The sequence below is a fragment of the Henckelia pumila genome, chromosome 3 (genome assembly GCF_033568475.1).
Source record: "Henckelia pumila isolate YLH828 chromosome 3, ASM3356847v2, whole genome shotgun sequence".
Taxonomy (NCBI): domain Eukaryota; kingdom Viridiplantae; phylum Streptophyta; class Magnoliopsida; order Lamiales; family Gesneriaceae; genus Henckelia; species Henckelia pumila.
The window spans coordinates 197,536,608-197,680,198 of record NC_133122.1 but is presented as its reverse complement, the minus strand read 5'-3'; the positions used below and the strand labels follow the sequence as shown (position 1 = coordinate 197,680,198).

The 143,591-nt window shown below is 34.6% G+C and overlaps 16 protein-coding genes and 2 non-coding genes across 21 annotated transcripts; 6 read left to right on the top strand and 12 right to left on the bottom strand.

Annotated features, from left to right (window-relative positions):
- Window positions 1-3,367: 3,367 nt before the first annotated feature.
- Window positions 3,368-4,501, bottom strand: LOC140890324 (senescence-specific cysteine protease SAG39-like). Its single transcript, XM_073298084.1, has 2 exons — window positions 4,069-4,501; window positions 3,368-3,966 (listed from the first exon to the last, which is right to left on the bottom strand). The coding sequence occupies exons 1-2, from the start codon at window positions 4,499-4,501 to the stop codon at window positions 3,368-3,370; spliced, it is 1,032 nt and encodes a 343-aa protein (XP_073154185.1).
- A 13,565-nt stretch (window positions 4,502-18,066) lies between these two features.
- On the bottom strand, window positions 18,067-25,726 carry LOC140890323 (uncharacterized). The gene is made up of 5 exons (XM_073298082.1): window positions 23,926-25,726; window positions 21,955-23,775; window positions 21,263-21,870; window positions 20,820-20,949; window positions 18,067-18,776 (listed from the first exon to the last, which is right to left on the bottom strand). The coding sequence occupies exons 1-5, from the start codon at window positions 25,724-25,726 to the stop codon at window positions 18,067-18,069; spliced, it is 5,070 nt and encodes a 1,689-aa protein (XP_073154183.1).
- A 15,869-nt stretch (window positions 25,727-41,595) lies between these two features.
- On the top strand, window positions 41,596-50,548 carry LOC140890322 (cellulose synthase A catalytic subunit 8 [UDP-forming]). The gene is made up of 24 exons (XM_073298081.1): window positions 41,596-41,754; window positions 41,944-42,043; window positions 42,373-42,434; window positions 42,761-42,817; window positions 43,140-43,199; window positions 43,334-43,390; window positions 43,651-43,693; window positions 44,033-44,110; window positions 44,212-44,530; window positions 44,620-44,773; window positions 44,874-44,954; window positions 45,921-46,101; window positions 46,332-46,411; window positions 46,542-46,593; window positions 46,691-46,835; window positions 46,928-47,194; window positions 47,416-47,761; window positions 47,885-48,022; window positions 48,180-48,305; window positions 48,386-48,598; window positions 48,696-48,963; window positions 49,056-49,255; window positions 49,355-49,708; window positions 49,803-50,548. Exons 1-24 carry the CDS (start codon window positions 41,662-41,664, stop codon window positions 50,388-50,390), a joined length of 4,062 nt encoding a protein of 1,353 aa, XP_073154182.1. The 5' UTR covers window positions 41,596-41,661; the 3' UTR covers window positions 50,391-50,548.
- A 1,305-nt stretch (window positions 50,549-51,853) lies between these two features.
- Window positions 51,854-54,479, top strand: LOC140891758 (receptor-like protein 51). Of its 3 annotated transcripts, none has more exons than XM_073300391.1 (2): window positions 51,854-53,106; window positions 54,081-54,479. In XM_073300391.1, the coding sequence occupies exons 1-2, from the start codon at window positions 51,885-51,887 to the stop codon at window positions 54,119-54,121; spliced, it is 1,263 nt and encodes a 420-aa protein (XP_073156492.1). In that variant the 5' UTR covers window positions 51,854-51,884; the 3' UTR covers window positions 54,122-54,479. The 3 variants fall into 3 exon arrangements, with proteins under 3 accessions (XP_073156492.1, XP_073156493.1, XP_073156491.1); XM_073300392.1 differs by having other exon boundaries at window positions 54,105-54,478; XM_073300390.1 differs by lacking the exon at window positions 54,081-54,479 and having other exon boundaries at window positions 51,854-53,930.
- A 2,983-nt stretch (window positions 54,480-57,462) lies between these two features.
- LOC140892251 (uncharacterized) lies at window positions 57,463-59,545 on the top strand. The gene is made up of 3 exons (XM_073301087.1): window positions 57,463-57,653; window positions 58,218-58,532; window positions 59,013-59,545. The coding sequence occupies exons 1-3, from the start codon at window positions 57,554-57,556 to the stop codon at window positions 59,384-59,386; spliced, it is 789 nt and encodes a 262-aa protein (XP_073157188.1). The 5' UTR covers window positions 57,463-57,553; the 3' UTR covers window positions 59,387-59,545.
- Window positions 59,546-60,191: 646 nt separating this feature from the next.
- On the bottom strand, window positions 60,192-60,264 carry TRNAE-CUC (transfer RNA glutamic acid (anticodon CUC)). Its single transcript has one exon. It is a non-coding gene; the product is annotated as a tRNA-Glu (tRNA).
- Window positions 60,265-60,362: 98 nt separating this feature from the next.
- TRNAE-CUC (transfer RNA glutamic acid (anticodon CUC)) lies at window positions 60,363-60,435 on the bottom strand. Its single transcript has one exon. It is a non-coding gene; the product is annotated as a tRNA-Glu (tRNA).
- A 440-nt stretch (window positions 60,436-60,875) lies between these two features.
- On the bottom strand, window positions 60,876-62,811 carry LOC140892598 (uncharacterized). Its single transcript, XM_073301541.1, has 2 exons — window positions 61,928-62,811; window positions 60,876-61,425 (listed from the first exon to the last, which is right to left on the bottom strand). The coding sequence occupies exons 1-2, from the start codon at window positions 62,323-62,325 to the stop codon at window positions 61,206-61,208; spliced, it is 618 nt and encodes a 205-aa protein (XP_073157642.1). The 5' UTR covers window positions 62,326-62,811; the 3' UTR covers window positions 60,876-61,205.
- A 1,531-nt stretch (window positions 62,812-64,342) lies between these two features.
- LOC140887117 (probable LRR receptor-like serine/threonine-protein kinase At5g45780) lies at window positions 64,343-68,185 on the bottom strand. The gene is made up of 11 exons (XM_073294171.1): window positions 67,975-68,185; window positions 67,711-67,843; window positions 67,505-67,576; window positions 67,126-67,269; window positions 66,958-67,029; window positions 66,818-66,877; window positions 66,201-66,271; window positions 65,976-66,119; window positions 65,548-65,886; window positions 65,019-65,410; window positions 64,343-64,837 (listed from the first exon to the last, which is right to left on the bottom strand). The coding sequence occupies exons 1-11, from the start codon at window positions 68,075-68,077 to the stop codon at window positions 64,526-64,528; spliced, it is 1,842 nt and encodes a 613-aa protein (XP_073150272.1). The 5' UTR covers window positions 68,078-68,185; the 3' UTR covers window positions 64,343-64,525.
- Window positions 68,186-70,126: 1,941 nt separating this feature from the next.
- LOC140887122 (shaggy-related protein kinase eta) lies at window positions 70,127-75,277 on the bottom strand. The gene is made up of 12 exons (XM_073294177.1): window positions 75,020-75,277; window positions 74,299-74,391; window positions 73,985-74,044; window positions 73,620-73,892; window positions 73,473-73,547; window positions 73,337-73,393; window positions 73,034-73,174; window positions 72,863-72,913; window positions 72,696-72,791; window positions 71,756-71,839; window positions 71,513-71,614; window positions 70,127-70,733 (listed from the first exon to the last, which is right to left on the bottom strand). Exons 1-12 carry the CDS (start codon window positions 75,032-75,034, stop codon window positions 70,632-70,634), a joined length of 1,149 nt encoding a protein of 382 aa, XP_073150278.1. The 5' UTR covers window positions 75,035-75,277; the 3' UTR covers window positions 70,127-70,631.
- Window positions 75,278-83,588: 8,311 nt separating this feature from the next.
- On the top strand, window positions 83,589-87,257 carry LOC140887119 (O-fucosyltransferase 8-like). Its single transcript, XM_073294173.1, has 10 exons — window positions 83,589-84,325; window positions 84,629-84,715; window positions 84,799-84,889; window positions 84,974-85,056; window positions 85,205-85,293; window positions 85,400-85,520; window positions 85,600-85,743; window positions 85,828-86,162; window positions 86,251-86,491; window positions 86,671-87,257. The coding sequence occupies exons 1-10, from the start codon at window positions 84,005-84,007 to the stop codon at window positions 86,980-86,982; spliced, it is 1,824 nt and encodes a 607-aa protein (XP_073150274.1). The 5' UTR covers window positions 83,589-84,004; the 3' UTR covers window positions 86,983-87,257.
- Window positions 87,258-90,397: 3,140 nt separating this feature from the next.
- On the bottom strand, window positions 90,398-93,315 carry LOC140887116 (calmodulin-binding receptor kinase CaMRLK). The gene is made up of 2 exons (XM_073294170.1): window positions 91,683-93,315; window positions 90,398-91,181 (listed from the first exon to the last, which is right to left on the bottom strand). Exons 1-2 carry the CDS (start codon window positions 93,103-93,105, stop codon window positions 90,556-90,558), a joined length of 2,049 nt encoding a protein of 682 aa, XP_073150271.1. The 5' UTR covers window positions 93,106-93,315; the 3' UTR covers window positions 90,398-90,555.
- Window positions 93,316-107,836: 14,521 nt separating this feature from the next.
- On the bottom strand, window positions 107,837-110,495 carry LOC140890321 (uncharacterized). Its single transcript, XM_073298080.1, has 4 exons — window positions 110,473-110,495; window positions 109,216-109,298; window positions 108,907-109,132; window positions 107,837-108,090 (listed from the first exon to the last, which is right to left on the bottom strand). Exons 3-4 carry the CDS (start codon window positions 109,007-109,009, stop codon window positions 107,837-107,839), a joined length of 357 nt encoding a protein of 118 aa, XP_073154181.1. The 5' UTR covers window positions 109,010-109,132; window positions 109,216-109,298; window positions 110,473-110,495.
- Window positions 110,496-111,670: 1,175 nt separating this feature from the next.
- LOC140887120 (CBL-interacting serine/threonine-protein kinase 12-like) lies at window positions 111,671-113,580 on the top strand. Its single transcript, XM_073294174.1, has one exon. It carries the CDS (start codon window positions 111,842-111,844, stop codon window positions 113,276-113,278), a length of 1,437 nt encoding a protein of 478 aa, XP_073150275.1. The 5' UTR covers window positions 111,671-111,841; the 3' UTR covers window positions 113,279-113,580.
- Window positions 113,581-114,595: 1,015 nt separating this feature from the next.
- LOC140887121 (CBL-interacting serine/threonine-protein kinase 20) lies at window positions 114,596-116,628 on the bottom strand. The gene has a single exon (XM_073294175.1). It carries the CDS (start codon window positions 116,061-116,063, stop codon window positions 114,672-114,674), a length of 1,392 nt encoding a protein of 463 aa, XP_073150276.1. The 5' UTR covers window positions 116,064-116,628; the 3' UTR covers window positions 114,596-114,671.
- A 9,440-nt stretch (window positions 116,629-126,068) lies between these two features.
- On the top strand, window positions 126,069-126,883 carry LOC140887124 (protein DOG1-like 3). The gene has a single exon (XM_073294180.1). It carries the CDS (start codon window positions 126,074-126,076, stop codon window positions 126,836-126,838), a length of 765 nt encoding a protein of 254 aa, XP_073150281.1. The 5' UTR covers window positions 126,069-126,073; the 3' UTR covers window positions 126,839-126,883.
- Window positions 126,884-128,975: 2,092 nt separating this feature from the next.
- On the bottom strand, window positions 128,976-130,234 carry LOC140887125 (protein DOG1-like 3). The gene has a single exon (XM_073294181.1). It carries the CDS (start codon window positions 129,823-129,825, stop codon window positions 129,073-129,075), a length of 753 nt encoding a protein of 250 aa, XP_073150282.1. The 5' UTR covers window positions 129,826-130,234; the 3' UTR covers window positions 128,976-129,072.
- A 150-nt stretch (window positions 130,235-130,384) lies between these two features.
- Window positions 130,385-132,081, bottom strand: LOC140887123 (uncharacterized). 2 transcript variants are annotated; one of them, XM_073294178.1, is made up of 2 exons: window positions 131,948-132,081; window positions 130,385-131,620 (listed from the first exon to the last, which is right to left on the bottom strand). In XM_073294178.1, exon 2 carries the CDS (start codon window positions 131,551-131,553, stop codon window positions 130,744-130,746), a length of 810 nt encoding a protein of 269 aa, XP_073150279.1. In that variant the 5' UTR covers window positions 131,554-131,620; window positions 131,948-132,081; the 3' UTR covers window positions 130,385-130,743. The 2 variants fall into 2 exon arrangements, with proteins under 2 accessions (XP_073150279.1, XP_073150280.1); XM_073294179.1 differs by having other exon boundaries at window positions 130,385-131,575.
- Between the last annotated feature and the right edge of the window lie 11,510 nt (window positions 132,082-143,591).

Sequence of the window (143,591 nt, the reverse complement as noted above, 5' to 3'; positions counted from 1 at the left end):
TTTAAATCCCAAGAACATTTATTGTGCTTATCGTGGAATGTTCTCACTTGCCAACAACTATCATTAGTCATCTTTGCAACATGAATTGTCCAATCACAATGATTATTCTTGCATTTAGCCCAAAGTCGAATATTATCATTCTTTACAAACCTTATCGGCACTCCGTTTCTGATGCAATGGCTTTGAATCGCAAATTTTACTTCTTTCTTTGAGCAAAAAATCATACCCAACTTGAAACTTGGATTTTCAGAATCTTGCTCCGGATTAAACTTGGGATAATTTCTAACTTCTCCCTCATCAGAATCATGAAGACTATACAAACCATCACTATCTGCACAAACATCTTCTTCGCCATCATCATCATCAATAATCTTTTGCAAATCATCAATATTTTCACTCTCATCAACAACATTTTTTCCTTTTGTCAATTCTATCTCATGTTCAACAAAAGCATCAATCCAACTACCGTCTCCGATGAAATCATTATCATCATCAACAAATTCAGCTTCAACTAGAGGGTTTGGCAAAACACTTACACAAGCATCTAAGTGTTCTATAAAAATCTCAACCTCATAATTTTTCGGAATATGATTTCTAACTTCCAATACATCTGAATCGTTCTCCAAATATCTCCCACTCTTAAAAGTATATCCGATTTTGTGCAAAAATTTAATGGAATATTTATCTTTGAGTCCAAGATCTTCAGCAAAACCCCATAATTCCACCATTGCTAGCTTATCAAGATCAAAAAAATCGAAATATTCCAAACTTCCCCCAATGTATTCATCGTGATTGCCAATAGAATTCAATTTTCCACCGTAGTGCATTTTAATTGTAACCAAATTTGGTTCTCTGAGTATCCCTATACAAAAAATAATAACGAAATTATTTTTCAAAAAATGAATAATATAAATACTAGTGCGAGACAATGGAAAATTCTGAAATTACCGTAATCTGGAGTGCTCTCCACTGAGGAATAACTTCGTCTTGCCATTATTTATCCACCCAAACACCGATCGATTGAAACCTATATATATATATATATAATTTAAGCACATCATCATCGGCACATCAAGAGAATACATAAACTTTTTTTTATCATTCAATTCAAGATTCTTAATTCAATTTCTTTATAACAAGTCAAATAAATAAAAATTAATCATGAAAACAGTTTTTTCTTGACAATGAAATATTTTTCAAATTCCAGCAACCCAAAATCAGGAAGCACATTCATTTCCAGAGCCAATAAAAAAATTCGAGAAATATACTGTATGGTCCACTCCTTCCCTTCATTTTTGAAATAAACAAGTAAAGACTCTATCTTGTAAAAAAACAAGTAAAAAAATATTTTGAAACAAACTAGTAAAAAAAACTCGAGCAATATATTTTTCCATTCCTTCCATTCATTTTTGAAACAAACAAGTAAAAAAAATTCGAGCAATATACCAGCCGTGGACCACATACATGTAACTTCAGAAAACAAAATTTTTAAAACAAACAAGTAAAGACTTTATCTTGTATGGTCCATTCCTTCCCTTCATTTACTACACCCAGCCATTGACCACATACAATACATACAGAGAAAAGATATTGAAAAAAAAGAAGAAGAAACCTTAACAAAGATCGTCCGAAAACAATGGTCCGACGGCGAACATCGGCAACAGTGGTCGGTGAGGAATTTAGACAACAGGGAGGGGGAAAAAGACGATTTGGTGAGAAAAATAAGGGCGGGATTTAGGAATGACAAGACTTTTCCGTTTGTATTAACAATTAAATGGACGGAGAAGTGAATTGGGAAAAAAAGTAAAACGTTTGGGACTAAATCGGCCCATTAAATGTATTTGGGACTAAACCGGACACGACCCAAAACATTTGGGACTAAACCGGGATTTTTCCCTCATACTACATATGTTTTTATTATTTTTTTTAAATTTTTTTCATTTTACATTATTATTACAAGTATTTTTTTTAAAAAAAATATTTTTTAAATTTTACATTATTATTACAAGCATTTTTTTAAAAAAAATATTTTCAAAAATTTTACATTATTATTACAAGCATTTATTTAAATATATATATATATATTTTTTATTTTCATACATTTTTGTACATATCTTGTATATTTATACAAATTTTTTCATTTTTTAATATTTTTTATTTTTATTAATCTTATATATTTTTCAAGTATTCATCTTATAAAAAATACAATATTTTTTATACAAAATTCATAATGTAAAATAATATATAAACTAATTTTTTTTAGTGTGAGTATAAAAATTAAATAATCAAATAAGGGTATGATTGTCATTTAGTTAAAAAGTTAAGATTGAAAGCAATTATTCTCCAAACACTAAATTTTAGCTTGTATTAGCTATCAACTTCTATTTCCAAATACTCCCTACTTTAGCTTCTCACCAACTTCAAAATAATCTCTACTAGAATCACTTTTAAATAAGTAAAAGCTCTCCAAAACACTCCCTATCTAAAAGTCATAAACACTACCTTAGGTGCCACGACGCTTAGATGGTGGGCGGTGCATGTGTTTAAAAAATTGGTGGCTTCATATTTATGCATAACGTTATGTTGCAAAAAGTTAAGTATATTTTTGTTGAAATATATCCACGTAAAAAACTTATGCACATTAATAATCATGATTGAAAAATATTGATGAAAATGTTGAACATATTTATGCATTTTGACTCATTTTAGATTTTCATAAAATATTTATATATTTTTAAAAAAACTTCCTAGATCTCATCTAGGTGGCCGCTTAGGGACCTATACGATAGGCAATGAGTGGTCACCTGCCTACCGTTTAGCGCTTTTTAGTTTTATGTGTATTAGTGTATGTTCAATTGATTCTTTTAAGTACTACTCTTATATAAAAATATAATAAATATAAAAATCGGGCATAAAATCCCATTCAAATGGAGTAAATGTGTTTAGGAGTGTTCTGTAAATGGTTAACACGACAAACAGCGCGACATGATAGTAAATTTCAGTTTAAAAGATTTTTTTGTGGTTGTGAATCTTGTGATTTTGATTTATTTGTAATTTCTGGCTTTTAATTTGGTTTTAAGGCTTTTCATCAAGACCTTTTTTTTTTTGAAGAGTTAATTTCAAGTTCGCGAGGATAACTACAACAGAGATATTCTTTGAATACATGTTGTTTTTAATCAAACAAGGTTTACATAAAACATCCATCTGCACAAAATTAACAAGTAACACGGAATTAATGAAGGTAAATTAATCTTGCATTCAAGAAACCTGGTACAAGAATTCATTTGAGCTTCAACAATTATTCAAAGAATCAAACACAAGCTTGCTTAGCATGGCAATCTCACACATCATCATTCATCTCGTCTTGTTAACAATAAACAGTGGGATAACAAGCTTGCATGGCAATCCCACACATCCCTTCCTTAGCCTCAACATCTCTTGCAACTCTAACATATCCCGCCTCACCCCACTCTGAACCCCAAGAATTCTTCACCAGCCAATATTTTGTCCCATTTTCAGTCTTCCCATATCCGACTGCGGTAACTCCATGATCCAAATTTGTCCCGCAATCGCTGGTGATCACGCCACTGGAGTAAAACTGGAAAGATTGTCCTCTTGCATCAATGGACACTGATACCGGTTGGTTTGCAACAGCTTTAAGTAAGGCAGATTCGTCATTGACTGGAACATTTTCGTACCCGGTGATCGTTGCTGCGCTGGAGGCTTCCTTTTGGCTGTTGCAGGTGCCAGAGATTCCTTGATATGGGTAGTCGGATTCCGTGGTGAGGCCTCTGTTCTTTACTATGAATTTGAATGCAGATTCCATGAAACCTCCGTGGCAATCCTGATTGTCGTCCGTTCTATCGCAATCCAGGAGTTCTTGTTCGGATAATGAGATCAGTTTTTTTGTTGAAATTTGGTTGATGCCTTCCATTGCTGCAACCGTTGAAAATGCCCAGCATGAACCTGTATACAAACAAAATTATGAACGTGACATATAACACTATTTTCAGTAATATATAGTAATATATTTGATGTTAAAATATGATGAAGTTATAATTTAATTACCACACTGGCCTTGATTCTTGACTCCAGTCACGGCTCCCTTTTCTCTCCAATCCATACTCTCGGGAACATCCTTTACACCTTCGTATCTAAAGGATGTCGATGCATTCTTGTGATGAAACTTCTTGTATCCATTACGAGCGGCACGAAATTCGTCGTTTTTCAAGTCAGCAAATTCATTTATGCGAAGCTTATATGTCCTAGTTTCTTCACTGTTTGAACGTTCGATAAACTCCACATTCTTCTTGAATATCTTGAATCGTTTGGCCTTCTCGTTTGTGTCATGGTAAACACGTCCATACTTGCGCATCCACCGCTCGTGTCTCGCAGCCATATTGGTTCGGTCTAAACCACTTTGACCTGTTGCTAGAGATGAACACATCCCTAGAATTAACAACAATGTAAAACATATTATTGTGTCGAATTTAGAAGCCATTTGATGCTGAAACTTTGAAAGATGTGTGATTTTGTAGAATGTAGAATGAATAGATATAGGCATCATGACTAGGGTATTTATAAAGGTTAAATGTGCTTGTTAAGAACGAGTCAGAAGGATAGAGATCAACGAGTTTGTTAAGATATGGACAAGGAATTAATTGGGGTTTTGAACAGAGAATTATCCATTAATGAATATGTTTTTGGATTATGTCCTAAAGATCACATAGATCAAACATCAAACCCGGAGTTATGCCAATGTAGGAGGAAGAATGTGCGCTGGTCTCGCAATAATTGGCAGTTCTCAAATCTCAAACAAATTTTTGTTAGGGATCTACTTTGAATGTTGCGCTTTTTTTTAGGGAAGAGGGTATTTCTAGAATAAAATGAGCATGTTTTAAATTGGTATTGTTGATCCAAGGGGTAGGTGAATTTACTTTTCGATATTTAATACCACTTAATCATAAATATGTTGAATAAAATTAGTATAATAATAATAATACTCTCTCCATTTCATTGTTATAGACAAATGTGCGTTTTCACGAGATTAAGAAAATATTTGAGAAAGTAATTTTAGAAAAAATTTTCCCATTTTTACCTTTATTTAATGAAAATTTAATATGATAAAATAATTGTACAAGTAGATAATGATATTAATTTAAGAAAATTGTTTTTTTAGTCATGTATATTTATCATTTTACGATTTTGATCATCTATATTGTCATATTTCAGTTTTAGTCCGTTATCTTTGTTATTTTAAATAATTCCAGTCTTTTTTTCGATGAGACGCTGATGTAGCACCAATGCAGTGCTAATGTGGAGATGACTTGTATAGTGACACATAATTTTCAATGGAAAATAACTAAATGCCAAAAATCGAAACATACATAACTAAAACTGAAATCTGAAAACCACAATCATAAAGTAACTAAATTATCGGACCAAAATTACAATTTTTTCTTTAGTAAATTGTGGTAAAAGAGTAGGAAAGATAACATTAAAGATAGCAAATATAACGGTTCACTCTATTGCTCAAGCTCCTCGTTTATATGTTTGATACTCACTAAAATTTGATGACCTGAGTCCAACCTAAGCCCCAAGCTCTAAGTCCGTAGGTCAACCTGAAACCAAGCAATTAGAGTGTTAGAGAGGGCTGAGAGAATGTCCCGGCATAGCCCCTCCGACGCTCAAATGATCAAAGTTGGAAATAAATGAGTCATGAAGAGGAGAGTTTGGGCGCCCCTCAAAAATGAAAGTAATGAGTTGCAAATGAAGTGAGCAAACCCGGTATTTATAGAGGAGAAGGTAGGGGACCACGCATATTCCGTAAGGGACCACGTGAGGGAGACTCACGCGCTTGTTCATTTGGGACTCGCCTTTGAGGCGAGGCTGAAGTTAAGAGGTCTTGACTTTGAGACGAATCTGAAAGAAACGGTGTACGTGGTTGGTTATGTAAAATAGGCAGTATTGTACTTCGTGTTGTAACACCACATACAACACAGTGCAACAAAAATTTAAAGCGTAAATAAAACACAAGTAAATAATTTTTTCACGAGTATAAAACTCGTGCGGGTGTCTTAGGGCTAAATATCACCAGTAAACGTAAGAACGGTCTTATAAAGTAATCCTAGTGATTTTACAAAAAGTCATTAAATCCTAAATTTCTCAACAAGTTGAGAAATCAAACTTGCATCCTAAGCACAATCAGAGTATAAAAGAAATAGGATGCAACTCCTGTAGCCTAAATTGAAGAGACACGAAAAGATCTTCAACAACGCAGTTCCCACAGTGTTGTCTTTGATGTCTTCAACACGGACGGCAATACGGGGACATGCAACAACGAGGGTTGCAAACCTTGCTTCAGGATCTTCGAATTCTTCAATGGAATTCTTCAATGGTTACGCAGCGGTTTGTACGTCTGAAACTCTCTCTAATCTTGTGCGTGAAAACCCCTTTTATAGATTAGCATCCAAGTCTTGAAGGTTTTCTTAGATAGAGTTGTACATGAATAAGAAATTATGTTTTAGTAGGAAATAAACTCTATCAAATCTAGCAAATCTAATCTTGATAATATCGAGTAATATTATATCTAATAACTACCTTATCAAGACAAGATTTAAGCATGACAAATATATATCTTAACATATTCGAGATATACACATAATATTTTCCAAATATTGTAGCTTGTCTAGAAAGCAAAATCTTATAATATTCAATTTATTAAGGGCCGAAATATCAAAAAATAAAATTCCTTTCAGAATCTTAAACTAAGATCTCACACATCTCAGGTATGGTCTACCCTAGCTACTCTCCTCCGTCATCGTCGTCCTCAACTCCTAGGCCCATCCACACCTCACCTCGTCACCTTCCCACCTCCCTCTGCTCCTCCACTCTTAGGGTCATCTCCAACTTCAACTCCCACTCGAACTCTAACTCCAACATGCATCTACTTCACCACCTATCGTCATGGGTCAATCTTACCACTCAGACCTGAACCCGAGTTTTGTTTCTTGGCTATGAACTTCAATTGAGCCTAAAAATGTGATGAGCCCACTCATGGGGTATCAATATTAATGTTATAGTCCTTCTATTTTATTTGAGATTCCGCACTGTTTTGATTGAAAAATTAGATGATATTTGAAATTTCCTTTCCATATATATATATATATATATATATATATATATATATATAATTTATTTGAATTCTGGAGTATATGTTTGGAATTGTCCACGAATGAATCATTTGCGAAGAGACTAGATATCTAGAGATGAAGAATGACGTACATTGACAGGAAACAATCCCCGGTCACACGACTGAGGTTTTTTCAGATACCGATCCTTAGTTGTTTTAATCAACACATCACATTGTGATGTGCATCAAAAGACACCGTTTAAATTTTTATTTTTTTTCTTTTTTTAAAAAAAACATTTTTTTATCTTTTGTTTCAACAAAGTTTTATAAGCTTTTGACATGAGTCATGACCTACGTGGAAATTTCTTTCCCCCTATTTTGTCTCTCTCGTTTAACTTGTCGGATTATTTTATTTGTTCTCCACTTTTTTCCTTCTATTTTCCTTTTTTATTCCTTCATTTTGTTTGAATTATTTATTTTTGTCTATAAACTATATTTTGGGTATTACGATTTTACAATCTAAAAATATTTTTAATAATTTGAATATAAACTAAATGTAGTGCTAAATTTTAGTTTTATCTGATATTTCAGATGGAAATATTATAAATTTTAATTCTAGCATTAACATGTTAATAATCTTATATTGTTAAAAATTTTATTCATTGAAAAAAAAAAAACTTCACGGTACAGGTACTCATTGAATTCGAAGAATTGATATGAAGAAATTGTTAACAACTGATAAAAATGTTATTATTAATATAATAATATTTAATTTTAAAAGTATTATTTTAAATTAATAATAATTAAACTATATATATATATATCTATATATATATATCTTTCATATTAAATAAATTTAACCCAAAATTGTGCACGTGTTTGTGCACAAGCCATGTCAAAATCCAATACAAATTTTGTTGATGAAGAAGAAGAAGAAGATGTGCACAAGCCATGTCAAAATCCAATACAAATTTTGTTGAAGAAGAAGAAGAAGAAGAAGAAGAAGAAGAAGAAGAAGAAGAAGAAGAAGAAGAAGAAGAAGAAGGAGGAAAACGGTGCCGTTTGGTGCACAACACATTTGTGTTGACCAAAATAGCAGAGGATTGGTATCCGGGTTTTTTCTGCTTAATAGGACTCCACAGGGAAAATTTATTTTTAAAAAATAAATATTAATATACAAAATTTTGATATGTCGTTCACCCAACGTATCAATTTTCGTGTCAATCATTGAGTTGACACTCAACTTGAAGAATGAAATGAAGAATAAATCTTAAAGTATATTCACAATGAATTGGTACATATACACGGAGATATAATGTATATTAAGTAATAATCAATTTCTATCCTAAGATTACGGGAATGGAGATATATAGAATATATGCACTAAATATATGCAAGATTAACTCCTTGAATTATTCCTATCATGCCCCCGCAAGATTGAGCTTCCGTCATGGACACCAATCTTGGATCGATGACTGATGAATTTCTGTCTTGGTAAAGGCTTCGTGAGTGAGTCGGCAAGTTGATCATTCGTATGAACATGAACAACGCGAAGTAGTCTCTTGGCAACTTGGTCACGAACAAAATGAAAGTCGATGGCAATGTGCTTCATGCGAGAATGAAAGACCGGGTTGGCACATACGTAAGTGGCTCCAACATTGTCGCAATAGATGGTAGGTGGAGATGATATAGTGATATGAAGTTCTGCCAGTAAGTTAGTGAGCCAATTAACCTCGGATGCGGTGGATGCAATGGCTCGATATTCAGCTTCGATAGAAGAACGAGCTACTGATTTCTGCTTCTTAGAACTCCAACTGATGGGATTGGAGCCAAGAAAGACAACATAGGCAGTAGTTTATGTCCTGTCATTGGGATCACCGGCCCAATCGGCATCTGCAAAGGCATGAAGTGTAAGTGGAGAGTTACGGCGAAGGAAGATTCCATGAGCAATGGTGCCTTTGAGATACCGTAGGACTTGTTTGACGGCGGTCCAGTGTGTAGTTGTAGGGCAATGCATGAATTGAGACAATTTATTAACCGCAAAAGACACATCCGGGCGTGTGATAGACAAGTATTGCAAGGAGCCTAAGACTTGACGATATTGAGTGGCATCAGTTGGTGGACTGCCATCATGTATGGTAAGGGATTCTGTAGATGATAATGGGCTGGATATTTCATTGGCTTCGCTCATCTTTGATTTAGCAAGTAGATCACGAATGTACTTTTGTTGTGATAGAAATAGACCATGAGGTGTGAATTGTGCTTCTATGCCAAGAAAGTAAGATAGAGGCCCGAGATCTTTTAGTGAAAACCGAGTGGAAAGTACATTAATAAATCGATCCACATGTGTACTAGAAATCCCTGTCACGATGATATCATCGACGTACACGAGGAGGTAGAGAGCATGAGTGCTAGCACATTGAATGAATAAGGAATTGTCGGAGTGTGCATTCTGGAAGCCAATAGAGAGAAGAAAGGATCGAAGTTCATTGTACCAAGATCTTGGCGCTTGACGTAAATCGTAAATAGCCTTTCTAAGTTTGCAGACATGATTAGGATGGCGAGCATCGACAAAGCCTGGAGGTTGTTGCATATAGACGTCATCTGTAAGTGTACCTTGCAAGAAAGCATTATTAACATCAAGTTGGCGTAAAGGCCAACCGTTGCTTGTAGCAATACTTAAAATGATTCGAACAGTGGTGGTTTTAACAACGGGACTGAAAGTTTCAGTGAAATCAAGACCCGGTCGTTGATGAAATCCTTTAGCAACTAGTCGGGCCTTATACCGGGAAACAGAACCATTTGGATTCCTCTTGATTCGATAAATCCACTTGCAACCTACAATGTTTTGTGTGGAGTGTTTAGGTACTAGTGACCAGGTGTAATTTCTAAGCAAGACATTGTATTCTGTTTGCATGGCTTGTCGCCAGTTCAAGGACTTTTGGGCTTTGGAGAATGTATGAGGTTCGACTTGATTATCAGAGGTGTTGAGTGTGGCATTAAGATCAAGTATTTTCTTAGGCTTGAAGATGTTGTTTTTGGATCGTGTAGTAATGGGGTTACGTGGGCTAGAGTGAGTAGATGAGATTGGAGGTGATTGAGAATTTACCTGTAATTGATCGAGAACCGGAGCATCCTTTGGGTGAGTGGAGGAAGAAATATTAGTGGAGTGATCTGGCACCTTCTTCATTTTGGATCGTGGAGTCAAATTACCTTCACCAATTGAATTAAGAGAATCATGTTGGGTATGGATTAGCTGATTGGGGGAGGAGAGAGGTGCAGATTGTAGTGATAACAAGGGAAGTTGGGATGGCGGTGGCCCATAAGTATTGGGTGATTGAAACGTGGATTGTGGGACAGAATTGTTGAGTATTGGAGGATCAGTAGAATGAGGATTTGTTGAAGGATTAGACGAATTTTATGTAGTTAAAGCATCATTGGGTGAGACCAAATTGAACCATTGATGGAAAATAGCATCAGTAAGGGGGGAGGATTTTAAGGAAGAGTTTAGGAAAGGAAATTCCGATTCAATGAACTTGACATGTCATGAGATAAAAATTCTGTTAGTGTTTGGTGCCAGACAGAGATATGCATTATGTTCATTTGAATAGCCAACAAAAACACAAGGTTGAGAACGGGGTTCAAGTTTGTGAGACGTATAAGGGCGTAACCAAGGATAACATAAACAGCCAAATATTCTAAGTTTGTGGTAGTTTGGGGTTTTCTTGAAAATTGTACTGAACGGTGATTGAAAATTTAAGGTGGGGGTAGGCATTCTATTAATGAGATAGACAGCAGCTTGGAATGCTAAGGACCAGTAGCGAATGGGTACATGGGCATGATGTAGTAAACTGAGGGCCGTTTCGACGATGTGTCGGTGTTTTCGTTCTGCATTACCTACTAGTTCAGGTGTATGAGGTGGGGATTTAAGGTGTTGGATACCATAGTGAGAAAGGAGATGGCCGAGACTACGAGCCTCGCCACTACAGTCTGAGTATACTGTTTTGATAGTGGTTTGGAAGAAATTTTCAACAAGCTTTTTGAAGCGTTCAAACATGCTGGGGACCTCAGATTTGCATTTGATAGGATATATCCATGTGTATTTTGTGTAATAGTCAACAAAAATCACATAGTATCGATAATTTTCAAATGATTTTAAAGGAGCAGGGCCCCAAACATCAGTAAATATGGTTTCAAGGGGTTGAGTACAAGTAATAGAAGAGACACCAAATGGTAGTTTGTGACTTTTATTAGAAAGACAAGCATTACAATAAGACACGTTGGAATCAGACTTGGAGATGGGAATAAATTCTGAAGAGATTATTTTTTGGAGAATTTTAGCAGATGGATGCCCAAGACGGCAATGCCATGAGTCCAGTGTGTTAATGGTGGATACAAGTGCAGTAGGTGAAGTGTTTGACATTGATGCGCTTGTAGGCCACTCGTAAATATTTCCTCTATTCCGGCCTCGGACCAAGGATGCCCCCGTACTCAGATCCTTCACAAGAAAATAATCAGGAAAAAATTCAATAGATGTATTATTGTGAGAACAGAATTGAGAAACAGAGAGAAGATTATGTTTAATATGTGGAGTACGCAAAACATGTTTCAACTGAAAAGTGGTGGTAGGTGAACCAAGTGTACTCGAGCCTATATGAGTAATAGGAATGCTTTTACCATTGCCGATCATGATGTCTTCATTGCCGTTATAATCTGAATGGATCGATAAGTTCTGTAGATCAGAGGTGATATGATGTGATGCACCCGAATCGACGATCCAGTTAGTGTTGTTTCCTTGTAGATTATTTGCTGTGTAATTGGCTTGTGGCCAAGGTTGCAGCTGAGATGGTGCTGGTCGAGAGCGACAGAATTTTGCACTATGTCCATCCTTGTCGCATAATTGACAAACAATTTTTGGTTTATTACCTCTGTATTGCCGACGCCAAGATTGATGTTGCGGATTGGTACTTCCAGTACTGAAGAATGTTGGAGTATGTGTAACACCCGGAATTTTAATACGTAAATTCGCATGCATAATTAGGAGAAATTAATTTTTAAAATAAGGGTTAAATGAATTTATGTGTTATTATGTGATTTATATGCATGATTTAATTTATTTTTTTAAGCATTTAACCCATAATTAGTGATTTTTATGATTTTTAGTATTTTAAATATTTGATCGCGTAGACGGGACCGTGGACGGACGAGATGACAACTTTCCACCCAAATGATTTTATGAGCCTTTTTAGAGCCCTAAAATATTATTTTGAGTTTTATTATCTCAAAATTTTTAGTATTTGATTTTATATAATTTTAGGAGTCCTTTTTATCCAAAATTAGCCAAGATAATGACTTTTAATCACTTTTAAAAATTCCCTTAATTTTAATTTCGGGATTTATGCTTTTACATCAGATTATTATTATTATGAGGACTTTTAAATAAAGTTTTGTTGGTATATTATCTTTATGTTGATTTTTATTATTTATTTAAATCATTATCTATTCTATTTAAACCAAAACAAATCAATTTATACCCTACACAAATCCTTATCAGCCGACAACTCCCTTAGCTGCCTCCAACCTTTCTCCATCAACTTCTTCACGCCCCACAGCAGATTTCAGCCTCCATAGCCGATTTATTCAAGAAAAATTCGAGTTCTTCGTAGGTCCGTCGTCCCGGAGTCGTTCACGCGGTCTAGCTTCGTTTTAAAAATCAAAGGCATGTCTAAAACTTTTATTTGACCACCATATAAGCTACTATTCATGCATGATATTTTTATTTCAGAATTATTCATGAATATTTCGAATTCTATGGGAGTTTTGGTTGCTTGTTGCATAATTTGGTGGACACATGGTCATACTCACGTTTTTTAACCAACATGGTTCGGTCCAGAGGTTGTGGTTCGGTCAAGGGGTGTCCTAGGGTGCCTAGGGTCGAGCTGGGTCCAGTGGTTCGAGCCATGCATGGCCAGGAGAGGAGCTGGTTCAGAACAGGTCCTAGGGTGCGCAGGTTGAGCGATGTTGGGAGATTGGGTCGTTCTCGGTCCATAAGGCGTGTTTTAGACTGATTCCAGTTGGGTTAGAACCACAAGACATAGGGGAAGGTAATCCAAGTTGTGCTCCGGCCAGTGGTGGCCGGAGCTGGGCGGCCGAACGGTCGGAAGTCCGGCATCGCGCGCAGGACGCGAGCAGATTAAGGGATAGATGGTTTTGCTTCGTTCTCCTTCGTTAGGGATCGGTTTGGGCTGGTTTTTAGCTTGTTGGAAACGTCTTGAAGAGGGCTAGGGGTAGGTGGTGGTTCTCCGGCCAGGGGACGGCCGGAGCACGGCGGCAGCAGCCCCGGAAAGCTGCTGCTCGCACGGCCGAAAGTAAGGAGAGGAGGGGGGATCGGGTTGGGGGTTCTGGGTGGTTCCTGGTCGGTTCAGGGTAGTGGGTCGGGTCAGTAGGGTCTAGGGTCGGGTCAGGTAGGTCCGGGTCCGGGCTAGGTGGGCCGGGCTCGAGTATTTTAATTTTAAAATGTTTAATGTTTTAATGGGTTTTTGGGCCATTTAATTAGAAATAAAATTATTTGGGCTTCCAAATAATTTTATTTGGGCTTTCAAAATTATTTTTAAGTTAGCCCAATGATTTTTATGGGCTCGTAGGCCCACAGGAATTTTTGGGCCAGTCAGTGGATTTTGGGCCAGTCTAGAGTTTTATTGGGCTTAAGTTAAGTAATTGGGCTTAAATATTTTATTTAGGTCAAGTTAAGTTTAATTAAGTTATTTGAGCTAAAATATGATTATTGGATTTTATTTAAGTTTAATGGGCTTAGAGTGAGTGATCAGCAGTCTGGACCAATCCATGAAAATAAATTAAGTCCGGAATATATATTTAATTATTTTTATGCATGAAGTCTATTTTAAGTAAAAGTATATTTATTATTAAAATTAATTAAATATATATTACGGACAAATTTTCAGTGCATGCATACATGAAATATTTTATGATGTGTTTATGATTAAGAATTGAGCATGAAAAATATTTTTATGGAAATTGAAGTGATGTGACAGCATAGAAGTGGTTTTACCACTGACACAGAGGTAGTTTTACTACCGGCATAGAAGTGGTTTTACCACTGGCACAGAGGTAGTTTACTACCAGCATAGAGGTGGATTTATCCACCGCCACGTACGATGGTTTCTAGACTGATCAGTCGGCACGGTTATTAGTCACATTCATGGATATGACCATACTCAGTTTTTATGATTATGACATGCTCAATTATGTTATGTATGATTAGTTATGATGTATGCACGACTAATGATGAATAATTTTTATGATGCATTTATTTTAAGATCATGCATGCATGTCCACGTAAGTTATATGTATTAGTATGATTATGTGATGCATTATTTTAAACCTCGTTATCAAGGATTAGACATGTTGAGCCTCTAGGCTCACTACGCTTATATGGTGCAGGTGAGTATGATGTAGCTCCTATCGGTGGCGAGGACGTATGAGCGAGCATGGCAGTGGCCCCGTGACCGTCTCGCTAGAGTTTTATTTATGCATGAGTTATTTATTTAGGATATTTTTATGTTTTCAGTGGTTATAATTACTTATTGATTTTTCATGATTTTAGTAGACATAAGTTATAAATTTTCATTATAGACATTATTTTATCTATTGCATGACTCAAGATTTTATCAAATAAATGTTTATTATTTTATTAAGCGAGTTATTATTTGTAATATTATTTTTAAAGTTTATACATATATGTATGGGCGTATATGTATATAGTATAGTATATAAAAAAAAAAAAGTTTTTCCGCATTTAGTAGTTCTAGGGCGTTTCATTTGGTATCAGAGCACGGTCCTCGGAGGGTGTCCATCTGCCACGTGAAGCTCAGAAATCCTGCTACTGGTCTGTAAGTTTTAAATGTTTTAATAAGATTTAGAAGGAGCATATGTATTAATTTTAAGTATTTCATGTTCAGTAAGACTTTTGAAACCCTTAGTTATGCATTGCGATTTACGTAAAGAAATATGTGGTGGTACAGAATGCCTCCCAGACAGATTCCGTCGAATTTCGAGGACGAAATTCAATTTAAGGGGGGGAGAATTGTAACACCCGGAATTTTAATACGTAAATTCGCATGCATAATTAGGAGAAATTAATTTTTAAAATAAGGGTTAAATGAATTTATGTGTTATTATGTGATTTATATGCATGATTTAATTTATTTTTTTAAGCATTTAACCCATAATTAGTGATTTTTATGATTTTTAGTATTTTAAATATTTGATCGCGTAGACGGGACCGTGGACGGACGAGATGACAACTTTCCACCCAAATGATTTTATGAGCCTTTTTAGAGCCCTAAAATATTATTTTGAGTTTTATTATCTCAAAATTTTTAGTATTTGATTTTATATAATTTTAGGAGTCCTTTTTATCCAAAATTAGCCAAGATAATGACTTTTAATCACTTTTAAAAATTCCCTTAATTTTAATTTCGGGATTTATGCTTTTACATCAGATTATTATTATTATGAGGACTTTTAAATAAAGTTTTGTTGGTATATTATCTTTATGTTGATTTTTATTATTTATTTAAATCATTATCTATTCTATTTAAACCAAAACAAATCAATTTATACCCTACACAAATCCTTATCAGCCGACAACTCCCTTAGCTGCCTCCAACCTTTCTCCATCATCTTCTTCACGCCCCACAGCAGATTTCAGCCTCCATAGCCGATTTATTCAAGAAAAATTCGAGTTCTTCGTAGGTCCGTCGTCCCGGAGTCGTTCACGCGGTCTAGCTTCGTTTTAAAAATCAAAGGCATGTCTAAAACTTTTATTTGACCACCATATAAGCTACTATTCATGCATGATATTTTTATTTCAGAATTATTCATGAATATTTCGAATTCTATGGGAGTTTTGGTTGCTTGTTGCATAATTTGGTGGACACATGGTCATACTCACGTTTTTTAACCAACATGGTTCGGTCCAGAGGTTGTGGCTCGGTCAAGGGGTGTCCTAGGGTGCCTAGGGTCGAGCTGGGTCCAGTGGTTCGAGCCATGCATGGCCAGGAGAGGAGCTGGTTCAGAACAGGTCCTAGGGTGCGCAGGTTGAGCGATGTTGGGATATTGGGTCGTTCTCGGTCCATAAGGCGTGTTTTAGACTGATTCCAGTTGGGTTAGAACCACAAGACATAGGGGAAGGTAATCCAAGTTGTGCTCCGGCCAGTGGTGGCCGGAGCTGGGCGGCCGAACGGTCGGAAGTCCGGTGTCGCGCGCAGGACGCGAGCAGATTAAGGGATAGATGGTTTTGCTTCGTTCTCCTTCGTTAGGGATCGGTTTGGGCTGGTTTTTAGCTTGTTGGAAACGTCTTGAAGAGGGCTAGGGGTAGGTGGTGGTTCTCCGGCCATGGGACGGCCGGAGCATGGCGGCAGCAGCCCCGGAAAGCTGATGCTCGCACGGCCGAAAGTAAGGAGAGGAGGGGGGATCGGGTTGGGGGTTCTGGGTGGTTCCTGGTCGGTTCAGGGTAGTGGGTCGGGTCAGTAGGGTCTAGGGTCGGGTCAGGTAGGTTCGGGTCCGGGCTAGGTGGGCCGGGTTCGAGTATTTTAATTTTAAAATGTTTAATGTTTTAATGGGTTTTTGGGCCATTTAATTAGAAATAAAATTATTTGGGCTTCCAAATAATTTTATTTGGGCTTTCAAAATTATTTTTAAGTTAGCCCAATGATTTTTATGGGCTCGTAGGCCCACAGGAATTTTTGGGCCAGTCAGTGGATTTTGGGCCAGTCTAGAGTTTTATTGGGCTTAAGTTAAGTAATTGGGCTTAAATATTTTATTTAGGTCAAGTTAAGTTTAATTAAGTTATTTGGGCTAAAATATGATTATTGGATTTTATTTAAGTTTAATGGGCTTAGAGTGAGTGATCAGCAGTCTGGACCAATCCATGAAAATAAATTAAGTTCGGAATATATATTTAATTATTTTTATGCATGAAGTCTATTTTAAGTAAAAGTATATTTATTATTAAAATTAATTAAATATATATTACGGACAAATTTTCAGTGCATGCATACATGAAATATTTTATGATGTGTTTATGATTAAGAATTGAGCATGAAAAATATTTTTATGGAAATTGAAGTGATGTGACAGCATAGAAGTGGTTTTACCACTGATACAGAGGTAGTTTTACTACCGGCATAGAAGTGGTTTTACCACTGGCACAGAGGTAGTTTACTACCAGCATAGAGGTGGATTTATCCACCGCCACGTACGATGGTTTCTAGACTGATCAGTCGGCACGGTTATTAGTCACATTCATGGATATGACCATACTCAGTTTTTATGATTATGACATGCTCAATTATGTTATGTATGATTAGTTATGATGTATGCACGACTAATGATGAATAATTTTTATGATGCATTTATTTTAAGATCATGCATGCATGTCCACGTAAGTTATATGTATTAGTATGATTATGTGATGCATTATTTTAAACCTCGTTATCAAGGATTAGACATGTTGAGCCTCTAGGCTCACTACGCTTATATGGTGCAGGTGAGTATGATGTAGCTCCTACCGGTGGCGAGGACGTATGAGCGAGCATGGCAGTGGCCCCGTGACCGTCTCGCTAGAATTTTATTTATGCATGAGTTATTTATTTAGGATATTTTTATGTTTTCAGTGGTTATAATTACTTATTGATTTTTCATGATTTTAGTAGACATAAGTTATAAATTTTCATTATAGACATTATTTTATCTATTGCATGACTCAAGATTTTATCAAATAAATGTTTATTATTTTATTAAGCGAGTTATTATTTGTAATATTATTTTTAAAGTTTATACATATATGTATGGGCGTATATGTATATAGTATAGTATATAAAAAAAAAAAAGTTTTTCCGCATTTAGTAGTTCTAGGGCGTTTCAGTATGTCCATGAGAGCTACGATTGTTGTAGGAATTTCCAGACTGATTCTGAAAGTGCCGAGTCCCAAAGGTTTGACTTGGATTTTGATTGAAAACTGAACTGTTGTTGTTGCTTCCCCATTTCCCTTTCTTGTTTTGTGTCTTTTGATTGAATTGAGCAGTAATAGGCATAATGCCTTTCTTTGCCTCTTCACGCTTTTTGAATGACTCTTGATTGAGAAGTTTGTCATATAGCTCTTCAAAGGAAATAGGTATGTCTCTGGCACGTATTCCTCCAGCCAATTCTTTGAATTCATCACCAAGACCATTAAGTGTGTAAACAACAATTTCCCCGTCACTTAAGTGATGTCCGATGAGTGCAAGATCATCAATGACGGTTTTTATTTCTCGCATATACTCAGCCACCGTTTTTCCTTCTTTGCTGACTTTAGTGACGGTATCAATGAGATCGATAAGTCGCGAGCTCGACTTATTTGCATATGTCATTTCCAATTTTTTCCATGCTTCGGCTGCCGTGTTGCACCTAGAGACAAGTGGAGACACCGATGCGATGACGGAAGTTTGTATAGCGTGTAATATTAGGCGATCTTGCCTTAACCATAACTTGTGATCCGGATTTGTGATAGGGTTGGTGGTTCCTGAAACAATGATAGTCTCGGCTGGGCACGGCAAAGTTCCGTCGAGATATCCAATGAGATCTTAACCAAATAAGAGATTAGTGAATTGAGCACTCCATGCTGCATAGTCTCCTCCTTTGGATAATTTTAGTGGAATTTGTGCAGCCGTGTTTATGGATATGAGTGTTGGATTTTGAGAAGCTACAATGGTACTTGTAGAGGTAACGATTGGTGACTCAGAGGAGGATGACTTTTCAAATATGGTTGGTGAAGAGGGGAGGAGGAAAAAAAAAAATTTGAAGGATCGAACTTGCTAGTTTAGAGCTTGAGGCTTTGATACCATGAAGAATGAAATGAAGAATAAATCTTAAAGTATATTCACAATGAATTGGTACATATACACGGAGATATAATGCATATTAAGTAAGAATCAATTTCTATCCTAAGATTACGGGAATGGAGATATATAGAATATATGCACTAAATATATGCAAGATTAACTCTTTGAATTATTCCTATCACAACTATTAAACCTACAATTTATCACATACAATAGATGAATGCCAATTCATTGGTGGGCACATAGTTGAGTACGATTGATGGACAACATATTTAAAAATTGGGTTTAGTCTATGCTACCCCATTTGAGCACTACGCGAATGGGGATCCAACGACCCACATTTATTTTTAATATACATAAGATCTTAAAAATAAATTAGGTGACGCAATGTTTTAACAACTTGTTTTATTATCTTATAAACTGTTTTAATTTTTTTAAAACCAATAAAAACAGTTTAAACTGTTGTGAAAAAATAAAAATTTATGGTAAAAAGTAAAACCTTCAAAACTCAAAATATATCAATCTCTACAGTTTATAATATTTTTCTCTCAACTCAATTGTGTTTTTCTATACAAATGGAGAGACCTATTTATAGATCTCATTTGGAGATTAGTCTAAAAATTAAAACATCATCATCTACATCACCACACACTAATTTTCAATATTTTACAACTCAATATTCAATATTCAACATAATAATAATATATTTTTCAACACTCCCTCTTGTGATGATGATCGTGATATGATGATTGTCTTCATTACGTGTTTTATACTGCCTCGTTAAAAACCTTACTAGGAAAATTTCAGTCGGATAAAAACCATAGCAATGAAAAAAGAGTGCAGCCACGTAAACTTCCTCTCATGTTAACACAAGTGATTCTTCATATATTTCGTAGATTGCGCATCCTAATGTTATGTCACGCCCCGAGATCGGAACGTAGCATCGGCGTTATTAACAATTTTAAATCGTAAAACAACAAGCTTTGTAGTGTAAAAATAGCCTTCAACCAGTCTTTTACAAATCCATAAACGTCTTTACAATATCAAAACATAACAGTAGCGGAAACGAAATATAAAAGATAATAAAACTAGTAAGACTGCTAGCATTTTCATCATTCTAGACTTGATCACCAACCCCAAAAAGTGTGTTGCTCATCATCATCCAATTGCTCTTCGGTATCTGGGAAGGGAAGTAAGGGGAATGAGTGTTTTAGGAAACACTCAGCAAGAGGGGGCCAATCGTACATGCAAAAGTTGAATATACATATATATAGGAGTTCAAAGGGAGCATGTTCCAACACATGTCGCAACATAAATCAAGACAAGGCAAAATTTAAAACTGAGCATCAATACATATCATGAATGGAACATAAACTTAGACATAGCACTGTTATTTATCTCGTTAATCATGGCTACTGATCAGTCCCTAATTTTTACTCCTCTAAGGGGGCGAGGCCATAAACGGTTATTATAACCCACCGCATCAGGGCCATATAATATCTTATCATGTTTTCAGAATTCTTTACCACTTCTTAAGTCGATTTCTAACAGTGCATAACAAGGAGTTTCATGGAATAACTTGTACATAATTCAAAGACATATGAAACAAGAGATGTACGATTGAACTTTCACAAACAAGATCATGAACGTTTTTAAAACATATATAGGTATAAGCCCTCTTACAGTATTCGATTTATAACAAATCGTGCAGAAGTTTGAGTTGCTCGGTTCTGGACAGAAAATGCGGTTCCCTGATCAACTTTGGCACTGCTTCTTAGATCAACCTCGGTCAGTTTCTTGGCTTAGCCTTGCTGTAGATGATTGCTTGAAACTGGAACAAGAAGTATGCTCGAATTTGGACAGAGTTTCTGCTCCAACCTTGACAGAAATTCTGCTCAATACTTGGACAGAAGTCTGCAAGAATTATGCTGCTTCGAATGACAGAGCTGAAACCTAAAATGTGGAGTGGTGGTGCTCGAATTTTGTGTGATTTCCTTGGGGTTTCTGCCACTATTTATAGGAAAAAAATCAACAGGTGAAGGGTCTCCTCATTCATGACCAATAATGTTCATTAACAGCCATGATTCCTCATTATTTCAGCTGTTACAACCTCTTGGTTTCTAGCTGTTGCAATCCTTGGCTGATACATGCAACATTAATCTACATACTCAATGTGGCTGTTACAATTCCTGCCTATGACAAAAACGTGGCTTCACATTCCTCCCACCTTGGAAGAAGTTTCGTCCTCGAAACTTGGATTGACTTGTTCTTCAAATATGAATGGATACAGGTTGCGCATATTCTCTTCCAATTCCCAAGTGGCTTCCTTTTCCGTGTGATTAGACCACTGAATTTTCACGTATGGAATGGTTCTTCTTCTCAAGACTTGATCCTTGGTATCCACTATTCGTATTGGAATCTCTTCATACTTGAGCTCCTTATTTAGATTCCCTTCAATTACCAGAGGTTCAATTTCAAGGACATGACTGGGATCTGGGATGTACCTTCTTAATTGAGAAACATGGAAAACATTGTGAATCCTTGACATATCTGGTGGTAAGGCCAGTCTATATGCCAAGGTTCCTACTTTGTCCAAAATCTCGAATGGTCCGACATATCTGGGATTCAATTTTCCAGTTTTACCAAATCGAACAACTCCTTTCATGGGTGAGATTTTTACATACGCTTTTTCACCTACTTCAAATTCCAACGGTCGTCTCTTCATATCAGCCCAACTCTTTTGTCGATCTTGAGCAGCTTTGAGTCTTTCCTTGATGATGGTTACTTTTTCTACCGTTTCTTGAACTAGTTCAGGTCCCGTTATGGTTTTCTCTCCTACTTCATCCCAGTATAAAGGTGAGCGACACTTCCTCCCATATAATGCTTCGTATGGTGCCATACCAATACTGCTGTGGTAACTATTGTTGTAAGCAAACTCGATTAAAGGCAAGTGTTCACTCCAGTTTCCACTAAAGTCTAGAGCACAAGCCCTTAGCATGTCCTCCAATGTTTGGATCATTCTCTCTGTTTGGCCATCAGTTTGAGGGTGATAAGCCGTACTGAGAGTGACCTTGGTTCCCATGACATTCTGAAAGCTTTTCCAAAATCTGGATGCAAACCTCGGGTCTCTATCTGACAAAATACTAGCAGGTACGCCATGTAATCTTACGACATTGTCCATGTACAGAGTAGCTAGTTTATCCAGGTTGTAATTCATGCGGACCGGTAGGAAATGCGCTGTCTTTGTAAGTCTGTCTACAATTACCCATATTCCGTCATGACTCTGCCGTGACTTGGGTAAGCCGACAACAAAATCCATAGAAATGTGATCCCACTTCCATTCTGGAATTTCCAACGGTTGAAGTAATCCTCCAGGTCGTTGATGTTCAGCTTTAGCTTTCTGACAGACCTGACATCTAGACACAAACTCAGCAACATCCTTTTTCATTCCATTCCACCAAAAGTTTCCTTTTAAATCTCGATACATCTTGGTGCTGCCGGGATGGATTGAAAATTTTGATTTGTGTGCTTCAGACATTACCTCATGACGAAGATTATCAATGTCGGGTACACACAATCGTCCTTTCATCCACATAACTCCATTGGAATCTATTTCAAGATTTGGTGCCTTTTCTTCTCCTGCTTGCTCCCTGAATTTTGCTAAAGAAGGATCGTGGCTCTGTTTCAACTTGACTGTTTCTCGAAGACATGGTTGTGCTGAGAGTGAGGCTAAGATTACCTTACCCATGTTCTTCCGACTTAGAGCATCAGCTACCTTATTTGCTTTTCCAGGGTGATAGCTTATTGTCAAGTCATAATCCTTCAATAATTCAATCCACCTTCTTTGTCTCATATTCAACTCTTTTTGAGTAAACAAGTACTTGAGACTTTGATGATCAGTAAATATTTCACACTTTGCACCGTAAAGATAATGTCTCCAAATCTTTAGTGCAAAGACCACTGCGGCTAATTCAAGGTCATGCGTGGGGTAGTTTTGCTCATACGGCTTCAGTTGTCTTGATGCATACGCAATTACCCTACCTTCTTGCATGAGTACACATCCCAACCCTCCTTTTGATGCATCACTGTATATGGTAAAATCTTTACCTTCCGTTGGTAAAATCAACACTGGAGTGGATGCCAATTTTTCTTTCAAGGTTTGAAAGCTCTTCTCACACAATTCATCCCAGATGAATTTAGAGTTCTTTTGTGTAAGTTTGGTGAGAGGTATAGCTATTGAGGAAAATCCTTCCACAAACTTCCGATAATAGCCAGCCAGACCTAGAAAACTCCGAACTTCAGTTACCGTTTTTGGTCTATTCCAGTCCATGACTGCCTCCACTTTCTTGGGATCCACAGATACTCCATCTTTGGATATAATATGGCCCAAGAAGGTGACGCTCTTTAGCCAAAATTCACACTTCTTGAATTTGGCATAGAGTTCTTTCTCTCTCAGCGTTTGAAGAGTGAGCCGGAGATGCTCTTTGTGGTCTTCTTCACTTGGTGAATATACGAGGATGTCGTCAATAAACACCACCACAAACTTGTCGAGGAACGGCTTGAAAACTCTATTCATGAGATCCATGAACGCTGCTGGTGCGTTGGTTAGTCCAAAAGGCATTACCATGAACTTGTAATGGCCATACCTTGTCCGAAAAGCAGTTTTCGGAACATCTTCTGTCTTGACTTTCAACTGGTGATAGCCTGACCTTAGATCTAGCTTGGAAAAGACTGTTGCTCCTTTGAGTTGGTCAAACAGATCATCAATTCTTGGAAGAGGATACTTGTTCTTGATTGTGATTTTATTGAGTTCTCTGTAGTCAATACACAATCTCATACTCCCATCTTTCTTCTTTACAAACAGGACCGGGGCTCCCCAAGGAGATGCACTTGGTCGTATCTGCTTTTTATCCAACAATTCTTGGAGTTGATCCTTTAATTCTTTCAACTCTGCTGGAGCCATTCGGTATGGTGCTTTCGAGAATGGTGCAGCACCAGGTACCAGATTAATTTCAAATTCCACTTCGCGGTCGGGAATTACCCCAGGAAGTTCTTCAGGAAACACATCCGGAAATTCTTGAATTACCGGAATATCTTCTAATGAACGTGTAACTTCTTCCTTTACCTCGCCTACCACTGTTAGGTATACTTCTTCGCCACTTTTCATAGCTTTCCACGTTTGAGAAGCAGATAAAAGAGACTTCTGATCCTTGAATTTGCCATGATAAATGACTTCGTCGTGATTTGCAGTTCTCAATTTGACATTCTTCATACGACAATCTACTAAATCATGGTTATTTGCTAGCCAATCCATTCCTAAAATGGCATCAAATTCTACCATGGGGAGCTGAATGAGTTCAGCTTGAAATACGTGTTCACTGATGTTAATTACACAATCTCTATGAACCCTATGTGTTTCAATTGTTTTGCTAGTGGGAGTTGCTACTCTAAAAGGTTCCTCAAGTATCTCAGGAGTAAGTCCTAACTTCTTAGCAAACCTCTTAGATATAAATGAATGCGTAGCACCACAATCAAACAGCACATAAGCAGAAGTTTTGTTGATTAGGATGGTACCTGCTACAACGTCATTTGCATTCTCAACTTCCTCTTGGGTTATGGCAAAAACTCGGGCATTCGGCTTGTTCTCCTTTGGTTTATTCGGAGTTGAACTACCTTTTGCCTCAGTTTCTTTCCTCTTGTTTTCTGGGCAATCTGCAATGCGGTGCCCAGTCTTCCCACATCCAAAACAGGCGCCAGTTGCTCTGCGGCATTCTCCGAAGTGTTTAAATCCACAAGTACTACATGGTTTGATTTCTTGATTACTTGGTTTGGAAGGAGTGCTCTTGTTTGTTCCAGTAAACTGATATGGTTTCTTGAATGGCTGTTTTCCTGTTGAAGATTTCCCCACAAGTGGTCTCTTGTTCGTGTTCTCGTCTTCCCTTCGCTTGATATCGGTCTCAGCTCGAATTGCAGCTCCCATTAAATCACCGAAACTTGTGGCATGGTATACTGCTAAAGCTGTCTGAATACGACTGCTCAAACCTCTTTTGAAACGGTGCATCTTCAAGACATCATCAGCCATGATAGTGGGAGCATACGTTCCGAGTGAATTGAATTTTGAAGTGTATTCAACCACTGACATATCCTGAGTCTGAGTGAAATTTTCAAATTCACTCAATTTCTGCAGTTTAACCTCGGCTGGATAGTACTGTTTCAAGAACGTATCCTTAAATTGTTGCCACGTGATTGGACCAGCTGCTATCATAGGTGGTGAAACTGCCTCCCACCACTTGGCGGCCTTTTCTTCCAAGAAGGGTGTTACTACATCCACCTTGAACTCATCAGGGATCTCGAGTAGGCGGAGTTGAGTCTCGATATTCTTGAGCCAATATTGGCCAACCTCATGATCTGGATCTCCTTTGAAGGTTTGGGCTCGATTCTTTCTCAGTGACTCGTAATGATACTTCACCCCATGCACCTGTGGTACTGCCTGTGGTGGTGGATTGCCATTTACAGGCGTGTTTCCCAACCCTTGAAGGGTGTTAGCCACAATGGCTGCTATAGCTGCCAAGTCAGCATGATTTAGGCCTAACCCTTGGGGTGGCGGTGGAGGAGGAGGGTTCCCTTCATTGTTGTTGTTGCGGTTTCTATAGCGTGGGTTACGATTGTTGCGTACTGGTCTCTCGTCCATTGTCCTACATACGTAAAAGTTTCTAAGATTCTGATAGATTTATGGATTAGAAAAATAACTTAACAAGTTGAACACATAGGTAAACAAAAGACCATTCATTGAATTTCAGAATAACAACCGAATAACAACTGATAGTTTTGGAATTGAAAGCAACAACTGATTTGGAAATAAGTGACAAGAAAACATAGCTGAATAAAAACTAATGCATCCATACTAATCTAAGTCTATAACTTCTCCATCCCCCAGAACATCGGCGGCCACCTCCTCAACCTCAATCTCTTCCGGATCTTCCTCCGGATCCACCTCAGGTTCCTCCTCGGAATCCTCTTCTTGCAGTTGATTCATGGCCTGGAGTAGAATGGCATTATGATTATTCAAGTTTGCCACTGTACCCTGCAATTGCTGGACTTGAGCTTCCAGCTGTTGGATGCGATCTCGCATCTGTTGACGACGCTGCCCATGTTCTGCGCAGGACTGCTGCCTCAACTGCTTCTCATGTTCCACTTGTTTAGACAAGTGGCTAACAACACCAGACAGCTCTGTTATGGTGTCCTGTGCTGTCCCCAATCTGTCTTTCGACTGCTTATGTTCTATCTCAGCTGCCTCCATTTTTCCTTTCGTTTTGTTATGCTCTTCTTCAGACTTAATCACTTGGTTGCGCAGAGGTTCTTCACGAAAATGGTTAAGGTCCATGTCATCACGAAGATATATGTTGTCCCCCCTCACTTGCTCTAACTCATAGAAGTACTGGTTGGCCCTCTTCTCCCATTCACGCTGCTCACGTCTAGCAAGAACTACCTTAGCGCAAAGTCGAGTAATCTTATGCTTCTGGTTATCAATAACCAGTTGCTTCATGCGAAAGATGGAATGGGCACGAGTACGAGGAAAACTGGGCGCCATTTCTTGAAAGAAAACAAATGGAAAGGCAGGGCTTAGAACAAAAAAAATATATCAGAATTCAGCAATTACACAATACATGAACAGTTTGCAATAATTACAGACGAAACGGGACTTTTCGGAAAAATTTTCCAAAAATGGAAAATTTTGAGATTTTTAATTGAGCTGACAGTATCGATTGTGAGGATCACGACACAATCGACGGAATTGGATTTCGAGTTTTTTATAAAAAGTTATAAGCATTCTAAATCTTTCCTAAAACGGCAAAAACGCGATTTCGGAGGCCTAAACGAAGGAATTCGGCCAAAATCCGAGTTACATCACGACAAAATGTAATTTTGTGGTGACTTTGGTTCATGAGATCGTTTCGGAGGGGACTACATTGGCCCTTTGGCCTACTGTGAGAAACTGCAAAAAAATTTCTAAGGTATTCCCACCCGGATTATGAACCTGGCGGCTTTGATACCACAAAAATGTCACGCCCCGAGATCGGAACGTAGCATCGGCGTTGTTAACAATTTTAAATCGTAAAACAACAAGCCTTGTAGTGTAAAAATAGCCTTCAACCAGTCTTTTACAAATCCATAAACGTCTTTACAATATCAAAACATAACAGTAGCGGAAACGAAATATAAAAGATAATAAAACTAGTAAGACTGCTAGCATTTTCATCATTCTAGACTTGATCACCAACTCCAGAAAGTGTGTTGCTCATCATCATCCAATTGCTCTTCGGTATCTGGGAAGGGAAGTAAGGGAAATGAGTGTTTTGGGAAACACTCAGCAAGAGGGGGCCAATCGTACATGCAAAAGTTGAATATACATATATATAGGAGTTCAAAGGGAGCATGTTCCAACACATGTCGCAACATAAATCAAGACAAGGCAAAACTTGAAACTGAGCATCAATACATATCATGAATGGAACATAAACTTAGACATAGCACTGTTATTTATCTCGTTAATCATGGCTACTGATCAGTCCCTAATTTTTACTCCTCTAAGGGGGCGAGGCCATAAACGGTTATTATAACCCACCGCATCAGGGCCATATAATATCTTATCATGTTTTCAGAATTCTTTACCACTTCTTAAGTCGATTTCTAACAGTGCATAACAAGGAGTTTCATGGAATAACTTGTACATAATTCAAAGACATATGAAACAAGAGATGTACGATTGAACTTTCACAAACAAGATCATGAACGTTTTTAAAACATATATAGGTATAAGCCCTCTTACAGTATTCGATTTATAACAAATCGTGCAGAAGTTTGAGTTGCTCGGTTCTGGACAAAAAATGCGGTTCCCTGATCAACTTTGGCACTGCTTCTTAGATCAACCTCGGTCAGCTTCTTGGCTTAGCCTTGCTGTAGATGATTGCTTGAAACTAGAACAAGAAGTATGCTCGAATTTGGATAGAGTTTCTGCTCCAACCTTGACAGAAATTCTGCTCAATAATTGGACAAAAGTCTGCAAGAATTATGCTGCTTCGAATGACAGAGCTGAAACCCGAAATGTGGAGTGGTGGTGCTCGAATTTTGTGTGATTTCCTTGGGGTTTCTGCCACTATTTATAGGAAAAAAATCAACAGGTGAAGGGTCTCCTCATTCATGACCAATAATGTTCATTAACAGCCATGATTCCTCATTATTTCAGCTGTTACAACCTCTTGGTTTCTAGCTGTTGCAATCCTTGGCTGATACATGCAACATTAATCTGCATACTCAATGTGGCTGTTACAATTCCTGCCTATGACAAAAACGTGGCTTCACATGTTATATATATGATTTCTGAATATTATCGTAGGAAGTCCCTTTGTGAAGAGATCTGATGAGTTCTCACTTGATTGAATGTAACAGATATCAATATTTTTGTTCTTCTCAAGTTCTTGAGTGTAGGCAAAGAACTTAGGGGGGATATGTTTGGTTCTGTCACTTTTGATGTATTCTTCTTTCATTTGAGCAATACATGCAGCATTATCTTCATACAGCATCACAGGCTTCTTGTCTCCCGATAATCCACAAGAAATTTGGATATGTTGTGTCATTGATTTTAGCCAAACACATTCACGGCTTGCTTCATGTAGCGCAATAATCTCAGCGTGATTTGATGAAGTTGTTACGAATGTTTGTTTCTGTGAACGCCAAGAAATTGCGGTGCCTCCACGAGTAAATACATATCTGGTTTGGGAACGTGTCTTATGTGGATCAGATAAATATCCAGCATCAGCATAACCAATGATACTTTGATTGGTGTCTTTTGAGTACAAAAGTCTCAAATCTTTCGTTCCTCGTAGATAACAGAATATATGTTTAATTTCGTTCCAGTGCCTCATTGTTGGATATGAACTGAATCTTGTCAATAAATTTACAGCAAAAGATATATCAGGTCTAGTGAAATTTGCAAGATACGTAAGAGCACCAATGACACTTAGATATGGTACTTCTGGACCAAGAATAACTTCATTATCTTCACATGGACGGAATGAATCCTTTTCTATGTTTAATGATCTTACAACCATTGGAGTACTTAATGGATTTGATTTATCCATATTAAAACGTTTAAGGATCTTTTCTATATGCTTTTTCTGGTGAACAAAAATTCCACATTATTTTTGTTCGATTTGCAAACCCAGACAGTACTTGGTTTTTTCAAGATCCTTTCATTTCAAATTCTTCCTTCAAGTACATCATAACTTCTTGAATTTCTTTATTCGTTCCAATGATGTATAAATCATCAACATATACAACAATAATTACACATCCGGATGTTGTTTTCTTGATGAAAACACAAGGGCATATTGAATCATTTACATATCTCATTTTCATCAAGTGCTCACTTAGCCGGTTATACCACATTCGGCCGGATTGCTTCAACCCATATAATGATCTTTGCAATTTTACAGAATAAAATTCTCTGTGTTTTGAACTTTGTGCTTCAGACATCTTAAATCCTTCAGGGATTTTCATGTATATATCACTATCAAGTGATCCGTATAAGTAAGCTGTAACAACATCCATAAGACACATTTCTAAATTTTCAGATACTGCCAAACTAATCAAATATCGAAACGTAATTGCATCCATAACAAGAGAATACGTTTCTTCATAATCAATTCCAGGCCTTTGAGAAAAACCTTGTGCAACAAGTCTAGCTTTATATCTGACTATTTCATTTTTCTCATTTCGCTTTCGAATAAAAACCCATTTGTATCCAATAGGTTTTACACCTTCAGGTGTGAGGACTATAGGTCCAAAAACATTACGTTTATTTAGCGAATCCAATTCAACCTCGATGTCATCTTTCCATTTGGCCCAATCATGACAAGTTTTACATTCACCAAAAGATTTTGGTTCATGATCCTCATTTTCATTTATGATGTCACAAGCCACATTATAAAAAAATATCTCATCAATATCTTCTATGTCTTTTCGGTTCCATATTTTACCAGTATTAATATAATTGATAGACATTTCACGATTCTCGTCAGTTTGTGGTTCTGACAAAACTTTTTCATCATCAGGTGTTTATTCTGGAACACCATTTTATATTTTATGATCATCGTGTTTCTCTATGCCTTACTTTTTCGAGGATATATTTTTATCCTTGGAACTGACTGGCTTTCCACGCTTCAAACGTTTTATGACATCATGAGTGTGTTCGATTTGTTTATTTGGAATTTCAATTCGAGCAGGGGCATTTACAACATGTATATATGATTTTGTTACCTCTTTTTGTGTCTGCAAATGCATCTGGCATTTGATTTGCAATTCTTTGCAAGTGCACAATTTGTTGTACATCTTTCTTACATTGTTTGGTCCTTGGATCCAAATGTAACAATGATGGTACTTACCATGTGATTTCTTTTTCGATGTGTTTCTTTTCTTCCCCTAACATTGGGAAGATTTCTTCATTAAAATGACAATCAGCAAAACGTGCTGTAAACACATCGCCTGTCTGAGGCTCAAGATATCGAATGATTGATGTGCTGTCATAACCGATATAAATACCAATTTTTCTTTGAGGACCCATTTTTATCGTTGAGGTGGTGCAATAGGCACATACACCATACATCCAAAAATTCTCAGATGAGAAATATTTGGTTCTTTACCAAATGCAAGTTGCAATGGGGAGAATTTATGATATGCACTTGGTATGATGCGAATTAATTCCGCAACATGTAAAATTGCATGTCCCCATATAGAAATAGGGAGCTTTGTTCTCATAATCATTGGTCCAGCAATCAGTTGTAGACGTTTAATCAATTATTCAACTAATCCATTCTGTGTATGAATATGAGCAACATGATATTCAACAGTAATTCTCATTGACATACAATAGTCATTGAAAGTTTGGGAAGTAAATTCTCCAGCATTATCAAGTCTTATTTTTTTGATTGTATAATCGGGAAATTGATTCTGCAATTTTATTATTTGAGCCATTAATCTTGCAAATGCCACATTCCGAGTTGACAATAAGCATACACGTGACCATCTGCTAGAGGCATCGATCAATACCATAAAATATCGAAATGGTCCACATGGTGGATGAATTGGCCCACAAATATCACCCTGAATACGTTCAAGAAATATGGGTGATTCTGTTTGGATTTTAGCTGGTGATGGTCTTATAATAAGTTTTGTTGAATCCGATATTTTGGTGATAACAAACAACAACTCATTGTATAGGAATGTGCTGCCAACCATCGTATTTCAGGAATCTACTACAACTTCTACCGAAAGCTTGTCAACCGCCCCTGCTCTCGACCGGCTGAAGACACAAGGATAAATCTATCTACCGGAAGCTTGTCAACCGCCTATGTCTCTCGACCGGTTGAAGTCTCAAGCCTATCGACTGGTTATTCAAACCAGTAGAGGACAAATATCTCTACCGGTAGAATACCAACTGCCTATCTAGATATCTCGAGACCAGTACCTGTGACAAGATGTTCCTTGCAAAGATCTTTTATTAAAAGCAGAACCGGCGTATCAGAAGATTTGTTGACTCCTGCAATCGAGACAACAGGTTGCACCAAAATGGCAAAAACGCAGAATGACTACAGATAAAGCATTCGACCGTTTATTCCAGTTTTGGACCCTGGAAGTTGTCTGCAGTGTACGATCTTCATGCAGAATCATCAATGCATTTATGAGCATTAAATGTGCATTCAATGCAGCATCAGAACGTTCAAAATAAAGACGTTGATGATTGACCTATATAAAGGGAAGATTGCTCAAGAATCAACAAGTGACAACGGTGAGAAACAAGCAATTCAGAAAAATCTCAATCAACTCAATCACTTGAATAATATCAGAAGTCCTGATCTGATATACTTGAGCACACTTACAAGATCATTCATTTTGCTGCTCAAATAAACCATTGCCTACAGTTCACATATCTGATCGTCAAGGATCATCCTAGGGTTTCCAAGCCTCTCGACCGCTCTGCAGTTTGAGAAGCTCAACTCAACTATACTCAGTGTTGAAGAGACTTGAAGCTGCTCTGAAAGCTTCCACCAGTCTGATAAGAACTGAGAATCTTATCTGTGTAAATCTAGGAGTTTCGGATTAGGCATTGGATAAGTCCTAAGTCTGAAGTGGGTGTATTACAAGACGTTGTAATAACCAAAGTCTTCTAGTGAATTCCTTCCTAAGTGGAAGAAGGGGAGACGTAGAAGGATTAAGCCTTCGAACTTCCATAAAATCGTGCCTTAGTCTTTACTGCCTTTTATCTTACTTCCTGCTCATACATTGCATTATAAACTTTGCATCACTAAAACCTCTGAACTATTTCCGCACTATTTAAGTTGTTCAAAACGTTTTAGAAGTTGAGGAAATCGATTAAGTGAACTAAACCTCGCTTGATCATTTTGAAGAAAAAGAAGAAAAGTTTCAGAGTGTATTCACCCCCCCTCTACCCTCTGAACCGATCCCAACAAGTTTTCCAAGAGAACATGTTTTACATTGAAACTTATTATTCTAAAAGATCTTCTAGTCTTTCAATGGATGACCATGTGTATTTTCAATAATTCTTCGCATCATTATTGAACCAGGATGTCCCAATCGATCATGCCAATTGGTTAATATTAAAGAACTATTAACCACCATATTTGATTCGATTGGCCTTATATGTGTATAATGCAATTCAGTAGGGAGCATTGATAATTTTTCAACCACATATTTATTTCCTGATTTATATGTGGTAAGACACATATATTTATGATTTCCATCAGTTATCGTCTCAGTATCATACCCATGAGAATATATGTCATTAAAACTCAACAAATTTCTTTTTGATTCTGGTGAATATAAAGCATCATTTATATAAAAAAAAATTGTACCATTAGGTAACAAAAAAATGTGCTTTTTCACAACCTTCAATCAAGTCTACAGGACCTGATATTGTATTCACCATTGTTTTTGTTGGTTTTAATTTCAAGAAATATCTTTTATCTCGGAGAATAGTGTGCGTTGTACCACTATCGGGTATGCAAACTTCCATGGGATTATTTTCTTGTTTAGCTTTACTCATATCGTTTTTCATTTTAAACTTCAAAAGAAAATATGCAATAAAGAAAATTAATGACATTATATGAAAAATATAACATGTTTTATAATACAATAATATATGAAAAATACAGTATGTTACATTATATTTCCACCAATATATTAATCAATATCTTCAAAATCATTTGAAAAATCAGCAGCATCAAAATGAGTTGAACCACTTAAATGGTTACTGTTTTCTACAAAATTGGTCTCTTTTCCTTTCCCCTTTGTCGATTTTTTGTAGAACTTACATAGGTGCTCAGGGGTTCGACAAATATGTGACCAATGTCCTGGAGACATCTATAACAAACACTCTCACATCTTTTTAAGTGATTTTCATTTTCACTCGTATTTTCATACTGCCTTTTTGGTGGGTGGTTTGTGACGTTCTTTTGAGATGAGTTATTGAAGTAACTATCTCGATTATTTTCATATCCACGGCCACGACCACTATCGCGATCATTTTTACGTCCACGTTCACGTCCACGCCCACGCCCACGTCCTCGACTTCGTCCACGACCAAAATCTGGTCTATGCCTTTAATTTTGGTTTTCATTTTTAATTACGACATTTGCTTCTGGAAATGTCGTTGATCCAGTGGGTCGGGATTGATGATTTCTCACTAGCAATTTGTTGTTCTTTTCCGCTACAAGAAGACATGCGATGAGTTCAGAATATCTTGAAAATCCACGCACTATATACTGTTGTTGTAGAGTTATATTCGATGTGTGGAAAGTGGAAAATGTTTTTTCAAGCATTTCCATGTTAGAAACAACATGCCCACAAAATTTTAATTGCGATACTATTCGATACATCGCAGAATTGTAATCACTGACTTTTTTAAAGTCTTGGAATCTCAACGTATTTCATTCATCACGAGCGATCGGGAGTACAACTTCTCTTAATGCTCAAAACTTTCTTTCAGCTCTTTTCATAAAATCATTGAGTCTTTTTCTGTGAGATACTCACATTTCAATCATTCATCAAGATGTCTACGTAAGAAAATCATAGACTTTGTCTTTTCTTGTGAGGATGATGTATTATTTTCTTTGATGGTATCACTTAGACCCAATGATTCATGATGCATCTCTACATCGAGAGTCCATGTCATGTAATTATTTCCAGTGATATCGAGCGCAACGAATTCAATCTTTGCCAAATTTCACATGGTGGTACTAGAAAAATAACAATACATTTTATTAGTTAATTTTCATTAATATGACAATACAAAATAATGGATAAACGATGGGTACAAGTATTTTTAAAAATAGAAAAAAATTGCACGGTGGATAATCGCATGTGAGTACAAGACTCGTGAGCATGATGATCATAGCCGTTATGAAAAATAGCCTTATAAATGCCATCATCTTCATCTTCAAAAAATCGAGAAGAAATTAATTTGAGAGAAAGAATGAATTTTGGTGTGACTGAAAATGAGTTTGAGTGAACATATTTATAAGAAAAAAACTAGCCGTTTTGTTACCGTTTGTGACCGTTGGAGATAAAAAAAAATCGAGTATGTGTTGAATAAAAATTTATGATAATCATGTGATGCATATAATGATAATCATAATTAAATAATTATGTATATCTGATAAGTGCATTTTATATGCATTAGTTTGTGATATTTTTATATATATTTTTGTGTGCATTCATATTGTTTTTATGTGTTTTTATGTGTTTTAGTACATGTGTGTGTATTTCACTCTCCCGGTTGTTTTGGTAGGAAAATAGATTTTTGAAGAGTAAAATTACGGAGCAGCTTTGGTCAAAAATTCATATTTAATTTAAAAAGATAAAAATCCGATCTCCACTGATCAGAATGAAGTTCAAGATGTTTTAAAGCTTCTGTCCAAATTTCAACTCGATCCGACGGCTAGAACTTAAGATATAAATTTTTCAAAATCATCGCACGGAGCAGGTTGAAGCATGCGCTGATAAGTGAAGTTGTAGCGCGTTTGCACAAGAGTTTAGCACAACAAGAGGCGCAAACGCGTAATGGAGGATGTGAACAGCGCATGGTGATGCGCTAAAGAGCATGAAAGAAGGGCAATCGCGCTGGAGGAGAAGAGTTTAGCGCTTAAGTTGCGCTGTTGGGAGATGAAGAAGCGCAATCGCGCATGATGTCTGTGCTGTGAATTATTTCTCCGGGCAGAAACATGCTTGCTCGAGCGAGAGGTTGTTCTTGCTCGAGCGAGTGAGATGGAAATCAGGATCTTCGAAACAGAGAGTTTCTCGCTCGAGCTAGAGGTTGTTATCGCTCGAGCGAGACGTCGGGATCGGGAAAAAATTATAATTTTCAGAATTAAAATCTCTTATTTTTCGGGCTTTCTTTCTTGGGCTTTTTAGAACATATAAATAGTAGGTAAAAGGCGCACACCAGGGGATTCATCAGGTATTTTTGGACGCACAACCAGAGCAAGGCGGCTGGAGAGGAGAAGAGAAGAGATTTCTGCACTTTCTCTTTTCTTTTTCTTTTAATTCTTGTTTAATTCTAGTTTCAATTATTGAGTAGTTTATTTTCAACCAAGACGCCGTAATTGGGCCGAACAAATTCATGTAGAAAACTTGATTTGTTTATTTGGGAATTTTCAGACTTGATTTTATTTTATTGATTGTCAGATTTATATTTGTCTTGTGAATAGTCTGATCAACTGTATGCTTGCATGCTAATCGATTCCAAGTTGACAAAGGAGATATTGATTTCGATCACTTTGATAATTAACACATGGTAAAACTGACTAGAAATAGAATTCGGTTTCAGTGTGCGGTTTGGGTGTAAACTGAATTTTCACAAATATTTAATGCATTCAAATTTGATTAGAATTACGAAAGATTAATACGTCAATATTTGAGTAGGTTTGATTGTTCTAGAAATAGTCCTTTGAACAAATTAGGAGGATTCCCGTGAATTAAGATTAAATCTGAATCCTGAATCAACTACATGTTACATGATTTGTTCGGTACCTACGTGTGTCTTGGTTGTCTCGTTTTAATTATTTTTATCTTCAGTTATTTTAATTCTTATTTCATAAGCAGTTTTTATTTTATATTCTTATTTTTTTAAAATCAAACGGCTCTTTATAATTTTGTCTAGATTAAGCTAAATAATTAATTCTTGAGAATTGACTACAGTCCCTGTGAGATCGATACTTGGACTCTCAGTCCACTTTACTATTACTTGACCTGGTACGCTTGCCAGTAGATTTATATCACACCGATTTAGTCGGTCAAGTTTTTGGCGCCGTTGCCGGAGACTGTTTGGTTAATATTAGGATAGATTATTTGTTTGAGACTAGACAATTTTTTTTTTCTTCTGCATTTGTTTATTTCTTAATTTTTATTTTATTTTTTTCTTTATTGTGAGGTACTTGGAGATGGACCATCGACAGGTGTTCACAAGATTTGGCCAGCAATACTTGGAGCCTTTCTATGCTGCTTGGGGGAGATTCAATGATTTGGCGAACAGATTTCAATGCCATCAGTTTTCGACTTACACCCTCTCTAAAATTTTTTATGATGGTTTGGATGAGATTACAAGAAGTTGGGTAGATTCTGGAGCTTTGGCCACTGGCAGTCAATTGTTTAGAAGAGATGAAGATAGTGTTATGCACTTGTTAAATGATATGACGAATTTCGACTACCATTGGCATTGTGATTCTTCATTGCAAGGTTGGAGTCACAAATATCCTCCAGAATTCAACTCCATAAATTTTGCGAACCAACCACCGGAGCATCAAGAAGAGTGTGTAGGGTATTTTGAGGATCATATGGCTCAGTTGGAGAATTTTGTGAAAAGGCAGGAAAAGACAAACCAGTTCTTCAAAAGCCGCATCAAGTCTGTGAGTCTTTTGGATGAATAGATTACGCTTCTTAGAGAACCAATTTTTGAGATCTGCCAAGAGAATGAAGTAATTGAGCCAAAGCAAGAAGAACTATTTCTTCAAGAATCGTCATGTGACGAGGAGCCAAAAGTTATAGTGGAGGAGGAAGAAACATACAAGGAGAAAGATTTGACATCATCAATGGTCGTTCCTTGTACACCGTTAGAAGATTCTTTCTTGCCATTGACGCTAACTCCAGCATATTCCATCCTCTATGACCTTCAGCCAAGATTTGGTGTCTCCTTCCAAAAGAAAAATTTCAGACCGAGTGTTGTTGGACCGACGAGCTTACAAAGTATATATCACGCCAAGCTTGAGGGTGAAGAAAATCAAGACCTATACGTAGAGTCGTATGATTCTTACTATGGGCGGCAGCCGCTCTTTGATGGTTGCTTCTGCATAGTCGGGCTGTAGACTATAAACTTAGCGCTGACTGGGAGGCAACCCAATGTTCTTTTCCTTGCTCTTTATTTTACTTTTGTTTATGTTTCTTTTGATTTGAATTTTTGTTTCTTTCCTATGCCAGTTTGCCATGCCTGCCACTATACCCAGTCGCTATTGTCATCCCAGCTGATACTGTCAAGAAGGAAGATGATGAATCGAAAACCAGGGGAGTGTTATTTTTGTTCTCATTGTGTTTTTTTTCGTCTTTGCATTTGTGTGTTTGTTATGCATTCTGTTCATTGTTCTGAAGCATTGAGGTCAATGCTTTGGATAAGTATGAGGGGGTAGACTAGTATATTGCATTGTTTGTTATGTTTGTGTTGCATCTGTCATGTTTTGTGTTTGTTTGCATTTAGTTTGTTTTTGTTGTTGTTTGCATTATTATGAGTAGGATGAGTCATAATAGCCAATGATGATGAAGTTTATTTGTTTGCATTTAGTTTGTTTTTGTTGTTGTTTGCATTGTTATGAGTATGATGAGTCATAATGGCCAATGATGATGAAGTTTATTTGAAAAAATAGATTTTTGAAAAAAATTTGCTCTTGACTTGACATGAGAAACTATAGGTTGAACCTTAAATATTTATAAGAACTTGTGTTAGACCAGTGGACTGTAACGAAAGATTTGATGAAGTTTCTGTCTGTTTGACCATTGCACGGTAGTATGTGGTTTGTGGATCTTGATTGTGTTCTATGAATTTTGATGAGACTCTAGTTTACACTTATGATCTTGGGCGCACCTAGAAAAAAAAAATTCAATTCCATCCGGGCCTTGAAAGGATTAAAATCCTATAAAAGACTAAATTTAAGGCTAAGTATGCGGATTAAATGGGATTGATGCTCCATCCGGGCTATAGACGAGAGGATTAGAAAGAAAAAATAGAATGATTTTTCGTATCCTACCCAGTTATAGCTAAGTCAGCGGGTAATTATTGGGGCAAAATCAATATCGGGTGAAAAATCCGGAGGTGTGTAATTCATTATCTCAAGGGAGGTGGGTTTAGTCTGGAGGTCGTTGGAAGGAATGGACACTTGAAGAGTGAAACTTGCACTGATTTTTCATAGGTCGCTAAGCAGTTTTGAGATGAATTCTGTCTAAGTTTTATGAAACTGGAATGACAGTTCACACACACACGTTCATGTTAAACCGATGGTGTATTATGAAAAGTTGAGAGCATGTGTGATTTTGTTTTGTGATTGAACTTCTCGGAGGCTGTGCACATTCATGATTCGTCATCACTTATGTTTTTGTTTGCATGTTGTTTTTGCATGTCTTGCTCGAGGGCGAGCAAGAGTTAAGTATGAGGGTGTTGATAAGTGCATTTTGTATGCATTAGTTTGTGATATTTTTATATATATTTTTGTGTGCATTCATATTGTTTTTATGTGTTTTAGTACATGTGTGTGTATTTCACTCTCCCGGTTAATTTTGTAGGAAAATAGATTTTTGAAGAGTAAAATTACGGAGCAGCTTTGGTCAAAAATTCATATTTAATTTTAAAGAGATCAAATCCAATCTCCACCAATCAGAATGAAGTTTAAGATGTTTTAAAGCTTATGTTTAAATTTTAGCTCGATCCGACGGCTAGAACTTAAGATATGAATTTTTCAAAATCGCCGCACGGAGCAGGTTAAAGCATGCGCTGATAAGTGAAGTTGTAGCGCGTTTGCACAAGAGTTTAGCACAACAAGAGGCGCAAACACGCAATGGAGGATGTGAACAGCGCATGGTGATGCGCTAAAGATCATGAAAGAAGCGCAATCGCGCTGGAGGAGAAGAGTTTAGCGTTTAAGTTGCGCTGTTGGGAGATGAAGAAGCGCAATCGCGCATGATGTCAGTGCTGTAAATTATTTCTCCGGGCAGAAACATGCTCGCTCGAGCGAGAGGTTGTTCTCGCTCGAGCGAGTGAGACGAAAATCAGGATCTTCGAAACAGAGAGTCTCTCGCTCGAGCGAGAGGTTGTTCTCGCTCGAGCGAGACGTCGTGATTAGGAAAAAATTATAATTTTCAGAATTAAAATCTCTTATTTTTCGGACTTTCTTTCTTGGTCTTTTTAGAACATATAAATAGGAGGTAAAAGACGCACACCAGGGGATTCATCAGGTATTTTTGGACGCCAAATCAGAGCAAGGTGACTGGAGAAGAGCAGAGATTTATGCACTTTCTCTTTTCTTTTTCTTTTAATTCTTGTTTAATTCTAGTTTCAATTATTGAGTAGTTTATTTTCAACCAAGACGGCGTGATTGGGCCGAACAAATTCATGTAGAAAACTTGATTTGTTTATTTGGGAATTTTCAGACTTGATTTTATTTTATTGATTGTCAGATATTATATTTGTCTTGTGAATAGTTGCTTGCATGTTAATCGATTCCAAGTTGACAGAGGAGGTATTGATTTCGATCATTTTGATAATTAATACATGGTAAAACTGACTAGAAATAGAATTCGATTTCAGTGTGCGGTTTGGGTGTAAACTGAATTTTCACAAATATTTAATGCATTCAAATTTGATTAGAATTACGAAAGAATAATCCGTCAATATTTGAGTAGGTTTGATTGTTATAGAAATAGTCCTTTGAACAAATTAGGAGAATTCCCGTGAATTAAGATTAAATTTGAATCCTGAATCAACTACATGTTACATGATTTGTTCGGTACCTACGTGTGTTTTGGTTGTCTCGTTTTAATTATTTTTATCTTCAGTTATTTTAATTCTTATTTTCTAAGCATTTTTTATTTTATATTCTTATTTTTTTTAAAATCAAACGGCTCTTTATGATTTTGTCTAGATTAAGCTAAATAATTAATTCTTGAGAATTGACTACAGTTTCTGTGGGATCGATACTTGGACTCTCAGTCCACTTTACTATTACTTGACCTGGTACGCTTGCCAGTAGAGTTATATCGCACCGATTTAGCCGATCAATATCATATCACATTATTATAAGTTCGGTGTCATAGACATCTTTTATATAATAATATGACATTATACGAATATGGTTAGCATATAAATATACAATAATATATATCATATCACGTTATTATAAGGTCAGTGTCATAGACAACATTTTATATAATAACATGAAATTATATATTAATACAGTTAGTATATATACATAATAAATATATATCATATCACGTTATTATAAGGTAAATGTCATAGACAACCTTTTATATAATAACATGAAATTATATATTAATACAGTTAGTATATATACATAATAAATATATATCATATCGCGTTATTATAAGGTCAGTGTCATAGATAACCTTTTATATAATAGCATGAAATTATACATTAATATAGTTAGTGTATATACATAATAAATATATATCATATCACGTTATTATAAGGTCAGTGTCAGACAACCTTTTATATAATAACATGAAATTATATATTAATATAGTTAGTATATATACATATAATAAATATATATCATATCACGTTATTATAAGGTCAGTGTCATAAACAACCTTTTATATAATTACATGAAATTATATATTAATATATACACAATAAAAATATATAAATAGTAAAATAAAAAATTCTTACTTGTTGAATATTTTTGTCTTGTGTTTTGGAGCGTCGAAAATTATAGAGAACCTTCGAACGATCGTGCTGATAACGTGTTGTGAAAAAATAAAAAATTATGGTAAAAAGTAAAAACTTCAAAACTCAAAATATATCAAACTCTACACTTTATAATATTTTTCTCTCAACTCAATTGTGTTTTTCTATACAAATGAAGAGACCTATTTATAGATCTCATTTGGAGATTAGTTCAAAAATTAAAACATCATCATCTACATCATCACACACTAATTTTCAACATTTTACAACTCAATATTCAATATTCAACATAATAATAATAATAATAATAATAATAATAATAATAATAATAATATATTTTTCAACATAAACAACTTATATAAGGAAATAATTTTATTTTCTACGTATAAATGATTTATTTTTCAACAATCAATAACAGATTAAAAAACTCATTGATAAAAAAAAAAAAAAAAGGATTTATAAATAAATTTTTTATTTTAATTAACTTTATTTAAAAAAACAATTATTCCTGGAATCTCTTCTCTCTCCCAACTGAAGATTGAAGAAGGGGTTAGGATTTAGGTTCAGATTTCAGACCCATACTTCTCATGGAACCAAGAAGATTGCGAGGCCACGCCGCTGCCGCCACTTCATGTATCGCTTCTCGCCTCCGCCCTGGAATTATCGCCACCGCCGGAGAGGTCCCTCACGTTCTCTCTCCGCTCAAACTAATTGGAATCATGCGTCTTTTCTGTGTTTATTTTTAATTTTCTTGAAAACGAAGTCGAAAGTTTTGATTGGGAGAAAAATGTTAAGAGTTTTTTTTATCCTTTTGTTGATTATATACAGAGTTTGTAGTCTCTTGATTGCTTTTATATGTGCGACAACAGGATGGTTTCGTCTGCTGGTTTGATTTAAGGTGCAAAGATGTGTTGTTTAAGATGGATGTAGCGAATGGAATTCCTGTTTCATCGTTATGTTTTAAACCAGGTTAGGACTTTCCCTTCTGTTTTTTCTTTGTTTTTCCTGCACTTATAATGGGCTATTGTTTAGGTCAAGGGATTTTTGAAGAATTTCATTGAGTTGATGTTTTTGAGTATAGGATGGAAGGAAAATTTTAATTCATGATGTACATTTGAGACCATTTTTGCTTTACTACTGTCACTTCATCTACATTATGAGTGCTTGAGGTGATATTTTTGTATTGATCAACAATATCAAAAAGATGTTTTGTTGACACAGTTTATGAGAATATGTTTTGTTGGAGATTGTCATGCCCTTCTTGTGAGTGTGATTTTATGTCATTGTTGCATGTGCAGGGAATGAAGATATCATCTATGTTTCTGCTGGCAATGAAGTCAAGTGTTTTGATCTGCATATGGTATGCTCTATGCATTGATTTCACCTCGTTAAATCGTTTTTGCAATGTTTTCTCGAAATTTTATGAGTTAATCCGTCTGATTTCTTGGGCGATAAATCTTACTTCTGTTTGTGTTCTTGCTTGTTCATTAATGTACTAAGATTTTGCTTACGTTCTCTTTTCCAAAGGTGAATTTTAACTGTCCCCCGTGCATTCTAGTAATGACATGTATTTGATTTGAGTATACTAGGTATTTGAATTGCCCTATTTGCTCTCTAAAACTTTTATATGCTGTTGCACACCGGATGCTAACAATGACACTAATTCATTGACTGTCATCATCAAAGACAGATTCATTGAAGCAACTTGAATGCTACAACTATAACAAGGACGAGATAAATCAGGTATAAATTATAAATGTTTGTATTATTTGAATTTTTTTGCATGACATTGTTTGTTGGCGTGAAATTTTTGTGCATTTCTATTAGGCGGATAAACCATATACTGGTTTTGAAGTGACAGAAAATAGAAAGAATTGAATTTCATGTAGGGTTATGTTTAGCTTTACTTTGGTTCAGGATTTGCTATATCTATATAGTAAACCGTCGGCTTTCTTATCTGAATTTTTATCTATCCACGCTGATGTAGAAAATCTTTCCCTTGTACATGAAACTGAATCATATACATGAACCTGTTGTTATGGATATGTCATTTGCACAATTGCAGATTGCTTTCCATTCAAAGTCACCGTTCCTTGCTGCAGCAGATGATGCTGGAGATGTCAAGGTACTTTTATTTGTCAGAGGTTTATGTCCATCATAGGAGTATGCCATCTGCAATGTTTGGGGAGCTGCGGCTGAGCCGCTGAGGCAGAGGTTTTATGTCAGAGGCCGAGGCAATGACTCTTACCTTTGTTGCAGATCATCGACATCCAACAACGATGTATGTTCAAAACTCTAAGGGCTGGCCACGGGAGTGTATGCTTCTTTTCGTTAGATATTTTACGTACTTTCATAAGAAGATTAGAGTTTATTTGGTCTGTTTATTATGGAATTTTTGTTTTCCCTTCAAACGTCAGATGCAGTGTTCTGATCTCTTGATCTTATGGAAAGCTTGTTGACCTTAAACTTCTCTCAAGGTTGATGTCTCTTCGATGTTTATTTTATCATTACTTAATGGTTTTAATTTTTTTATTTTCAAATTATTTGCGAACTTTTGTAACAATTTGTGTCTTCAGATTTGCAGTACTGTTCAGTTTCTTCCTTGGAAGAATTGGGAAGGTAAATTTTGTTTACATGCATGAGCTGATGTATAGTGCATTTGGTCGTTTGTTCAACCTTCCAGACACCTGTGCGTAGGCGAAAAAAATCCTAGTGATAAAGTATCTCGCAATCAGTTTTGTAGTTGATAAAGAAGGTTGTATTTTCGTCTGTATCCTAAGTGTCAGTATCTGTGCAGCATCATTCTAGGCATCCACTGTCTTGAGTATCTTTTAGTTAAATAATATGATATTCTGGTTGGCTGGTTGCTAAACATTCATGTTTTAGTTGCTATAAAATGTCTAATACATTGTGTCGTCCGTTATTTCATTTTATTTTTGTTTGTGGTTGTTGTTGCAGTCATATCTGGCGGTCTTGATTCGAAACTTGTGATGTGGGACTTCTCCAAAGGAAGACCAAACAAAATTATGGACATGGGTATAAATTCATCCTATATGTTGTCCTCATTTGTTCTCCAAGTTCTTTGGGTTTCTTCTTTTTTTCTTCATTAACGTTTGTAATTGAAATACCTGATACAGGCAATAAAGTTGATGCAGGACAGTGTCTAAACCCAGCTTTTATCCATGATCTAGCAGTTCCTGAAGTAGACATGGTGGATAAAGTTGGAAAGATCTGTGTAGTGGCTAAGGGTGACGGTGTCGTCAGTGTACTCAATATTGATAAAGAGCTTACTGCTGCACGTAAATCCAAAAGTTCAGTAAAGCCTAAGCTAGGAACTAATTCTAAGTCGACACCAAAAGATGCTGAAGCTTCTGGTTCCCAAGATCAAGATCGAATTGATAGAGGACTGCATTTAGACTACTCAATTGGTGGACACACTGCTGCAGTATCCTCTGTGTAAGCTATACTGTGGTGTTGTGCTTGTTTGTGGAAATCTAATTGTTGTGAGGGATCTAATTGTACTTGATAAAATAACATTCTATCAGGACCTTTTCTATGTTTGGAGAGAAAGGGAAGTTTATCATTTCAGGTGGGAATGATAAGTCTATAAAGTTGTGGGATTGGTCAAAAGCTTACGAGGATGGTCTGGCTAACCATGACAGCCAAATTCTACAATTGAACATTAATCTGAAAAAAAAGGTGGGTGGACACAATCTTTTCCTTGGTCATTTGATTGCCACGGACGTGCTTTTTTTCCGTTTATCATGGCATCGTTTTGATTGGTTTTTGCCTTGCTCAGGTCAATTGGCTCTGTACCACACCCTCTGAATCAGAAAACCTAATTGTTTGCGACACATCCAGTGTAGTGAAGGTTTATACCGTAGGGTGTATCAGCACGGAGCCTTAGAGTCTGTGTGCAACTGCTGGAAAGCCAAGCATTTTGAAACGGAGCTTCTCGCACATGAATCAATTTTCTATGATGTGTTTGCTGATGTTTTAGTTTGCGGGTTTGAAATGAACTCTTTGAATTTGATGTCCACTTTAATGCGATCTCTAAGATAGTTGAAACAGAAATTACTTGTTGACTCATTTCCACAAGATATTGTTATTGTGAGATTGTGTAGTACCTGCATCTCCGAAACGGTGCTTAAATTGGAGATGAATGTAATTTTTTTTTAACCTTGTATCCACTTGGGCTGGAATACCAATATAACGACGTGATTTTCTTGCAGCAAGTATTTACTACTCGTAGAAGGCATATTTAACCAGCAATTTTGCGTTTTATGCCCATGGAATCTGAAATGTGCATAAGAGATATTAAAAAACCAGAAAGAAACCAAAATGGTCAAGTTTTCAAGCTCGTAGCCAGATTTCTGCGAACCAAATAAATTGTTTGATTTTGATTGCAAAAATGTGAGTGATAGATTTGTTCAAAACATTAGTCAGCCTTACTTTCAAATTTTCTGTGTATTTTGGTTGGTCTAAAGTGGCTTAAACCTCAAGGATTGTTGGTTGGGTGAGTTGGGATGTAGCAAACCCCAACTGCAATTTTACTTCAAATTCCCGCAAATTTTCAAATCTTTCTGTCAAGAAAACGACCTTGCTTCCATCTTTTTCCATCTGGGTTTACAAATACATGACACCAACACCTCAACCCACATCTGATTCAACATCCATTTTCCCATCTTTGAATTCCATTACAAAAATAGCTCATACTTCGAATTGATTTCATATCAAGCAACAGGGTTACTTCTTAATTATCATACTTGTAAAGTAGAAAAAGAAGAATTTGGATTTCGAGTATAGAGGAATTCTGGAAAATTACAGCCGGAGGTGAGAAGTGAAGATGATGGAACCAGGGGTTCTTTCATGCAGCACTTGTGGTGAAAAACTGGGATCGAGTTCTAATGGTCAATTGTTTGTGGCTTGTCACGAGTGCAATTATCCCATCTGTAGGCACTGTGTGAACTACGAAATCAAGGAAGGACGCAACGCGTGCATGCGGTGCGGCACTCCTTATGATCATGGTACTAAATCTTGAAATTTATTTCTACGTGCTTGATTGTTTCTCCGACCCTTCATGTTAAAGGGCTCTGATCGGTGCCTGCAGAAGCTCGATGTTCATTATAACGCTGCCTTGTAACTTATCTTTGTTTGCTGCAAAAATATGTCCACTGCTTGGACCTCTAAAGAAAAAGATCTCAATTTTATCTCATATTTGTAAAAACATTAACTTGTTGAGCGATTAAATGAACAGATGACAAGGAGGAGACTGATGTTGGAGAAAACGAACCTGGAAATCATATGAAAATGACATCACGTTTTGATACAGTGAAGGTATTGTTCACCAAAATCATTCAAACATTTTTACTTGTTGGATGTGCAGTGTATTTCATTTTTTATTTAAATCGCGAAGAGAACTAAGCTTAATGTATGGAATGGCTTTAAAGGCTTAGATGTTTTGCAGGATACTGGAATCCATGCTAGAAATATCAGTACTGTTTCTACAGTTGACAGTGGTGAGTAAACAAATTATTTTCATGATAGTCAGTATGATTTATCCATTTATATTAGTGAGTAAAAGTTTATTGAAGTAGCATTTTCTTATCTATGTAGAATATATAGATGATTCTGGGAATCCAATATGGAAGAATCGGGTGGAAAGTTGGAAAGACAAGAAAAACAAGAAGAAACAACATGCAACAAAGGAGAAAACAGAAGCACAAATTCCATCTGAGCAACAGATGGAAGAAAAGCCACAGTAAGTATACTGATACAGGGTTGTGAATGTTTTTGAATATAAAATCATGGATTTTGGATTTTTTACTTAGGATAAAACACCAACTTATGCAGGTCAATAGACGCTTCACAACCACTTTCAAGATTGGTTCCACTACCCAAATCCCAACTCACGCCATACAGAATTGTAATCATCATGCGACTGATTATTCTGGCCTTTTTCTTCAATTATCGAGTTACGCACCCTGTCGATAGTGCATTTGGGCTGTGGCTCACTTCAGTAATTTGTGAGATCTGGTTTGCGTTTTCGTGGGTGCTAGATCAGTTCCCTAAGTGGTCTCCAGTTAACAGGGACACATACATTGATAGGTTATCTGCCAGGTGTGCTCTTTTTGATCCTTGATGCTTCTGTTTGTCTGGCTAAGATAATATTTGTCTCTTCTTTTCATCCATTCCTTTTGTTATAAGTTGCTGAACTATCACAAACTTGAGCTTTTGATAAAAGGCTGAAGCAAATATTTTCTTGAGTGAGATATTATTGTCAAAATGATTTTTCTATATCGATCTTCATGAAATATGAATTTTATAAACTGCTTGGCTAGGTACGAGCGAGATGGGGAACCCTCTGAGCTTGCTGCAGTTGATTTTTTCGTCAGCACTGTTGATCCATTGAAAGAACCTCCTTTGATTACTGCAAACACTGTTCTTTCAATTCTGGCCATTGATTATCCTGTAGATAAAGTCTCTTGCTATGTATCTGATGATGGTGCCGCTATGCTTACTTTTGAATCTCTCGCTGAGACTGCCGATTTTGCAAGGAAATGGGCACCTTTCTGCAAGAAGTACTCCATTGAACCAAGAGCACCTGAGTTTTACTTCTCACAGAAGATCGATTACTTGAAGGATAAAATACAACCTTCATTTGTCAAGGAACGCAGAGCAATGAAAGTAAGTATATCTACATATGTACATAACCTACAAGATCTAGCTAACAATGACATTGTTTTTATTTGTTAATAAGACCAACTTTATCTGGATAGTCTGTTTACGGTTTCTGATGTTGGATTTTAGAGAGATTATGAAGAGTATAAGGTCCGGGTCAATGCTTTGGTAGCAAAGGCTCAGAAAATGCCAGAAGATGGCTGGACGATGGCCGATGGAACAAGTTGGCCTGGAAATAACACGCGTGACCATCCGGGAATGATCCAGGTTCAATATATTGGTTTATCAGCAATTTTTCTTTTACCTGTGTCATTGTTGGTACTGCAATCTAGATTTGTGCTCCTTCATAGAAGCTCCTGTTGCGAAAAGTTAGCCCGACTGAAAAGTAACCTAATGATCATAGCCATTCCTGCTTCATCATCAGGTGTTTTTAGGGAATACTGGTGCACATGATATAGAGGGTAATGAACTTCCTCGGCTGGTTTATGTCTCAAGAGAGAAGAGACCTGGCTATCAACATCATAAAAAAGCCGGTGCTGAAAATGCTCTGGTACTGATTGTTTTTAATGTTTTCTTTTTTATGTATTATTTCATGCTTTTAATGATGACTTTTGGTCTCTTTTCTTTAAGGTGAGAGTATCTGCCGTTCTTACCAATGCACCTTATATCCTCAATCTTGATTGTGATCACTATGTTAACAATAGCAAGGCAATTCGGGAGGCAATGTGTTTTCTAATGGATCCCCAAGTTGGTCCAGATGTATGTTACGTGCAGTTTCCTCAGAGGTTCGATGGGATAGACAAGAGTGATCGTTATGCCAACCGAAACACAGTTTTCTTTGATGTAAAGACTCGTGACTATTAAATCTAGAATCATGCTTTGAGACCTGTCAGTAAAAACTGGAAAATATTAAGGCATCTGGTAAATATGTTTCTCTCAGGTTAACATGAAAGGGTTGGATGGAATTCAAGGACCGGTTTATGTGGGAACAGGATGTGTTTTTAACAGACAAGCTCTCTATGGCTACGGACCTTTGTCTCTTCCCACTATACCAAAGGGCTCTTCTTCATCTTGCTCCTGGTGCGGCAGTTGCTGCTGTTGCTGCCGTGGCAAGAAGTCTGTGAAAGAAAAGGATCTCTCTGAGGTCCATCGTGATGCAAAAAGGGAAGACCTTAATGCTGCCATTTTTAACCTCAGAGAGATTGAAAGTAAGTTTCTTGAATCTTGATATACCAGATTGTTAGGCATCAAATATGGAATCTTCAAATAGTAAAGTGCGTCTCTTTGGTCAAATCTGTAGGTTATGACGAGCATGAGAGGTCGTTACTCATCTCTCAGATGAGCTTTGAGAAAACTTTTGGCTTATCTTCGGTTTTTATCGAGTCCACGATGATGGAGAACGGAGGAGTAGCCGAATCGGCTAATCCATCAACACTAATCAAAGAAGCAATCCATGTCATAAGCTGTGGGTATGAAGAAAAGACTGCTTGGGGTAAAGAGGTAAAAAAATTTAAATCTTGTTTAGTATCTGAATTACCTTTCCCACGGGCTGATAATTTTCACTGGTTTTGAATCTACCAAACGTTTATGTGTTCGTAGATTGGTTGGATATATGGGTCAGTCACTGAGGACATATTAACCGGTTTCAAGATGCATTGTCGTGGATGGAGATCAATATACTGCATGCCCTTAAGGCCAGCATTCAAAGGATCAGCACCTATCAACTTGTCTGATAGACTGCACCAGGTTCTAAGATGGGCTCTAGGATCTGTCGAAATTTTCTTGAGTCGACACTGCCCTCTGTGGTATGGATTCGGAGGTGGCCGCCTCAAATGGCTACAACGCCTTGCCTACATCAACACCATTGTCTATCCTTTCACATCCCTCCCACTCGTCGCATACTGCTCATTGCCTGCCATTTGCCTTCTGACTGGGAAATTCATCATACCAACGGTGAAAAATCTTACCTTAATCTTTCAAACAAGATTCAAACATCTTCCATTTTTTCCATGTTTTTAACTGATCTCAGGTGTTTTCCTTGGGTTAGCTCTCCAACCTGGCAAGCGTCCTCTTTCTCGGGCTCTTCCTCTCCATCATTCTCACTAGTGTGCTGGAACTGAGATGGAGTGGCGTGAGCATTGAAGCATTGTGGCGTAATGAGCAATTTTGGGTCATAGGAGGCGTCTCAGCTCATCTTTTTGCAGTCTTCCAAGGATTCTTGAAAATGCTTGCAGGAATCGACACAAACTTCACCGTGACAGCAAAAGCAGCAGACGATGCTGATTTTGGTGAGCTATATGTTTTCAAATGGACGACAGTTTTGATCCCTCCAACGACTATTCTAATCGTGAACTTGGTCGGGGTCGTTGCTGGATTTTCTGATGCATTAAACAGTGGATATGAATCTTGGGGTCCTCTGTTTGGTAAGGTTTTCTTTTCGTTTTGGGTTATTCTTCATCTCTATCCTTTCCTCAAGGGTCTGATGGGTCGACAGAACCGGACTCCGACCATCGTTGTGTTGTGGTCTGTTCTTTTAGCATCTGTTTTCTCTCTTGTTTGGGTGAAGATAAACCCATTCGTAAGCACAAATGATGCTTCCACAGTTGCTCAAAACTGCATTGCTATTGATTGTTGAGTTTAAGATTTGATGTTAAGGTAAAATTTAGCAGCCAAGAATGCTTGTTTTATTGATGTTAATGTTGTAACAAGTTGGTTTTGGTTTGAGATTTCAAAATCTTGATTTTGTACTTAAAATTGCAGCAATGTAAAATTCACATGCTCATGCTTAACAGTTGAATATTCAGTTTTGTTAGTTTTATTACCAAGTCATCCTAAGGGGTAAGCATGTTTGGATGTTAAAAAATTCGATTTGGATTTGAAATTAGAAGTAGATTTTTAGATTTTAATTATGGATTTTTAATATTTGGGATTTGGCAAAAATGTTAGTTAAGAATTAGATTTCATAGCTAAAAACTAAAATTATTATTATTTGACAAAAAATTTATTTATCACTTATATTTCAAAATACCTTCTTTATTAATAATATTTATGCAAAATATTCATATATAAAAAAATAACAAGGAAAAATCATATTGTTATTAAATCATTTTTTCAAGAATTGAAATATAAATAAAATTCACCAATAGATTTTGACTAAAGCTTGATAAATTAAACTTCCAATATTAAAAATTAGGTAAGTATAGAAGCATTTTATTTGACAAACCATTGATAATCTTTTGATTCAAGATTCTATGTACTTGTCCCAATTATACTCTCTGCCATGCTATTGTGGGCCAAACTATAGCGTAAAATTAAACCCAAAGTCTCAAATCTCTACTGAAAGTAGTTTATATAACTAGTGTGTTTTTTTTTAAAAAAAAAGAAAATTTAATTTATATATATACTGTTGAAGAAAGATAATTATAAACGACGGAAACAAGAAACTCCATTAACGGAGTCCCAAAATAATTTTTTATTGGATGATAGAGGGTGATAGTAAATCATTTAGAAAAATAATCATTATTATAAATTAGAGATTGACATACTAGATAATAAACAAAGTTGAGTGGCACTGTTCCAAGTTCCAACCATAGGTCTCCCTTTGTTCTGCCCCTGAATTTGAAATTGCCATGCACGGGAGGAAAATTTATGACAAAACAAAACATCATATTTCGACGAGATTCAATGTTATTGTATCATCTCAGGTTTTACTCATTTTTTTATGGTAATTAAATAATCTTAACATATTTAAATTCCCTTCTTCAGTTTTTCCATTCACGTTATTAGTTTAATCGCATGGTTGTTGGAACCTGGATCTCACATTTGACCCTTTTGACTGATGTCCCATGTAATCTCTTTGCTTTTATGTTTTAATGTAATCTCTTGTGATCAAGAAATTACTTTTATGCCCCCCCCTTTTCGTTGATTGAAATAAAAAAAAATAAAAATAAAAGAGAAATCTTTAACTTCCCCGTGATTTTTGTGTAATTATGTCAAAATCTAAGGGTCAAATAATGTCCATCCAACTGTCACAAAGCCTTCTTTAAATATCCAAAAATATATATAATATATTGCAGAGCATTCAGTCCGCCAGCAGCTCTCACGCTATACTGAATCTCAGCAAGAAAGAATGTCACTATATCCTCCACTCCTCTCCATATTCCTCCTCCTCTCCTCCACCGTCTCCGCCACCGCCGCGACGGCGGCCGACTCCCCTCTCTCGTCCCCGCCGTCTGCTCCATCTCCGTCCACCTCTCCGGCCCCAAAACTGCCCACCCCCTCCCCCGCCTCCACTTCTCCCCTTGACCCGAGACAAGTAACAGCACTCGATTCCCTCAACATCCCGACGCCCAAGGACCCCTGCGCGCCGCAGCCTCACCTCTCCTTCGCCGCCACCTGTGACTCCTCCTCCCCTTTCCGCAACCTCCTCTCTCTGTCACTCTTCAACTGCTCGGGCGACGTCGCATTATCCTCCGATGCCCTCAAGTCGCTGTCCACGCTCACTTCGCTCAGCTTCCTCAACTGCCCCATTCCGGTGGTTCGTCTCCCCACTGAGCTGGCCTTGAATCTTCGGTCATTCTCTTGCATCAACAGCCTCAAGAAGCTCACAGGGGTCTGGCTCAGCAGGCTGGAGAATGTTACCGAGTTAACTGTTGCAAAATCTAGTGTTACCGCCAGCGGCCCTTCTATTATACTCAACAACATGAGATTCTTGCATTCTGTTACTCTATCACATGCAAATCTCTCCGGTTTTCTCCCTAAACACTGGCATCCGAACCTTACTTTTGTCGATTTGTCCGGAAATAGTCTGAAAGGAGAGATACCACTTTCCTTAACTCGCCTCGAGAATCTTGTGCACCTGAATCTTTCATCTAATTCTCTTGCTGACACGATACCCAGCACAATTGGGGACTTGAGCGCCTTGCAGAACCTTTCTTTGGGATCAAACTCGTTATCCGGTCCCATCCCGGAATCGTTGTCTGAATTGTCAGGGCTGACTCACCTTGATCTGGGTTCTAATCAGCTCAATGGGACGATCCCGAATTTCATTCGAGATATGACGAGTTTGAAGTACTTGAATCTTGAAAGGAATAACTTTCATGGGGTATTGCCTTTCAATGCAACATTCATTCAGAAATTGGAGGTGCTCAAGGTTGGTGAAAATTCCAATCTTTGCTACAACCACTCAACATTGGGATCAAAGATGAAGCTTGGTATTGCTCCTTGTGACAAACACGGGCTACCTGTGTCTCCACCGCCGGCTAAGGATTCGCAGTCTGATAGTTCAAGCGATAATTCTGATGAAGAAGATTATGGTGATTCAGGGGACAAGAAGCATCACCATGGGCCTAGTAAGATTGTTCTCGGTGTTGCAATTGGGCTTTCTTCCATTGTCTTTCTCATTGTTTTCTTGATTCTTTTATCTAGATGCTGCAAATGAGTTTGCCACGAAAGATTGTTTGTCTCTTCATTTAGCTTAGGAGAATTTATTGGTTAAATATCTTGATTGTTCAATTCATTCCTTATTTATGTAAAAGAATTTCAGTAAGAGACGAGGGAGAAAGAAAATGAGGTTTCTTTGAGTCTGATTAAATTTCACGATTCTTTTTTGTTGGTGTGGGATGTATGATCTATCACAGGGCGAAAAGGGTGTTGATTATGTAGGAATGTGCTTCCCTTGAGATGTAACAATTTGCCCTTTTTTATACACTTTTCCCTATTTTCGGCCTTTGTTTACTTTTTTTTGTTCTTTGTTTTTCTGGAACCTTTTATGTTGTGATTCCACCTTGCACCAAGTGTATCCGCATTTTGATTGAAGCTTATGAATAATCAAGTTGTTTATTGATCGAGGAAAGATATAGTCTGGCACTAATCAATTCATGAAGATCTACAGATGCATGAGTGCTCGAATCTGATTGTGTGCGATGTTGTGATTTGCATCCTATTAACTTCATGACCAACAGTTAGTTCTTCGATGATTTGCATCATATTGTAATTTCATGACCCAAGATTAATGCTCTTGTTGAGAAGCAAATGTCATGATTTGGTTTGCATCCTATTGAAACTTTCACAACACAAACTTAATGCTCTTGTTGAGACGCGAATGTCATCGCTATGCATTATTGTATGAATATGCTATAAGAGCTGCTGATGCTTAAGTTTTTGAATCTGGTCCCGAGTGATGATCAAAGAATTAGGAAAATAGTCAAATTCATTCTTTAAGTTTGCTTATTTTAGGTTTTGATTCTTTAAATAGTTAGAATTGGATATTGATCATGTAAAGTAGTTTTTTTATTTTATTTTATTTTATTTTTTTGCTTTTTAGTCCTGTTTCCCACTTTTCCTGTAGCGTTATCACTGACATGACATGGATCGTAAAATGCTGAGATGAGATTGGAAAATACCAATGTATCCTGGCATTACAACAACACTCAAACGAAATGTGCCCAAAGCCAAAAATATTGAACTTACAAGACCAAGCTTTGATTATGACTGCTTAAGAGAATCGAAACCAGAATAGGTTAACTTTGAGGATCCGATCGACAATGTGCTCCAAGGATAAAGGTATAGTTGAGATGCGAACATCGTTGCCAAGTTCTTGATTGTGTCACTACAAGGTATCTGCTCAACAAAATACTAGTTCACTTAGTTTACATCAGGTTGCTACGCATATGAACGTTGATCTGCCAACTGGTAGTTCTGTAAGTAAGGGTCGATTTGAGATAATGTGGGGTTGTTTTCTGGTTCCTTCTTTCTATTTCTTTTCCTTCTCCATGTCTGTTATACCAAACTTAAATCTCCTTGTTTTTAACATGGAAGTCCCTTCAAAGGCAATTCAATTCCTAATGGCACATAATTCAAATTGCAATATCAGCAAGCCTGACGCAGATGATTAGTTAGAATCGATACTTTTCATGTGGGAAAATTGAATTTTTAGTGGGGGTGAGTTGATCTGTTTTAGTTCAGTAATTTGTTAATGTTTGATTTTTCATCTAATATCTTGATTTTTTTGTCCTTTTTTTATACCATAAATCACTGTTCCCATCAAATATTATTTTGACACTAATGTTCTCTATTTAGTTCTTGTAGTGAGTAAAACAACATTACACACGTTAAAATATATCTACCCAATATTTCAAAATCGAAGGAAAAAAACTTGGTGTTTCCCTTTATTTTTTGTTAGGTTGATTTTAATGTGCATAATATAAGTTTTATTCTCGTTATATGAGTCATGTAGAAGAATGTTGGATGTCAAATTAGTAATATTTGCTTGATTTAGTGGTTTAGGGAAAAAATTTTACCAAAAAAGTCCAAGTTATTGGATAAAAACCAGACATTGACAAATTTGACTAAAATTTAAAGCATGCCAACCCACTGAACCAAAACTTCACGTGTCTAACCTACCGGACTAAAATTGAAATTCATCATTTTTCATGTTCAAAATTGAAATTCATCATTTTTCATGTTCAAAATCATTGAGGCAGTGTTTGATAGAACTTCTAGGAAACACTTCTAAGTTTTTTTTTATAATTTTTTTGAAATTTTGTAAAAAAAAAATTCAAGGAAAAGCTGAGAAGTGCTACCTAAAAGCTCTTCTAAATACTACCTAATTAAAACTTTTGAAGTTTTCAACTTCAAATTCATCAATTTTTTTTTTCTGTCACTCTTATTCTCGTCGCTTTTAGTTTATGAATTATGATGATGGGAAGCTGTTATCATGGTTACATGTAGTAATCATTATTGATGGCTTACACATGTTAAGCATAATTTTAAGTATAACTGGATTCACACTAATGCCAAGGAGTTGATGACATTGATTTGCAATAACATAGAAGGTTCGGGTGTTTGATTGGTTAGGGAATCAATTTTCTCATTTGTCTCACATTTGAAAGCCACATTTAATCGAACATGGATCTCCTTAATTAGACGGGTGAGTAGTCGAAATGTTCCTCTAAGTTTTCTTGTTCTCTGTTTTGATCTTAAAGGTATTTAAATTTGGGTTTTGATCTGATAATTTATATAATGTTTTGACTTTTGATCTTTTTATATTGAATATCGATATGACATTGGACATTTCAGTATTTATCGATCAATCTCCGCTTAAGCTAATGGGACCTTACTTATTCATGGAGGAGATTGGAACCTCGAAAAGCACCGTTGAGAGGACTATTCACTTCAACGAAAAAAGATTGAAAACCAAAACATAAGCTAACGTATAGGACCAAAAACCCAAATTCTAATACTTTACAAGATCAAAGTACAAAATACTGAAATGACAATTTTAAACTTTTAGTGGATCATTTAACTATTTTGTCTAACACAAAAACTCCTTTGACAAATCAATTTTATGAAACGGATTTCTTATTTGAGTCACTCATATGAAAAAATGTAACATTTTATGTTAATAGTATTACTTTTTATTTTAAATATGAACAAAGTTAACCCGTTTCACCGATAAATAAAAATCTTTAAAATTATATGACAAGAGACTTGTATTAAACTATATGCTCGAAATACAATTTCATAAGATTTTGACAGTTTATAAGCTATTTTATAAAAAGTAAGGTCACTCTTATTTTTTTAGAAAAAGATCTTATTTTGATATTTTACTTCACCATATTCTTTTTATATATTTTATTAAATTCTCATTACGCCCTCTGCTCATTTTTTGTAGATAATTTATCAAATTTGTTTTCTAAATTAAATAAAAAATAATTTTATTTTTTAAATATATGTTTAAACACATCAATATCTTTAAGTTGTTTAAAATAAGTTCATCGAAACACTTTAACAGCTTATTTTTAAAATAAGATCTAACAGTTTATAAGCTCCAAAAATAGTTTATAAGCTCTAGGATCTTATAAGCTGTTTTTAATAAGTTTAGCCAAACACCCTCTTCAAAACGTGAGAAAAATAATTGTTATATGTCATTACTATTAAGATTTTATTTAGACAAGTACATATTAAAATACTATTTATAAAAAGTGTATTTGATAACATGTTTTAAATTTTATTTTAGGAACATACATGTGTTGGATAACTATTTAAAAAAAAAAAAATTAGAGTTGAAAAAAATATTTGAACTGTTGTGAAAAAGTAAAATGTAAAAAAATAAAAATTTATGGTAAAAAGATAAAATACATCATCACTTACATCATCACACACTTAATATTCAACATTCAACTCTAATTTTCAACATTCAACTCTAATAATATATTTTCAACATGAACAACCATTAACAAAAATGTTTTTATAGTTAAAAGAATTATGGTGTATAGACTATATATTCACCTTTTTTATTCTAAAACATTTTAAAAAAACATCTCTAATTATTCTTTAAAAATTATAAGCGAATAACATTGTTTAAAATATTTTTCAAAAATATTTTATAAAATATCAAACACATATTTTGAGTTTTTTTTACCTATAAAATACTTTAAAAATTTTTAAACTAATAGTATATACAACGTAACATGATGCCCCTCCCAAATCTCTCCCATTTAAGAGAGATGTTTCTCCCATACTGTTGTCGTTATTTTTATTTTTTATTTTTTTGTGATGAAACCAAATATATTACCTATAGAAAGATTTAATTTTTAAAGATTATAAAATAAAATCTTAAGAAATAAATCAGGATGATTACATAATTTACGTTACTATCTTTGACATTTCATGAGTTTTTTGTGTCCAAATTTGTGGATAAGATATGTCAGATTACCAATTTCGCTTGGATCATATCTTGTTCTTGACACTTGACTCTCGCATTATCTAGAAAGTATTAAGAATAAAAAAAAAATTATGAGTGCAATAGTTTTGTACTCAAATTCCCTTCTTCGTTCACCATATTTTCCTACCTTGGACGGACACAAATTGGGAAAGCCCTTGTTTTCCTTCAAAGGTACGATCTTGAATCTTCCGTGATTTTGTTTGCTGTGTAAGGATTTGAATCATATGTTTACCTCGATATTTTTGCAATTCGGTTAATGGGTATCTGCCCCTTACTGTGGAACTGAATAATTTTTCGTTTTCTGGAGTAAATGCATATGACTTCAAGCATTTGGGAGATGCATGAATCTTGTGTTCATGCATTGGATCGTTTTGGGTTTTATTATTATACATTAAACTTGATTTCATTTTGCGTTTTATTGGTATATTGTTTTTTGGATTTTGCTTTTTTTTTTTATTATTTTGGGTTGTCTGTGATTTCACTTTAGAATCCATTTTCAATCACCAAAGTTTCTGGCCGTGTTGATTATCTATAGGGGGCAGACCATGGCAAGTTTACATTTACCGGATTCAGATGAAATTATGCCAAATAGTTTTTCAGAAAAATGTAGCTTCGTACATTTCCTGCCTCTCTAAGCATTTTGTTCGAGCATTTGCGTACAAGCACTCGAAAACAAACCTTTTCTTTACATCAGACTGAGGTAAATTTCTTGATGCAGCTTGTTCAATTTGGCAGAAATAGCAGATAAACTCTCAGTTTCCAGCGTACGGCTCGATGGAAACAAAGGAGACAAGCCTCCTCAGAAGAATTATTCTCCTGGAAAGGCCCATAAAGGAGGCGAAACAGAGGATAATTGGCAATCGGTTGACAGTAAAAAACCCGTGTCCCCCAACAAAGAAGAGATCCTAGCTGTTTTTAAGAGAATACAGACCTCGATATCTAAAGGGGAGTCTCTAAACTCCAAGAAGAGTGCTTCAAAGTTAAATGAAGACAAGCCCTCTGCTGAAGCAATGTTGGAGGCTCTTTTCCAATCAAGGAAGCCGGGGAAAGGTCAGACAGTCAAGTGTTGTGTCTTACATTGATGCTGGCTACTAAATTTTAGTTGGAAAGTTTACCGGGTGAAGGTTTGTCATTGTCAAGACTTGAAGTTCCATGAAACTAGTAAATTTGGATGTCCTTGCAAACTAAAAGATAGTAATTTATTATGCATGCGTGCTTTTCAAACACCGCAGTATTAGAGTTGTGAGAGGTGTAACATTGCTTACGTCTTTAGAAACCTACAACGACCCCATTTAAATGGTTTTAAACTTCAATGATGTTCTAGGGTTGGGAAAGCCTTTGAGCTTAATGTAACTCTATGATTTGTTATGGAGTTGATTTGGAAAGTTGTGCCGAATGTTCCTCCTTGCTTGCTGCCGTAACTCTTTAATGTTGCATCTTAAATTATGCACCTTTACCTGATAACTCCATCTTAATTGGAGGTTCTGTGTTTGGTCATTCGGTTTTGAAACTAGGATTAATTTTTTATAGGGAAAACAATAGGCAAGAAAGGGAGTAAATTTCCATCTCCCCAAAAAGATTCACAAGAGAACGAAATAACAGCAGAAGATTCATCTGCGTTGAGCTTGGAATCACCTTCATTGCCGCTGCCACCACCTTCAAATTCCTCTACGCAGCCATCAAATTTCGCGAGGAAGTCACCTATACCGTCGGTATCAAGCCCAAGAGACACAGTTGAAGCTAAGAGTGAAACTTCGCCAGCAACAGATGGAAACGTTGAGATATCCAAGAAATTGGAGGAAATGAATCTTACTCAATTGAAAGAAGTAGCAAAATCTAAAGGAATCAAGGGTTACTCAAAACTCAAGAAGAGTGAACTTGTTGAGCTCCTAATCAGATCATAGAGTATTTTTGTGTTTTCTTTTTTTTTCTTCTTTTTTTGGTAACTTTGTTTTGTGCTGCTGCATTAAGAATAAACGCATACCTAATTGTTTCATTGTTTTATTGCAAGATCACCCAAATCTAAATAATTTTGTTTCCTTATGATAATTTAATTTGGAAATAATTTATGTACCCATAATTTTCTTCCATATTGTTCTGTAGCTCGTGATTTAGAGAACTAACTGCAGACAAATGAAATTCTGAGCCTGATAAACTTATAACCAAAAGAGTTCTAAAATATTAAATTCCAAATGTAATCCCCAGGGGAACAGAGAGAAACTAATCAATTTCAATGAACTATGACTCAAAGAAACTATATAATCTCTGATAGTAAAATGACTGATTTTCGACAAGAATTGCCAGAATCTCCAACGTGCAACAAACAGATTGCATAGAGCAACAATGTTTGATGCTTTTTTGAGAACCATGGCCTCATATTTCATCTGGAACCTTTTCATTGTATCATCCTTTGTAATCCTAATGTCGGATACCAACACGAGATTCACACCTTCTGGAAAAGATAGTAGGACCTTTCACTATGAGTCTATGAGCGCGCACACATGCTCACAGAATCATCATACTCGAACGATATGGAGTTCGATGTGCTCCTTGACACCAACCAATGCATCAACATATGAAAGTAGCGGGCCAACGCGCAACTTGGTGGCAAATGGCAATGTAAGCCGATCTCAACTTCACCGACTGTAATGTTGAGACGAGCTTCTGCACTTTGGTCTCTCTCAGTTGGATTAGTTGGGATAAAAAAAATTCCGTTGCCGGGACTTGAACCCGGGTCTCTCGGGTGAGAGCCGAGTATCCTAACCAACTAGACTACAACGGAAATGTTGAAACGAGCTTCTGCGCTTTGGTTTTTCGCAGTTGGATTAGTTGGGATAAAATAAGCTCAGAAATTTGTCAGTGTCTACTAAAATAAAAAATTTCCGTTGCCGGGACTTGAACCCGGGTCTCTCGGGTGAGAGCCGAGTATCCTAACCAACTAGACTACAACGGATTTGTTGATGATAATTGATATAGCATGTTTATATAGCTTTTTCGTTTTAACGGGAAATTTTCATTTTATTCTCATCATAAAAATAATTGATTCAGTTTTAAAATCATAGACTTATTTTTTTTTTTTTTTTTTTAAAGAATCATAGACTTATTTAACATCATATTATCCTGTTGCAATTTATGACACTTTCTTGTGAGATTATTCAAGAGTCACCAGTGTGTTGGTTGATTAAAAACTTTGATGAGGAAATGAATTAATATTTTTATATCAATAATTACTGGAAGAAAAGTGATCTCATTTCCTTTATTTTCCCATTTGACCGGTTCGAGTTTGACTCTAATTTTTTTTAAAAATGATGTAAAAATAATATGGAGATTGAAATTTGAAACCACGTATATATCTTGCTTCACTAAAAACAAAACTGTCAATATTTAACACGACCAATTGGCCAAATTGGTATATACGTACAATTAACACAACCATGGCTGGAACACGGGCAGGTCTTAAATTTCTCAGAGCAAGAGAAAGTGTCCATCTTGAAACAAAGAAGGATTTTCTTTCAGCATTTCATTAGTGGATATCCAAGCTATTTTGACACTGTAATATTTCAAACACTCATCAAGCAACTTGTCTAATTCAACCACCATCCATATAGGTGAACTTACTCTTTTGTTGATCTCCGAAACTCGCTGAAGACTCTGCGATTGCAACGGCTGCTGGCTGGCTGAACTACTCACACATGTTCTTTTTGTAATTTTTTAGTCACCCCATTAAAACATATTTACTCGAAAAAACCAAGGGAGGACGAATGCGATAACCAAGCATGCCATTAAGAAGTTACACAGTGGTTGCCCTCGCAAACACCTTCTGCTGCCCTCTGATGTAAGGTTACTGGGATCCGTGGAGCTCCTATCGTTCCATGCTTCCATGAATCCATAATCACTGACACCTTTGATGTTTTTCGCAGCGTCACCACAGATTTCACAAAATCTGTGATTACATATTTAAAAAGAAACATACTTGATGAGGAATAGGAAGAAGAAAATTGCCTCTCAAAGAAATTCGAGGGTATATAGAGGCATTGTGGTTCCTCAATTCATGTTTTCGAACTTTTTGTTGGTAGATTACTTTAGTAATGGTTCATTCTCTCCACAAAGATCCTTCCTTTTGGACTATAGATGGTTTGCTTGAAGTTATTTCAAGGCTGGCCTCTTTCACCAAATCCTAATGTAAATTCTTATACACTTCCAATTCATTATTCATATCAAACAATCAAGTCACAATTTTAAACAAGAACAAGAAACTATCATCCTAAAGCAATATGAACCCAAAAAAAGATCACCACAGGCAGATAGAGAAACGAATGACATTTCCAAACAGAAAGATCCATCCATAGATTCGACAAACATGAAACTACTATTCAAGAAACGATTTTTCTCGCATAAATCAGTAAAAACACAAGACAAATCAAAGGAAGTAATCTAGAATTTACCTATTTCCTCGGACCCTAAACCAAGCCTCGGCGCAATCCAAATGCGCGACTCCAAGCTCACCTTTACATCGACAACCAAGCTCGATCAACCCCATCAAGCTCTTCCCACTTTCCTTCGCACTCAAATGGCATATTCTGCAAACCCTCTGGCTATCCCCTATAGCATCTTTGCAATCAACATCAATGACAATAGATGAACGCTTATCTTCCGTTTTCGCCGTTTCATCCACAGGTGTTGCATTATCGGCCATCGACCCATTCACCTTCGAATTAGGATCTGCAATCACATGTTCTCCTACTTCGATTACAGTCCCCGGATCAACTGAATTCCCCGAATCATCACTTCCGGCAGAATCAATACGCACGCTTTGATCAATTTCTCTCAACTCAAGATCCATTAAAGCTTAAACAGCAGCAGCCCACAAATCAAACACAAGACGTTCGAAATGACAACCCACAGAATCCCATAACAAGGAAAAAGAAAAATATGTAACCCGGAGAGGAAGGTTAGGGGAACACAGTTGACTCCAGGATCGAGACAGGGGATGAGCCCTGGATTTGACACGTGGACGGAAATGGGTATAGCTCCCCTGACAAGCTGTCTTGGTGAAGTTGATTCACTCTGTCAATTTCACCAGAATCACCGCAATTGCTTCAACAGTTGACATCAAATATCTATCTATATATAACAAGCAAATCACAGTAAATAAACGTGGGTTTGTACGAAAACACGGAATGTCGCGACAAATCGGGCAACTCCCGCAAGTGCTGTGAATTTATTGACAATCCGAAATCCGAAATCAAATCGAAGTAAAATCGGTCATCACATATGGATGAGTAGCACATACAGCGTGTTGCGAAATGATTGGAAAATTTTCTTTCGATTTTCCCCTAATAGATTGGAGAAATTTAGAAAAAGTTTCTTGAAGCTGAGTCATGTCTAGAGTTGTCAAACGTGTCGGGTCGGCCAACTCGGAACCCACTAAACCCACAAGTCTGTGCACCATTTAGACAGGTCGAAAATTATCAATCCAACACACTTATTTGGTGGTGCGAGACGGGCCGACACGTAAATTTTTAGTTATATTTAGCCGGTTGGCTCGCAACCCACCACTTTGCAGAGTGGGGCGGGCCGGTCGGTTGGCCTACCATTTAGGCGGGTTAAAAATTTGTCAACCAACCCGCCTATATAGTGCGGCTGGACGGGCAAACCCAGCGAACCAAATCCACTTTAACAACTCTAGTTATACCAACCGCGGTTAACGAGATGCTATAAGTTGTTATTTGTGAGCACGACACATGTTATCGATTGTGTCTGATAAGATATTCGCCCGAATCATGAGTTTTTTGAAGTCTGAATCTCACGTGTATTGTTAAATATAATGTTAAAGTATTATTGTTTCGATGATATCTCATTTTTTATGGGTGGACCTAGCTATCTAGATTAATTATATTATATAAATTAGAATTCAATAAGTGATACTATTCATTATTGTGAGAACAATAAGATTAAATTTGTTGGTTCAAGCCCAGCCAAGTGATTGAAACAAAATTGATTGATTCTGTGTTTGTTTTTCTAACGTTATTGTTGTTGTCCTTTTCAAATGTAAAGTGAATTTAATTAAATGCTTGACAATACGTTGCCATGATAATAAATGAACAAGGAATAACTATAAGGCCCAATTTATGGGTGGCCAGCTGGAGATAATTGAGCTTGTCTATGACACGATAATCCCACTTTCATCGTTTTTCAAAGGCAACATTACATTCTATAAACAAATAATTGACTTTATTTATTTTATAATAATTTAAATCTCATAATAATTTTTTAAAAAAATAATGAAATTTTATTAAATAGATCCATTACGACATTAAATAGAAACAAGATTGTATTATTCAATTCTATGATGATGTTGAAATGAGGCAAAGGGGGCCTGAGGCAAAATCTGTGAGTCGGGTACCAAAATCATGCAATTTGATGATAGGTAGGGTGCCATTCTATAATCATCTCAATTGGTGGCAATAAGATGTGCACCACGTCCTGCTCTTGTCAAATTATAGAGTTCGATTCTTTTTGTTAACATTTTTCTGGCGAGTTTGCTACACAAAACTTGTTACATTTTTCAGACGAGCTTGTTACACAAAACTTGTCCAATACAGTTTAACTGATTAATGTGATTTACAGACTACTGTTTTAATCCGAAAGTTTATCCGGCACACGTCGAAAATAGTAGGTGCAAATTTCCATATCCTAATAATAATAATAATAATAATAATAATAATAGATGTGCACCGATTTTTATCAATTGAGTGTAACATAACAATAAAAACATGTTTATTCTATTCATTCAGATGAGACTAAACTATCTTTTTTTTCTTCTAAAAACATTTCAAAGAGATTGTTGGTGACAAACTCATAAAAAATTATGTAGAGAGCAATTGGAACTTCTAAGTTTCCATTACCTCCTCGGATGAGACAATACGATCTAAAACATGGTGTTGAAAACATACATCTACTGATCTACATTAGGAATAGGATGAAGCTTTTCCAACTATAGCTGAGCTAGAAATGAACCTTACATGAGTCCGATGAATACATCAGCGAGGTCCTGAAAGTTCGATTGCTTCAGCAACAAAAGACGATTCGTCGTGGGCTTGGCTAAAATTGCAAGGAAAACTAAATGATGTGCCTTGACATGGATCAGCTACACTTAGTGACTCTGTAGCCTCCCTTTCTCCAGAAACTAAGATCTTCAAGACTTTTGACATTTTCGGCCTGAGTTCCGGATTCGGTTGAGTGCATTGCAGAGTCAGTCCCACAGCCTTCTCTAATTCATCTGCATTGAAACATCCCCTCAGGTTTTTATCCACGAGCTCTTCCAATTTCTTATCCTCGTACAAGGTTCTAACCTGTGTGATTCAACAACTAGATTAAAAAATTTTGACGTGAAAAGTTTGAATGATCGACTCAAAAGGCGTATAAGGTTCTATACCAATCCACACTGTTGTACAAAAACTAAAGGGAATGTATATCTTCACAAATTTGAAACGTTCAATTGCTAGTCTTTTGAAAACTCGAGTATCGTCTTACCCAATCAAGGATCATTCCTTTCTGAACTTGTACATTGGCGGCATCTAATGCCTTCTGCCCCGTTATGAGTTCTAAAAGCAGTATGCCAAATCCAAAGACATCTGTTTTCTCAGAAGATTGACCCGTTGAGAGATACTCAGGTGCAATATGTCCCACGGTACCTCGTACTGCAGTTGTTACATGTGAATCCCGAGGATCTAAGAGTTTAGCAAGGCCAAAGTCGCCCACAACAGCTTCAAAACTTTCATCGAGTAGAATGTTTGCTGCTTTGACATCCCTGTGAATTATCTTAGGATTACACTGTTCATGTAAGTACAGAAGACCGCGAGCTGCCCCAACCGCAATGCACGTCCGTTTACTCCAATCCAATGACGGCTGCTCCTGACAAGGGTCTATCAAATAAAAATGGAAAATTTAAACCACATCAAGCTCACAAGAAAAAAAATCTGTAAATTGAGACTTGCCAAGTAAAATACATATATGAATGCAAAATTAACTAAAAGTCTGCCAAAAAATGAGCCCAACAAACCTCGTAAGCGATCAGCAACACTTCCATTTGGTAGAAAAGGATAGACAAGTAGCTTCTCAGCAGGAGTCATACAGAAGCCATACAAACGTAAAAGATTCCGGTGCAAGGCCAAGCCTATCATCTCTACTTCAGTCTGAAACTGCACTTCCCCTGTGAAACTAGGATCTTTGAATCTCTTGACTGCCACTACTGTCTTATTCGGAAGAAAACCTTTGTAGACGACTCCGAATCCTCCTTGTCCAATTACATTTCTATAGCTGAAGTTGCTTGTTGCAACTTGTAATTCACGTAAGGAAAACCGTTTCAAATGACCGATATTGAACTCATAATCTTGCTGCACTGCATTTAAAAATGATCAGGGAATTTAATAATCATCTATATTTTGAATTAAATGAAGCAGAAAACACGAGAGAGACATGACGAAGTACCATGTGATGCACATAAAACACGAGATCTATACCAACGCACCCAACATATGAGCAGCAAGATAGAGATAACTAGTATACAACTGACTCCCGAAATAACAGCAACAACTATATGATGATGGCTGACTTCCGTATATGAATTGGTTCCTGAAAGAAGGATTAGATTACACCAGTTCATAACACTGCAGAGACCGTATATAAGAATGGTGTTAAGGTGCAATATTTTACCATTCACAGTGTTCTGAGAAGCCATGCAAATTTGTGAGGATGAAGAGCAGAGGAATGTGTTCCCTGAAACACTGTAATAAAAAGCACCACTTCAATATACTTGAACAGGATAACAAGAATACTTGTTAGCGCACCGTTCTCAAACAGATATGCAAATGGCAAACTCAACTTCTATATAACATTGAAAACAAATCTATTTCTTCAATTCTATATGTTAGATCCATTAGACTTCCATTCAAATTGTAAAAATGGAAATTCGCAATGCTAAGCAAAAGAAAAGGAATTTTGGTGGTTATGAAAGTCTGCAAACGTCACCTGGTGGAAACTCGGAATAGATATTCAAGTCAGAAACGCTAAGTTGAGCAATGATTTTCCAGTTTAAGCATATTTAGGGGCTCGAAATATATGAAATGAAGTTTTCAAAAGTAAAAAAGCGAACAAATGAAAATGCGGCATCAATGGTTGCTTCATGAGAGAAAAGTGCACACAAAGAGAGCGCATAAGGAACATTTAGAAACAGATACAAGGCACAATGTCAATGAAGTTTGTTCAAGCATAACTGATTGTCCTGGTATTGGAATTGTTTAAGGTAACCCTCAATCGCATATTATCCATACCTGTAATCTTTAGCAAGTATTTTAGGGATGGGGCCACTTAGGTTGTTAAATGACAAGTCCCTGCAAAATAATGGATTTCTTTTACTGTGTAATAATTCACATTCCTACACTTCAAAACAATTCTGGGTCAGAATGCATACAAGAATGAAAGACCTGTAAGGTTTGCTATGGATGTAGGAATTCGCCCAGACAATTTGTTTTTACTCAGCCTCCTGAAAATTCATGTCAAATTACTATAGAAGATAAATCAAACTAAACTTCTATTCTAAAAAAGAACGAATCATCTGGATACACAGCATCGAACATACAAGTAATTAAGATGAGTCACACAACCAAGAGAGCTTGGAATTTCACCAAAAAACTGATTTCCAGAGAGGTCCAATGTCTGTAACTCAGAAAGCCTTCCAATGTCCGCGGGAACAACTCCTGTCAACTGATTATTCTGCAACAGCCTGCAGATACCAACATGAACAAACGTTATTTCATGCATCTTATGCTAAGAAAACAATCAAGAAAGCGTGGCTAGCTGGTTTATTATCAGAAAAATTTTATATTATGCACTGATAATTTGATTCTGATAGCTCATAGCATTTGGTAGAAATTCTAGGAAGCAATTCTCGACTTTTAGTTTGCTACCTAAATGCGTAACTTCCCACTGATCATTGGCAAATGCAGCATAGAACTCACATTGTTTGCAGATGAGTTAAGTTTCCAATGCTAGGTGACAGGGTGCCGGATAATCCCACACTGGCCATTTCTCTGCAACATAAAACAAAAAGGGACTTTTATGCATACCAAGTGTATGAAAACTAGACAAAAAGAAAACCAGCTAATATATCATCCTGTAATCGAAGAAAGTAGTGGCATGCAAGAGTATTTGTAGGAAATCTTACAAAGAAACAACAAATCCATCAGCAGAGCAACCGACCATGTTCCAAGTACAAGGGTCAACAGAATTGATATCCCATCCATCCAAAACATGGTTCAAATATTTCATCTCTTTCTTCACAGACATCAACGCAGCAACTGCTTATATCATTACCATATTCAAGATTTCTCCCAGCGGAAACATAAAAAATGGTGCATTTAAATGAAAAATGGGAAAAAATGAAGAAGAAAGAAGCGAATTGAAAAATAGGGAGAACTATGGTGTTCACCTTCAAAGTTCACACCTTTGGGGGAGAGAAGACTGGATGAAGCATCAGCCACCGTAGTCACCCAGAATAAAGTGAGTGCCAGAATTAGCTTGGGTTCTTTCATGGGATCCCAAAACTAAACAGCAACCAAAACAAAATTTGGTTGTTTCAACCTAAAAACATGCCCATTGCTTTATGTTGTCTCCTCATTTTCTTTCATGCATGCCCCTAATAGAACATAGGATATAACCATGCTCAAGTCTAATGCACATACACAGTCTATTGATGTCATGTGAGTGATAACTCATTGTGAATATGTAGAATATTTTAGACAGTTCAGCCTACTTAATCTTACGTATTTTCATCACAAAATGTTCTCCTAAAATGATAAACACATATATTGTATGCTCGAACACTTATTATTTTATCAAAAGATAATAACAATGATACAACTCAAATGTATAACAATTCAAATGTCACGTTTCGATTACATCAACCATAATTCTTGCACTAAACATGTAAAATGCTCATAGCAATGCTATGAACTTTGTTAAAAAAAAAGAACTAGGAAATTCTAGCATACTTTGAAGCATTACTTGTATAGATTTAGCCCCTCGAGATTATATAAAATTAATTATTTCATTAATTAAAAAATCAATATAATTTACTTAATCATATACTCTTGAAACTTGATAATATATTATATAAAATATCGATTAAATAATTATTCGAAGATATACGAAAAAATAACTCACTGGACTTAGATTTATAATTGAATCTAATATAAGATGATTTTGAAATGTAAAACAAAAATATACAATCAATAATTTGATTTTAAAATTTTGATAGCTTTCACTTTTCAGGATAAAAGGAAAAAAAATCCACAGGCTTTAATATTAACTCAATACTATAGTTGTAACAATATCATTACTTTTAATTGTTGTGGAAATGCGTATAAAAATATCTGAATTAATACTTCAATCTAAAACATTTTTAAAATAAAATACCTAAATATTGAGTTGCATATGTTTAATATATTTAAATAATATAAAGTGAAATCAAATAGAGACTTTATTTTTTTCAAGATATGTCATTATATATTCATAAAAAAAACTATAGTGAGGGTTTAAAAGGGGGGCGGGGGGAAAAAAAAAAGCCCTCTAAGGCAATCTCATAAATAGCTGTGTTAGAGTGCAAATATATGCTCAATTAATTGAAAAACATTATTTTTATTTTAATAATATTAATTTTTATTACAAACATGGACCAAATGTACTGGTCTCATTGAAATAAATATTAAATATGTGGTCATACCAGTATGATATAAAAAACCTACTCCTGTATATTTATTATATTATATCCGGTGTAGGGCGGGGAGCTCGAAGATTTGAAGAAGAAAATGGACTAAAACGGTATTATTATACAGAAGAGGACGAAGTACTTAAATATTTCCCCATTAACACACACTGTCAGGCCCAATACAGATGGACAGACAAACAGATACATCTTTCAAGTTAACATATAAATATTGCGCTGCTTAGAACTGTGTGCTGTTTTGGCTGGCACTGCCATTGCTGCTTTGACTTTGTACTTTGCGTCTTTTCATCTTTTTTTTTATTGGATTGCGCGATAAAATTACTTACTGGCGGACCCATCTGTCGCAGTTTTATTATTCTTGCAGCCAAGATGTTCTAAAGGGTTAGATCCGAAGGAGATCTCATTTTACATGAGTTAAAGGCCTATTGGCTTATACGGAGGGTAAATCGAAAAATATGCATGCTCTGCAAGGACCTGAAGGAAGGAGCACATGGCTCAATCCCCAGAGCATACCCCAACAATATTTCAGCAGGAAATATGCTCTACACGAAAATCGAACCCGCAACGCTGAAAATTTCTTTCCACGTCACCTCAGATCTTATCAACTCGCCTATGCCCCTGTGGGCTGCAGCCAAGATGTTCTGTTTATATAAAACCTGTGAAATATGGAATAATTGAGGCTTTTAGTGAGACCGTGGATAACATGCGTTTAATATTAGAACAAATAGCATGGACAATGCAAGAATCGCACAAGGTACAAGATACCCATGGAATTAATTCTACATTAGCATCAACAAGTAGCATCGATTAGTTGTTGGTTTCGGGATGCAATTGCGAAGTAACACAAATATAATGCTGATAGTGATAACCTGCTTGGCACAATAAAAACCAAATATATTTGCACAAGTTGAAGTCGGCAGCAACAAGGTTGAAATGAAAGAGAAGCCCGATCAAAACAGAGGGGGAAAAAAACACTAGGGGAAAAAGAATAAAAACAACCCCGCCATTTTGGTTCATGCTGCTCCTTTCTGGGACATTTACTGTTTATATATCTATTCATAGACTCCATGTTTTTTGGTCTGCTGCAAGCTTTAGCTTTTCTTATCAACCACCCCAAAACATATACAAAACAGGATCTTTCCCTTTCCTCGTAGCATGCTGCTCAAAGAACAGGTTGAAACAACTAGAAAACAGCACGTGTAGAGATATCGACTGGACTAAATAGCAAGCTGCAGCCTTCGGTGCTTTGTCCTCAAATCTCAAGGGATAACGAAGCTGGTAGGATCGATCCTCTCATCTTTCAGAGGCCATTTTTAACCCTTCATATTAACTAACCAAACTCATCCACCGGCCAAACGATCTCACGTCATGCCCTCGTAGGATGCAAAAAACTGCAAACCCGTTTGTCTTTTCACATGGTCGGGTATCAGCTTGTTGATGAGGTCGGGTGAAGCACTAGACAGCTGTAGGAAGAAGGAAAACCGTGATTAGTAATTTGAATCAAAATCCCGCGAACTAATAAAATCCCCCTCCCTGTGAGTTATTTGTTTGACAAATATCCAGAAAATTTAGCAAAATTGGCTTCTAAAGGATGTCCGTGGCTGATGAACATAATGTTCTAACCTCGATTACCCCGATAAAGGTAAATTTGGTGGCCATTAAGCCAGAAAGGCGGAGACCGCCATGAAATAAACATGGATAGTGAAGAAACACTGCAAAATCTGCCTGGATAACTTTTTATCTTAAATATTTGAAATCAATGAATTCTATATTTCATCACAAAATTAAATAGAATCAAGAAAATAAATTCTTACCGTCCAAGTTCAATTTGAAGGACGAAAGTATAAATTAATTAGATTACAAATTTTATAGTGTATATAATTCAGTATCCAAAAAAAAATTTCTTAAAAATCTTTTTACCACAAGATTTTTCATTCATATCAAGGTATCTCTAATAAAAGATTATGAGTTTTCCAAGCATATATATCAAATGTCCTAGAAGAGAACAATATATATTAACCAAATGGCCTTTTTGTTACGAAAATTAGTAAAATGCATTTTCCAGGTAAATATTTTATCTCATGAATCTTTTGGATATGAAAGAGTGCCTTGTTTGAAAATCTTCCCATAAATGAACCATAGAGTAGCTGAAAACTCATTTCGGGCTATCAAGAGAACATTGCTTTCATAACAATTCCGGTTTTCATTTCAATCAGTAGCAGAAATCAAGCTAAATACACACCTCCTGTTTGAAGTTGAACAAAGTTGGTAGGGGGCGACCATTTGGCAATCGAGTGTTGGGTTCTCGCAGCTCATCGAAGAATGGATGTGAACATGCATCTAGCTGCAATAAGAAGCACAAGAATAAAAGTTACAAATACATAAAAGCTGATTAAACAGGGGTATGACTCCAATAATAGTTAAACCAATGATGCCATAAAATTCTCATTTTAATATTAGAAAAAGGAAACCAAAAGAAACTCACAGCATTGCATCGGAGATTTGGAGAGTATTGCAGCAACCTGGAGGCAAGGTCTATTGCTTCTGGAGGCATTCGTTTTTGAAAAACCTGATAGTATGGCATAGATACTAAGAAAGTTGATTTACAAAAACCACGGAAAAGACACGAGCAGTTTCATGATTCCATTCAAATAAATTTTCAGGAGAGAGAACAGAATCTTGAGGTATGGACCAGCTATAATCACATAAGCAACAGTATACTCCAACAAGGACAAACTCAACTGGGCACATTGACTGTAACAGTAATATTTTAGCAAATTTCTTCCATATATCCAAGGCTTGCCGGCCCTGTGTGATTCAATATCATGTAGGTGAAAGCCACAATGAGGAGCATCCAGATGTCAGGACATTGATGTTCAACTCTCTGGTTAGACCTCATGTAATGTGTCATTATATTTGCACAATAAATGATTAAAACTTTGAAAATCAGACTTGGGTATCTGTACTCCAAGCCTGGAATAAATCTAGTTTGTGATCTGGTCCAAATATATCTAGTTGCCAAAGCGCCAAATTTTTACTGCTAAATTTTGTTTTGGAAAAAAATAAACACCATTGAGTGACATATGAAATAACTGTTCGATTCTTCTTCTGCTCTATACTTCATCTCTAACTGTTGCAGTCAATGTCCCGTTTATTAAAGAATGATAAAGCCAACGGGTTTCTAGTATCTACACAATATCTCAAAGTTGTGTTTCCAACTGACATTCTTTTTAATTCTTCGCAATAATGAAGATCATAAATTATTTTTTCTTTTCTTTTCGTACAGGAATTCACAAAATTCCCCAAAACAACACACATGCCAGATTAACACACTTGTTTTCAAAAGGATGGAATACATAGCAAACAAGGAACAAACATAAACTGGCTCCAACATAATACAAAACTTTCAAAAGGGGAATGTGTACCTTGTGCCAAGGGTGAGCCTTTATTTGTGGGAATCTAAAATCGGTATAATTTGGATTCATACAACGAATTTCCTCCCTTGTTGGAGTTCCAAGAACCTTGAAGATAAAATACATAAGCCATTAGATAATACTTCAAATCACTTCCATATATAATGAAGACACTGTACCTTTATGATCTCCACAAGCTGATCTACAGCATTCTCCCCAGGAAACAAAGGCTAAATAATTCAAATGAATTAAGTCAGACCAGTGCAGATACCCGTGATTGAAAAAGGAAAACAAGAAAGCATATCACTGATCAGTGATGGCAAAAATAAGAATGCAAGTATGCAACTCACTTGGCCCAGAAGAAGCTCAGCTAATACACAACCAGCAGACCAAATATCAATGGATGTACTGTATTCAGTTGCACCAAAAATTAGTTCAGGAGCACGGTAAAATCGTGAGCAGATATATGCTATGTTTGCCTCGCCTGTCACCTATTCAGAATAAAAATCGACTTAGCTGTCAGAAACATGTTAGCAGGAAACTAGAAACAAAAACTAGAAACCACTACAAAATTGTTCCTCCCACAGCCACAAAAAGATCAAGAGGCGAAAAATAAGCTTTAGGAATATTGAGCTCAAAATAGTATCACTTACTAATGCTTTTGCACTTCCAAAATCGCATATTTTCACTTGTTGTGTTACAGGATCAACCTGTACACAGAGAAATGGATCAAGATAAGAGCGCAGCAGATCAAATACTTAGTTGAGAGACGATGCTCCTGATCTGTACCAGAACATTTTGTGGCTTCAAGTCTCTATGGCATACTCCAGCAACAGAATGCATATAAGCCAAGCCTCTGAAAATCTGTAAAAGCTATGTCATGTTGAGTAAAGAACAATGACTCTTACACAACCCACGAGGAAATTTATTGCTTACTTGGTAGGTGTAAAGCTTCACATAAATAAGTGGCATTCTCTGATTCATGTTACTGTAATGCTTTAGAACATTGAACATGGATTCCGGAACATATTCCATAACTAAATTGAGAAATAGTTCGTTTTTAATTGTGGTTGAATAGAAACAATGCTTCAGGGAAACAATATTAGGATGATCCATTGTCCTCATTAACTGCAATTCACGGTTCTTGTATCTTCTGTCTTGTAGAACCTTCTTTATAGCCACAGTCTCCCCAGTTTCAAGGCATTTTGCCTACAGTAATAGATAAATAAATAAGCACGACATATTTAACAAAACAAAAAGAAACCAACAGTGAATAACACTACTGGCGAATATATGAGTACCTGAAATACAATTCCAAATGAACCTGTCCCCACGACTCGCTCTGCCATATAACTAACTGTCTGCAAGTAAATTTCATAACAAAAATAAGATTTTAAATTAGGTTCTCACTTCATTCATTCGCCAATGGTCAGATCGCAAAATAGATCACACTATCCATGGTCAATAGCCATCTAAAAACTGAGAAAAATAACTGTAAATGCTTAGCTCGACTACCACAAAAAATTTAGATGTTTCCGATGAATGGATATAATTATCATGAATGATCTCTTTCATCTGTCTGTCAACGAGAATTTCAACAAATGAACAGTTTTACCTGCTTAGGTTCTCCATTCTTGCCACCAATGGTTGTGGAAATTATGTGGCCAGTTACTGAATCATTCCCACTCATCACAGGAGCAGACATCTCCTACACTTGACAAAATCACACTCAAAACAAGAGCCAAAGAAAAATGAATGACAAGTTGATTTGTTAAGAATTAGCTCCGGAAGGAAGGATAATTTGAGGGTTCATCCGCCATTTTCGCAAGTCAAGGATGAAAACACCTTTTGAAAAAGGAATGCTATAATTTAATATACGATTACACAACTTAATTAGACCGAGTCCAAAAGAAACCAACTTCCGTAAAATATAGTGCAAACAAACAAGACCTACATTACGAGATTAATCCCACTTTCGGGGAAAAAAACAAAACACATTTCATGATCTATAACAAGTTGGAAAGACCTGAGCAACACAAAAAATCCAGTAGAGAACAAATAAGGACACTCTCTCCTAAACAGAAAATAAGCAACTTCGTTGAGTTCCAAAGCACCAAACAAATCAACAAATCAGCCCGCGATCCGAACTAAAACTAGATCTGCAATTCCTCTGGCATTTTTTCAAAAAAAAAAGATCGAACACATAAAAACGACGTGATTAAGTTTAACCGCACCCTATCTTCTTCAACAAACCTTTCTAGCAACACAAACCCCCAAATTCCGATCACAAAAAAAACAAAACAAAACAAAACAAAACAGAGAAAGCAAACCCATACCTTATCGTCGGCCATAGCACGCACTAGAACCAGACAAAATCCCGCCGAAGAACAGTAGAAAAACAAGATACTTGAGCAAGGAAAAAATTTCTTCAGGATTCAGAATTCATGATTGTCGGCAGGGAAAAAGAAAAAACAAAGAGAGAAGAAAGAGAGTAAAAGAAGAAGAAAAAGGAGTGGGCAGTGGAGCAGGACCCATCCACCAAACAGCACTCCATGTGATTACAGCTATTTCCCTTTTTCCCCTTCCCTCTCTCTCTAATTTCCTTTTTTTCTTTTTCTTTATCTATACTTTTATATTATATTATAATACTTGATGAATGTATAATAATCGTATTTGGTATAACAAGACGACATTATGTTTTTTTTTCCATTTTACCCTCGCTTTAACTCTTTTCTCATATTTTACCTCCATCTTCCAATTTCATTCTCTCTCCCACCTTCTCATGTCTCCATAACAACTTTTTTCCACTAAGTAAAAAATAATTCAATTGTCCAATTCTTATAGCCAAAATATCAAGCAAAAATAAGAAGTTTTTTCTCCAATGCAAGGGTGTGTTGTTACTATTTTTCTTTTTTCTCTTTCATATCTCAGTCAAATTTTTATGCTTTATTTTATCTAATTTTTTTTCTACAATTGATACTATAACATTTTATTAGTTACACACGCATAGCTTGTGTCACTGTAGCTTATTATTATTATTATTATTATTTTTAAAATGATTATTATCTATACTATATTATAATACTTGAGAGATATATAATAATTTTATTTGGTATGAGGGCACCATATTTTTTTTCCCACTTTACCACTGTAGCTACTTATTATTATTTTTGGCTCTGTTCTGTTTACAGATAATTGGGAAAGGGACCCTGGAGTTGTGCTTTAATTACCAAGTTGTGCCTGGGGTGGTTTTAATGAAAGCGCGTTTCAGTTTGTGAAGTTGCGTTAACGAGTTATGAATGGATTGTCATAGTGGGCCTATTGAGTTTATGGGCTTGGGCTCCATTTTGTCACACCTACATAAATTTTATATTTTCCATTATATTTTTCCCCTAAGTTATATTATATTATATTATTATGATTTATAAGTATAACACATTCAAAGATGAGATTGAGAATCATTTAATCCTCTTGTACTCGATTCGGGTTCTATAATAATTTGAGTTTAAATGATAGATATATGTTATATATGATTTTAATCATTTTAATTATCGTTTTATCGTCTCCACCAAATTAAAAAGTACCTAAATGTACATTTTTCAACGAGCTAACTTGTAAAACAATTACTTTGATCAAATATTTCTTTAAAAAAATTATGTATATCTTTTATCCGGCTAACTAGTAAAACAACTTTCGTCAAAATATTTCCATTCGGACGAAGAGTCAGGGTCGAAGAACTAGGTTTGTTGCCACTAGTATTTCACTAGAAAGACCATAATTGGTCCGCTCGAGGTCAGCTCGCCCGGGTTTTTCCCATCAACTAAAAAACATTCGGGTTTCGGGTTTAAAAAAAGAGTTAATCTATTATTAGAAATTCTCTATTACGTTCTGAGAAATATTTACTATCCGAAAATAGCCATTAACAAACCAAAGGCAATTAAAACATTACCGAAATCATTTGAAAGATAAGATAAGTCGCCAACCCTCATACTTTCTATAAGTGAAAAGTAATTCGTGTTGTAGAGCTAAATTTTTTTTTAAAAAAAATTTATATCATGTGCATTTGAATACATTCATCTACACTTGAGAGTGTTATGTAAAAATAAAGTTTGACTAAGATTATTCTCTCATCTTTCTTTTCTTAGTTCATTTTGTCTATATGTATTTATAACTATCCATCAGTTCCTAAATATTACTTATGAAATTACTAGAAAATGTGATAAGAAATCTATCTAATAGATGTATGTATATATGTGTGTGTAAGTTTGATTATAATGTCAACCCCAACAAACTTTTGACTACCCTTAGGTTTTAGAAAAATTCAGTCAAGAAACCGTCGAGATTCCAAAGTGTATTTAATAATAATTTGAACAACTATTCCTTGTTAAATGAATGACCTTATCAGGCTGCCTTCAATGCTACAAATATTAAATTTATTCTAGCCCCCGCCATAAAAAAAAATAAATTAAAGAAATAAATGCAATTTTTTAATCAAAAAATTAGGGCAAGTGGTTGAGTGCATACTCTGTCTGTAAGGGTGGGGGATAGAACATCAGATGTTAACTCCTTTGTTTTGTCATTGTCATCCGTATGTCAATTGGTAGGGGACAAATTCCATTATTTGAATTTCGTAGAGATCGTTAGACAAATATAAAAGGGAATCCTCTTACAAAATGAGTTTATATCTGGATTCAACTTGTATTTGAAAGACGGATTTGAAATTCATTTGACAAAAGATTTATCCAAATGCAATCTAACTATAAAAATGAGGGACTAAGTCGCGATCTAGATCTAGTTACCCGTGTTTTTTTCTCCGAATTTTGCTTAGAACTCATCCATTCTTCATTGCAATACTAAATATCTGAAAATATCGTAAACTTTTTATGATATAACACATTGACACCTTCTCGAATTACTTGGAATTCTTCGTAGACAACAGATTAGGGTTTGTTAATTTGCTTTCTAAATGCAATAAGAAGTCTACCTTGATAGTCTTGTACGTAGCTCTCTACCCATGCTGAAATATAATAATGATAATAATATAATAATAATAATATTTCATATTCTTATCACCAACAAAGTAAGATGGTAAGTTATAAATTATATATTTTACGATATAACTGATAAACTAATTTGTTTGTTGCATTATTTAAAAAATTAAACCTTATTATATTTATTTTATGACTTCTAATCTTCAAATTATACCGGGTTTGAAATCATAGTTATGAAGTTTTTAAATAAAATTTTATATTACATGTAGGAAAAATTATAAAAAAAATTTGGCTCGTATAATTAGAAGCAATAACAATTGTTCACTTTCTCAGTGTATGGTTAATAATAATAATTGTAGTTAATCATCATCATTCACTTTCTCAGTGATATAGTTAATAGTAATAATTGTAATTAGTAATTAATATTATTATTAATATGTTGATAATAAATAATAATACTAATAATATTATTATTAATTAATTAATATTATTATTAAGAATAATAAATATATAATTTATTAATAATTAATTATTTTTTTGTTATAGTTATTTTTTACCATAAAATTATTATTTATTATTATTATTATTATGGAAAAAATATTATAAATAAATTAATTAATAAAATTTTATGTAATATAATTATGTTATTAATATACATGAATTTATGTTTATGTAAATAATTAGTTGATTAGTTGAGTATTATATAATGAAATTTCCAAATATATGCATTAGGTGGGATATATACAAAAATAAGTTGAAAAAATTAATATACAAGAAGGGTATTTTTGTCATTGCATTGGAATACATACAATTTATCCTTCAATTTAAAATTGCTACTAAACAACACACATTTTGTCACCTTACATTAATTATCCACATCTTTCATTTTTTTATCATTCTAATTATCCATCTTTCAGTTATCTCATCACACGAACAAGCAGTGCCTATATGTATCTAGTATATGTACATGCAAATATTAAACCGACCAAATAAGCAAAATTTATTTATATTAATAAATAATTAATTATTTCAAACTGAAGATGTTGTCTATATCAAATAATTATTAGCTCCAAAGAATTCATTAAAACTATGAAGATATAATTAAACGTACAAAATTCACATTATTCTATATATGAAATTTTTTTATAAATGTCTTTAAAAATCTTGTAAAAAATGTTTGCCGAAATCCACGATATTTTATTTAAAAATACGTGTGATTATTTGAAAGTGAATAAAAATTTACTAAATTCACAAAAACATATCACTTAAAATAAATAATGAAAAATCATTTAAATTTGGGATAAAACATAGAAATCTTAGAATGAGCATATATCTTAATATTAATTTAAAAAAAAACAAATCTAAAAATATATAATTTAAAAGTCAAAATTTTCCCGCGATGTGTATAGAGGAAGAAGCGAATAATACATAATTATTGTCCGGTGCACGCGTGCTACGTGTGTAACACATGCTATTTTGAAGTATCTAAAAATAAATCTAAGTAATGATATCCTTGAAATTAAAAATTAATAGAGAATGTTATACAAATCTGAATCGAAATGTTTGAATCAATATATCCAATAATTAACCAAATAACTCTAATTTTCAGTAAATGAAAGCAAATAACACCGATTTCTAGGGATTACAATTTTTCCTGCGGATTCGGATCCCGCGGGAAAAACTTGAAACGAGGTGGGTTCGGAGGTGAATATTCGGGTATGGGTTCGGGTTCGGAAATTTTTAAAAATTCCCGTAACTTATTGGAAAGGGTATGGAGATGCTATCACCATCTTCGAATCCGCCCCGATAATAATAATAATAATAATAATAATAATAATAATAATAATAATAATAATAATAATAATAATAATAATGAAGTTTATAAATATTTTATTTATCAAAATTTATTAAATCTAAAATTTTATAAAAATGATAATCAAAAGTATTACTATTCTTTAGTTTATATATTTTTTTATGTATTATATATAACATATACTATATAACATATACGCTTATGTTTTATAACATAAAACTATTATTTGAATTGCATTCATGTTACCTAGATATATAAACTATTAATATTAATCTATGTATGTACTTTGTTATTTATTTTGATAAATTTAGGAAAAAAATATATTCTTAATAAATTTTTGATATATAGTATTTTATTTAAAATAATAATTTTTATTGGTAGCAATATTTGTTATTTAAAATATTTTGATTAATTTTAAAAGTTAATATTATAATAAAAAATTTTACCCAAAATTTTTAATGTATTTTATCATAAAATTTAATAATATTTTTTTATTCTTATATAATAAAATTTATTAATATCATATATATATATATATATTATAATATAATAAAATTTATTAATAATATATATTCTCGAGTTAGGGGTGTTCATCGGTCGGTTCGGTCCGGTTTTTGATTTTTTATTTTGGTTTTTCCGGTTTTCGATTTTAAAAATATATAATCCGATATCCGAACCATTTTACTTCGGTTCGGTTCGGTTTTTTACTAAATCGGTTCGGTTATTTTGGTCGATTATTTTGGTTTTGATATAATTATTTTAATTAATATTATAAATATATTTTAAAATATAATATGTTATCTTTTAAATGATTTTTTTAAAAATATTTAAATTCAAAGTCTAAATGACTTAAATAAACAACAATCAACTAAAAATTATTTAAAATGATTCTTTATTCATTAGATATCATCTCATAAAATATATAATATAAATAATTATATAAATAAAATTATTAATTTAATAAAATTTCAGTTTTTTCGATCTGTTCGGTTTTGAGATATATAATCCGAAACCGAACCAAATAAATTTTGGTTTTAACATTTATATCTGAATAAAATATTTCAAATTTCAAAATTGTGGAGAATCGACGAGGGCAGTTGAAAAAACTCATACCATCAGACGAAACAATTATTATAGGCTGCTCAAATTTAATATAATAGTAAAAGATAACAACTAGCCGTCGACAATCATCTACGTAAATAATGTTCGTTTAATCAATAATTTATTCATTTATTGTTTCTTGAACGTGAACTTCCATTTCATAGACAAAGCCGAAGATAATCAGTTTTAGCTTTTAGGTAGTATTTGAGAGAGCTTTTAGGAAGCATTTTTTAGTCTTTCTTTCGTAAAATTTTGAAATTTTGGAAAAGAAAATCTGATAATTGCTTCCTAAAATTCCAAACACTACCATGACATATTTCGATAGGAAGCTTTTTTTAGCTTTTATTTCACAAAATTTTTTAAAACAATCTCAAACACGTTCTTAAAAGGCCTATGAATAGACAAATAACATCAATATATATACCATAAATTACATCCACTATTGAGATACGTATTTACGAGCAAGATGATGTCCAACAAAATTAGCATTCCTCGGACAACGATGTAAAGTAGTTTATATATGGTGCACTGAGGCATAGCCGTCAAATTGTTTTTGCGATAGGGTCATCAACCAAAAACGTGACTCAGTTTTTTATCACTTGAACAATACAAAGAGCTTTTGTTTCCAAAATCCACATGAGCCATTAAGAGTTGAAACCCTTCCACACCTACCTTCATGACAATAAAGTTTCGCCAAATGAGGTGATGAGTATCATTTGAAAATTGAAACATCTTTCTTGCGCAAAAATAACATTTCTAAGTGAGTTTCTCCTGCCTAGGCCAACACCAAAATGTTTCATAGAGTCTACTGCTACACCTACATTCACTTTTAAGTCTCTGTTTGGAAATGATCTCTACTTAATAGGTGGATATGACAGATCTTGTTGGAAGAGAGGTTAGTAATGATCTTTAATTATATCAGAGTGCATGATGATATTATCGTCGAACAATGCACACCTTTCAAAATCAATCTATTTCAACCATTCCATATGTTCGATCCAAAGCAAATTTTCAAAGCTCATCAACTTCAAGCCTCCCATAATCAATAATGTGACTAAACAATTCAGCCAAAGATCATGAGAACATACTACCACAAAGTCTTCTTCCACACCTTTCTAATTCACTTACAATATGCAATAAAAAGGTGAGAAACATCTGCTGGATGTGAGATGCACCAAGGAAATAAAGGGTCAAATACTTTTATAATGACGCTCAACGAGATTTACACGGCGCAGACATTTTGTTAAGAATTTGTAACATTTTTCACATTTTCCAATATATATTATTATTATATTATAAAGTACTAGCTAGACCTTTAGATTAACTATTTTTTTCTTCTTGGTGTAATATTATCACTTTTCAAAAAATTTTAAAATTATTTAAATAGTTTTAAATCTATATCTACTTCTAAATTTTAAATGTTTATATCACTATTAATAAAAAAAACAATGTTAAAATTCATTAATTTAAAATAACAAAAATTATCATGTTTAAATACATAAATGCACTAGTATAAATATATTAACGTTGAGGGTTGTGTTGGTGTGTTTTTTTAATCATATAAGTTACAAGACTAAAAATGTGAAGTCAATGTTAATAGGAACAAAAATGAAAAAATAATGCAAGTTAAAGGACTAAAATTGCAAATTTATTTTTAACAGGACCAAAAATGGAAAATGTGCGGGTAAATTGATATATCGCCATTGTGAAATCCCGTGTTTGCTGATAACTCTTATGAAAATTTTTTAAGTTAATAATCCCCGTGATTCTAGATTTGTAGCATACACACCATTTTTAGCTAAAAATGACGAAAATACCCCTACATAAAATAAATGATAAATTAAAGAGTTCATATAAGTCAAGGGTATTTTCGTCATTTTTTAACCAGGGGGTGTGTATGCTATAAATCTAGAATCACAGGGGGTTATTAGCTTAAAAAAATTTCATAGGGGGTTATCAGCAAACCCGAGATTTCACAAGAGTGATATATGCAATTTTTCCAAAACGTGCAAATTGTAGGACCAAAAATGTACTTCTTCCTTTTTTTTTTTATTTATAAAACGGGTATCTTAATTTGGTCACATATGATAAAGTATTACTTTTTACAGAAAAAATATAATTTTTTATTGTAAATATAGGTAAAGTTGACCCAAATAAGATATATGTCTCACAAAATTGATTCATTAGATTGTTTCACGAAAATTTTTGTATTTAATAAATATATATCTCATCTAAAATTATTATATCTTGTTATTTTACAATTTTTTATTTATCTATATTTTTGAATTTTAAAATAATCATATTACCATAAAATAAAAAATAATTATCAAATTTTTTTTTAAAGTTTTAATTTTAAGATAATCTATAAATTTTAAACAACAAAACTATTTTTCAAAATATATATATATATATATGCACGTATCATGTGCATAAAAACTCAAAAAAATTTAATATATATGCATGTATTATGTGCATAAAAATTAAGATAAGCGAGAAATGAGATATATATAGAAGTTATTACGAGTGCGCTATGCATATTTTTAAATTAAAATCTCATGCTAATGTTTCATTAAAGGAAATTATTTATAATAATAATTAGTTAATACCAAGAATTTATATATAAATTCCATAAATTTGGGCGAACGTCTCTGTTATCGAGCAACGGTCAAAATCTTATATATTCTTCATCTCCAAGAATCAGAAGAAACGAAATTAAGCAAACGCCTGTGATGGGCCCTTGAAAACCAAGTCGCATCTATCTGAAAAAACCCTTTTCCTACCGATTACCATCTTCCACATTGAAGGGTTTTATTCGTTTTCTTCCACTAGTCACCTGAACAGAACGAAATGAATCCAGTTTGGTGTGGTAGTTGTTGCCGATGTGATTCTTGGCCTATATTGTATTGTATGCGCAACGCAGAAAGGTCAGTTTTCGAATACAAGTTCTTGCATTTTTCAATGTGTTCGATGCATTTGCTTATATGTTTTAGATTTCTTTAACTTTACTCCCAATCCAAGCTTATTATTCTTTAATGTTTCCGGTTTTATCCCTTTCTTGGTTGGCTATTTTCCCACCCAACTTTTGATCTTTCTAAATGCCTACCTCATTTCCAAACTTCCCAACACGGAACACAGATTACGCATAATTACACTGCTGTTGGTTGTTAAATGATGGCTTTAATGCATGAAGTGTCCGGAGTCCATAGAATTTTTAGGTGCTTTTCATGGCTTTAATGCATGAAGTGTCCCGAGTCCATAGAATTTTTGTTCTTCCTTTGAGAGTTGCTTTTTTGAACAAAGGTTTAGTTATGTACTGAAAATTTAAGAGAAGAGGCACACACAAAGGTGTTTGGTTCTGTAAGGAGTTGAAGGACTCGGAATACTCGCCGTCCCGTTGCTTTAACTTTGTTGTGTCTATGGGGATGGAGCACCAATTGAGATGGACTGAGATGTCACAAAATGTTGATTTGTCTTTAGGTAGAAGGTCGTTTGGAGGAGAGTATAATTGGGACAAACCTGGAAAATGGTTTAAGAATGATAGAGTAAAGTATAGTGCTTGTAAGGGAGTTTGGGGGGGTAAAAGGCATGTGAAGTTGCTACGAAGGCATATCAGGTCCATTGTGTTTACTTTTATGTTGACAGGTTTTCTTTTTCTTCTGGATTCGTTAATGTCATCCGTTATTAATCCCACACTTTTCAAGAATATGCAAGCTCCAGGAAAATCATACGATCAAGAGGTAAACCTTGATAAATGTAGTTTGAAGGAAGTGTAACTCACATATTGTTCAAATGTTATATCTTTTTGCTGCATACTTACCATTTGATGCCCGTTTTGACAACAATACATAGTTTAGTAATTTAGTTCATGTCTGAACTCAATGATGATGTCACTTTCCTGGGTATCCTGATTATAACTTTTCAAAGTAATTTGTTGTAGCACTTACATTTTGCCCTTATTTATGATAATATCCAATATATGATGGCAATAGATCAGCATAGATAACAGAGTCCACAAGATAATGTTTTGTGCATTGTTTTAGGGGAAAAACATTACATACCATGACCGAGCGAAAAGCGCAGTTATGTATTTTCGGCTATTACATATGGCCTCTGTTTCACTCGCAGAGGTGTGATTTCTAGACCCTGGAATATGGCTTCTAATGTCTCGTGTACAAATATTTTACTGTCATGTTTAATGTTCATGCTACAGAGAGAGATTGAGCAAAAGGAGTCAAATTTTTGGAAGGAACAATATCGTCAGGCTTCTTTGTGGAAACCTTGGGCTGATAAAGGGTCACAAGGTACATCTTCATTACTAGATTTTACTAAGATTCGACTTATTCCCTACAGTACAAGGCAACCTTATGACTTATAACTACTTATAGTAACTAGAGCTGTGACACTCGGGAACCACACTGGTTATGTATTAGTTAGTGCAAATGGAGGTCTAAATCAACAGCGTGTTGCGGTTAGCATTTCTGTTTTTAAATTTTCTCTTACCAATCAATCGTGTTCCCGATCCCTCTTGGGGATAGACACTTGGCTCAAGTTTTGTTGCCCTTGCTGAATTTTGATTATGAGCGATAAAATCATTCTTCTTGTTGTGCTACTTATAGGTCTGTAACGCAGTTGCTGTAGCATATCTCCTTAATGCAACTTTAATAATTCCTCGATTTCTTTACAGCAATGTATGGAAGGATCCAAGGTAAAGGAGCCTTCAAGACTATCAAGAATTCTTTTGAATATCTCTTGTATCCTCGGTTGGTTATTAGACACCTGATTCATTTATGCACACTCTATTGATACTGCAGCCAGTTTCATGATATTTATCAAGAGGATACTTTTATGAATATGCTGAAGAATGATATAGATATTTTGAAGGAGCTCCCTTCGAATCTGAAGTCAAAAGATTTCAAGGCAATTGGTAGTCTCGTATGTCTCCTATATTATCTTTTTGAATCAAGAAAAAGCTTTCTGGGACGAAGTTGTAGTTTTTTGTTGCTGCTGTCAGGTAACAGATTCAGATCTTTCAAAGGAGGCAACACCTGAAGAATACATTAAGAACATTCTCCCTATTTTAGTTCGTAACCAAGTTGTTCACTTTCTTGGATTCGGTAATCGGCTTGGGTTCGACTCAATGCCTTCTGATGTCCAGGTAAAAGAAAATGTGATCCTTCTTATTAAGTCCCACTAAGATATACCTTTAAATTGATTTCTGATACCTTCAATTATTTCATAGAAACTAAGATGCAAGTGTAACTTTCACGCATTAAAGTTTGTCCCAAGGATTCAAAAAATCGGTTCTTTATTAGTGAAGAGGATAAGAAAATATGATGGTGCAAAAAGCCTTTTAGACGAAGAGCTTCTTGGAAAATACATCTCGAGTATCCCTTCAAGAAAGCAAGTTGCCATAACAAGCTCTTCCAAATACCTTGCTTTGCATTTGCGGTTCGAAGTTGATATGGTGGCATATTCTCTGTGTGATTTTGGAGGCGGTGAATACGAGAAAAGGGAGCTTCAGGCCTATAGAGAAGAGCATTTTCCTGTTCTCCTTGAGCGCTTGAAGAAAATAAAGTATGGTATACCATAAACACTTGAATGTTTGATTATTCTTTACATTAACGTATCTTGAAAAATAACCTTTTCGATTTAATGGCTGCAGACCGATTTCTCCCACAGAATTAAGAATAATGGGAAGGTGCCCATTAACACCAGAAGAAGCGGCTTTGGTTCTTGCTGGGCTGGGATTTAACCGTGGAACTTACATCTATCTAGCTGGATCCAAAATATATGGAGGAAAGTCAAGGATGAAATCTCTTATTGGCCTCTATCCGAATATGGTAACAAAGGAAGATCTCCTTTCTCGCAAAGAACTCGAACCTCTACGAAATTTTTCATCTCAGGTGCATAAGATGGATCAAGACATATGTCTTCAGCTTTGCAAAAATTCTAATATATTATTCGCAGCAACGATTGAGTAGTGGTTAACATTGGCAGCCAACTTTTTTTCCACGACGCATAACTTTAATTTATGTATAAGATTACACACTACCATGACATGTTTTCCTTATATGGGGTGCAGCTTGCAGCTTTGGATTTTATTGCATGTGCTGCTTCTGATGTTTTCTCCATAACCGACTCGGGGAGCCAGCTATCATCCTTGGTGTCTGGTTTTCGTACGTATCATGGTGGAGGAAATGCTCCCATCTTGAGACCTAGCAAGAAAAGTTTGGCCGCAATCCTTCTCGATAATAACACAATAAGCTGGCACAATTTTGAGAGCAGAATACGAAGGATGATCGAGGAAGGCCAAAGAGTAGTGCATAACACGAGTTCCAGCAAAAGCATTTACCGACATCCAAGATGTAACGACTGCATGCGAAAGGATCAATAGGCCAGGCTCATCTATTTCTTGTTTCTGGTGTGCTTTCCCAGCTGATATTTGTAAGTATTTATCCTCTTTTTTCTGATATATCAAGATTATACCTGTGAGTATTTTTTCACATTGATTGAAATTCGTAAAAAAGATGAGCCCGATGCGCCTGTATTTTTGAACTACAGCACAGTATGCTGAAAAGAACTTAGGTGCTCCGTGCTTGTGAGCATAATTTTAGTTGTTTTTTGCGTATCTAACCACAGAACAGCAATCTGTGTTTTTGTTTTGTAAAGATTTTTGTGCTAACATCTCAATGCAAAATAAAGAGTAGGAAGTTTATGATCAGTACATTTAGTTTATGATGATCAGTACTTTTATATTTTACAGCGAGATGTTTGAACTAATGTTGCGGTATTTTCACTCGAGCGGTGTCAGGTTTAATATAGGAATTAAGTTCAAGTCGGTCTCAAATGATATTATATTAATTATTTTTAACTAATAAAATCTCAATCTTATTTAGAGCTACATTGATGGTCTGAATTCAATTAACTAAAAATTGCAAAAAATAAATTTAACTAATGATGAGTTTGCATGACGAAAAATAAGTGAGAAATAATTTCTAGAGGTTCAGCTTCACTTGAGTATCCACCAAGATTAATTCCTATTGATTTATTAATCATAAATTCTTCTAGTTTATTAACTAAGAATTCAATTATTTTCTTCTCTCTTTCACAAGTGATAGTAGAAGTTGTATCTAATATTAAACTCAACATTCCTATCAAGGTTTGAATATTACATCCGGTGACATCACAATAATTCTTATAATAGCTTCAACGAAGTTATATATCTTCCGATGAACATAAACACCAACAATATATTTTCTTATCTCGTATTCAAATCCCTCTCCCGAGTGATGAATTGTAAACAATAAATCACTCAATTTATGGTCAGTTAATTGAAAGCATTAAAAACAGAAAAACACAAATAAAATATGCGAAAAAATTAAATATATAAATATAAAAACATCAAAATCATGAGTTCAAGTTAAGATCCGTCTATCTTTAAAGTAAGAAGTTGGTTCATTATGTGGTTCATTATGAATTTAAACATAAAACAATGCATGTTCTTCCAACAATTCATCATAACAAAAATATAGAATAAAAGAGGCACAATAACAAAGTTATAATAAGCTTTTCCGCCCCCGGATGCCCGTTGTTTTCGTACCGAATTCTCTAGCTCTTTTGCGCTCCAAACTTCTCCCTAACCGTCGTCCTATATGCTGCAAACCCTCGAAAATCCCCCAAAAGCGCCCAAAATTCCCTTTTAAACCACCAAGAAAAGTTTCCACCAACAGATTCGAAGTTCAGACGCGGGTGCGCCGCTTGCTTTTGGTGAGAGCTGGTCGGTGTCAATTTTTCCTCATGAATACTTACTTGCCTAGCGCGGGTGCATCGTTCTTCACTCTTTTATTTCTTGCTCCAACTTCAATATTCGTACTTCCTTTCGCTCCGATCATATCTCGATCTTCTCTTCATTTCATCTCATTTCACCTCTTTTAACCCAACAAAAAAAATTGTCACATAAACTCCTGCCGTCCTGCAAACTACGCAAACAAAATACGCATAATATTGCTCGATAACTAACAAAAAATCAAGTTAAATCATACTATATTATCAACAAACATTTTATACAAACACAGAGAGTAAAACTCCCTTGTAACATAGGCTCAATCGACAGTCATATATCAAAAAATGGAATGCACGAACATCTTATACGAATATACAGGGAGAAACTCCCGTTGTAGCATTAGCAAATTAACTTTATATAGTTAGTAAGATTCCATCAACAAATTAACTTTAATTTTTTTCCTTTTTTTATTTTTTTATTTGAAGAGATCCTTTTTTTATTATTATTGGAACCGAGTAACAACTAAACTTATTAAATGTTGGTTATTTGATACTAATATTTTCTACGTGGCTAATGTGACGAAAATGAAGCATATGTTACACATATTAAAAGTCATCTAATTAAGCAAAAATAAAAGGCAAATAAAACAATATGTCACACAATATTTCAAATAGACAGGATAAAAACTTGTTTTTCTTTGTTTTTATATATAAACATAACTTTATTATCTTGTATACTAGTGTGTAGATAACAATATAACATGGACGTTAAAAATAAAAAAAATATCCGTGTATAAGATAACAAAAATATATTACCCACATATATGATTTATTAACTTATACACAATATGTAACGCAAAATGAGATCATTAGCTGACTTGGCCTTTTATTTTTATTTTTAAAAAAAATTCAGATGTTAATGTGAACATATGAGAAAAACTTTTTCGACAAAACATAAAAGGCTACAAGTTGAGCTGTTCGCCTTTTATTTTTTTAAAAATTAAATTAAATTAAGATGTTCATTTGAACATTTGAATTTTTTTTTTAAAAAAAAACAAGTTGGATCTGGCTAGTGTGTACCAAAACTGTGTCGGTGTGTGTATGTATATGAAGGAAAAACAACTAAAATTGATTTTTTTTAAAAAATCGGAAAATACATAATAAAAACTGAAATTTAATAATATAAAATCAAATATAGAAAATCCAAAATAACAGTCTTTACCGTAACGTAAAAGAAAATTGTGCAGGACTAAAACCAGTGATGGGGAAAGGTCTCGCGCGGGTAATGATTTTGGAGGGGGGGAAAAAAAAGAAGGGAAGAAATTCTTTAAAAGAAAAGCTCATGAGATTTTTCCCACACGGCAAGGTGGCTAACTTGTTAATTTTCGACCATTAATGATCCATTTAATGTCGCATTCGAAATCCATGCATATTATACTTTCAAATTCTACTTACGTTGATTGAATACATAAATAAATCCAAAGACTGGACCATGCATGCATATCCATATACTACTATTAATTTAAAAGAAAAGCAACAATATATATATATAATTGCATGTATATATGTAATGGTGAATGGTCCATTCTTTCTTTTCCCTATCGACCCAAACTTGTTGCTAAAGATTGTTGTTATGCACTTTAATGACAATGGAATATTGCTTTTATCAAGCTTTGACAATTACAGGGAATATAAAAAAAAAAAATTAAAGGAGGAGTTGGAATAAAGCTACAAATATATACAAAAAAGAACAAACAAATGAGCAAAGAAAAATTACTAAAGAAAGAAAAGAGAATGAATTAATGCTAATATTAGATGGTTTTGACATGTTCGAAACAGAGGATTGATCATGGTGAGAAATTTTAATTTTTGTGTCATAAAGTACATGTAAACTTCTTCGATGACCTCATAGTATTTCATGTTAATCTAAATGTATTTCAAGTTCATCAATAATGATGTTATAAGTAAATTGTGAATATAAGATACTTATACTTATTTTATTATAGACAATAAAATTATAACCCAAATACATCACTCCTAAGTCCTAACACAACTTTTCTTTGAATTTGAAATAAATTCCTCCAATCTATTGTTTTACATTCCTCCAATCATGAGAGACAAAAAAACGCACTAAGTCTAATAATTCGAGTGTTTGTACATGTGTGGGTCAACTTAAATCAACTCTCTAGCTAGCTAGCGGGGAAGGATGCAAGTCTTTGAGCAAACCCAAGACTTGTTGCATCGTCGGCCTCTTCCCCGGCGCCTCCGCCGTACACAAGTACCCGAGGCCGAGACACTCCGTCATCTTATCCACTGAGTCGCCGCCGCCACGTCTCAGCCTCGGGTCGAGCGAATCCACCCCACGCCCATCCTTCACCAACCGTCTCACCCAATCAACCGTCTCGACCGAACCCAACTTGCCAGTCAACAGCTCCACTAGCACGACCCCAAAATTATACACGTCATCCTCAGGGGACCCACCGAGCCGAGTTTTATCGCCTAGGGCGATACCCACTATCCTAGGCTCTAGATCGTCCGTCAATAAGATATTCGACGCCACGAGGTTTCCGTGCACCACGGGCTTGGACCGGGCGTTGTGGAGGTAGGCCAACCCGCGAGCAATGCCTACGGCGACACGGTGGCGGGTGCGCCACTCGAGCTCTTCCGGGGAAGTGTAGTGGGACCCGGTGCGAATCTCCCACGTGTCGGTGCTCCAGTCTTCGACATTTGGTGCTCCTGTGGGGAGTTCGTGCATCCACCTGTGTAGATCACCGTTGGCCATAAATTCATACAACACCAACTTCTCATTACCTGCACAATAGGAAAAGAACAATCCACGAATTAATGCTATCACCAAATTTAATGTTACATTCGTTTTTTGTCAAGTCTCTGTCGAGTACCATTAATTCAACGCAAATATCTGCCTCTCATTAATGAAAGTAGGTGCTCTATGATCTATCAAAATTAAGAGAGAATCCACCCATGCATGACAGAATTTTCTGCAACATTGACTCATGATTGGTTTAATTAAATTTTAATGTTACATAATCTTTATATTAAATTTTATATTAAGTTTGCCTAAAATCTCCATGTTTGACTTTCTTGATGACACGAACACCAATGCTGAAATTTTGAATTTTTAGCACTACCCTCCAAGAAAGTGGTAATCACGAATACCTATTTCTGCTAATAATCGAATGTATCTACACTCAGCTAGTCTCGCAGAAGCCAAATTTCACGTGAATCTAATAAATTAGGTAGGTAAGAAAGTGGAAAATCAGGCAAAACAACAATTACGCACAGTACAGATACCTGCAATGCAATATCCAGAGATGGGTAGTAGATTTGGGTGCTTGAGCTTAGAAAAGTCTTCGAAAATTGCCACTGCTTCATCATGGCTAAGGCTTCTGGCATTTTCCAGGACCTTGATTGCTACGTGGAGGTCTCCGGGTAGCACGGCCCGGTAAAGGGGCCCGCTTTTGCCCTCTGCAAGAAGGTATTCTTTGCCGAAGTGGGAAGTCGCGGCGATAAGGTCTTTGAAGGTGAGTTTCAGCAATGGCTTCTCGAACATTACGACTGGAGCTGAAGCGGGCTCTTTTAGATCAGCTACCCACGAGGACCCGGATTCTGTTTCGAACGAGAACGGGCCCGATTTTTCGAACCTGAATGGGATTTGTATTGGCTTTGAGATTGCCCATTTGGTTCGTCTAGAAGTTTTTCTCTTCTTGTATAGGCAGTACGTGAGAAAACTAACCAAGATTAAGAAGAATGTTGAAGGTAGTAATATAGCCAAGATTAAGGCTTTTTTGGGTTTATTGTCTTTCTTGACAAGTATGGGATTTTTGACTCTGTTTTTCTGTGGTGGTTTGTGCGGCGGCGGGGCTGCCGGGTGAGGTTTGATGTGTAATTCAGGCCTGGCGGTGGCGGCGGCGGTGCTATTCCTAGTGATTAAATGTCCGGCGTGATTGAAGGCTGAAAGACCATACCTTTGGACAAATTTTGAGTCGAGTTCACCGGAAAAGTTATTGGATGAGACATTCAAGAACTTGACGGTACCCAATGGTGGAAAATCAGCAGGGAAATTTCCAGTGAACCCATTGTCGGAAACATCAAGATATTTCAAGAACTGAAGGTGGGAAATCGCCTTCACATCCCCAGAAAAATTGCTACCAGAAATGTCGAGATATTCGAGATTAGTTAAGTTGGTGAACCAAAAAGGCAACAACACACCTCTGAAACTATTATGCGAAAGATCAAGATACGTGAGATTCTTAAAATTCGAAACGTGGCCAAAATCCTTAAACCTGTTGAAAGAAACGTCAATCCTCCGCAACGATGAATCGAACTTGGCCATTCCCGGCTTCGGGAGTCCGAGAACGCCTCCGAGCCGGTTGTTCGACAGGTCGATTTCAACGAGACTCGGAAGAAACCATATCGCAGGCGAAACAGAACCCGACAGAGCATTGTCGGAGAGATTTATGACTTGCAGCTGCGTCATGTTGGCAAGAAACTTCCATGAAATGGTGCCGGTGAGATTCCTCGAGGGGAGTTTGATTTCAGAGATAGCGAGATTCGAACAGTTGGTGAAATACCAAGAAATATTGAACCCAGAAACAGAGGCGAAAGCTTTGGAAAGCAGAGCTCGGTCTGCGGTGTTGTTGCTGCATGTTTGCGTGGATTCTGCATCAAAGAAGAAAAGGGAAATGATGAGGATTATTTTGAAAAGGGAATTCATGCTGGGCTGGCCGGGGAGATTCAGCAAATTTCAAACTCTGCCACTTTCAGTGGTTTCCATATAAAGAGATGGATGATGGAGAGAGACGCAGCTGCCCATTATAAACTTCGCTTCGTCTTTCTTGTTGGCTAGCTAGTTCCCTTTTCAACTGCTCAATATCACCTAAGCCCATTCTTTTTAACTTATGACCATGAAATATTTGAAATTATATATAATCAACTTTATGATATTTTAAATTTCACTGTAAAAATATATCAAGCTATTAAAAATCTTGTTCATTATAATCTCTCTCTATATCTTATATGTTGTATTCATGCAATTTGTTTGAGTTCAATTCAACATACTCTTAGGTTGCGTTTGGATTGAAGTATTTCAAATCCATGGATTTCGATTATAATTTTAGTGTTAATAATAAACATAAAGAAATCTTAAATTCATAACTTAATTATTTACACGTTACTTAGATGGATTAAAAAAAATTCTAAATCACCACTTTATTGGATGAATTTAAAATTCATCATAACTACCATGAATTACCATATAAACATAAAAAAAAATGAATTTGATGTTTATAATGCTACTTCGTTAAACAAAAATGCATTTGAAATTCATGGATTTGAAATACCTATTATAAGCGGAGCGTTAGAGTTCATGGATATGAGAAAGAATAAAGAGCATCGGATGTAACATAAAAAAAAAAACCTAAAATTGTATGTCAGGTAGCTTAATTAAATTGACTATTTAGGTCTTAAATTAATCATTTAACGAAGATGATAATAAGACCAAAAAAATGAATGCCCTTCCACGATTACACGTGACCTCCACTGAGAAATTCTCAGCACTGGATGGAATAAATGAGATGGGAACAAAATGAGTTAGCCCATGGTAGTGCTTTTGGTGTTTACTTCTTGTCGTTGCCTCCTCGAGGTTTAGGTTTTTCCCCATCTAATTTTTTTTTTATCTTTCAAATTTCCCAAGATTATGATGAATGGATAGTTACGTGGTGGGGTCTCAATTTATATATATAAATAAAAGAATGTTTATAATATATTATATTATATAGTCAAGAAAAATTCATAACCAACGCATATGAAAATGGTTGGTCCGACTGATTCGTGATTTAGGTAATAATTATATGTAACGAATTTCATGTGAAATACCTAACATATTAATTCGGTGCGAGGAATTAAAGTGATCCAAAAAAAGAAAGCCAAAAAAAAAAATAAAATTGATATGACCAAATCTAATTAGGTGTTCTTTTTCCTTTGTTACACTTTGTGCTTAAGAGTGGATAAAATATCACTGATCTTTGCAATAATAATTTTTTTTTAAAAAGGTTGCATAAAGATGTTAATAATTGGTTAATGATACAACATGCATTGCTTTATTGATTAATTTATTCATTTTGGTATCGGCCCTTTAGTGAACGAAGGCTTTTGTAGTGAAAAGTGACGTGCTTTAAACGATTTCCTTGCGAGGTTTATTCAATGAGAATATTCATCCACACTCGTAGATTTCATAGTAACCCAAATATTGCTTCAAATAAATATATATTCATTGGATTAAATCTGTGGTAGACCTTTTATAAATGTACTAGCATAACTGCACACATGTAGAGATGTCAAAATGGGTTAGCGAAGCGGGCCAACCCACAACCCGTCGCAACTCACCATTAGGCGGGGCGGCTCACCTTTAAGACGGGTTGGGAAAACTCCAACCCAACCCAACCCAACCCACTTATTTTAAGTGGCGAGACGAGCCAACTCGACGGGCTTACGTGTAAATTGATGGATTTTGGTGGGCCAACCCGCAACCAACCACAACCCACCATTAGGCGAGAAGGGGCGGGGCGGGCCGACCCACTTTTTAGGCGGATTGGAAAATTGCCCACTCAACCCATTTTTTTTGTATGGCGGAGCGGGCCAACCCGACGAATCTAACCCAAATTGACATCTTTGAACACACTGACACACACGCCGCATGTGTATAAAATTATATATATAATATATTTATTATATGCTATATATAAATATTATTTTTTCAATAATTTTTAAAATTATTATTTTTTTAATTTCTAAAATAATATAAAAATAAATTTAAATGTTATTTATTATTTTATCCTATCTATGATGGTTAGTTGAGAAAAATATGAAAAAATATATATAAATAAAATCAAATTTACTTATTTATATAGTGTAAAGGGCAATTTCGAAAAAAAAAATTGTTATCTTCATTCTAAGGTACTCAACTATTATGTATAGTATAGATATATATAACAGCGATAGCCAATATTTATTACATTAGCCGGTACTCATAAAGATGTTCACGGTGAGTGTCCAAGAGATCAAAACTATTTTTTTTATAATCTAAAAACGATTAGGTGGTGTTTGGAACTATTTTTAAAAAGCACTTTTTTTGAGGTTTGTTTCATAAAATTTTCAAGTTTTGTTTTTGAAAAAAATAGTAAATAGAGGAGACTAAAGGAGGTGAGTCCACCCTAATTTGTTGTAGTGAAATGGATTTGGAAGCTAGCAGGCGACTTGCTCCATATGGGTTTGGTCATCACCAATCCATCCATCAATTTATTACACGTGATTATCGGCTTCAATTAATCCGTCTTACACAATAACTAAATGCGCTTTGGAATATAATTTCCACCTAATCCTCATCCAAATTAAATGGAGTGTAGTATTTCCATTTGCTAATTAGAAATTAATGCTTCAATAATCATCTATACATTGACGTAAATATTTAAATTTCAAGAATCATACGTGCATCAATATTTATTTGTTCATACGTACTTATTCACACATCGAAATAATATTGTTATTTGCTTTCTTGGTGATATCATATAACATTAATAATTATGTTCTTATGAGAATTTAAACTTGTAATATTCCATTCTTTCAAGTTTCTTGTGCGATTAATTAAAATCAATTTGAGAACGGAACAAACATAAAAACGAAAAACGAAGAGTGATAATTTTTATCAATTTTTTATTTTGTTTTAGTTTGAAATTTGAAGTGAACAAAAACAATGTACAATATTTTGAATCGATATTAGTCTAGTCAAAAAAATCAACTTATTCCGACGGGTTAAATAATGGACTTGTTGGAGTTTGAGTGCGTAGGAAGTAGTTGGACTCTGTTGGAGTCGTAGAAATGGCCTTTTATTGATCGAATGGGCCTACTCCTAACAACACAAATTTCAAGTCTTTGGCCCATTATTTATTATCTTTCACTTAAGTTAGCTTTTATTTATATATATGGCGATAACAATATATAGTGGGACTCAAAAAAAAAAAAAACACACAATAATCAATATATAGTGGGTGCTTGTGATAGTATTTTTTTAATGTGAAAAAGTGTTATTTTATACTGTATTATGTATATATTAATCGGATTGACTTGTCATAGATATAGTGAGATTGTTTGCTTCATATGATACTGACTTTTATGGCTAATTTTGAATGTACTAATCAAGATCCTATTTATATTATAAAAAATACATTTGATCTAACATTGTTGATCAATAGATTTTTTTTTTTAACTCTAAAAATCACCTAACCGACCGAAACTATCCAAAACTGCACATGTAATTTTATTTGAAAAACCTCAATTTCCAACAATCCATCTCACAAAATCAACCTATTAATGTCTCATAGAGTTTTGTAAATAATAACTACCCGGATCCTATCAAGTAGGGGGTGGACAAGAATTTATTAATTTGAAAACTAATCTAGCTATTTGTTTTTCATGTATTTTTTACTTGATGAGTAAGTATCTTATGATACGGTCTCGCAAATTTATTTTCATGAAATCAGTCGACCCGACATCTCACAAAATTAACCCCGTTTAATAAGAGTTTTTGTGTGTTTACTTTATTAATTTATTTAGGTTTAAAAATAACTATATTTAAAAAAAAAGGTTTAAAAGTACATAATATTTATCCGTAGAATTTTGACATTTCATGTATCTTTTATCTCACACGACACAAAAATATCCACCTTAATTAATTACTTAATAATAGCACTGTTTTCTTAACTACCCACGTTTTTTTTAATTACTCAATTAATTAATTAATACTTAACGATTGTAATGTTGCTTAGGTTGACGTGGCTCTGAATAAGCAAGCGAGTACCCTTTTTGTTTGATATCTCCCCTCGTCTGTAAAATTGATAAGCAATTGTATAAACTATATAGTATACAAAAGGTTATTCTTCAATATTATAACTTCCGGAAACTTCTCCCTACAATCCAATATATTTCTCAACTGAGAAATTTTATGATGTACAATACGATATACTAATTAAACTTTCATATCTAGCAATCATAGTCTCAGAACTGCGATATTATATTTTCATTAAGAAAAAGGTTTTATTTGGTTGGGAAATTTTTTTCTAAGTGAGTTCTCGCAAAAGGAATTGTTTGATATAATTGATAAAGTATTATATATATGAACGATTCTAGTCGAGAGTTTAAAATAGTTACATAAAGTTAAGCGAACAGTTAAGAAATATATATGAAGGGAATATTTATTTACTAAAAATATCTTAAGCTTAAAAAGATTTATTTAAGTCTTTTGCTTTTTTTGAACTTTATGTTTAAATTGATTTATTTCTTTATTTATTAGATTAGATTTGAGATTGTGTGAATTTATCAGTATATATATCTATATCTAAATGATTTATTCATTTGCCTTTCTTGGACTTGATTTTAAATTGATTTATTTCTTTATTTATTAGATTTGAGATTGTGTGAACTTTTCATTATATATATCTATATATAAATGATTTATTCCTTATCTTTGCAGAGATCTTATGCACGTGTATACTAAATATTTTTTGAAGCTCGAGTTACGGTCGTTTTTACTTGATTGTCGTTGAAGTTTTGAGAGCATTGAAGATTGAAGTTTGTTGCTCTCGTACTCGTGTTTTGGCATCAAGAATTCATCTCCTTATTCTAATTTTCTTGTTCTATCTTGCATATAATTTTTAGAAGATGTTTTTATTCATTATTTTCTCAAATTTTACAATAATTCACTAGTTTTAGGGTCGTTTTCTAGTAAAAGTTTTGTCATAAGGCATTGCAAGAGTATTTTATACTCTTGCTTAAATACTCAAGTCTGTTTATTTGGTTGATTGTTTATTTTATTCATGTTTTTATAGTTTTTCGCTGCATGTTATTCTAGATATTTTTAATCTCTAATGATAACATCTAATTCTGATTTTATGTGCAAACGATTATTCATTACAATATATTTATGACAATAATTTATTTTTTTAATCATGATATTTAATTTATCGTGCCTTTCGATATTCTATATGATAAGTAATTATGTTGTAAATGTTTTATATTTCCAAAAAACTATATTAAATATGGGTACATATTATTTTTTATTATAAGTTTATATGATCATGAGTAAATCATCATAATGTTTTTATTTTAGATTAGAAGCCTAAGATATTTATATTCTCAAAAGACTTGTCTAATGGGTGATATACTTTTTTTTTTATTAGTTTTACGGTTCAATACGAGACATTTGTAAAATTGACGAATGTGCGATGGTCCACTCCATAGTAAACACATTTCACACATTTTTCAATATTCAGTACATGAGATTATTTTATGTTATACCTGAAGTACTTCTCCCCCCATGATGTGGTCAAATATCAACCATTGGATCATCAAGATATATGTCAATTTCCATAAAAATATATGGGTCCCACGTGATCTAATGATATTGAAATAGGGGGAGAACCACTACCGGTGTAGCATAGACTAACCCCAGTACATGCACCTTAATCTACTCATGCTTATGTTTTTTTTTTTCACAATTATTGTCATCGATCCGATTATATATAGTTATTTTCTAGTGTTGTGAAAAATACTCGCAAGCGTACGAGTAACAAGTTTTAATATAGTGATAAAGAGAATGTCGATCCCACGAGGAGTAAATTGAAAATATTCAATACTTGTAATTAGAATAGTCTTAATTTTATTTAGAAAATCAATAACTGAGAGGTTTTGTAAAAAATAAAATAAATAATGAAGTTTGTAAAACACGCGTACACACACTCCTTAAGAGATTATCAAGCAAAAAAAAATAGTCTAGATGTTTAGATTTCACCTAGTCTCGACAATATTCATTCCCAATTATTTTATCTCCATTAGTTCATTTCAATTAATAACCAAAAACACATAGATGATTATATTTCCCTCTCCCGAGTATCAAATAGAATGTATCAATTACAGATCAATTTCAATATCCCTATTAAAAATCTACTTATAATGATATGTGTAAAACAATGTTCTTCCTAGGCTCTATTAAAGTTACAAGCTTTCTCGAGACATATAAACAATTATTAGTGTAAATTCTATCGATCTTATTCAAAATTCCCTCTCCCGAGTGCCGGATTCTAAATAAATAAGACAAATCAATTTATGGTCAGTAAATTGAAAAGACTTTCAAAACTAGAATCACAATTAATTTAGAAGAACTCAATTCAATAAAATCAAAAATTCATAAACATGTCTTGACCAAGCTACATCAACCTCTAGACTTAAAAAGTTTAGTTCATAATAAAAAATAGTTGAAACCAATTCATATTCATGAAACTAGACATCAAATCAATAATATAAATTCAAGAGAAAGAAAACAAATCCAAATATTCGATCTTCCGTGTCCGGATGATCTATCTTCGTCTTTGTTCTTTGATGTTCTTCCAAAACTTGTGCAGAATTTTCTCTTCCAAAGTCTCCAAAATCTACTCTCGATCGATCCTTGATGTGTTTCTCTCTATGCGGCGGCTTCTGCTTCAATTGTGTACAAAAAAATCCCTTTTATATGTACTTCAAATCCAATAAATAAAAGCACACGAAAGTCCGAAGGTTTCCTTCCCGAAAAACCCAAAAAACTTACTTTCGCGATGGCGCGCCCGCGCCTGAGAAGAGGGGTGCCCGCGCATGTCTCTCTGTCTCCTGGATGCTCAAAATTGCTCAGACGGCGCGCCCGCGCATGCCTCTCGGGTTTGAAAATTTGCATCGCGCGACAATTTTCAAAAAATCATAACTCCTAATATAACAGTCGGATTGAGCTTAAATTTTGACAGAAGTTTCAAAACATCCTATTTATTATGGACGGTGAGATCGGATTTTGATGCCTCAATAATTTCAAGTAATTTTCTGAAGTTGATACTCCATAATGCATCCTTCCGCTTCTTCTTGCTACTTTTGCGTCAATCCTTTCAACTCACAAAAATAACAACCAACATGCATAAAATCCACTCGATACATCACAAAAGTCAATTCAAATCATATATAAATTAAGTGCATAAATTGCACTTATCAAATTCCTCCAAACTTAGACTTTCACTAGTCCCGAGCAAAACAATAATGAGCAATATAGTCGGCCTCCGAATTTTTACATTCCAAGATTAAATACACATGTAGGCTAATTTTCTCGAGAGTTCTCGTGTGTGTGTGATTTGCAATCTCATCTACCCACCCAACTTTCGATAAAATCATGCAATCCGTAAGCTTCACAGATTCATTAATCTCGCCCTCAAGTTTCAAAACACTCTCCACCAAGTTTAACTTCTAATTGCACAGATCAACAGGACTTTTCGGTTAACATTAGGCTCAAGTATAATCACTAAGATATAAGCATCCATATGTATATCAATATAAACAATGACTCATAATTCAAAGCAAAGGAAATTGAATATTTTCAATTTGTGCAGGATGATGAGCAACTAAAATTTTTTATTTGTATTGCCAGATATTAGTCTTAGCTTTCTTCTACTCCATACATTTCCATCTTTATGTTTTGTATTTGGACTAGAATTTTAATCCATTTTTTTTCTTTTCAAGGTCTCCCCTCACCTTACTTTCTCCGCCATTACTTTTCTTTGAACTTTTTAGCTACTCAATTTGTTTTGGATTTTTCATGATTTATATGACTAACAAATGAATAATAGCTAAAAAGGCTGAACGAATTCAAAAATGCCTAAATCACTTCCGTGCTCTTAAAAATTTACCTCAGTTTCAAGTAAAAATCACAAGAGTTAAGAATCAAATCATCTAATCCACATCACAAATCCACATAATTTTTTTAATTGCTAGGAGTATCGAAAATCATGGCATCAGTGCATGTAAGTGAGAACTCAAGATTAAATATCGCTAACATGAACTTTTCAGCACAAAAAATTATTTTCATCATAGGCCAACACAAATACACATCACTTTTAACTTAAACCACTCAACAAAATTTTTAAATTTTCACACACCCCCCTAAACTTAAATTGTGCATTGTCCTCAATGTAAAGTAGTAAATCAAAACAAGAACACATACCTTGGGCACTGAGCGTCAGTACTTGGCACCATCTTAATCACTTTAAAGCTCTTCATGCAGGGGTGACGGCTAAACTTTCACCGCTTCAACGTTTTTACCTACACAACTCTAAATTATTATTGTTGTCTAGTCTCAACATGCACAAAAGATAAAATAAAATAAAAACAAATCAAAATAAAGCAAATAACAAAAATAACTTGGGTTGCCTCCCAATAAGCGCTTAGTTTATAGTTCATAGCTCGACTCTATGCCGCTTTCAGCCCGGTTCACTCGATTTGTTGGAGGTTTTTTCATTCTCCTTCACCCTCCAAACAAACTCAACAACCCTCTTGAACTTAGATCGCTTTTTCTTTTTCTTCATCTTCACCAACTTCGAATTATTCTCTCTTGGCAATTTTACAGTACTAACAACTTCGCAGCAACATTCCATCTTCTTTGATTGTTCAATCAGGAACACCTTCTCCGTTGATGGTTTTTCAGCCTCCTTGAACACATTTAAAGTAACTTTCTCACCATCTTCACCTATCGTCAACGCACCTTTCTTAACATCAATCTTGGCTTCAGCAGTAGCCAAGAACGATCTCCCCAATATCAATGGCATATTTTCATCTTCCTTCATATCCAACACCACAAAATTTACAGGAAAAATAAACTTATCTATTTTTACCAGAACATCCTCGATGATTCCACGTGGATATGTGAGAGATCTATCAGCTATGTAACTCCCCGATTTTATCTTAATGAAGCTTATTTGAGTTAATAGGAGATTACAGAATTCAAGAGCCGACTTGATTTTGATCAGGGTCAAATTTCGGATTTTTCAGGGACTAAAACGCAAATATGGAGTTTGTTAGATATTTATAGCAATTAAAAATAAGAAAAAATAAATTAGTTACTTAAAATAAAAAAATCTAAATTAAAATCTAGACTAATTGGTAACAAGACTAAAAAGTAATCAAAATTTACTCTCCGGCAACGGTCCCAAAAACTTATTGTGAAAAATAATTGCAAGTGTACGAGTGTCAAGTTTTAATATAGTGATAAAGAGAGTGTCGATCCTACGAGGAGTAAATTAAAAATATTAAATATTTGTAATTAGAATAGTCTTAATTTTATTTAGAAAATCAATAACTAAGAGTTTTGTAGAAAATAAAATAAATAATGAAGTTTATAAAACATGCGCACACACACTCCTTAAGAGATTATCAATCAAAGATAAATAGTCTAGATGTTTAGATTTCATCTGGTCTCGACAATATTCATTTCTAATTAATCTATCTTCATGAGTTTATTTCAATTAATAACCAAAAACACATAGATGATTTTATTTCCCTCTCCCGAGTATCAAATAGAATGTATCAATTACAGATCGATTCCAATATCTCTATTAAAAATCTACTTTTAATGATATGTGTAAAAAAATGTTCTTTCTAGGCTCTATTAAAGTTACAAGATCTCCCGAGACATATATACAATTAATAGTGTGAATTCTATCGATCCTATTCAAAATCCCCTCTTCCGAGTGCCGGATTCTAAATAAATATGATAAATCAATTTATGGCCAATAAATTGAAAAGACTTTTAAAACAAGAATCACAATTAATTTAGAAGAACTCAATTCAATAAAATCAAAAATTCATAAACACGTCTTGACCAAGCCACATCAACCTCTAGATTTAAAAAGTTTAGTTCATAATAAAAAATAGTTGAAACCAATTCATATTCATGAAACTAGACATCAAATCAATAATATAAATTCAAGAAAAAGAAAACAAATCCAAATATTCGATCTTCCGTGTCCGGACGATTTATCTTCGTCTTTGTTCTTTGATGTTCTTCCAAAACTTGTGCGGAATTTTCTCTTCCAAAGTCTCCAAAATCTTCTCTCGGTCGATCCTTGATGTGTTTCTCTCTATGCGGCGGCTTCTGCTTTAATTGTGTGCAAAAGAATCCCTTTATATGTGCTTCAAATCCAATAAATAAAAGCCCACGAAAGTCCGAAGGTTTCCTTCCCGAAAAACCCAAAAAACTGACTTTCGTGATGGCGTGCCTGCTCCTGAGAAGAGGGGCGCCCGCGCATGTCTCTCTATCTTCTGGATGCTCAAAATTGCTCAGACGGCGCTCCCATGCATGAGGTTAGGAGCGCCCGCGCATGCCTCTCGGGTTTGAAAATCTACATCGCGCGAGAATTTTCAAAAAATTATATCTCTTAATCTAACCGTTTGATTGAGCTGAAATTTTTACAAAAGCTTCAAAACATCCTAAAATTTATTATGGATGGTGAAGATCCAATTTTGATATTTCAATAATTCTCAGTAATTTTCTGAAATTGATACTTTATAATGCATCCTTCCGCATCTTCTTGCTACTTTTGCGTCAATCCTTTCAACTCACAAAAATAACAACTAACATGCATAAAATCTACTTGATACATCACAAAAGTTAATTCAAATCATATATAAATTAAGTGCATAAATTGTACTTATCATCTAGGTCGTCCTTTTTACTATGTCAACTCTCAACGAGAATACCAATGTTAGGCTATCAAGAGATACTTTTTCATCCCAAAATTCTTGCTCAATGGATATTACATCTTCATGGATTTGTAAACTACTCTTTATCAGTTTTATTATTTTATGTGGGATATTTGTAACATTGATAGATAGGGTTTGTATGGCAAGAAAAATGTTCTTTTGTTAAGTGGTTTTTGGGGTCATTTTCCTTGCAAATTATAAGTGTATACGTTTTTTAATTTTCGTGAGATGATATATTTATAAGTGTATACGTTTTCTTTGATCAAGAGATATATATTTATGCTTCTTTGGAAGCATATATAAAGACTTTATGGTCGATGTTTTCCATATCAATGGACTCATTAATTAAATTTGACAATCCAGAGCCTGCAAGAAAAAGAGTTGTTCATACGAAGGGTTGTTTTGTTTAACATAAACTCCTCATGAAAGGCCAAGTATAGATAAAATACTCCTTTTAGATATCTACAATTCAGCGTCCCTGAAAAAGAAATTTAAAAATTTAATTCCAAATTGTATTATATATATATATATATACTTCTAGTTAAAATAATTGCCTAGCTATGCACATCGGCCATGTTAAGGGACTTGGTTCAGAAAAATGTAAGACAATGTAGTAAAAAATTATAAAGTTATTTAAGTATATTAACTCAATACATATTTTTCGAAATTAGACAAAGCAAAATTGAATTGGAAAATTGAAAAGGAAAAAAAGATATTTAAAGTAAAAACGAGTATTCTTGCCAACAAAGATCACGTATTTACTGCTTGGATTGCCTCCCAGGAATTCGAATACACAGAGATCTGAGAAAGGTATATATATATATATATATATATATATATATATATATATATATATGAAAGGTATATATATATATATATATATATTTCGGTGAGAAAGGTATTATTGATTGCATAATAACTTGTTTAAATTCATTGGTTGGTCACGGTAAATATAACATTTTGTTAGGTGGCCTATAATTTGGGAGAAAATAAAAAGAATTTCGTTGAACTAAAAAAATCCACCAGTAACATCACATAAAAATTCAAAAATTGGAATTTATATATGTAACTAATCTTTTTATTTAGAAATCAGACCACCTATATATAGACACGCACCTCAAGAAACCCAAATTATTGTTCGAATTTATTTATGTGTATCTTTAATTTAATTTTTGAAAACTATGTGTATCTTTAATTTTGGCCATTCCGAAATTGGTTGACTCGACTTTGTGCACCAAATTTCGCGTGAGTCACGAATACACGTCGGCATGGAGTGAGTCATCACCAAGTTCTCCTCTAATTTAATAATAATTTAATTTTTTAGTAATATATATAAATTAAGAAACAATTTGAAGTTGTTATATATATATTTTTTATTTTTATTTTTACAAATTGTAGCGAGCTCACCTACGTACGACACCCACCTAATCCCGGAATTCTTATTATTTTTTTATGATGACGTAATATGCGATTGCTATCGATCCATACATGTACAAATGAGATTACACGTTGGATTATAAAATACATTTGAAATTATAAAATTATCTTAAATATAATTTTGAAAGATTTTTTTTCAAATAAAATGTAGGGATAATTTTGTAATTTCAAGTATATTTTGTAACTCAATTTGTAACCTTCATTATACATATAACATTTTTCCGATCGATATTACTGAAAAAATCTGTGTCAAACTCATTCAAAAAAATGTTAATAAGATGAATCAATATATTGTAACTCTCACCTAGATTAAACAAAGTCTTATAAAAAAATAATATTGATATATGTTTGTTTTTGAAAATGATATGTTAATAATGGAGTGATATTATATGAAAAAATAAAATAGATATACTTTATATATATATATATATAAAATTTTGATATGATGCACACCCACTGTGTCTATATTTATGTTTATCAATGATGTGACATTTATCTATTGGATGTGATGAACTTTAAGGCATAGTTTGGTATCCATGATAGGATAAGTACATGATAGATAGTATAAGGATAAATTAAGGATAAGTAAAGTAGTATGATACCATATTGAATGTTTGGTATGATTTTAATAAGAGTGATTGAAGATGTATATTGAAGTGTAATGACAAAATTAACCTTATCATAATAAACTTTTATTTCTCATTGCTAAATTTAGATTTGCACTTCCATAAATGCAATAATTAAATTTGTATTTTTTTTAATACAAATTATTATAAGATCTGCTATATAATTAAATGCAAAATTTATATTATTCAACTGTTTTTGTAAAAAAAACATTAAAAAAATTTTAAAAATATTTTTCTCTCTAAAAAATAATTAAAATATCATTATTTTTGACCTAATAATAAAATTAATAGTGGTCGCAAAAACGAATATATAAATAAAAACGATAATTAAAATGCACGAAAATATAAAAAATTAACTAGTACATAACAAAATGTAATATTAAACAAGCATAATTAAAAAATGATGATAAATGCATTTGATTAAACAAAGAGATACCAAATTACCAAAATAAATTCATTTCTCGATAATATAATATAAAATGTCTACCGTACTAGTCTGTGAAGTAAAAGTTCACTTCGTAGTCTAGGAAAGATTCATCAAAACACTAGCATAAAGTAAAAGTTCACCACGTAGTCTAAGAAAGATAATCAAACTCACTCTTTTTTTAAGAGTTGCTTAACCAAGGAGTATCGAGCCTCGTCAGGTAAACTGAAGAAATATGCCAATTTCTTTGGATTCTCCACTAACTTGTCACCTACAAAGACCCTCTCATCCACTGTCATTCCTGGAATTGCACTCATAGCAGCAAAAACATCTTTAGTTGCAACAGGATCGTATCCAATTTTTGTTGAAAGGTCTTCTATGCTCACCTTTGTCATGTCACTGAAATTGTTCATGGCATCAACAATACGATCTTCTATTTCAGCACTTCGTTTGCGTTTTTTCCTCACAGATTTCATACCAGATGTTGCATCAGAAAAGAGAGGGGCTGCTGAGACTGAAATCGAATCATCGTTGTCCTCGGACCCAGCCAACAGTTTTTCCAACCCCACACCCACTGCAACACCATCAGTGTTCCCCATGTTCAATTCATCTTCATGTACAACATCAACAAAGCTCTCAGAGCGCTCCCTTGTTGCACGATCGCATCCAAAAATCTCACACCAATCATTATAATATGGCCAAGACCTGTACCGCATCCCATGGACAGTGCTGTCCATCTGTGTGGAAATTAGAGAAACTCAATCATATATAGCATACCAAAACTTATGCAAGCTTGCAAAATCAATTCCAGATATTATTCATGTCTGCACATCAAATAGTCCAGATATTATTAATGTATGCACATCAAATAGTGATCATCTGTGAGATCAATTCCAGATATTTTGATTCATACATTTATTTACATAATACTCCAATATACTTCATTTTCTTGATTTGGATGAATAAAAATGCAGAAATACAACACACTTTCCTCAGTCAATATACAACACACTTTCACAATCAATAAATTTTTGTACAAAAATATCTCAACAGAATCACACCAATCATTAACTTTCACATTAGCACAAAAAACGGGAGGGTTCTATAAAGGGTAAACAAAGCAGGGTACAGAAAGTAAGAAACTACAAAATTGTAAATCAGCTTGAACAGTCCACTATATAACCATGCATGCTACAAGATCAACATCTTATCCAACATCTTGAACAAACATTTGTTTGAATAGTTACCTTCTCAAGGGGTTCCCATGCTTCATTTGAGGCATCAATCATTTTCTCAGTTTCATTCCAACCTATTCCGCTCTTGCTTAACAACGTCATCAACATACCATGAGACTTTTTTCACACATGAATTTTTGAATTGATGTGAGGATTGGCCCGCAAATCTGTATTTGGGAAGGTTTTCTTCATGACATCTTCTAAAAAACTCAAATAACCAATTCGAAATACATTTTCGCTCTTCCAGCCTTGACTGACAGCTTCCTTTAATGCTTGAAGGAGAATTTCTTCCTCCCTTGTTGTCCACACCCGCCTAGTCTTCTCAACGTTTTTTCCCTTGCCACGTCCTTTGCTAATACTTGTTCTAAACTCCATATCTGCCACCAAACAAACAAAAATAGGGTGTTAGTATCCAACAAAATAATAATAAAATAATAGGCTGAATAATATATAGTCTTTAAAAAATAGAGATAATTAATAAAGGTAACAAAACGATAGGATTAATAAAATAATAGGCTTGTAACAGTAAGAAAACCAAACATCCACAATGAAAGTCAATTAAAAAAACACATGTTTGAGGACTACATTTATGTCATTAACATTGCTAAATCGAAAAATCTGCGAGTTCAAGACAGTAGACTTAATAATAACAGCTATCATGCATGCGAATACATTGACGTTGCTAAATTCTCTCTCCACATATCCCAAGCCGGAGAGGACTCAATATTTTCAATGAAAAGATCTTCAATATCGTTATTGGGATCAACACATGCATCCTCGGCATCTAGGAAAGGATCATCTGGCATTTCCATTCGAATGAAATTATGTATGAGAATGCATGCCATGATAATTTGATTTTGAACTTTCAATGGGTAAAACGATGGACTCCGCAAGATGGCCCATCTTCTTTTCAGTAATCCAAATGTTCTTTCTATTACATTCCATGCAGAACAGTGCTTTGCATTGAAGAACTCCTTGTAATTTTGTGGACCAATGGACCTATTTCCCCATGCATCCCTGTGGTATCGCACTTTCCTATATGGTGTTAAAAAACCTTCTACATTGCCATATCCGTTGTCACATAAGTAGTATTGACCTGTCATTTTAGTTACAACATGAAAAATTATTAAGTAAAAGAATCAACATAAGTACTATTTAACTTGAAATAAGAGAGCAAAAGATGCATGTCTGACCTCGTGGTACTTTAAGCCCATTTTGTCGATGAATTGCATCTCGAAGTACCCTAGCATCTGCTGCCGATCCTTCCCAACCAGTTAATGCATAAATGAATTTCATTTCTCGATCACAAACTCCCAAGATATTTACTGCTATGGTGCCTTTTCTTGTTCTGTATCTGGGTTTCTGTTGATTAGACACATGAACACATATATATGTTCCATCCAAGGCTCCAAGACACCCCTACATACAATAGTTATTGGTTACTTTCAAAAAAATTTTGCTGCATAGATTAATAATGATATTAAAAACATGAATAAACATACCTTAAACCATTTCCATGTTTCGTTGGTACAATTTTCATCAACAGGGACAGGTTTTGCAAGAAGTGTTGGGTATAGCTTTAAGACTGCTTTCAGAACTTCGTGAAAATGAGTGCTGACGGTGTGGCCACTACGTATATAGTCATGGCTTATGATTCTATTTTTTTTTATGATGAGCTAGTATGGACAAGAACATAGCCACCTTCTCCTCAATCCTAACATGCCTAGATTCTAAAAGTCCTCCAACATGTGTGAGCAAATAACATAGTCGTGCAAATGCAGTACGATTCATCCTCAAGTTGATGATGCATTGTGTATCTCCTAATTCAATAATCCTATGTAAGTGATTCATTTGAGAATGAAGTCTTCCTATGATACTGTACGAGACATCTTCTGAAGTTGAACGAAGCCTACGTTTCCGATGCAGTACATATTTTGTATATACTCGTACTAAAACAGTAAAAAATACAAATGCACGCATAAGTATTTGGTGTAGCACTAGCAAAACTTGGATGTCCCGATCTTGATTGTCCATGATAGAACAATTTCTGCCACACTATAATGAAGATTGTACAACATGTTAATTTCATTGAGTATACAGCAATAATTATCCAATTAGCATAATAAATAAATTTTGCCACTGTTGGTATCTCAAAATGGTCTAAAATCCATTTTAGAAAAATTAATGATCATGAAAACATTTTATCCATAATTATTGAAGTATTACGTACAACAAAATAAAGAAAATTAAGAAAAATAAATGAAAATATCCCATGTATAACCTACAACAAAATATATACGAAAATAAATTTTCTTGGGATCAATGAATTGTATTACGTACGGTCTAAACTCCAACAACTCCAATCCTAAATCAAATATTTATCCAATGAATAATAAAAAATCTCGGAACGATTAGTTAATAAAATTCAAGATTATATATATTATAAAGACTGAAAAAAACAAAATATATATAACTGAAGCCCATATAACTAATTAAGCTAAAACGATGAAGAATCAAACAACGAGTATGCACAAGGGATCCAGTATAAAAAAAACATCATTCAGTATAATTATATACTTAATAAAGTTCAGAGAAGATCATATTTTGAAGAGCAAAAAAAAAAATATAAGGAACAATTTACATGAACTCTCGAAGAAGCCTTCGCGAAAAATTCAAAAAATCCACACAACGAAAACGGTCATTCAGATAGAAAGATACCTTCAAAACACAAAACAATAAATTGGAGACACAAATTTGACCTCGGTGAGTAAGATCTTCGCACGAACACAAATCGATCAATGGACTTTCTCCAGCCGCCAAAGGTCTTCAGATTCAAGCAGCCGAGTAAATGTGGGAGAGAATGAGGCGTCTTTAGGGTTTGGATGCATTTATATATGGAGGGTATTTATGTCTTTTCATAGTATTTTTTTACAAATATTAAATTTATCACAAGAATTTGAAGGGATGCATAGTCCATGCGTGTAAAGATTTATCAAGGGCCCATTGCATAATCCTGGGCTTTTTAAAACTGTACCAAATATTGGACGAAAAAGGATAATTAATTAATCTCTTATTTATCAAGTGTACCAAACTATGCCTAAGTACAATATTTGAGTATTACATCATTGATAAATATGAAAGTTGACACCGTGGAAAAGGAACATAATAAAACTAGTAATATACATATATTTAACATAAATATTGTTATTAAAAAAAAATTTGGTAATAAAATACGAGTTTATGACGCGTGACCACAGCATATTGTCACGTGATTATTGAAGGTGCAGCGGGATCCACCTCAATTGTGTGTATCTGTGTCACTTTGTTGGGCTTGGCATATGAATCGTCGGTTCAAGTGGTTAGGCGGCATTCTTACTTTATGTCTACATATAAATATTTATCAAACATTTTTATAAAATATTATATATAAAAAATATTTATAAAATGTGTCAATTTTTTTTTGATTCATGTAAATATTTAAGAACGAATATGCTTTGAACAATTATTGTATTTTTTGTACAGATTATGGTAAATCTCTCCATTTGTTTTTAAACATATTTTTCAAAAGTGTTATACAAAAATCTTATTAAAACACGTGCTTTAAATTCTTTTTTCCCATTACCTAAAAAAAAATAATTTCTTTTTCTCTTAGTCTTAGAAACTAAAAGCGTTTTTTATGAATTAATTTTCCAACTGGAGGTAAATAAATTTCCGGTCCTTAAAAAGAATTGTTAAGGGAATGCAAGCAACTGGTCCACCCTCCATTCCAATTATACTTTCCAATCCAAACATGAAAAAATTGAGCATGGCAATTTTTTATTGTGGGCATACTCTCTATTTTAGGAAATAAGTTCGATTTTTTTTTTAAATAATTTTGGTAGGAATTTTTATATAAAAAATAAATATAATTTGGTGGAAATTTAAAGAACCGTGAATGCCCGAAGAAAGAAACATTTTTTATTTGAAAATTATTGGCCGCACAAATCCACGAAGCGACAGCAAAAACAGAACACAGAAAGAAACAGACACCAGCTCACGACCTCACACACAATGGCAAAATCCACCACAATCATCTACCAACAACATTAATTAGGCCTTTTCGTACTTTCAAATCCCAGCTGGGTTTCCATGGCCGCCGCCGCAGCCGCAGCCGCAGCCGCCGCCATTCCTTCCACCTCCACCGCGACGAAGCTTGCGAAGCAGAAAGAAATTAGCGGACTTCTGTTGGGCCGATATGAAATCGGAAAGCTCCTGGGGCACGGAACATTCGCCAAAGTATATCTAGCCAGGAACGTGAAAACCGGGGAAAGCGTTGCGATTAAGGTGATCGATAAAGAGAAGATCTTGAAAGTTGGGTTGATCGCTCACATCAAGCGCGAGATCTCGATTTTGAGAAGGGTTCGCCACCCCAACATTGTGCAGTTGTTCGAAGTCATGGCAACCAAGTCTAAGATCTTCTTTGTCATGGAATATGTCAAGGGTGGTGAGTTATTCAACAAGGTTGCCAAGGGCAGGCTCAAAGAGGAAGTTGCCAGAAAGTATTTCCAGCAATTGATTTCTGCTGTTGCCTTCTGCCACGCCCGCGGCGTGTATCATCGCGATTTGAAGCCCGAAAACATTTTGCTGGATGATGATGGGGATCTTAAAGTTTCTGATTTTGGGTTGAGTGCTATTTCCGAGCAGATAAAGCAAGATGGTCTTTTTCACACCTTTTGTGGCACGCCGGCGTATGTGGCACCGGAGGTGTTGGCTAGAAAGGGCTATAATGCGGCCAAGGTTGATATTTGGAGTTGTGGCGTGATTCTGTTTGTTTTGATGGCCGGATACTTGCCATTCCACGATCAGAATGTTATGGCTATGTATAAGAAGATTTATAAAGGTGAATTCAGGTGCCCGAGATGGTTTTCACCTGAGTTGATTCGATTTTTGACGCGTTTACTGGACACGAATCCTGAAACCCGGATCACGATTCCGGAGATCATGAATAATAAATGGTTCAAGAAGGGGTTTAAGAATGTGAAATTTTACATTGATGACGATAAATTATGTACTGTAAACGACGATACTAGTAACGAAATCGAATGCTTATCGGATCAGTCTTTATCCGAATCTGATTCCGAGTTGGAGACCAGAAGGAAGCTCACAAGTCTTCCTAGACCCGCCAGCTTGAATGCGTTCGATATCATTTCATTTTCGCGAGGTTTTGACCTGTCAGGTTTGTTTGAAGAAGGATCAGATGGAGGAGCAAGATTTGTTTCAGGGGCACCGGTGTCGAAAATCATATCAAAATTGGAGGAAATTGCGAAAATAGTGAGTTTCACCGTCCGCAAAAAGGATTGTAGAGTGAGTCTTGAAGGAACACGGGACGGTGTGAAGGGACCCTTAACGATTGCTGCTGAGATATTCGAGTTGACACCATTGTTGAGAGTGGTAGAGGTAAGGAGAAAAGGAGGGGATGGAACGGAATATGAGGATTTCTGTAACCGTGAATTGAAGCCGGGATTACAAAGCCTTATGCTTGGAAATGTTTCTGATTCTTCTTACTTGCCCTCAGATACAGAATAGATAAGGGAGAAGGGAGAAGAGTCTAATTTTCCTTTTCCTCTCTTTAACATTCTGTTGCTTTTGGATGATAAATGCCTTTGTCTACTTTCCCTTAGTACACCTCTGTACTTGTTAGCTTATTGAAGATTATATCTTTCTTATGTTTTGTTGTTAGATTTTTCTTTTTCCTTTTGTGCTTAGCAGGTTCTGTTAAACTCTTTAGAAGATTAATATACCCTCTGTATCGGTTTCTTGATGAATATTTTATGATCGGTGGTATCAAGTAAATAAATAAGGCTACCTTGTTATAGTTCATGTGTTGTGCTTTCAAGCTTTGAAAAGCTTTGGGTTGCCGGCCATCACATTTCCTGCAGTTGCATGTATTCAGCTACATTTGTTTCCTTGAAGTGCGTCTATGTGCGAATTATATCACAAAATAAAAGTCCTATATAATATATTCGTTTGTTACAATGGTTCAATATTTGGTACTAATCCTAAACATGGAACACATGGTGTTACTATTTTGGAGCAGAAACTAAAACTTAATGCGATGAATATTCTTTGCTGATGCTTCGTGGGAGGTAACTATTTCCATCATATTTTGGCTTGATTTCCGACATTTTTGGGTCCATTGTAATATGGGGGTCTTCAAGGACATTGTGAACCACTCCTTTTTTAGTTTTTTCCCCCTTGAATTGGCAGCGGATTGTTAGTTGGGTACACCTAAAAATAGACCTCAATGCTTATAATGATATGGGTCCATGAATATTTGAATTTTTGCGCTTTGATACTTGTCAATTTTGGGGTTGGTCCCATATATGTTATGATTACAACTTATTTGGTCACACACTTTTTCCTTTTCGAAAGATTGGTGCTCCGGAAAGTTTCGAGACGTGTACGTTTTGTTATTCTATTAATAAACTAAACGAGTAATATTTTAAAATTTAATGCAAGTAACTTTAACTTGGTATTTGGAATAATGGAATGAGATAGTCAATAATGAGATAATAAATTGAAATTTATACACAATCAAATTACTTTTTACTCAATCAAATTTGAGTCAAACGCAGGAAATAACAAGTATGAAATATTATTACCGAAACTACTCCAATGATGTATTTAAGCGTATGAATTTATCAATTTTTGTGAGGTCAATTGAAAAAATTATAAGAATCACATGTATAGATAAATCTCAACCCTTAAACGTGCATTCAGACCAGTGTTAGTCTGAGTAACATCTCACTTGCTAGTTTCCAATATGCAAATCTAGAACCTAAGTTCGAGTTCAAATCGATAATTTTTTCTTTCTTTTTGAAAAATGACTGAAGTTTGTAAACGAATTATGCATGAATCTAAAACAAAAAGGATAAATAAGCAGAAAATGAAATTATGATTACATTTATAATTAAAAGAGTTAATTAACATGATCGCCTTCTTGTTGAGGCTGCTGCAGTAAATTGTCCTCACCACCTTGCCAACTCCACACTATGTCCTTCAACGAAGGCTTCAATTCTTGATCACAAAACTTGCGATACTCCATCGTATCGCCGGCGGTTTTCTTCACCTCGACCACGTGAAACGACGGCGTAACCTCGAATATCTCCGCGTCGATGGCCAGCTGCCCTTTTCTCCCCTCTTTGCTCCCTTGCATTTTCACCACTCCATCGAGCTTCTTAATCTTGAAACTCTCCATCAACGCCACTTCCTCCAGCTTCGAAACCACCATCGACGGCGGCTTCTGGGTCGTGAACCACGCCTCCGCCTTGCCGGTGTTGGCGTCCTCTTCGAAGAGTCCCGAGAGATCAAATCCATGGGAAATATTGGATATGATGTCGAACGCGTTGAAGCTGTGTGGTCGTTTCATCGAACAGGTTGACGGCCCCTCATCTTTCGTCCCGGAGCTGGTGGATTCTGAATCCGAGTCCACCACTTCCAGAATGCTGCGCGGCGAATCCTCCTTGTTGATCACGTCGAAACTCGCGCATTCCGACCTCTTGAACCCTTTTCTGAACCAGTAATTCTCCATCAGGCTCGAAACGCTGATTCTCGAGTACGGGTTCGGGTCCAAGATTCTGGAAAGCAGCTTCCTCACCTCGGGGGGAAACCAATTCGGGCACCTGAATTCCCCTCTGCTGATCTTTCTATACATCTCCACGAGATTCGGATCTTGGAATGGGAGATAACCCGCCAACAGAACAAACAGAATCACTCCACACGACCAAATATCAGCCTTTTCTCCGTCGTATCCTCGCTTGCTGATGACCTCCGGGGCAACATACGCAGGTGTTCCGCATGTCGTATGCAGAAGGCCGTCTTTTCTCTTCGATTCGACCAATGCGCTTAGCCCGAAATCCGACACCTTCAAGTTCCCCGATTCATCAAGGAGTAGATTTTCCGGCTTCAGATCACGATGATACACGCCGCGGCTGTGACAGAAATCGACGGCAGCGATCAGTTGCTGGAAATATTTCCTCGCCGCGTCTTCTTTGAGCCGGCCTTTAGCCACCTTGTTGAAAAGCTCGCCACCCTTGACGTACTCGATGGCGAAATAAATCTTGGACTTGCTGGCCATAACCTCGTACAGCTGCACCACATTCGGGTGTTTGATGCGTCGCATGACGGAGATCTCGCGCTTTATCTGATCTATCAATCCTACCTTAACGATCTTCTCTTTGTCGATGATCTTGATCGCCACGCTCTCCCCTGTTTTCAGGTTTCTTGCGTGATGAACTTTCGCAAACGTACCCTGCCCGAGTAGTTTACCCATCTCGTATCTGTGCATCAAAATGTTGGTTCTTTTCTCCATTTTTCAAGGCACCCTTTGATTCATAAAAACCACTAAATTTTTTGCAGAAAATCAGAGGATCCCACAAAGATTCAATAAGGCCACCATTAAAAATTCAAATCTTGGTTATCGGAAAGAAATTCATGGCAAGTTTGAATACATTGGGTAGAATTAATCAAAAGCCTGTCTAGTTTGTTGGAAAACCTTGCCTTATAGGCAAGGTGAAAGAAATCTCCTTGCAGTGAAATAATTAAAACGATGGCCTGAGGATGGAAGAACACAACGAGAATATGGAGGTTCCATCATCCACGTCTCCGAATCTTTGTCTAGATTAAAGGGAGGCCGAGTAAAACTTTGTAAGTTATAAGTAAAATGAATTAAACAATTTCCACACAATTTTTCATCTGAGCTAAATGTATGCATATGATAAATTTACCAAAGAATCGGAGTTGTGTGGTTGAGGAATTTGACGGATCATGCATTAAACAAATTACTGCCCCTTTGTTTCCTATATTTAGTTTTAGAAGTTTGTATAACTGGGCAAATTGTCACTCTGAAATTGGTGTTTTTTTTAAAAAAAATCACCATCTCTATGAAAATGCGTACCGGACATTATTATATGATTTGATAATGTGCGATGAAACTGATCCTTGTCGAAAAATGTAAGATGCATGCCTAAACAAATGGGTTCCATGTGAGATTTTCCCACTTTCACGAGCTTTTAAAAGGAGATGATAAAAAATAAAATAAAAGTAGATGATCAAGAACGTGGGCAGGTTTCTCAGACATTCTTGTGTATATCAATACTTGGTGAGCAGATGATATATAATTAAGAGTAATGTTAGATATACACCTTAATGTACACCTTCGTTTACACCTTGATTTTAAATTTGGAAAATTTCCTTTATGTAATTAGGCATTTCCTGTTTCTTTATATTTTTTATTCCCACTATCTAATATTTTTATATTTACATTTTTATTTCTCCAATAATTGATTTTCTTATTTCAATTGTTTGATTGTTGAGTTTTTAAATTGATAAAAAAAATATATTATGAAATAAGTGTTTTTATTGAGTGAACATAGAAACTGAACATATATTCAAAGTTCAAATTGATGAAAGTAGTTACGAAGTCAGTGCCTACAAATTAAAAAGGCAAAGAAAAAAATTGGAAAACATAATTTAATGCTTCTATCGTACTGTACATATATTATGTAAAAAAAAATTTAGACCAACAATTAAAATCATTGACATATATTCGATGAACAAGCCAAACATAAAATTTTAAGGAATATATACAAGAAGAGCAAGACACATCAATAAAAACTCATATCTAAAAGAAAATCATAATGACTAAAAAGCATCAGTCAAAACTCATTACATTCATATTTTTAAAAGAAAATTAATGATTACTTTGGTCGGCCATGAAAATTTTGCTTGTACAAATAGTCTAAAAAATGTAAATACAAAAATATTAGATAGTGGGAATAAAAAATATAAAGAAAAAATAAATATTTAATTACATAAAAGAAATTTTCCTAATTTAAATTAAGGTGTAAACGAATGTGTACACTATCATTACTCTATAATTAATAGGCTAACATAATCTTCTCAGACGCTGAAATCAATTTGAAATGCCTACTACTAATAAATGCGAAATTTTTTTTTTAAAAATAATACTACTATACATACATGCCCATACATATATGTATACAAAAATAACATACTTTTTCTTAAATAAACTGAAAAATATTAAATAAATAAATCCTTAAAAATGTTTCATGCATCAATTTAAAATAATAATCAAAGCTGTTGAAAACAAACTCATATGCGGAAACAATAATAAAATAAAACATGTTTCAAAACTCAACATAATAATCTAAATAGCTGCGACGGTCAACGGGTCCACTGCTCCGTGAGCTCATAAGTCCTCACCACCGATAGGAGCTACATAAACATCATCATGCTCACCTGCACCATATAAGCGTAGTGAGCCTAGGGGCTCAACATGTCTAATCCTTTATAACAAGGTTAAAAATAATGCATCACATAATTACTAATACATATACATGTACATGAGCATGCATGGAAATATTTTCATCACATAATAAAACTGCTGAATCATAAACTGAATCATAACCATAATCATAAACATATTATTTCTTCGTCATATATAATATAATTGAGCAATGCTTTTGAAACCTGCAGATGGTCATATCCATAAGTGTGATGCTCATGTGTCGACTGATCAGTCTCCTGAACCAACGTACGATGGCGGTGATTAATCACCTCCTATGGTAGTAAACTACCGAATCATATGGTGGATAATCACCCCTATGGTAGTAAAACTACCGAATCATATGGTGAAAAACCACCCCTATGTCACACATACTTCAATTTCCACCAAAATATTTTGTTGCTCATCATTTACATAATTATAAACATAAAAAATTTCATGAATGCATGCAATGAAAATATGTCCGTAATATATATTTAATTTATTTTCATAATAAATATACTTATACTTAAAATATCAACTTTATGCATAAAATAATTAAATATATATTTCGAACTTATTTATTTTTCATGGGTTGGTCCAGACTGCTGGTCTCTCTATTAAACCCCTTAACTAACTTAAAGTCCATTAACTAACTTAAAGCCCATAATTAATAAATAATTTTAAAAATTATAATTTTTACTAAAATAAAATACTTAAATGTTATTGGGCTTAAATAAAAATATTTAGGCCCAATAACTAATTAATTCATAAAAATCCTGGACTGGCCCAATAAAATCACTGATTGACCCAAAAATTCCTATGGGCCCAGGAGCCCATAAAAATCATTGGGCTAACTTAAAAATAATTTTTGAAAGCCCAAATAAAATTATTTGAAAGCCCAAATAATTTTATTTCTAATTAATTGGCCCAAAAACCAATTAAAACATAATATATTTAAAAATTAAAATACTCGAGCCCGGCCCACCTAACCCGGACCCGAACCGACCCACTACCCTACAGACCCGACCTGGACCACCCAAACCCGACCCAGCAACCCCCAAACCCGATTCCCCCCCCCCCCTCTTCCTCTCTCGGCCGCGAGCAGCAGGCCTTTTTGGCCTGCTGCCGGCCAGCTCCGGCCGCCCCTGGCCGGAGCGCCGCCGCCCCTGGCCGGAGCGCCGCCGCCTAGACATAGCCCACGTCTGGGCGGTCCTAACCCACCATGGCTCAGTCCGAGCCATGGTCAAACACCTAGAAGCCGAAGGCTTCTTCCTATTAACCCTAGACTGTCACCTCCTTGACCAAACCTTGCATCAGACCAAACCCAGCCCACACCAGTTCGAACCAGCTGCTCCTGCTCGACCTTAAGGCACCCTAGGACACCCCTTGACCGAGCCCTAGCCCCTGGACCGAGCCATGCAATTAAAAACATGAACCATGGCTGGAAAATCATCAAATATGCAACATACATCAAAACTTACATGAAATTCGAGATGTTCAAGGAAAATTTTGAAAATAAAAACATAATGCATGCATAATAGCTTATATGGTGGCCAAACAAAAGATTTAGACATGCCTTTTTAATTGATTGACGAAGGTTGATGCATATACGGGTCTTCGGGACAACGAACGGACAAAAATCCTCAAGAGTTAAGCTTGATCGGCTATGGGGTTCTAGCTTTCTGCTGAAAGGCGTGGGATGGGGGGTGAGAGTGATGAGTGTCGGTTGATAGGGTTTGGGAATAGATTAGGGAGTGATTTAGGTTTAAATTATTGGTAGATAATTGAATAATAATAGATATTACTCAATAGAAAGATATTATACCTTAAACAAAATATTTTAAACTCTCAAATAATAATAACAATCTGATAAAATATCTCAAATCTCGAAATATTAATATAGAGAATTTTTAAAAATTAATAAAAGTCCATAAAATGACTTATTTTGGCCAAAAATCAGTTATTAAATAAATATATAACTAAATACTAAAATTTTCTTGACAAAATATCTTAAAATATTATTTTAAGGCTCATAAAACTCATAAAATATTTTTGGCTAAAAATTTTGGCATCTCGTTCGTCCACGGTCCCGTCTACGCGATCGACTCAAAAATATTCTCAAAAATCTAAAAATACAATAACTGCGGGTTAAATGATCTCATAAATTTAAATCATGCATATAATTCACATAATAACACATAAATGTCATTTAACCCAAATATAAATTTTAAATAATTATTTTCCTTAATTATGCATGCAAATTTACGTATTAAAATTTTCGGGTGTTACACAATTTTCATATCAAAATATGTGCTAAAGTATGAACATAAGATACATTACCCTCAAAACGAAATTCAAACCTGATATTTTCTTAGATAACAATCTTCTCCGACCCGATTTTAGAATGTTTTAATCATCCCTTTTCTAGCCTAGTAATTAAACCTCAAAGTTGACTTTGGTAGTGTTTGTGAGAGCTTCTAAAAAATACTTCTCGCTTCTGAGCTTTTATTTAACAAAATTTTAAAATTTTGTGAAATTTTATTTAAAAAAAGTTGAGAAATACTTCCCAAAAATTATCCCAAATACTACCTTTACCTCTTAGCTCAGAGACGGATCTAAGCCACCAAATCCGAAGCTAAGCATTATAGGCACCAAAGTGGGCCTCATGGATCTTGGTCTTTTCCGCCCAAACCTTTTGGAATTGCACCACACAACACATTAAGTTACAGCTTTGGTTAAAGAAAAAGGCGTAGGCTGCTACCATCCAAATCACACGCCGTGAATCACGTGGACTCAAATGGTTTTTGCTCTCTTCACGACAAGAATGCTAGATTTTACGCATAATATATAGTATGTTTGCACGAGGTTCTTGATACACCTTGTGTTTTTGTTTTACGAGTGGGCTATAAATTGAAGAATTTATCATCTTTCTACCCTTTTTTTCACAAAGAAACATTATGTCACGATTCACGTCCACACCTCACGATCGCTACAATACTGTGTTCTTTAAACCCCGTGAAATGTCGAAAATACGTATTTTACGAAATAAAAATGAGGTCAATTTCAAGTTTAAGTTAATCAAGATTATAGGAATAAATAATATGTTTAGTATCACACTCTTTACAAAAAATAATTAAGGAAAATTGCATTTTTAGTGTGATATTTGGAATTGGTCCTTTATGCCTCAACTTTTACCAATTTTACTCTTTTTTTTTTCTATCTAATATCACCTTGTGTTGATGTTGCATCAACGTCACGTAACTAAAAAATAAACATAATAAAATTGAAATTTTAAAACATAAACAACCAAACTAGCAAATAGGGGTGGACAATCGAATCGGGTTATTCGGGTCCCGACCCGACCCGAAACCGATCGGGTGGCTAAAACGGGTAGAACAAGTTTTTAATCGGGTTCGGGTAGTAACCGAAGCCGATATATATTTATTCGGTTCGGGTTGGAGATTAAAACACTACCCAAATTACTCGATCGGGTACCCGTTTATGATATATATATATATATATATATATATATATATATATATATTTAAAAATTATATGGGCTGTTACTATTAGTATTTGGTTTCATATATATATATTTGCTTATTTTGCATTAGTTTTGCTGTCTTAATGAAGATTCATAATGGGATGAATTTATTTAAGCCTCCAACTTTGCAATTTGTTCGGCTTGTTTATTTAAATTTGTTGTTTCGTTCTTATTTATTTAAATTGTGTTGCAGACTTGCAGTTTAAACTTTAAAGAATGTTATGGACTGGATGTTGAATTTGAGTTTTGGCCAAATGGCCGCTGTTGAAATATTCATAATGGGATATTGGGTTGGGATGTCAAGATTGGATTTATCAAACTTTTTAATTTATTGTATATGCTATGTTTTATCTCGGAACATTGACAATTAATTATTTTTCTTGTTTAGTTTGTTATTGTAAATATTGGACAAGTTAGTACATTAATTTGTAGTTTTTATCATTTTTTGAAAACCGAAACCGACCCTACTCAAAACCAAACAGACACTATCGAGTACCCGACGGTTCGGTTTCGGGTAGTGTGAATAATCGAGTACCCGACCCGAATAACCCGAAAACTGAATAACCCCGCCCGTGTCCACCTCTACTAGCAAAATAGTAATCTATCTAGAACAAAAGGTACCGTTTTCCGAGTTTTGTTACACATTGCATTCAGATCTGGTGTTCCGAGTTCCAACTCATGGATGCATTTTGTCACATTCAGAGTGGAGTCGGTTAGCGTATTTAAACATATTCAAATTAAATGAAATTTCATACCGAATATTTTTTAACGGCCGCTTTGATCTTACGAAAATTAAGGGTGGTATACCGTACTGTACCAAAAAACGTATACTGTACCGAAAATTACGGTATAAGAAAATTTTATATCGATATCGTATCGAAAATTTTGGTATACCGATTTTTGATATACCGAAAATTTCGGTATCTATAACTAGCATACCGATTATATCGAAATTTTACGGTATACCGAAATTTGGGTACGGTATCGATATATACCGTTTTATACCGAAAAAAACTTTATATTTTTAAAAATTTAAAAATTTATTGATTAAAAATATTATATATTTTAAAATTTTTATATAATATTTCGATATATCGGTATATCGATATATAGCGAAATTTTCAAATTTCATACCGTTATCGTACCGAAAAATTCGGTATCGTTACCGTATCGTACCGAATCTTCGGTATACCAAAAATTTGATATTTTTTCGATATTAGAAAAATGGTCAGAAACTTATTTTTTAATAAGAATTTTTTTAATAAGAATAATAATTTCGACTAGAAACATATAAGTGCATAACAAAATCATGATATATGTTTATGATTAAATTTTATTATTATAAAACTCAAAGTATTATACGCAAAAACTAAAATCAAGCAATTTTTTCACGAAATGTGTTCATGCGCAACCCAATTTCACATAAAAAATTGTGATTAACATATGAAAAATCTTGTATTTTCAAATTTTTGTCGAAGAAAATATCAATTATTATGGATAAAATGTTTGAGATACAAATTACATTCAAATTACAGATTAATAGATAAATTTTGTTAAATAGATGAAAGGCAAATTACATATCTTATTATCCATATTTGTTCTAATTAAATAATTATAAATATAAATTAATCAAATTATTAAAAAAAAATTGAAACATATACAAAAAATGTTATTTCTTGATTCTAATAACCTATAATCCAATATGTTAATAAAATATATGTATCGCCTAGGCCACCAAGGCACCGTCTTTTAGAATATATAGTGCGGTTGAAGCCTAATAACATGTAATTCAATATGTTAATAAAATATATGCGCCGCCTAGGAAATAGACGGTCACTCACCGTCCTGATTTTTATAAATCGATCGCTCAATGCGGTGTTGAAAAAATCGGCCGCCTAGGCGGTCTATACACTGCATACGCGACTGAAAACCTGCCTAAACGGGTAACAAACTGTCTAGGTGGTTCGATTAATTTTTTTTTTTTAAAATATTTTTTAAAAATATGGTTGAACAAATATATGCATTTTTTGTTGAAATATATGCGTATAAAAAATTTATATACATCAATAAGCATGTTTGAAAAAATATTAATGATAATGTTGAACACATTTATGCATATTACTAATTTTTTATGTTATAAAATATTATATATATTTATATAATTAATTAATATATTTAAAAAAAATCGCCAAGGGGCTGTCTAGGCACCTAGGCGCTAGGCACTAGGTAGTGGGTTGTCGTTCGCCTACCATCTAACGTTTTTTAGAACTAGCTAGTAATATTTTTTTAGTTTTCTAAACAAAATCTTGAAGCATTATCACTAAGGGTGCAAATGGATCGAATCGAATGAATAATGATAAAAATTGAAGGCTCAAATTCGGCTCTAGTTAAGTATATTCGAGTTCAAGCTCGATTCGAAGCTAAAAAATTTCAAATATTTTGGCTCGAGCTCGACTCGATCGAAATGAAATGAAGTTCGAGTTTGAGTTCGGCTCGAAATATTCGAACTTATTCGTGAACTATTCGAACTATTGCTCGGATATTATGGTACGAAAAGCTCGAAACGTCCGAAAAGGTTCGAAATGTATATATATTTATTATATAATTATATTATATTAATAAGATATTAAGGCTCGCGAACTATTCGCGAACTATTGAACAAAATAATTTTGGCTCGAGCTCGGCTCGAAAAAAAATTCTAACATATTCGTATTTGGCTCGAGTTCGATAAGTTCGAATACAAATCAAATATTTATCGAGCTGGCTCGAAAATCTCGCGAACCGCCTCGATTCGTTTACACCCCTAATTATAATTAACATTTTAATATTATATATTTATAATTGAATGTTTCTTTTTCTTTAGATATATAAGTTCTAAATAGTATTTTTTTTAAAAAAAAACAATAAAACAATTTTTTTAGGTTTTTTGAACAAAAAGGAACATAAAAAAATTTATTGGGATATCTTCTCTCTATCCGACGAGATCTCAAACAATCAAGACCCGAATAACATGTGTCGGGTAAAGATTAGGGAGAAAAAAAATGTTCTCGATTCGTATAAGGACTAAAATATAATTGAGTAAGAGGATCACGTGACATGTTTTTACCCGATCCCACCCCTAACTAAAAATTTTAGTACTTTAATATAACAAATTCAAAAAAACACACAAATATTTTCAAAACTTTATTTCTTGAAATTAGAATAAATAAGAACAAACTTCATTTTAATTACTACTTAATCGTACGAAATTATATTTACATGGCAACATACTTAAAATTGTACAAATTTATAAAACAAAACAATGCAGGGAAAATGAGAAGAATTGTTTTGGATAACATTGTCACTAGTATATATGTTGGATCGATCATTTTGCGTTTTACCAAAACCATTGTTAGTAATAATGCTACAACTGAAATATTTTAAACCTTATAATAACTTAATATTGCTACGTGCCAATTGTTTCACCCAACAGAGACAAGATCTCACGTTTGTCATTTTATCAAAAGTTATAGCTAAAATGATAACGTACGGTACAACCACACAACTTAAATACTTTAAACAATACAACAGTTCAAACAATACGTTTCGAATGTTATACCTAACAATAACATTTATTACTATATCCCAAAAATACAAAACAAGACAAAAACTCCTATGTGACGGTCTCAAGGGTCATTTTTTTGAGACGAGTCTCTTGTATGGATTATCCATTAAAAATATTACATTTTATGTCAAAAGTATTACTTATTATTATAAATATGGGTAGAGTTGACCCATCTCACGGATGAGACCGTTTCACAAGAGTGTTACTCACAAAACAATGACAACGGAATTAAAAATTTTATAAAGTTACATTATTTATATTTGTTTAGATAGTTGACTACAATAATCAATAGAGAATTTGAGATTTGGAAAAAAAAATTTGCCATCCTAATTTTAAGAGGAAAAATAAATAAATAAAATAATATATCTTTATAAAAATTTGTAAATGGAAAAAAAAAAAAACGAAAACAAAAACAAGTTTGAGGAGTCGGGGCGTCGCGGTGGGCAGTATTATGATCAGTTAAGCTACCACCAATTCTCAGCCCAAAATTTCTCAAATCTGAAAATTAATGGGGACTTGCTCAAAAAAAAAAAAAAAAAAAACACACACACACACACACACAAATCTGCATGGCATCTAGTTGACACGTCATTTTCTAAAGTACGAACACCAAGAATTCTAATACCACTTGTTTAATTGGAGGCTCAGTTTTACATTTGATTTTTAGGATAAATAACACAAAATTGAAAACTTTATCACCTTATATTTATAATATCACAAAGAATACAAACCCATTTTATAAATTCAGAACATGCACCTTCACCTGCCTGCCTCCTCTCTGTTCATGCACATTCATTCATTCATTCTTATATATATATATATATACCTAGCTACTAAGCATCAAGCTTAACGTGAGCTGGAGTTAATTCTCTCACAAGTAAATCGATGGAAAACAGCGACGAGGGTTCTCAAATCAGTTGCTTTCGCAGATGGATGAATCTCCAAGATGAAGACCTCTTGGAGCTCCAACAAGCACTTGATCTAAACGCAGATGGATCAGCTGATCATACACTACAACTAAAGCACCTCGCCGAAAAGAACGCGACACACTTCCAAGACTACAAAACCATGCGCCTTAGGCTGGCAAGACACGACGTATCTTCTTACTTTTCGCCCTCTTGGTGTTCATCCTTGGAGGGATCCATGTTGTGGGTCGGGGGGTGCAGGCCATCTATCTTCATCAGGCTTGTTTACGCCCTCTCGGGGAAAGAATTCGAGTCGAATCTCCGCGAATATCTTCAAGGAAGGAGGATTCACGGCGGGCTCGGGGATCTCTCCGCGGCTCAGATTCAGCTTATAAACAGTTTGCATCTCAAGACGGTTAGGCTAGAGGATAAGGTTTCCAGCAAATTGGCTAGTTTGCAGGAAGATATGGTGGATCAGCCCATCACTTCAATGGCTCAGGAGTCCGAGTCCTCCCGTGGGGTTCCGAACAGCAGGGAAGTGAATGAAGCATTGGATAAGCACTCGGAGTCGATGATGATTTTGCTGGAAGAAGCGGATGATCTGAGGTTGAGCACGATGACGGAGCTGATGAGTATACTGACGCCGTTTCAGGCTGTGTCGTTTCTTGCTGCGGGGAAGAAGCTTCATCTTTGTCTCCATCAATGGGGTACCAGGAGGGATCATGAGCATGGAAGAAGACACTAAATTAGGAATAGTTTTATGTATATGTGATATGTTATATTATATTTTTTTTTTGTGACGTGAAAACTCGCTGCCTCTATCTTTCTTATGGCTATGGATTGCAGTTGTGTCAGCTTTTCGATTTGCTTAATGTGTTATAAATAAATGTGTATGAGTTTGATGCGTTGGTTAATTTAATGTTTTTTTTGCAATTCTTGTGACAGCATGCAATATATATCTACTAGCTAGCTTGTTCTTGGGTAGAAGAAAGTTTGATGTGTTATCATTTGGTTTAAAAGATGGGATCTTTTTTGCTCAAGTTTGTTTTTACAATAATAGCCCGGCCGAGATTAAAAGATATATGATTATGATGCTTATCTTTTAATTTAATTATCATTTTATAATCATTGGTCGTTCCATGCATAAGAGCCAAACAATATACACGATGGAGGAGTAAAATAACTCAGAAAAAAACAAAAGAGCGGCGCTGAGATTGAAGAATTCAACGTTTTGTGCTCTATATATACATATACATCCAATTTAATTAGCTCACCACATTGATTGCCTCGGCAATTAACTGTTCTATTTCCGACCAATAAATCCCTTAATTGGTTATTTTAGTTTTTTCTTTATAGAAATGGTTAATTTTTAAAAGAGTAAAATCAATTTTGGCTCATGAGTTATTGATATATTATCAAATTGGAATATGAATTATTTAATATTTTTGGCATAAAAAATAATGTTTTTGCACGGGTGATAGAAGATCCGTCGTGAAAAATTTACGAGACTTAGATTGTCTTACAAGAGTTTTTGTGTTTGTAAATTCACCAATAATTCGTGTACCAAAATGAATTTTACTTATTTTTAAAATGATAAAAAAATAAAAAAAAATTGTTCTACAACTCGAATTTCGTTTATTAATAAAATTAATATACTTCCTCCAAAAAAAAAATTATTTTTTTTAAAAAATTATACTTTGACTGTTACGATAAATGAATAATATTTTTATAAGAGAAAATCAAACATGTGTTTTGTTGTCAAATAATGTTTTTTTTTTTTGAAAAATCATACACAAAGCGAATGAATACATAGTTTTGGGGCACTTTATTCTCTCTATAGACTTGACTTGCTCATGGTTATCGCTAGCTGGGACTGCAAAGTCATCGATTACTGGTTATAAGGAAGGCACAATTTAGTTAATGTTTCAATATTTTATCATTTAATGTGCATGGCGGCATACACGAGTTAATAATATTAGGATTGTAATAATATTCATGAATATAATGAAATGGATTGACACGATATATTCAATTGAAAAAAGGTAATACTTTAGACAAAGTAAACTAAATCAACCATACAGTTAATATAATCTTGGCAAGAAATCAACATGGATATTGCTGCTCACTCATCCGGTTTCTACGTTGCTACTTTCGGTCCGTTTGTTTCACGCTGCCCCAGCAGACACTGCGTGTAGTGATGATCCAAATGTGGACGAATTCATGTATGGGCTGTGCTAGCCTTCTTTTTTTTTTTTTTGGGTTATATATATATATATATGTTTATTGTTTAAAATTTTTCTATAAAATTTAGTTCAGGACTTCGGCTTCTCAAGTCTTAAATACATATACAAATGAAATATCTTTTTTGTTTCGGATTAATTTTTAAAATTATAATAGTTGTGTGATATGAATGTAATAAAATGTGATATTTTTTATGATTTGAGAGAAAAATATATTAATTGAATAATGAAATTATTTGTTTTTGCATTAAAATAAATTGTTGTGGTTGAAAAAAAATGGAACTATTGAGTCTTATTTATTGTTATATTACTCTAAATTTATGAAATTTTCAAATGAGCTTCAAAATATATTATAAATAAAATATATTATGTTTCTTATAATAATATATAATTTATTAAATTAAGTTCAAGCCCACCCTATTTTTAATTTCTGGATCCGTCCCTGCAAAAATCAATATTTTTTTTGTATTTGAGATGTTAAAAAATGTGAACCCTTGGATACCCCTAGCATCGAAGTAGCCATTGCAATGCCTGTAGGGGCACATCGAAGTAGCCATTGCCTGCAGGGCAGCATCGAAGTAGCCAGTTCCAAAAACAAACAAACAAACAAACAAGACTGATTTTATTCCCCCTCCAAGTTGATACAAACCCATGGCTAGAAAGTTGAAACAAAATTACCTGATCCTCACAATCCACAAACTTTTCACAGAAACGGATTATCTCATTCTGACGATTTATTTTAGTTGCTACCATGATCAAGATCTCTCTTCTTACCCCAATCCTGCACGCAAAGACGAAGCTTCTTCCCAGCTGCAAGAAAATTCACTGCCTGTGGCGGATCCAGTATCCTGACAAGCTCCCTCAGCGTGTTGAGCCTCAAACGATCAGCTTCTTCCAATATACCCGCCATAGCCAGCCCATGCTTATCAAGAACCTCGTCCACGTTGCCGCTCGATCCATTGAACTGGCTGCCTGATTTCACAGCTATTGCCGCCAGGGGGTGGTCCAGGACATCTTCCTGCAAACCCGCCAACCGGGTCGACAGTTTTCTCTCTTCACTGATCGTGTTTCCTTGCAGATGGTCCACCATGGATATTTGCCTGGCCGACAGATCACCCAGGTTCCCGATTCTTGCGCCCCGGAGGAACTCGGCGAATTGGGATTCGATTTCCAGGCCGCATAATGCATAAATCAGGCGGATATAAGATGACGGCCTGCAGCCGCCTATCCACAGGACTGATCTCTCCAGAGAGGTGCACCAGGTCGGCGCAAAATAAGGGGAGACGTAGGCTCGCGCCATGAGGCTTCTTTTCTGGATGTAATCTTGGAAATTGTTCATGATCTTCTCGATCAATTTGCTTAATTCAGCGCTAGTGGCGCACCCGTTTGCATTCAGGGCAATAACTTGGTTGAGTTCTGAGAGTTCTTGTTCTTGGAGAGTCATCCATTCTTGGTAGAAGCAGGCTTCTTTTTTTTGATCACTTGTTGCCATTGATGAGACGATGTCTAGTCCTGGAAAATTTTGCTGCTTATCTATATATGAATCGAGTAAATAAGGTCCTGTTTGCGAGATGTTTAAAATCAGAAAGCCCACAAATTGGAACAATTATGATGTGACATGGAACATTAAACTGTGTTTTATCTGTTGTCAGTAAGCTACAAAGAAGACAAAATTTTCAATCAAGCTTTTCTCTGGGGAGATCTTTATGAAACCCTCGTGCTGATCACTGAGATTTGGACTGGAGTGGACAAAACCAAACTGTCTTCTTCTTTCGTAAACCATTTTCTGGGTTATTATATCTAAATTATAGTAACCTGAACTTCTAGCTATTTGATCAGTTAGCGTTGGAATGGGATTAATATGTCTTTTGATAAACAAAACTCTTGACATGGCCCACCGCCCATGGTTCTGATTCAGTTCTTTGCATCAACACGCTTGACATACAGAGTTGCATCATTTGCCGCTTTTTTTGCTGTGGTTTCCAAGTAATACATGCATGGTCTTTGCATAAAAGAAGTCGATTTTGTCCTATTAGAGGATATTGATGGGATTCAACTCCAGAACCAGTCAATTCATCAATTGTTAAAAGGACAAATTGGTGGAATTACAGCTTGAAGATGAATGCAAGGTTTGCGGCAACAATCTTGAAAAACAAACAGCCACTAAAACGGATAATGTTCTAGAACACCAAAACAAAGATTAACCTTTCTAAAAAACTTGTTAGTAATATTTACATCTGATCCTAGAGAGATCGCAACTTTACCCGAGACTAAAAATACCCCTCACCATACACAGACGACGTGATATTGTAGTATGTTGGAATAATTCTTCTCAATAGCCAATAGTTCAAGTCACTTGAAGAAGATTTTAAAAACCACATGGTATCGTGTTGCAAGAATAAAACAAGAATCAACAGTCGTCAAATGTAGAATACTTGCTAACACTTCCACCATGTTTCTTCTTAACCTGTTTCCTATCTTTATATTTCACCGCTGCCTTTCCTCCTACTACTGCAATCCCTTTGTTTCCTCCAACTTTACTACCCTTGCTCCCATCTCCTCCTCCATCTTCCGGTCCTCCCACCCCTTTGCCACCCATTTTCTGCCTGTTTTTCCCGGCTAGACCCTTCACTTTATGTGCACTCTTGTGGCTCTGAGTGTTAGTTGTAGAAAAATTCTCATTGGATAAAGGAGGATCATACACATCTGGTCCCCACGAGACACGGCATTCCCTAGCTTGCTTGCCTTCTTTCTCGCAACTCCCCTTCAATGCAGAAATAAGATTCAGAGCAGCAGTTGGTGTAGAGATTGGTTCATGTTTAGGTGGTTCTTTCTTTAGATAGCCCATTTGCGCTAATAACGATTCTTCTAATAAATTCTCATCCTCTTCATCATCATCGGAACATTGCTTTCGGACTTCTTTCTTTATCACTCTTTTAGGTTCTGATTTTCCATAGCCCATCTGAGACAACAGTTCTTCATCTGAAAAATCATCGCCATCTTCTTCATCATCCTCGTCCTCTTCATCATCCTGGTACTTCTCAATGTAATGTCCCGCTGCAGGAACTTTCCGCACATCATTCATATAATTCATCGTGCTATCGTCATTAATCACTAACTTGCCTGATATATCATTTCTTAGCATGTTAATCAGACAAGATTCGGGTGAATTCTCGTCTTCAGAGAGAGATTTTTCGGCAATATCACTGCTTTCCGTCATTTATCAACAGGATGACAAAAATCTACAAGAAAGGGATCAAAAATTGGGGTTCGTCGACCTATAATTTCTGTAACACGAGAGTTATCAATAAGGATACTAGAACCGCATCTGACAAATGCTTAGCATCGGTACTTCAAATGCAAAAACATTCCCACAAGAGAAACCACCGAGCCAAGGAAAGCACCCAAAATCGTAAAACAATTTTAATTCATAACAAACGTGCATGTTCCAGAACAGAAACAAGGAGCTCAAAAATCGAATAAAACGAATTATCCTGTCGCATTACAATTCAAAAATCTTGAAACTAAGTTGATAAAATGGTGCAGAATTCGGTCCACAATGCCCGAGAAATAACGAAAATTATGAGGAAGAACAGCGAACATCGTGTACTTACCGAATTGTAGAAACAAAACATGTAAATTAGAAGGAAGAATCTTTGTAGCGATCACACATTTGTTGAACCCTAATTGAAAGATGCCTCCGCCCCCAAGGAAAATTCGCGGGAGGCTTCGTTTCGTTTGATACGCGTAAAACTGGATCAATCAGTAAATCGTCCCAAGACAATTGGGCCTATATTTCTTACTGAGGTGTCTCTATTTCTATTTCGTGGGCTTGTTTTGGGTCTTCTTTTTAATTTCTCTTTAGCGAATCCAGCCCAAAACCGCAGATGTTTTTATTTTTATTATTATTATTATTATTCTTTCTTTGGGGGCTATAATAAAATATAAAAATAACAAAGAACAAATAATTCAGTTTGTTTCCTCATGGCATGGTCAATATTTCAATGTGAATATATATGGGAATTTTTTTTTTGGTTTTGTATGTTTGTCACTTTGCGATTTCAATCATTTATATTTTCAGATTTCAGTTTTTGTCCGCTATCTTTATTTATTTTTGGAAATTTTAGTTTTTTTTTCCGACGTGGCGCTGACGTGGCACCAATTCAGTGTTGATGTGGAGCTCACGTGTACAGAGCCACGTAAGAATTTTTGAATAAAAATGCCCAAAATTGTCAAAAATCAGAACATACAGGACTAAAACCGAAATGTAAAAATATAAAAGACTAAATCGCAAAGTGACAAACATACATGACTAAATTTGCAATTTTTCATATATATATATATATATATATATATATATATATATATATGAAAATGCTACATGTACACGTACTATTACACACTCGCTTTGAGATTATAAAATTATCTATGCACTTTATTTGAAAAACATATTTCAAAAATGCATGTAGGATAATAAAACAATTTCAAGTGCATCGTGTAAACCTTCGTGTACGTGTAACATAACCCAATAACCCATATAGTCGGGAAAAATTGAAAATTTAGTCCTGTATGTTTGTTACTTTGTGATTTTGGTCCTCTATGTTTTCACATTCAGTTTTAGTCCTGCATGTTCTGATTTTTGGCAATTTCGGTCCTTTTTATTCGAAAATGCTTACGTGGCACTGTACACATCAGTTCCACATCAACACTGAATTGGTGGCACGTCAGCGCCACGTCGGAAAAAGAACTAAAATTGCCAAAAAAAAAAAAATATATAGCGGACTAAAACTGAAATCTGAAAATATAAAGAACTGAAATCGAAAAGTGAAACATATAACACCAAAAAAGCAATTTTCTCTTATATTATATAATATAATAATATAATATATATATATATGCTCACCTTTATCTCCAAAAATAATTGCTTGTCATGTCAGGAGACTACATCGCTAATCAGGGGCGGTCCGAGGCGAGGTTAAAAATATGATCTCTTTTTATTAAAAATGCGTGTGTATATACATAGTTATAAATATACATTTAATATTAAAGAACATTCGCATTAATTAAAAATAATTTTACTCTCATAGTTTTGAAAAATAAATTATTCAACAACCAATATTATTTAAAATTCACTCTTATTGAATTTTTTAAAACAAAGTCGTCATTTTTTGACATTTTATGATGAATATTTGTACAATAACGGAAGTATTTAACTAAATTCATAAAAAAATATAACATAATACTAAATAATGAAGTCAAATACGAACAAAAAATATACATATATATATATAAAATAGATAATAAATTAATGTAATATAAATTAATAAAATAATGATGCAACAATCCTTTAGTAAATAAAAAAAATGAAAAGAAAAATTCTAACTTTTGTAAAATTATTCAATTTTCATAACCTGCAATCTGAGTAATCAACATGGTTTAATTGAATAATAAGTAAGAAAAACTTGACGGTATGTCTACGGTCTACTATGGTGCAACGGAGGTGTGCGAGAAATTTCCGTGCATGAATTAAATTGATTGGAGGGGGCCGCATGAGGAAAGAAGATAAAAGTTTAACAGAGTTAGTGAACCATTTAACTCATTTGAAACAAGATTTTTATCATAAAAATCTATTCACGATTTATTTATTTTGTTATAACACTATTTATTAATTAAATTTATTTGGATATTAATTTAAATACAAATTTTCTAAAAATAATCAAGGGTCCATCTTAAGGTGGGCCCTGAGCGATCGTCCGGCCCGCCCTACCTTAGGACCGCCCCTGTCGCTAATATATTGTACCTCTTAGCTTAAAAAAAAAAATATATATTGTACCTCTTGATATTCTATAAGGTAGGGGTGATCACGGTGCGATTTGACGGTTTTTCATAAGAAATTCAAACCGAATTGCCAATTGCGGTTCGGTTATTTATTTTTTTGTTGCGATTTTATATGTAAAATTGTTTTCGCGGTTTTCGGCGGTTTTAAGCGGTTGCGGTCGGTTTGCGGTTTTTTTTAATGATAGGTAAAATGAAAAAAAAAAACTATTCTAAGTATTAGAATAATGAATGAAAACTATAATAAACAAAATAAAACTAAATAAAATAACACTCGAGCGACAAAATAAAGTTACTCAACTATAATATGTTTAGGCAAGGTTGAAGATTAATATTTGTATAGAAAAGTAGTAAATAGATTATGAAGAGAGAAAGATGAAATTTTTTTTTGAAGAAGTGTTGGGAGATAAGAGAGTGAAGGCGGCATATGATCGAATCTATTGTGTATATTATATACAATGTGCTATAAATATAACTCTAGCTAAATACTAATATACACGGCGGTGCGGTGCGGGGCGGTTTGGGCCAAAAATTATAACCGAATCATGGCGGCGGGGCGGTTTTCATTTTTTTTTTTAAAAACGCGGTTATTTCAAAAAATGAGATACGACGGTGTGGGGCGGTGCGGGGTGGTCGGTTCGAGCGGTTTTTTAAAAAATGTGATCACCCTACTATAAAGTACAACTAAGATATACGACATAACAAAAATAGGTGATAGAAAAAAAAGTTTCTTTTTCAAGCTTACATACACGCACAAAACCCTAAATACTTTGAGACTCATTTTTTTTTTTTTAACGTTTTATGCTCTCACTCTCCGCCGGACTTTGGCATTGGATGAGTCACCCTGGGTTTTTGTCGATATGTCCTAAATGTTTTATTCATGTTTTTAGGCGAAGATTGGATTACTAAAAACGACAATCAGCAACGAGTTTTCGGACCCAATTACTCACGTAGAATGTTTCGTTTTTGTTTGTTTTAAATATATAAATATATCATATTTAACAGTATTTTTTAAATATTTTATTAATTAATTAATATATCCTTATTTACTTTGGGATCTTTGAATTAACACAAAAACTATTGAAAATTAAGATCAAACTATTTATATAAACATTCCTTAAATAAAGGTACGTAAAACTAAAATATTATTTGTTAATTAACATTCCAATATATTTTTTAATATGTGTTAAAGTTAAAAAACCCACCTGTATATTTGAGATAAGAAATCTATCTATCTATCTATCTATCTTCTATCTTCTATCTTCTATCTTCTATATTCTATATTCTATATTCTATCTATCTCCTACTTTTATATCTACATACTTGAAAGGCTACTATTTCTTAAAAAGATCATTAAACTTCCGGTTGCCTGTTATCCTTTAACAAACGTGTCTACCTTCTCCCAACTTAAAAATACACGGGTATTAATCTAAGTTATCCACCGCTTCACATAAAAAAATGGCTTGAAAGGCAACTATTTCTTAAAAGGACAGTAAACTCCCGGTTGCCTGTTATCCTTTAACAAACGTGTCTACCTTCTCCCAACTTAAAAATACACGGGTATTAATCTAAGTTATCCACCGCTTCACATAAAAAAATGGCTAAGTCTTATTGGTTGGAAGATAGAGCGACAACCGACTGTTGCCTATCGCTTATCTTCTCTACTTATACATGTGTAAATTCCCGATCTACACACTACTTAGACCTCCGCCTTCACATCGCTTTGTTGTCGTCCTTTACGATCCTTTCCGCTTGTCCTTGTGTTTTTGACGATCCGCTTGTTACTGAGTTTTGACATTAGAAATCGTGAGATTTTCGTTTGCACTTTTTTTCAGACGCCGATCTGCTCGATCGTGGACTTTCTCTGTTTTGCGTTGACATCTAACTCTTTTGTGTTTAGGTTTCGACGCCAAACGATCTTAGTGTTACTGGGTTTTGACACTCCATATCGTTAGGTAGTTGTTTTCGTTTTTTTGTCATTATCCATTTATCTTCGAATTTATTTGTGTTTTCTGTTCTTCACTTACGTATAACGCTTTCTTGTTTAGATTACAACACTGATTTGCTCGCTCGCTGACGAATTCATTGTTGAGTTTCTTTACTTGAAATTTCTTTGTTGAAGAAATTCTTCGTTTCACTAACTGTTTGTTCTTCGACGCTATTTTTAATGTGATATCCCTTGATGATCAGATCAGATCCCGTGATGCATATCAAAGCTCAGCTTATATAATCTTAGAAAAACAATTTTTTAAAAACAAAAAAAAAATGCTAGACTTCTTGATTTTTAGGATCTTGTTATTTTAATATCCAGTGCATGTTCTTGAAGCCATTACCATATGTACCTACCGCACGATCGTTTGGACTCATCATAAACTTAGTTTTCCTCTGTTTTTGTTATTAAAAAAAACAAAACCTTGTGTATTTGTCTCATAAATATTAAAGATATAGAAAGAATATGTTGTGCATGGATCTTCTCACTGTTTTTAAATTTATTTTCTTCTTTAATAATTGATAACTATTAAATCACTTGCTTTCTGTTTTCTACCGTGTGTTACCCCTTCTTACTTGTTCTCCCTTCTTACTTGTTTTCTTGAATTTTTTGTGTTTTTTTCTGTTCGCTTACATCATTACTTTTTGCCTCAAGTTATGAGAATGAGTTAACTGCTGCACCATCTGGCTTCAAACTAATTGGTTTCCATATTTTTGTGTTTTTTTATTGTTCTCCTTGTCTTAATGTATTTCCTTGTGTCTTCCTTTTTGTCGTGCATATATTGTATGTTTTATTTAGATTATGACATACCTAGCTTGGTTTTCATCTTCTCTTGTTGTTGTTACTTTGCCTCTCTCATTGAAATTTAGTTTTCGTATTTCTCTTCTACGTATAACTTCTGTGTTTTGTTATGTAGATTACAATACATTATTGAAATATAATTTTCGCATTTTTCTTCCACTTACAACTTCTGGTTTTTTTATGTAGATGACAATACATCATTCATTCAAACTTCGTGAACTTAGTGAACTGCAGACATCATATATAAATGACTTGGTTTACGTATTACACGCCATCAATTACATGTCTGTCTGATTATCAAAATGACAATTGTTTTTCGTATATCTTCATTCTGCTCCATCAATTACATGTTTGTCTGATTATCGAAATGACTATGTTTTTCGTATATCTTCACTCTGCTTCTATCTCCTTGTGTTAAAAGTATTTCTCTGTGTTTTCCCTTTTATCTTGCATATATTGTATGCTTGATTTAGGTGATGGCATACCTTGCTTGGTTTTCATCTTATTGTGTTGTTTTTCGTTTGGCCCAGTCATTGAAATTTAGTTTTCGTATTTTTCTCTAATGTATGACTTCTGTTTTTTTTATATACACTACCACACATCATCAAGATTTACTTTTCGCATTTTTCTCCAACTTACAACTCCTGATTTTGTATATAAATTACAGTACATCATTCATTCAAACTTCGTTAACTTCCCTATTTCGACGTACCGCCAAAATAGTACGCTTCAACTTGGTGGGTTTTCAGACTTTTCCTTTCTCTTATGTTTTTGCGTTTCCAGAATTTCTTGTGTGTTTTCCTTCTATCTATATCTATTCTTATGTTGTGTACACGTACAAATTGGGTGTCTGTAATTTTGTATTACTTTCCTATGAAAAAATGTTTACAATTTTGTATTCTTTAACTCGAAATTTGATCGCCAAAGTGTGTGGAATTCTCATTGTGTTTCAATTTTAAATAGTTAATTTTTTTTAATTCCCCCCTTTTTTTTTTGCTGACTTTTTGTATGTGAACAAGACAATACTTACATTTGTTTTCTCCACTTCCATTCTCTACACGTAGACGTACCCACAGATGTAAACATGTTGCTGCTTCTTACTGTTGAATAATTTACAAAAAATATCAAGTGTAAAACTGTACATATAATTTATAAATCACTTGGTTTACTTATTACATGCCATGAAACATATGTGTATTTAATCATCGAAATGATAATTGTTTTTCGTGTGTCTTTAATTTGCTTCCATCTACTTGTTCAGCGTGTTACATTTTTTTTTTCTGTTTACAGACCGTGAAAACCCTGCCCACTGCTTTCTTGTTGTGGACAACTAATCTTTGTAAGGTAAGGTTTTTCTATGTTTTCCTTTGTCCATCAATATTGGAGATTTAAGATGAAAAATATCAACTTAATTTTTACAATGATTTATTTTCTTGTTGTACATTCTTTCTCTTATTCCTTGCTTTTATATGTACTTAGGCTTGTTGTTTTTTTTTTTTTTAATTTGTCGACCAGAGTTGCTGCTTCTGTTAAAAATATCATTGCACTGTGCATATCTGTTTTTTTAACTCTAAATTTGGTTATTAACTGTGTTATATTTTTATTTCTTATTTATTTATATATATTATACTTATAGTTGCTTATTTCCTATATTTGTAATTTTTACCACCGAAGAAATATGTAAATTTATGTAAACCATTTTTGTTTTTACATATTTTTACATTTTTATATAGCAGAGACTTGCTTTTATGCTGAATAAATCGTGAATTTATTAACCTCCAGTTTAGGCTTACAAATGTTTTTTAAATCATTTTCTTTAATGATTTTCCATGATTTTTTGTACTAGAAACATTTAGTTTTTAAAATTCTACGGAGAACATTACAAGAGATTGAATGACACAAGAAATGGCAAGTTGCTCCACTCGATCAACATACAGGTTCAGTCCTTGCCTTGACTTTAACTCCGACTAAGTACTTTGTACATATTTGCATCTTCTATTATCTGCCTCTTTACCTTGAGTTTTTAACTTACCAACTTTAATTGATATTAGAGCGTTCTTTTAACACTCGTTTAAACAACATAAAATTTAAACATAAATAGACTGATATTTGTTTGTTTATCTTTACGTACAAATTTGTTTTTTTAAAAAAAACTGAACCACTAATCTGATTCACCACACTTGTATCCTGCCACTGTTAGAAATAAAGATATTTAGATTTTTGTGTTGAAGAATATATTGGCTTTCCAAAAATTTAATAACGACTTTAGGAAAAAAAAATTTTGTTTGCTTATGCTTTAGTCATTAGTTTAAAGTACTGTTTTATGTAGGGTTATTTAGTTGAAGAAACTCTTATATTGTAATATTTTGAACTTTCTGTCACTGTGTTTTACTTGGCTGTAGAAAAATAATTAATTAGTTTTAGCTAAACACATATTGCTCAAATTGTTACTTCTATAAAAGAAAAAATCCAAAATATTTACCTTCTATTGTGGTATCTTTTGTAATATAGTACTTAAATTTGCAATGATGTCAACAAAAATTCAGAAACGAAAATATAGTAGCTTAGAAGATCGTAAAGTGGCTAAAAACAATCGACGACGAGAACACAGACAACTTTTAATCTCAAATACAATTGACCAAGAAAATGTCCATGTAGACCCACTATCATACAAAGTGAGTACTCCAAATATACTACCAAATGTTCCAAACTGTCAATTTTGTGGTGCACACCGTATTTACTTAGAACCACCCACATTTTGTTGCTCACTAGGAGATATAAATCTTCTTAACACTGAAATGCCTACTGACTTAGTTCAAATGTACCTTGGCAATGATGTAGATGATAAAGAATTCATTACCTATGTCCGTAGTTACAATAATATTTTTGCATTCACATCAATTGGTATACATTGTGACAAATCTTTAGCTACCAAAAATAATGGGATTTACACATGTCGTGTGCAAGGCCAAGTTTATCACTTCATGGATCAGCTCATACCATCAAATAATCAAAAGCCTAAAAATCTGCAATTGTATTTTTTCGATACTGAACACGAGATCTTGAATCGAATGTATATAAGTTCTAAATTTAAAGAAACTATTGTACAAAAAATTATTCATCTTTTAAGCACAAATCCATACGTATATTTTTTTCGAAGTTTGAGTACAATCCAAAACTTAAACGAATATAAAATTGCTTTAGAAGCTGATTCTACTATTGATCAACGTGTTTTTAACAAACCTACTGTATCACAAGTTGCTGGAATTTGGTTAGAAAATAATGAGAGCCATGAATACTCAAGTCAGGATATACAAGTATATCCAAAAAATAACGAAACTCAAATAATTAAACATTACTTTGCTTGTTATGATCCTATGCAATATCCTCTCATTTTTCCTAATGGAGAATCTGGGTGGCATCGAAATATTAAAAGATTGAATAAAAGACAAAAAAGAAGCTCTCCAAGACCAACATGTGATAATGAAAATATTTACGATATCCAAAATTGTACAACTATGAATTCTTCCAAAAAAAAAAAACAGAAAATAAAAGGTCAACCGTATCTTGTCGTGAATATTATTACTATAAACTACAGATACGTAAAAACGATAAATCTTTCTTACTACATACTGGTAGGCTTTTACAACAATATGTAATAGATATGTACATCAAAATTGAAACATCAAGATTGGAATTTTTCAGAAGTAAAGATATGCAACAACGTTTACGTAGTGAAATATATTCTGGATTAATAGACAGTATGGCACAAGGGCTTGAAATGGGTTCTGACATTGGAAAACGTACAATATTACCTGCGTCATTTATAGGAGGACCTAGAGATATGCGTAAAAGATATATGGATGCTATAACTTTAGTTCAACGCTATGGAAAACCTGATATTTTTCTCACAATGACTTCAAATCCAAATTGGCCAGAAGTAAAAGCTTTATGTCTACCATCTGATGAAATACAGAACATACCTGATTTAATTGCTAGAATATTCCGTGCAAAACTTCAAATGCTGAAAAATGAATTACTTACAAATTCTATTTTTGGTAACGTAATAGCTTACACTTATGTCATAGAATTCCAAAAAAGAGGATTACCACATGCTCACTTTTTGCTTATTTTAAGCCAATCATCAAAAATGTTTTGCCCTGAAGCATTCGATAGAATTGTTTGTGCAGAATTACCTGACCAAGTAACACATCCATATTTATTTTCATTGGTAGTTAAGCATATGATACATGGACCTTGTGGTTTCCTTAACCCTTCATGCTCTTGTATGAAAAAAGGTTCATGCAAGTTTAATTACCCTAAAGATTTCTCAGAAAATACTAAATATGGCATAAATTCATATCCAATATATCGACGTCGAAATGATAAACATATGCTAATTATTAGAGGTCCACAACTTGATAATCGTTGGGTTGTACCCTGTAATCCATATCTACTTGTTAAGTTTAATTGTCACATCAACGTTGAAATTTGCTCAACTATTCAAGCCATAAAATATATGTACAAATATATTTATAAAGGACACGATAGGATTTTCTATACATTAGTTAATGATGAAAAAGACTCAACGGTTGACGAAATTAAAAATTTCCAAAGTGCAAGATGGATATCGTCGCCTGAAGCAATTTGGCGAATTTTTGGTTTTGATCTTCACCATATTCATCCATGAGTGATATGTTTACCTATTCACTTAGAGGACCAACAATTTGTAACTTTTATTGCCAACCAATCATTATCTACCATAACTAATAATCCGACAATTAAAAAAACAATGTTAACACAATTTTTCTATATGAATAAACATAACGACTACGCTAAAAAACTTGCTTGCTTATATGTTGAGTTTTCAGAATACTTTACTTGGCACCGTGATATAAAAGAATGGGAACCACGGAAAAGAGATGAAGTTATATCTAGAATTTTTAGCTGTCATCCAAAAGACGGCGAAAAGTTTTATCTAAAGTTATTACTTATGAATATCCGAAAACCTAATTTGTTTCAAGATTTACAGACAATCAACGGAAAAACCTATGCTACATTTAGAGAAACAGCTCAAATATTGGGATTAATGAAAGATAATAATACCATCGACAATTGTATCCAAGAAGCAGCTGCTTATTTAATGCCTATTGCTTTACGACAGCTCTTTGCTACTGTCCTTGTATATTGTAATCCAAAAAATCCTGAAGAGTTATGGTTGAAGTATGAAAATTTTTTATCACAAGATTTTGAACAAGATAAATCTCTTAATCCTTATGTAATCCGACATAAAGTGCTAAACAACATTGCTTATTATCTATACTCGATGGGAAAAAAGATAGAAGATTTCTTCTCAACAACAAATGTTCTTTCAAGTTCTGATGACAATTTGACAAAAGAACTACAGACTGAAAAAAACATAAATATACCTCAAGAAGATCTCTTAGCTGCTAATCAATTAAATACAGAACAAAAATATGCTTACGATCGAATTTTATATTATGTTAACAATAATTTATCACAAATATTCTTTGTTGACGGTCCTGGTGGTACTGGAAAAACCTTTTTATACAAGGCAATTCTTGACACAATTCGTTCTGCTGGTCACATCGCTCTTGCTACAGCAACTTCAGGTGTTGCAGCATCTTTGCTTCAAGGAGGTCGCACTTCTCACTCACGATTTAAAATTCCTTTGGACGAAAATAATTCGAAACCTTGTAACATAAGTAAACAAAGCACAATTTCTCATTTAATAAAGATATCAAAATTAATAATATGGAATGAGGCTACAATGGCTAAACGTAGTATTATTGAAAAATTTGACAAAATGTTAAGAGACATAATGAATGCACAAACAATCTTTGGTGGTAAAATAATTGTCTTTGGTGGAGATTTTCGCCAAACTTTACCAGTGGTTCTTAAAAGTAACAAAGATGATATAATAGATTCATCAATTGTTATGTCACCTTTATGGAAATATTTTGAGAAAATAAAACTAAAGCAAAATATGCGAGCCTTACTTGATCCTATCTTTTCTTCTTATTTATTAAGAGTTGGTGATGGTGTTGAGAAAACTAACGAAAAAGATGAAATCTTAATTCCACCTCAAGCAAACATCCCATTTATAGATGAAGCAGTATCTTTAAATATATTAATAGAGACTGTATTCCCAAAAATTGACGATGACAATTTGGATTTTTTTGTATTTGTTAAACGAGCAATATTGACCACACGAAATGAGTTTGTCAACGAAATTAATGATGTATTAATTAAAAAATTTCTTGGTTTAGAAACTACATATTATAGCTACGACGAAAACATAAGTGCTTGTATTATTCCTAATCAAGAAGAATTATTTCATGTTTTAACTCCTCAAGGACTTCCTCCCCCATAAACTAACTTTGAAGCTAAATGCACCAATTATACTTCTTTGAAATATTAATCCAACTGAAGGACTTTGCAATGGAACACGACTTCTTTGTAAAGGTTTCAACACAAATGTCATCTATGCTGAAATATCAGTTGGTATACATGCTGAAAAAGTTGTATTTATTCCCCGTATCACATTAGAAACCCCTCACGATAATTTCTCGTCCATTCCATTCAAACGAAAACAATTTCCAATACGATTA

Bases quoted from the DNA above. Each gene is read 5' to 3' on its own strand.
- LOC140887116 (XM_073294170.1), bottom strand. From the start codon at position 93,105: ATGAATTCCCTTTTCAAAATAATCCTCATCATTTCCCTTTTCTTCTTT. The intron at 91,182-91,682 runs GTATCTGTACTG...CCTATTGTGCAG, and splicing joins CTCTGGATATTGCATTGCAG to GTAATGAGAAGTTGGTGTTG.
- LOC140890321 (XM_073298080.1), bottom strand. From the start codon at position 109,009: ATGAAATTCATTTATGCATTAACTGGTTGGGAAGGATCGGCAGCAGAT. The intron at 108,091-108,906 runs GTCAGACATGCA...GTTTGGTGGCAG, and splicing joins TGGGCTTAAAGTACCACGAG to ATATGGAGTTTAGAACAAGT.
- LOC140887120 (XM_073294174.1), top strand. From the start codon at position 111,842: ATGGCCGCCGCCGCAGCCGCAGCCGCAGCCGCCGCCATTCCTTCCACC.
- LOC140892251 (XM_073301087.1), top strand. From the start codon at position 57,554: ATGAGTGCAATAGTTTTGTACTCAAATTCCCTTCTTCGTTCACCATAT. The intron at 57,654-58,217 runs GTACGATCTTGA...TCAATTTGGCAG, and splicing joins GCCCTTGTTTTCCTTCAAAG to AAATAGCAGATAAACTCTCA. The intron at 58,533-59,012 runs GTCAGACAGTCA...AATTTTTTATAG, and splicing joins ATCAAGGAAGCCGGGGAAAG to GGAAAACAATAGGCAAGAAA.
- LOC140887117 (XM_073294171.1), bottom strand. From the start codon at position 68,077: ATGAAAGAACCCAAGCTAATTCTGGCACTCACTTTATTCTGGGTGACT. The intron at 66,272-66,817 runs GTATGGATAATA...TTTTTATTACAG, and splicing joins ATACTTGCTAAAGATTACAG to TGTTTCAGGGAACACATTCC. The intron at 65,411-65,547 runs GTTTGTTGGGCT...TTTATTTGATAG, and splicing joins TGTTGCTGATCGCTTACGAG to ACCCTTGTCAGGAGCAGCCG.
- LOC140887125 (XM_073294181.1), bottom strand. From the start codon at position 129,825: ATGGCAACAAGTGATCAAAAAAAAGAAGCCTGCTTCTACCAAGAATGG.
- LOC140890323 (XM_073298082.1), bottom strand. From the start codon at position 25,726: ATGGACGAGAGACCAGTACGCAACAATCGTAACCCACGCTATAGAAAC. The intron at 23,776-23,925 runs GTGCATCTCCTT...ACCAACTCAAAG, and splicing joins TAAAAAGCAGATACGACCAA to GAGCAACAGTCTTTTCCAAG. The intron at 20,950-21,262 runs GTGGGAGGAATG...TAATTCTTGCAG, and splicing joins AGGACGAAACTTCTTCCAAG to ACTTCTGTCCAAGTATTGAG.
- LOC140887123 (XM_073294178.1), bottom strand. From the start codon at position 131,553: ATGACGGAAAGCAGTGATATTGCCGAAAAATCTCTCTCTGAAGACGAG.
- LOC140887124 (XM_073294180.1), top strand. From the start codon at position 126,074: ATGGAAAACAGCGACGAGGGTTCTCAAATCAGTTGCTTTCGCAGATGG.
- LOC140887119 (XM_073294173.1), top strand. From the start codon at position 84,005: ATGGGGATGGAGCACCAATTGAGATGGACTGAGATGTCACAAAATGTT. The intron at 84,716-84,798 runs GTGTGATTTCTA...TTCATGCTACAG, and splicing joins CCTCTGTTTCACTCGCAGAG to AGAGAGATTGAGCAAAAGGA. The intron at 85,057-85,204 runs GTTAGCATTTCT...TGCTACTTATAG, and splicing joins TAAATCAACAGCGTGTTGCG to GTCTGTAACGCAGTTGCTGT.
- LOC140887122 (XM_073294177.1), bottom strand. The intron at 73,548-73,619 runs GTAAGCAATAAA...TAGCTTTTACAG, and splicing joins TGAAGCTTTACACCTACCAA to ATTTTCAGAGGCTTGGCTTA. The intron at 72,792-72,862 runs GTACAGTGTCTT...TTTATCTTCAAG, and splicing joins AGCTTGTGGAGATCATAAAG to GTTCTTGGAACTCCAACAAG.
- LOC140891758 (XM_073300390.1), top strand. From the start codon at position 51,885: ATGTCACTATATCCTCCACTCCTCTCCATATTCCTCCTCCTCTCCTCC.
- LOC140890322 (XM_073298081.1), top strand. From the start codon at position 41,662: ATGGAACCAAGAAGATTGCGAGGCCACGCCGCTGCCGCCACTTCATGT. The intron at 44,774-44,873 runs GTGGGTGGACAC...TGCCTTGCTCAG, and splicing joins ACATTAATCTGAAAAAAAAG to GTCAATTGGCTCTGTACCAC. The intron at 44,955-45,920 runs GTAGGGTGTATC...TGAGAAGTGAAG, and splicing joins GTGTAGTGAAGGTTTATACC to ATGATGGAACCAGGGGTTCT.
- LOC140890324 (XM_073298084.1), bottom strand. From the start codon at position 4,501: ATGGCTTCTAAATTCGACACAATAATATGTTTTACATTGTTGTTAATT. The intron at 3,967-4,068 runs GTAATTAAATTA...GTTTGTATACAG, and splicing joins CAAGAATCAAGGCCAGTGTG to GTTCATGCTGGGCATTTTCA.
- LOC140892598 (XM_073301541.1), bottom strand. From the start codon at position 62,325: ATGGATCTTGAGTTGAGAGAAATTGATCAAAGCGTGCGTATTGATTCT. The intron at 61,426-61,927 runs GTAAATTCTAGA...ATGTAATCACAG, and splicing joins TTTAGGGTCCGAGGAAATAG to ATTTTGTGAAATCTGTGGTG.
- LOC140887121 (XM_073294175.1), bottom strand. From the start codon at position 116,063: ATGGAGAAAAGAACCAACATTTTGATGCACAGATACGAGATGGGTAAA.